This window comes from Elephas maximus, chromosome X (genome assembly GCF_024166365.1).
Source record: "Elephas maximus indicus isolate mEleMax1 chromosome X, mEleMax1 primary haplotype, whole genome shotgun sequence".
NCBI lineage: Eukaryota > Metazoa > Chordata > Mammalia > Proboscidea > Elephantidae > Elephas > Elephas maximus.
In genome coordinates, this window is record NC_064846.1 from 13,372,656 (window position 1) to 13,516,834 (window position 144,179).

Consider the following 144,179-nt stretch of genomic DNA (forward strand, 5'->3'; position numbering starts at 1 on the left):
TCTCGCCATCCTTACTTCCAAGGAGCACTCTGGGTGTACTTCTTCCAAGACACTATTGTTGGCTTTTCTGGCAGCCCATGGTATAGTCAATATTCTTCGCCAAAACCATAATTCAAAGGCATTAATTCTTCAGTCTTCCTTATTCACTGTTCAGTTTTCGCGTGCATTTATGAGATGACAAAAAATATTACAGCTCGGGTGGGGCGCACCTTATTCCTCAAAGTGAATATCTTTGCTTTTGGACACTTTAAAGAGATCCTTTGCAGCAGATTTGCCCGCTACAATATGTCGTTTGACTTCTTGACTGCTGCTTTCATGGGCATTGATTGTGGGTCCAAGTAAAATGAAATCCTTGACAACTTCATTATTTTCTCCATTTATCTTTATGTTGCTTATAGGCCCAGTTGTGAGGCGTTTTGTTTTCTTTACTTTGAGGTAAAGAAATCCATACGAAGGCTGTGGCCTTTGATCTTCATCAGTAAGTGCTTCAAGTCCTCTTTGCTTTCAGCAAGCAAGGTTGTATCATCTACATATTGCAGATTGTTAATGATTCTTCCACCAATCCTGATGCCGCCTTCTCCTTCGTGTAGTCCAGCTTCTTGGATTATTTGCTCAGTATACAGATTGAATAAACATGGTGAAAGGATACAACCCTGACACACACCTTTTCTGACTTTAAGCCATGCAGTATCCCCTTGTTCTGTCTGGACAACTGCCTCTTGATCTACGCACAGGTTCCTCATGAGCACAATAAAGTATTCTGGAATTCCCATTTTTCACAATGTTATTCATTATTTTTTTATGACCCACACAGTTGAATGCCTTTGCGTAGTCAATAAAACACAGGTAAATATCTTTCTGGTGGTATTCTCTGGTTTCAGCCAACATCCATCTGACATCAGAAATAATATCCCTTGTTCCATGTCCTCTTCTGAATCTGGCTTGAATTACAGGCAGTTCCCTGTCAACGTACAGCTGCAAACATTTTTGAATGACCTTCAGCAAAGTTTCCCTTGCGTGTGATATTAATGGTATTTTCCAGTAATTTCTGCTTTCTGTTGAATCATCTTTCTTTGAAATTATGTCCAAGCATTTAAAGAAAAGCTTACCCATACAGAGGGGAGAAATGGAGGCTATAAAATGAGTAGAATAGAAATTCTCGACATCAAAAAACAATACCTGGGGGCCAAGATGGCTGACTAGGTAGAAGCTACCTCGGATCCCTCTTGCAACAAAGACTCGGAAAAACAACTGAATCGATCACATACATGACAATCCACAAACCCTGACCATCAAACACAGATCTAAAGAGTTAACCTGAGTGACAGAGACTGAGAACCAACAACCACGGGGAAGCACCGACTGTTTTCGGAGCCTGGAGCCAGTGTCCCAGTCAGGAAACCTTGGTGCCGGGCTATGGACTGGGCGCAGGGGGGCTGAGCACGGCATCCTGAGATGGCGCAAACACAGGACTCAGCCCTAGCCCCCTGAACTGAGCTCAGGGGAAGCCCAGCCAGTGCATGCAGGCAGTGCAGCCACACGGCTGACAGGAGGGGAAGACACTGGGAGGCAGTGACTGGTTTTGGAGCCGGAAGTACGGTGTCCCCGCTGGGGAACCTTGGCACTGGGCTTTGGACTGGGAGCAGAGGAACTAAAAGTGGCTTCTGAGACAGTGCAAGCATGGGAGGTGGGCCTGACCCTCGAGGTCAATCTCTACCCAGCAAGTGCACACAGTCGACGCGCCCCTCAGCAATCTCAGATAAAACAGTCATCCCAAGCAAGATAAGTAACTTTGTCTATATTCTGGGGTGCTACTCTCTCCTATTTACCTGAACCCTCCTCTCCCCTTCCCAGGTGGCTTCATTAACATTGGAATTTCCTAAGCCAGAGAGTGAAGTGCGCTGCAGTTTTTCTTTTCCTTTTTTTTTTTGGTCTTTTCCTAACCCATTCTCCTGGCCTGAGAGAAGCAGCTACAAAAACCCAAGGACCAAAATTCCTTCCCTAATTGGACTAAAAACACAGAACCAGCTCCACCCAAGCATATGTGATCCACAGTCTTGGGCTTTCATCCCTACAGGGAACAAGGTGGCTATTATAATGCAAAGGCATTTCTGATAGGGATCTGACTGTAATTGTTTTAGTGGATTACTGGAAAGACAAGTTTCCCAGGTATGATATCTCTGCGTATTCAACAGAGCCCTCACTGACCCACAACAGGGAACTGAGGGCTGAAGCTCCCCCCAGACCACCTAGCCTCCTGCCTTAGGGGTCTAAGGAGGGTGACACCTACCAAACTGTAGAGGTACTTGCACTGGGGGCCTAAGGTACAGCTGCAGAGCCCACCTACCAAAGTGCTTTAGGAATAGAGACACACCTATCTCACTGGCACTTGGAGGAACCCTGTCAGCATTCTGTCCCCCCACCCAGAGTGTGAACCCCTGCCGCTACTAGAATCTGGTGCACACAACTATCACCACTACTTCTCTAGGTGGATAGGTGACAGTCTGCACCACACACTTGATGACCCCAAATCAGATTCTACTCAAGAATAGTGAACGGACTCTTAGGTTTATATATCTGGTAACAGCTCAAACCAGCTGGTAATAGGACATAAGTGACTCAAGGGCTACAACAATCAAGACAGTGCAATCTAGTAGCCCATCTACGTATATTGAAAGAAAACAAAACAAGATAAGACTCAGTGAACAAATATAGAATAAATCACTACAATATCTTAGTGATGGCTCAGAGACAGCAGTCAATATCAAACCACATAAAGAAGCAGACCATGACTGCTTCTACAACTCCCCAAACTAAAGAATCAAAATCTTTCCCAAATGAAGATACAATCCTGGAATTGCCAGATGTAGAATATTAAAAAGTAATTTACAGAATGCTTCAAGACATCAGGGATGACCTCAGAAATGAAATAAGGCAATCTATAGAAAAAGCCAAGGAACACACTGATAAAGCAGTTGAAGAACTCAAAAAGATTATTCAAGAACATAGGGGAAAAATCAATAAGTTGCAAGAATCCATAGAGAGACAGCATTCAGAAATCCAAAAGATTAACAATAAAATTACAGAATTAGACAACGCAATAGGAAGTCAGAGCAGCAGACTCGAGCAATTGGAATGCAGAGTGGAAGATCTGGAGGACCAGGGAATTGACACCAATATAGCTGAAAAAAAAAACAGATAAAAGAATTTTAAAAAATGCAGAAACCCTAAGAATCATGTGGGACTCTATCAAGAAGAATAACTTGCGTGTGATTGGAGTCCCAGAACAGGGAGGGATAACAGAAAACACAGAGAGAATAGTTGAAGATCTCTTGGCAGAAAACTTCCCTGACATCACGAAAGACGAAAGGAAAACTATCCAAGATGCTCATCGAACCCCATTTAAGATTGATCCAAAAAGAAAATCACCAAGACATATTATCATCAAACTTGCCAAAACCAAAGATAAAGAGAAAATTTTAAAAGCAGCCAGGGATAAAAGAAAGGTCTCCTACAAAGGAGAATCAATAAGGATAAGTTCATACTGCTCAGCAGAAACCATGCAGTCAAGAAAGCAATTGGGATGACATATATAGAGCACTGAAGGAGAAAAACAGACAGCCAAGGATCATATATCCAGCAAAACTCTCTCTCAAATATGAAGGTGAAATTAAAACATTTACAGATAAACATAAGCTTAGAGAATTTGCAAAAACCAAACCAAAGCTACAAGAAATACTAAAGGAAATTGGTCAGAAAACAAATAATATCAGATACCAGCACATTACAAGGTCACAAAACAGAACATCCTGATATCAACTCAAATAGTGAAATCACAAAAACAAATTAAGATTAATTTTAAAAAGAAAAAAATGCTCAAAACAGGGAATCATTGAAGTCAATATGTAAAAGATCACAATAATCAAAAAGAGGGACTAAATACAGGTGGCATAGAACTGCCATAAGGAGAGGGATACAAGGCGATATAGGACAATACAAGTTAGGGTTTTACTTAGAAAAATAGGGGTAAATATTGAGGTAATCACGAAGAGGTATAACAACTCCATAATTCAAAATAAAAACCAAGAAAAACATAATGACTCAGCAAACATAAAGTCAAATACTATGAAAATGAGGATCTCACAATTTACAAAGAAAAACGTCTCAGCACAAAAAAGTAAGTGGAAATATGAAATTGTCAACAACACACATAAAAAGGCATCAAAAGGACAGCTCTAAACATATAAAAAAAAACATACTTATCTATAATTCCGCTGAATGTAAATGGACTAAATGCACCAATAAAGAGACAGAGAGTCTCAGACTGGATAAAGAAACACGATCCGTCTATATGCTGCCTACAAGAGACACACCTTAGACTTAGAGATACAAGCAAACTAAAACTCAAAGGACGGAAAAAAATATATCAAGCAAACAATAAGCAAAAAAGAGCAGGAGTAGCAATATTAATTTCTGACAAAATAGACTTTAAAGTTAAATCCACCACAAAGGATAAAGAAGGACACTACATAATGATAAAAGGGACAATTCACCAGGAAGATATAACCATATTAAATATTTATGCACCCAATGACAGGGCTGCAAGATACATAAAACAAACTTTAACAGAAAAGAAAAGTGAGATAGACACCTCCACAATTATAATAGGAGACTTCAACACACCACTTTCGGAGAAGGACAGGACATCCAGTAAGAAGCTCAACAGAGACACGGAAGACCTAATTGCTACAATCAACCAACCTGACCGCATTGACTTAAACAGAACACTCCACCCAACTGCTGCAAAGTATACTTTTTTTTCTAGCGCACATGGAACATTCTCCAGAATAGACCACATATTAGGTCATAAAACAAACCTTTGCAGAATCCAAAACATCAAAATATTACAAAGCATCTTCTCAGATCACAAGGCCATAAAAGTGGAAATCAATAACAGAAAAATTAGGGAAAAGAAATCAAATACTTGGAAACTGAACAATACCCTGCTGAAAAAAAGACTGGGTTATAGAAGACATTAAGGAGGGAATAAAGAAATTCATAAAATGCAGCGAGAATGAAAACACTTCCTATCAAAACCTCTGGGACACAGCAAAAGCAGGGCTCAGAGGCCAATTTATATCGATAAATGCACACATACAAAAAGAAGAAAGAGCCAAAATCAGAGAACTGTCCCCACAACTTGAACAAAGAGAAAGTGAGCAACAAAAGAATCCATCAGGCACCAGAAGAAAACAAATAATAAAAACTAGAGCTGGACGAAATGAATTAGAGAACAGAAAAACAATTGAAAGAATTAACAAAGCCAAAAGCTAGTTTTTTTAAAAACTAACAAAATTGATAAACTATTGGCCAGACTGACTAAAGAAATACAGGAAAAGAAATAAATAACCCGAATAAGAAACAAGATGGGTCACATCACAACAGACCCAACTGAAATTAAAAGAATCATATCAAATTATTACGAAAAATTGTACTCTAATAAATTTGCAAACCTTGAAGAAATGGATGAATTCCTAGAAAAACACTACCTACCTAAACTAACACAATCAGAAGTAGAACAACTAAATAGACCCAGAACAAAAAAAGAGATTGAAACGATAATCAAAGAACTCCCAACAAAAAAAGAAACCCCTGGCCCGGATGGCGTTACTGCAGAGTTCTACCAAACTTTCAGAGAAGAGTTAACACCACTACTACTAAAGGTACTTCAAAGCATAGAAAATGACGGAATACTACCTAACTCATTCTATGAAGCCACCATATCCCTGATACCCAAACCAGGTAAAGATATCACAAAAAAAGAAAATTACAGACCTATATCCCTCATGAACATAGATGCAAAAATTCTCAACAAAATTCTAGCCAATAGAATTCAACAACATATCAAAAAAATAATCCACCAGGACCAAGTGGGATTCATACCAGGTATGCAAGGCTGGTTTAATATTAGAAAAACCATTAATGTAATCCACCATATAAATAAAACAAAAGACAAAAACCACATGATCTTATCAATTGATGCAGAAAAGGCATTTGACAAAGTCCAACACCTATTTATGATAAAACTCTCAGCAAAATAGGAATTGAAGGAAAATTCCTCAACATAATAAAGGGCATCTATACAAAGCCAACAGCCAGCATCACTCTACATGGAGAGAGCCTGAAAGCATTTCCCTTGAGAACGGGAACCAGACAAGGATGCCCTTTATCACTGTTCTTATTCAACATTGTGCTAGAGGTCCTAGCCAGAGCAATTAGGCTAGACAAAGAAATAAAGGGTATCCAGATTGGCAAGGAAGAAGTCAAATTATCTCTATTTGCAGATGACATGATCTTATACACAGAAAACCCTAAGGAATCCTCCAGAAAACTACTGAAACTAATAGAAGAGTTTGGCAGAGTCTCAGGTTATAAGATAAACATACAAAAATCACTTGGATTCCTCTACATCAACAAAAAGAACATCGAACAGGAAATCACCAAATCAATACCATTCACAGTAGCCCCCAAGAAGATAAAATACTTAGGAATAAATCTTACCAAAGATGTAAAAGACCTATACAAAGATAACTACAAAGTACTTGTGTAAGAAACTAAAAGGGACCTACATAAGTGGAAATTCATACTTTGCTCATGGATAGGAAGACTTAACATAGTAAAAATGTCTATTCTACCAAAAGCCATCTATACATACAATGCACTTCCGATCCAAATTCCAATGATATTTTTTAATGTCATGGAGAAACAAATCACCAACTTCATATGGAAGGGAAAGAACCCCCGGATACGTAAAGCATTACTGAAAAAGAAGAAGAAAGTGGGAGGTCTCACTCTACCTGATTTTAGAACATATTATACAGCCACAGTAGTCAAAACAGCCTGGTACTGGTACAACAACAGGCACATAGACCAATGGAACCGAATTGAGAACCCAGATATAAACCCATCCACATATGAGCAGCTGATATTTGACAAAGGCCCAGTGTCAGTTAATTGGGGAAAAGACAGTCTTTTTAACAAATGGTGCTGGCATAACTGGATATCCATTTGCAAAAAAATGAAAGAGGACCCATACCTCACACCATGCAGAAAAACATACTCCAAGTGGATCAAAGATCTAAACATAAAGACTAAAACGATAAAGATCATGCAAGAAAAAATAGGGACGTTAGGAGCCCTAATACAAGGCATAAACAGAATACAAAATATTACAAAAAATGACGAAGAGAAACCCGATAACTGGGAGCTCCTAAAAATCAGACACCTATGCCCATCTATAGACTTCACCAAAAGAGTAAAAAGACCATCTACAGATTGGGAAAGAATTTTCAGTTATGACATCTCCGGCCAGCGCCTGATCTCTAAAATCTATATGATTCTGTTAAAACTCAACCACAAAAAGACAAACAACCCAATCAAGACGTGGGCAAAGGATATGAACACACACTTCACTAAAGAAGATATTCAGGCAGCTAACAGATACATGAGAAAATGCTCTCGATCATTAGCCATTAGAGAAATACAAATTAAAACTACGATGAGATTCCATCTCACTCCAATAAGGCTGGCATTAATCCAAAAAACACAAAATAATAAATGCGGGAGAGGCTGCAGAAAGATTGGAACTCTTATACACTGCTGGTGGGAATGTAAAATGGTACAACCACTTTGGAAATCTATCTGGCATTTTCTTAAAAAGTTAGAAATAGAACTACCATACAACCCAGAAATCCCACTCCTCGGAATATACCCTAGAGAAATAAGAGCCTTCACAGAAACAGATATATGGACACCCATGTTTATTGCAGCTCTGTTTACAATAGCAAAATGCTGGAAGCAACCAAGGTGTCCATCAACGGATGAATGGTTAAATAAATTGTGGTATATTCACACAATGGAATACTACGCATCGATAAGGAACAGTGACAAATCTGTGAAACGTTTCATAACATGGAGGAACCTGGAAGGCATTATGCTGAGTGAAATTAGTCAGAGGCAAAAGGACAAATATTGTATAAGACCACTATTATAAGATCTTGAGAAATAGTATAAATTGAGAAGAACACATACTTTTGTGGTTACGAGTGGGGGAGGGAGGGAGGGTGGGAGAGGGTTATTTACTGATTAGTTAGTAGATAAGAACTACTTTAGGTGAAGGGAAGGACAATACTGAATACACGGAAGGTCAGCTCAACTGGACTGGACCAAAAGCAAAGAAGTTTCTGGGATAAACTGAATGCTTCAAAGGTCAGTGGAGCAAGGGCGGGGGTTTGGGGACCATGGCTTAAGGGGACTTCTAAGTCAATTGGCAAAAGAATACTATTATGAAAACATTCTGCATCCCACTTTGAAATGTGGCGTCTGGGGTCTTAAATGCTAACAAGCAGCCATCTAAGATGCATCGATTGGTCTCAACCCACCTGGATCAAAGGAGAATGAAGAACACCAAGGTCACACGACAACTATGAGCCCAAGAGACAGAAAGGGCCACATGAACCAGAGACTTACATCATCCTGAGACCAGAAGAACTAGTTGGTGCCCGGCCACAATCGATGACTGCCCTGACAGGGAGCACAATAGAGAACCCCTGAGGGAGCAGGAGATCAGTGGGATGCAGACCCCAAATTCTCATAAAAAGACCATACTGAATGGTCTGACTGAGACTAGAGGAGTCCCGGCGGTCATGGTCCCCAAACCTTCTGTTGGCCCAGGACAGGAACCATTCCCAAAGACAACTCATCAGACATGGAAGAGACTGGACAATGGGTTGGAGAGAGATGCTGATGAAGAATGAGCTACTTGTATTAGGTGGACTCTTGAGACTGTGTTGGCATCTCCTGTCTGGAGGGGGGTCAGGAGGGTAGAGAGGGTTAGAAACTGGCAAAATTGTCATGAATGGAGAGACTGGAAGTGCTGACTCATTAAGGGGAGAGTAAGTGGGAGTATGGAGTAAGGTGTATATAAGCTTATATGTGACAGACTGACTTGATTTGTAAACATTCACTTAAAGCTCAATAAAAATTATTAAAAAAATATCTGTGATGTCTGCAATGAAAATTTACTTGTAGGATTAACAACAAATCAGATATCGTCAAATAAAAAAATTACTAAGATAGAAGACATAGCAATAGAAAATATAAAAGAAGGAAAGAGAGAAAAAATAGTGAAATATGAACAGAGTTATTATTATGTTATTACCCAGATGACTTGGAGTTCTACAGAAAACAATAGGGTGAAGCAGAAAAAATATATGTATTTGAAGAAATAATGGCTGAAAATGATTCAGATTTGATGAAAATTAAATCACAGATTGAAGAAGGTCAACAAACCCAAAATAGAATAAACATACACACAAACACAACCACACCAAAAGATAGCATAATCAAATACCTGAAAGAGGTGATAAAGAGAGAAAGTGTTAAAACTAGCTAGAGGTGAAATAAAGGCACAATGGATACAGAGCAACAACAATAAGAATGATAGTGAGCTTCACGTAAAATTCATTGCGAACTAGAAGACAGTGGAATGACATCTTTAGAGTACTTAAAGAAAGAAAATATGAATCAAATAGTGAAATTATCTTTGAAAAATGATGAAATAGAATTTTTTGACAAAAAAACAGGGCAATTTATCACCAGCAGATGTGGTGCTACAAAAAATGCTGAAGGAAGTTCTTCGAAAGGAAGAAAAATTATATCAGATGGAAACTTAGATCTTCACAAAGGAATGCAGACTGGTAGAGTCAGTAAATGTATATTTTTCTCACTGTTTAATTTCTTTAAAAGATAACTGACTACTGAAATAAAAAAAATAACAATGCATTCAAGGGCTGTAATTAATGTAGATGGAAAGCCAATGATTACAACAGTATAAGGTATACGAAAAAAAAACAAACCGATTGCCATCGAGTTGATTCCGACTCATAGAGACCCTATAGGACAGAGTAGAAGTGCCCTATAGAGTTTCCAAGGCGCACCAGGTGGATTTGAACTGTTGACCTTTTGGTTAACAGCTGTAGCACTTAGCCACTACGCCACCAGGGTTTCTGTATAAGGTGTAGGTGAGAGGAAATGTAAGTATATTGTTTTATGGTTCTTATATTTATATATTATAATGTAATAAGTTAAAGACGCATATTGTAAATGCAAGAGCAACTTCTAATAATTAAAACAAAAGTTCCAGATAATAAGGCAATAAGGTAAATAAAATGGAATAAAAATTTCTCATAATTTATGAAAGAGAGGAAGAGGAAGAAAGGGAGAAAAAACACATGGGATAAACTCAAAGAAAATAGGAAAATGATAGATATATTCCCAAAAGTATGGATAAATACAATAAATGTAAACTGTCCAATCATTCCAAATAAAAGGCAGAGAATATCAAAGTGGATATATATAAAAAAAAAAGTCCAAACTACATGCTCGCTATAAGAAAACTACTTTAAATATAAAAACATACACATGTCAATGGGGAAAAATAAAGATATACTACACACACACTACGCGTAAGAGAGCTGAAGAGGCTATATCAATATCAGCCAAATAGAGTTGAGAACGATGATTAATACTAGGAAAAGAGAAATTTCATAATGATAAAGTCATCAATTAATCAACCAGACATCCAACTCTGAGTGTGTACACACCCAATAACTGAGTTTCAAAATATGTGAAGCAAAACCTGACAGAAGTGAAAAGAGAAATCATCAAAAACACAATTATATATGGAGAATTAAAAACTTCTCTCTGAGTATTGGATAGAAGAAGTAGACAGAAGATCAGTGAGGCTGAAAAACACTACCAATCAACTTAACCTAAATGACATTCGTAACACTAGAATAGACATTTTTTTGAAGGACACATGGAACACTCACTAATCTATATCACATACTGGGACATAAGAAAAGTCTACAGGTAGATTAGGGAGTGTTTGGAATTTAATAAAAATGAAAACTCAACCTATCAACATATTTGGGATGCAGCTAAAGCAGAGCTAAGAGGAAAATTTAAAGACTGAAAGCTAATATAAAAAAGAAGAAATTCCTATTTAAGAAACTAGAAAAAGAAGAGCAAATTAAGCCAAACACAAACAGAAAAAAATAAAATAAATATATTTTTTTGTTGTTGTGTGCTGCCAAGTTGATTCCAACTCATAGTGACCATATTTAAATATATATATAAATATAGTTATTATGTATAAAGTATATGCATATAAAATATATTTGTGAAAATTATATATAAATATATTTATAAATTATATATAATAAATAATAATACTTACATATCTTATATGGAAACCCTGGTGGCATAGTGGTTAAGTGCTACGGCTGCTAACCGAAAGATTGGCAGTTCGAATCTACCAGGCGCTCCTTGGGAACTCTATGGGGCACTTCTACTCTGTCCTATAGGGTCGCTATGAGTCGGAATCGACTCAAGGGCATTGGGTTTGGTTTTTGGTTATACCTTATATAGTAAATAATACATGTTATGGGAAAAGTTAAGACGGATATATGTCACACTGCTAAATAGCAGCTACCTCTAGTGAGATCATGAACTTGTAGGGATGAGCCAGAGTACAAATAAATAAAAAAGGAAATAAAAAGTTAGGAAAATGAATGCAATGAAAGTTTCTTTAAAAAATCAATAGAATTAATAATTTTTTAGCCAAACTTATGAGGAAAAAAAAGAGAAAAAGACATAAATGACCAATGCCAGGAATGAAAGTGGGGGCATTGTTATAGAACTCATATATATTAAAGAATAATGATGGGTATTATGAACAGTAGTGTCATACTACATTTGACAACTTAGATGAAATGAACAAATTCCATGAAAAACACAAAGCTCATTCAAGAAAGATAACGTGACTACTGCTATATTACTGATAATATCCAGTTCTTAAAATTTTCCACAAAAATAACAAAAACCCATGTCCAGATGGCTTCATTGATGAATTTAACATTTAAGAAATAAATAAAAGCAATTCTGTAAAAACAGTCCCAGAAAATAAAAAGGAAAGAAAACAAGTTATTTTACGAGGCTATAATTAACCTAATATGAAAACCATACAACAATAATATAAGAAAAGAAACTAGAGAGGTGGGGACAAGATGGCAGAGTAGTCAGACGTTTCCTGTGGTCGCCTTTACAACAAAGATGAAAGAAACAAGTGAGTTGATTATATATGACAACCTAGGAGCACTGAACATCAAAGACAAAGTTGAGGAATTAGACTGAGCGGCAGGGGGAGGGAGAGACCGTTCAGAAGCAGCAAGGAGTTGCCAGACCTGACCCAGCAGGAACCCTCACCCTGCAGGCTGGATCAGCTGGCACGAGCGTGGTGAGGCAAGCAGTGACATTCCAGACGTGTTTTCCACATCGGGAGAAACCTAGCAGCGAAGAGTTTACTTACGCCTCCAAAATCAGTGAAAAGAGGTACCCTCAGCATAAGTACTTGTGTCTAAACTACCACACGAACGAAAAAACACCTCTTTGGAAAAAACTCTCTCCCATTTAACTGATCCCTCCTCACTCTGCAACAGGTACTGAGCCAGCTTCGGTAATAGCCACCTTCCCTGGGCTGGAAGTAGGACCTGTCGGGTGCCCTGAGCCATCCTCCCAGCCTTGGAGAAAGAACAAATTAACAAATGGGGAAAAAATAATCTGCCAGCTCCCCTAAGCTGGGAACTCAGGGCAGAAACAGCTCCTTTGCCTAGGCACAGGCATAAGTGATCCACAGACTTTGAATGCTTTTCACCCCTGCATAGACCTGTGTGGGCCCATTTCAACACCACAGGGCCTCACTGGTACGTACAACACGGTATATACCTGAAGTCTAACTTCAACTGTTTGCGAAGTTTGACACTGCTCTACCTCTTAAGCAGGGTTCTCACCTACCCATATAAGTGGCCTGAGGACTGGAGTCTTCACCTCTGCCTCCTAGCCACCCTTGACATGGGTGCAAGGAAAAGTGGTGGCTCCCAGTCCTTCACCCAACAACATTGGGACCCCATAGTCCAGATGTGAAACCCACCCACCTAGGCACCCTAGGGAAGAGGGACATATTATCCTCACAGACACTCATGGGTGGTTGTCAGTCCCCTGCCTTGCTCAGCACGTGACCCCATACTGCAGCCAGAACCTGTGCCTACACCAATCACCCTGCTTCCCTAAGACTGTAGGTAAGAGCCTGCAAATACACTTGGTGATGAACTACCTGGATACCTGAGCTGAATCCATACAATAAAAGTAAACAGAATCCTGGGCTCATATACCTAGTAACAGCTCTAACCATCTGGTGACAGGACATTAGAGCTTCAAAGGCACCAATAATCAAACTAACTCCCTCAAGCAGCCTATTTGGGCATATCAAAGCAAAACAAAACAAGAAGCTAGGACACAGTAAGCAAACATAAAAAAATAAATACAATAACATATTGATGGCTCACAGAAAACAGTCAATATCAAAACACATAAAGAGGCAGACCATGATGGCTTCAGCAAGCTCCCCCCCAAAAAAAAAAAATGAAGAAATGTTCTGGATGAAGAGAAATTCCTGGAACTACCAGAAGTAGACTACAAAAGATTAATATACAGAACTCTTCAAGTGACCAAGAAGGAGATCAGACAAAATGCAGAACAAGCCAGGGAACACACAGACACGGCATTAGAGGAACTTAAGATTAGAGAAGAACATAGTGACAAATTTAATAGGCTGCAAGAATCCATATAGAGACAGCAAAAAGAAATCAAGAAGATCAAAAATAAAATTTCAGAATTAATCAACTTAATAGAAAGTCAGAGGAGCAAAACTGAGGAAGTGGAAGTCTGAATTAGTGAGAATGAAATGAAGATAAAACACTTGGCATCAGTATATTTGAAGAAAAATCAGATAAAAAAATTAAAAAAATGAAGAAACCCTAAGAATCATGTGGGATTCTATCAAGAGAAATAACCTATGAGTGCTTGGAGTACCAGAACAGGAAGGGAAAAGAGAAAATACAGAGAGAATTGTTGATGATTTGTTGGCAGAAAACTTCCCTGATATAGGAAAGATATGAAGATATCTATCCAAGATGCTTGTTGAACCCCACACAAGGTAGATCCCAAAAGAAAGTCACCAAGACATATTATAATAGCACTTGCCAAAGCCACATAGAGAATTTTAAGAGCAGCTGGGGATAAACGAAAAGTCATCTACAAACAACAGTCAGTAACACTCAGCTCGGAATACTTAGCAGAAGCCATGCAGGCAAGAAGGCAATGGGATGACATATATAAAGCCTTGAAGGAAAAAAAAAAATTGCCAGCCAAGAATTATATATCCAGCAAAACTGTCTCTCAAATATGAAGGTGAAATTAGGACATTTCCAGATAAACAGAAGTTTAGGAAATTTGCAAAAACTAAACCAATATTACAAGAAATACTAAAAGGAGCCCTCCAGTTAGAAAATCAATAATATCAGATAACAAACCAAGAGTAGAACACAGGATACAGCAACCAGATATCAACCGAGATAGGGAAATCACAAAAATAAATCAAAGCTAAAATGCTTGAAAAAGGGAAACAGAGATGTCATCATGTAAAAGATGACAACATTAAATCAAAAAAGGACTAAAAAATATAGCCATAGATCTTTCACATGGAGAGGAAGTCAAGGCAATTTAAGGAAATAAAAGTTGGGTTTAGATTTAGAAAAAGAGGGGTAAATACTAAGGTAACCACAATGGAAACTAACAATTCTACACATTAAAATAAAAAAACAAGAAAAACATAAAGACTCAGCAAATAAGAAAGCAACAACAATGAGAAAGAGGAAAAGAAAATACATAAAGAAAATTGACTTAGCATAGAAAATTAAGTGGAACAAAGAAACCGTCAACAACACACACACAAAAAAAAGACATCAAAATGACAGCACTAAACTCATACTTATCCATAAGTACGCTGAAAGTAAATGGACCAAATGCACCAATAAAGAGACAGAGAGTGACAGAATGGATAAAAAAACATGATCCGTCTATACACTGCCTACAAGAGACACATCTTAGACTTAAAGACACAAACAAACTAAAACTCAAAGGATGGAAAAAAAATATCAAGCAAACAACAATCAAAAGAGAGCAGGAGTGGCAATATTAATTTTTGACCAAATAGACTTTAAGGTAAAATTCACCACAAAGGATAAGTAAGGGCACTATATAATGGTTAAAGAGTCAGTATACGGGAGGATATAATCATAATAAATATTTACACACCCAACAACAGGGCTCCAAAATACATAAAACAAACTCCAATAGTATTGAAAAGAGAGATGGACAGCTCCACAATAACAGTGGGAGACTTCAACACACCACTTTCAGTGAAAGACAGAACATCTAGAAAGAAGCTCAGTAAAGCCACAGAAGATCAAAATGCCACAATCAACCAAATTGACCTCACAGACATATACAGAACACTCCAACCGACAACAGCCAAGTATACTTTCTTTTCTAGTGCACGTGGAACATTCAGTAGAATAGACCGCATATTAGGTCATAAAGCAAGCCCGAAAAGAATCCAAAACATCGAAATATTACAAAGCATCTTTTCTGACCATAAAGCCATAAAAGTAGAAATCAATAACAGAAAAAGCAAGGGAAAAAATGAAACAAATGGAAACTGAGCAACACCTTGCTCCAAAATTACTGGATTATAGAAGAAATTAAGGATGGAATAAAGAAATTCATAGGATCAAATGAGAATGTAAACACTTCATACCAGAACCTTTGGGACACATCAAAAGCAGTGCTCAGAGGTCAATTTATAGCAATAAATGTACACATGCAAACAGAAGAAAGAGCCAAAATCAAAAAAATTATACCTAAAACTTGAACAAATAGAAAAAGAGCTGCAATAGAGGCCCTCAGGCACCAGAAGAAAGCAAGTAATAAAAATTAGAGCAGAATTAAATGAAATAGAGAACAGAAAAACAATTGAAAGAGGAAACAAGACCAAAACCTGGTTCTTTAAAAAGATCAAGATCGATAAACCCTTGGCCCAACTGACAAAAGAAAAACAGGAAAGGAAGCAAATAAATCAAATAAGAAATGAAATGGGTGATATCACAACAGACCCAAGTGAAATTAAAGGAAATGGACAAATTTCTAGGAACACACTACTTACCTAAACTAACACAAACAGACATAGAACAACTAGATTAAACCTACAACAAAAGAAGACATTGAAAAGTTAATTTAAAAACTCACAACAACAAAAAAAGCCCTGGCCTGATGGATTCACTGGAGAATTCTACTAAACTTTCAGAAAAGAGTTAACACCACTACTAAAGGTATTTCAGAGCATAGAAAAGGATAGAATACTCCCAAACTCATTCTATGAAGCCAGTATAACCCTGATAACAAAACCAGGTAAAGACACCACAAAAAAAGAAAATGACAGACCAATATCCCTCACGAATATAGACACAAAAATCCTCAACGAAATTCTAGCCAATAGAATTCAAAAACGTATCAAAAAAAAAAAATTCACGATGACCAAGTGGGATTCATACTAGATATGCAGGGATGGTTTCACACTAGAAAAACAATCAATGTAATCAATCACATAAATAAAACAAAAGAACCACACGATCTTATCAATTGATGCAGAAAAGACATTTGACAAAGTCCAAAACCCATTTATGGTAAAAACTCTCAGCAAAATAGGAATGGAAGGGAAATTCCTCAACATAATAAAGGGCATTTATACAAAGACTACAGCCAACATTATCCTAAGTGGAGAGAGTCTGAAAGCATTCCCCTTGAGATCGGGAACCAGACAAGGATGCCCTTTATCACCACTCTTATTCAACATTGTGCTGGAGGTCCTAGCCAGAGCAATTAGGCTAGATAAAGAAATAAAGGACATCCAGATTGGCAAGGAAGAAATAAAAGTATCTCTATTTGCAGATGATATGATTTTATAAGCAGAAAACCCCAACGAATCCACAAGAAAACTACTGGAACTAATAGAAGAGTCCAGCAAATTATCAGGATATAAGATAAACATACAAAACTCAGTTGGATTCCTCTACACCAAAAAAGAGAATGTCAAATTGGAAATCACTAAATCAATACCATTTACAATAGCCCCCAAGAAGAAAAAACACTTAGGAATAAATCTAACCAGAGATGTAAAAGACCAATACAAAGAAAACAACAAGACATTACTGCAAGAAACCAAAAGACACCTACATAAGTGGAAAAACACACCTTGCTCATGGGTAGGAAGACTCAATATTGTGAAAAAGCCTACTCTACCCAAAGTGATCTATAGATACAATGCAATCCTGATCCAAATTCCAATGGCATTTTTTAATGAGATGAAGAAACAAATCACCTTATTCATATGGAAAGGGAAGAGGCCCCGAATAAGTAAAGCATTACTGAAAAAGAACAAAGTGAGAGGCCTCTCACTACCTGATTTTAGAACATATTATACCACCACGGTAGTCAAAACAGCCTGGTACAAGCACAAAAATAGATATATAGACCAATGGATCAGAATTGAGAATCCCCCAGACATAAATTCATCCACCTATCAGCATCTGTCAAAGGCCCAAAGTCCATTAAATGAGGAAAAGACAGCCTCTTATACAAATGTTGCTGGCATAAATGGATATCCATCTGCAAAAAATGAAACAAGACCTGTACCACAAACCATACAAAAAAACTAACTCAAAACAGATCAAAGACCTAAATATAAAATCTAAAATGATACAGATCATGGAAGAAAAAATGGGGACAAGTAGAGAAGCCGTAATACATGGCAAGAAGAGTATACAAAATATTCCTAACAATGCACAAATACCAGAAGAGAAACTAGATAACTGGGAGCTCCTAAAAATCAAACACCTATGCTCATCCAAAGACTTCACCAAAAGAGTAAAAAGAGAACCTACAGACGGGGAAAAAAATTTTGGCTACGACAAACCCTATCAGCATCTAACCTCTAAAATCTATAAGATACTGCAAAACCTCAACAACAAAAAGTCAAATAACCCAATTAAAAAATGGGCAAAGGATATGAATAGGCACTTCACCAAAGAAGACATTTAAGCAGCTAACAGATACATGAGGAAATGTTCACAATCATTAGCCATTAGATGAATGCAAATCAAAACCATAATGAGATTCCATCTCACTCCAACGAGGCTGGTGTTAACCCAAAAAACACAAAATAGTAAATGTTGGGATGGTTGTGGAGAGACTGGAACACTTATACACTGCTGGTGGGAATGTAAAATGGTACAACCACTTTGGAAATCGATTTGGCACTTCCTTAAAAAGCTAGAAATAGAACTACCATATGATCCAGCAATCCCACTCCTTGGAATATATTCTAGAGAAATAAGAGCCCTAGCAGGAGTAGATATATGCACACCGATGTTCACTGCAGCACTGTTTACAATAGCAAAAGGATGGAAACAACCAAGGTGCCCATTGGCAGATTAATGGATAAACAAATTATGGTATAGTCACACAATGCAATATACACAACAATTAATAACAACAATGAATCCGTGAAACTTCTCATAACGTGGAGGAATCTGGAAGGCATTATGCTAAGTGAAATTAGTGAGTCGCAAAAGGGCAAATACTGTATGAGACCACTAGTATAAGAACTCAAGAAAAGGTTTATACACAGAAGAAAATATTCTTTGATGGTTACGAAGACAAGAATTATTTTAGGTGAAGTGAAGGACAACACACAGTACAAGGTAAGTCAGCACAACTGGATTAATACAAAAGCTAAGAAGTTTCCTGAATACAACCAAACACTTAGAGGGACAGAGTAGCAGGGGCACGGGTCTGGGGATTGTGGTTTCTGGGTACATCTAGGTCAACTGGCATAACAAAGTACGTTAAGAAAACATTTTGCATCCCACTTTGGTAAGTGGCGTCTGGGATCTTAAAATCTAGCAAGTGACCACCTAAGATGCATCAATTGGTCTCAACCCACCTGGAGCCAAGGAGAATGAAGAACACCAAAGACACAAGGAAAATATGAGCCCAAGAGACAGAAAGGGCCACATAAACCAGAGACTCCATCAGCCTGAGACCAGAAGAACTAGATGGTGCCTGGCCACCACCAATGACCGCCCTGACAGGGAACACAACAGAGAATCCCTGATGGAGCAGGAGAAAAGTAGGGTGCAAACCTCAAACTCTAGTAAAAAGACCAGACTTAATGGTCTGACTGAGACTGGAGGGACCCCAGAAGTCATGGCACCCAGACTCTGTTAGCTTAGAACTAAAACCATTCCCAAAACCAATTCTTCAGACAAAGATTAAGACATAAAATGATACTGGTGAGGAGTGTGCTTCTTAGCTGAAGTAGACACATGAGACTAGGTGGGCAGCTCCTGTCTGGAAGCAAGATGAGAAGGCAGAGGGGGACAGGAGCTGGTTGAAATGACATGGGAAATATAGGCTGGAGAGAAGGAGTGTGCTGTCACATTGTAGGGAAACTAACTAGGGTCACATAACAATGTGTGTCTAAGATTCTGTATGAGAAACTGACTTGAATTGTACACTTTTCCTTTAAGCACAATAAAAAAACACACACAAAAGAAGCTAGAGTTAAATATCCCTCATGAACATTGATTCAAACAGTCTTAACAAAATTAGTAAATCAAATTAATCAATATATAAAAAGATAATATATCATCATCAAATTGGGTATATACCAAGAATCCAAAGTTGGTTAAATATTAGAAAATTAAACAACATAATTGACCACATTAACAGACTAAAAAAAAAAATCATTCAAAAGACGTGCAAGAAATCATTTGACAAACTGCAAAACTTTTCCATTTGAAAAACGCTCCGTAACATAGGGATCGAAGGGAATTTCCCAACTCGATAAACAGCACATAGAAAAAACAGACGTAGAATAAGTGAGTTTAGCAAACGTCCATGATCCAAGATCAATATATAAAAAAACAGTTTTATTTCTATATGCTAACAACAATCGGGAATAGAAAAAAAAAAAGGCCATGCATAACACCTTAAACATGAAATACATAAGGATAAATACGACTGTGGAAAATTATTTAATATTGCTGGGAGATAAATTAATGAAGACTTAAATAGCGAAAAACACTTTTGTTCTTTGATCACTAGGCTCATTATTTCTAAGATACCAGTTCTCCCCAAATAGATTTATACATTTAATATTACACCAATTCAAATTCCAGCAACTTTTTTAATTGAAGTTGTTGACCTGACTCTAAAGTATAATGGAAAAGTATCTAGTCAAAACCATTTTAAAAAAGAATAAAGTTGGTGGGCTTATACTACCTTATTTAAAAATTTGTCATTAAACTATAGGAATCAAAGCAGAGTGATATTGACATAAGGATAAATACGCAAATCAAAAGAAATGAATAGAGTACAGAAATACATGTACATACATATTGCCCATTGATTGTTAACATATGCAAGATTATTCATAGATAAAGGATTGTCTTCTCAGCAAACGGTGCTAGAAAAATTAGATATCCATGTAAAAAAAAAAACCTCAGCCCTTATATCATATAAAACAAAGTAACTTGAAATGGGGTACAGTCCAAAAAATAAATGAAAAAAACTATAAACATTCTAAAATAACACATAGGATAAATATTTTCAACCTTGGCTAGATAAGACACAAAAAGCATGTACCATAAAGGTTAATTTTCATTAAACAGGCTTCATTAAAAAATGTGTCTGCAAAAAATACCCATTAAGAGCATAAAAAGGCAAGCCACAGCAAGGGAAAAATATTTACAACATATTTATTAATTATTATTATTATTGTATTTAGATGGAGGTTTACAGAACTAACCAGCTTCTCATTAAAAAATTTAGTACATATATTGTTTTGTGACATTGGTTACCAACCCCACGACATGTAAACACTCTCCCCTTCACCATCTTGAGTTCCCCATTACCAACTTTCCTGTCTCCTCCTGCCCCTGGGCTGGTGTGCCCCTTTAGTCTCGTTTTGTTGTATGTGCCTGTCAAATATCTGGCTGAAGGGTGAACCTCCGGAGTGACTTAAATACTAAGCTAAAAGGGTATCCAGGGGCCATACTCTTGAGTTTCTCCAGTCTCTGTCAGACCAATAAGACTGGTCTTTCTTTGTGAGTTAGAATTTTGTACTACATTTTTCTCCAGCTCTGTCCAGGACCTTCTATTGCGATCCCTGTCAAAGTAGTCAGTGGTGGTAGCCAGGCACCATCTAGTTGTGCTGGACTCAGTCGGGTGGAGGCTGTGGTAGTTGTGGTCCATTAGTCCTTTGGACTAATCATTCCCTTGTGCTTTTAGTTTTCTTCATTCTCCCTTGCTCCAGATGGGGTGAGACCAGTGGAGTGTCTTAGATGGCCACTCACAAGCTTTTAAGACCCCAGATGCTACTGACCAAAGTAGGATGCAGAACATTTTCTTTATAAATTATGTTATGCCAGTTGAGCTAGATGTTCCCTGAGACCATGGTCCCCAGCCCTCAGCCCAGTAATTAGGTACCTCAAGGAGTTTGGATGTGTCTACAGAGCTTCCATGACCTTGCCTTGTACAAGTTGTGCCGGCTTCCCCAGTATTGTGTACTGTCATCCTTCACCAAAGTTACCACCTAACTATTGTCCTATTTAGTGTTCTTCAATTCCCACCCTTCCCCTCCCTCTTACCATCAAAGATTGTTTTGTTTTGTGTATAAAACTTTTGATGAGTTTTTATAGTAGTGGACTCATACAATATTTGTCCTTTTGTGATTGACTTATTTCACTGAGCATAATGCCCTCCAGATGCATCCATGTTATGAGATGCTTCACAGATTCATCGTTCTTTAGCATTGCATAATACTCCATTGTGTGTATGTACCACAGTTTGTTTATCCATTCATCTGTTGATGGGTATCTAGGTTGTTTCCATCTTTTTGCTGTTGTGAACAATGCTGCAATGAACGTGGGTGTGCATATGTCTATTCGTGTGATGGCTTTTATTTCTCTAGGAGTGGGATTATTGGATTACATGGTATTTCTATTTCAAGCTTTCTAAAGAAGAGCCATAGAATTTTCCAAAATGGTTGTACCATTTTGCATTCCCACCAGCAGTGCATAAGAGTTCCGATCTCCCCACAGCCTCTCCAACATTTATTTTATGTTTTTTTGATTCCTGCCAGTAATGTTGGGGTGAGATGGTATCTCATTGTGGTTTTGATTTGCATTTCTCTAATGGCTAGTAATCGCGAGCATTTCCTCATGTTAGCCACCTGAATGTCTTCTTTGGTGAAGTGTCTGTTCATATCCTTTGCTCATCTTTTAATTGGCTTATTTGTCTTTTTATTGCAGAGGTGTTGGGTTTTCCTGTGGATTTTAGAGATTAGACCTTGGTCAGATTTGTAATAGCCAAAAATGTTTTCCCAGCCTGTAGGTTCTCTTTTAACTCTTTTGGTGAAGTCTTCTGGTAAGCATAAGTGTTTAATTTTCAGAAGATCCCAGTTATCTACCTTATCTTATGGGGTTTGTGTGTTGTTAGTGATGGTTTGTATCCTGTTAACGCCTTGTGTTAGGGCCTCTAGAGTTGATTCTATTTTTTGTTCTATGACCTTTATAGTTTTTGGTTTTATATTCAGGTCTTTGTTCCATTTTGAATTAGTTTTTGTGTATGGTGTGAGGTATGGGTCCTGTTCCATTTTTTTGCAGATAGACATCCAGTTTTGCCAGCATCGTTTTTTAAAAAGACTGCCTGTTCCCCTGTTTGATATATTTTGGGGCCTTGTCAAAGATGAGGTGACCATAGGTGCATGGATTTATATCTGGGTCCTCAATTCTGTTCCATTGGTCAATGTATTTTTTGTTGTACTGGTAATAGGCTGATTACCATAGCTCTACAGTAGGTTCTGAGGTCTGTTAGTGTGTATCCACCTACTTTATTCTTCTTCAATAATGCTTTACTTATCCACAACCTCTTTCCTTTCTATATAAAGTTAATGATTAGTTTTTCTATCTCTTTAAAGAATGCTGTTGGTATTTGGATCAAGATTCTTTTGTATCTGTAGATTGCTTTGGGTAGAACTGACATTTTCACAATGCTGAGTCTACCTATCCATGCGCATAGTACATGTTTCCATTTACGTAGATCTTTTTTGGTTCTTCCAGCAGTGTTTTGTCAATTTGTTTGTATAGGTCTTTTACATCCCTAGTTAGATTTATCCCTAAGTATTTTATTTTTCTAGGGGCTATTATAAATGGTATTGTTTTCCTGATTTCCTTTTCATTGTTCTCTTTATTGGTGTACAAGAGTCCAACTGATTTTTGTGTGTTTATCTTATAATCTGCTACCCTGCTATTAGTTCCAGTAGTTTTCTCATGGAGTCTTTTGGGCTTTCTATGTATGGAAACTCTATGGGGCAGTTCTACTCTGTCCTATAGGGTTGCTATGAGTTGGAATTGACTCAATGGCACTGGGTCTATGTATGGTATCATATCATCCCCAAATAGGAACAGTTTTACTTCTTCATTACCAATTTGGATGCCCTTTATTTCTTTTTCTTACCTTATTGCTCTAGCTAGGACTTCCCGCACAATGTTAAAAAGGGGTGGTGATAAAAAGCATCCTTGTCTTGTTTCTGTTCTCAAGGGAATGTTTTCAGCCTCTCTCCATTAAGAATGATGTAGGCTGTTGGTTTTGTATAGGTGCCCCTTATTATGTCGAGAAATTTCCCTTCTGTAACTTTTATTGAGAGTTTTTGTCAGGAATGTGTCTTGGACTTTGTGGACTGCCTTTTCTGTGTTGATTAAAATGATCATGTGATTCTTTTATTTATGTGGTGGATTACATTGATTGATTTTCTAATTTTGAACGATCTTTGCATACCTGGTATGAATCCCACTTGGTCATGGTGTTTTTTTTTTTTTATGATGCTGAATGTTATTGGCTAGAGTCGTGTTGAGAATTTTTGCATCTATATTCATGAGAGATATCGGCCTGTAGTTTTTTTTGTGGTGTCTTTGCCTGGTTTTAGCATCAGGGTTATGCTGGATTCATAGAATGAATTTGGAAGTATCCCATCATTTTCTATGTTCTGAAATAGTTTGAGTAGTACTGGTGTAAGCTCTTCTCTGAATGTTTGGTAGAACTCTCCAGTGAAACCATCTGGGCCAGGGTTGTTGTTGTTGAGAGTTTTTTTTTTTTTAAATTACCTTTTCAATCTCTTCTCTTGTTATGGGTCTGTTCAGATTTTCAACATCAGTTTGTGTTCATTTGAGTAGGTAATGTGTTTCTAGAAATTTGTTCATTTCTTCTAGGTTTTCAAATTTATTGGAGTATAGTTTTTCATAGTACTCTGTTATGATCCTTTTTATTTCAGTTGGGTGTGTTGTAATGTTCCCCTATTTCATTTCTTATTTCGGTTATTTGTGTCCTCCCCTATTTTACTTTCGTCAATTTAGCCAGTGATTTCTCTATTTGATTGATCCTTTCAGAGGAACAACTTTTGGTTTTATTGATTCTTTCTATTCTCTATTTCATTTATTTCTGCTCTGATCTTATTTCCTTTCTTCTGGTGGCTGTGAGCTTCTTTTGCTCTTCTCTTTCTATTTGTTCAAGTTGTGTAGCTAATGTTTTGATTTTGTCCCTTTCTTCTTTTTTGATGTGTGCACCTATTGCTATAAATTGACCTCTGAGCACTGCCTTTGCTGTGCTCCAAAGGTTTTGGTATGATGTGTTTTCATTCTCATTTGATTCTAGAAATTTTTTTGATTCCATCCTTGATTTCTTCTTTTACGCAGTGGTTTTTAAGCAGGGTGTTACTTAGTTTTCATGAATTTGATTTTTTTTTCCTTGCTCTTCATGTTGTTAATTTCTATTTTAATGGCATTGTGATCAGAGAAGATACTTTGTATTATCTCAGAGTTTTGGATTTTGTTAAAGGTTGCTTTGTGGCATAAGATGTGGTCTATTCTGGAGAATGTTCCATGTGCACTGGAAAAGAATGCATACTTTGCACTTGTTGGGTGGAGTGTTCTAGATATGCCTATGAGGTCAAGTTGGCTGACTGTGCTCTTTAGCTCTCTGTATCTTGTTGAATTTCTTTCTAGATGTTCTGTACTTTACCGAGAGTGGTGTGCTGAAGTCTCCTACTATTATTGTGGAACTGTCAATTTCTGTTTTCAGTGCTGTTAGAGTTTGTTTTATATATTTTAGAGCCCTGTCATTGTGTATGTAGATATTTATTATGGTTATGTCTTCATAATAGATTGTCCCTTTAATCGTTATATTATGCCCTTCTTTGTCTTTTATCATGGATTTTGTTTTAATGTCTATTTTATCTGAGATTAGTATTGCCAATTCTGATCTTTTTTGGTAGCTGTTTCCTTGATATATTTTTTCCATCCTTTGATTTTTAATAAATTTATGTCGTTTCCAAGGTATGTCTCTTGTAGACAGCATATTGATGTATTCTTTTTTTTTTTTTTAACCATTCTGTCACTCTCTGCCTCTTTATGAGCTCATTTAGGCCATTTATGTTCAGTGTAATTATTGATATTGATAGGTGTGAATTTATTGCTGTCATTTTAGAGTGCATTTTTTTGTGGTGCTGACGTTTTCTTTGTTCCTCTTACTCTTCTGTGCTGAATTCCTTTTGTTTGTGGAATTTTTTTGTTTCTTTTCTTTTTGTAGATTTTGTGTTTACTGAGACCTTATGCTTTTCTTCATTTTGATAAGTAGGTTTTTTTTAACTTTCTTTGTGGTTGCCTTGAAATTTACCCTTCTCTTCCTAAGTTTGAAACAGTCTTTTATTACTTGGTATTGCCTTGCATTCCTCTCCATTTGAAAGTTCTATACCTACACCATTTATTCCTTCTTTTATTGTTGTCTTTTATAGATTAACCTGTCTGGTTAGCTGTTGTAAAATCTTTTAGTTTTGACTAATATTTGAGAGTTCATTACCTAGGTTGGTATCTGGCTGATGTGGTCTTGCGTCCTAGATTCAGGCTGTCATCTGATGTTGTTTGTTCTCTAACTGAAGGACTCCTTTTAATAATTCTTGTAAGTTTGATTTGGTTTTTACAAATTCCCTTAATTTCTGTTTATCTGGAAATGTCCTAATTTTACCATCATATTTGAGCGAGAGTTTTTCAGGGTATATTTTTGGTGGCTGGAAATTTGCTTTTTTCTTTCAGGGTTTTATATATGTCATTCCATTGACTTCTTGCCTGCATGGTTTCTACCAAGTAACCTGAGCTTAGTCTTACTCTTCCCCTCTGTATGTCACTTTTCATTTTTCTCGAGCTGCTCTCAGGATTCTCCATCTTTGGTTTTAGCAAATGTGATTATGACATGCTTTGGTGATTTTCTTTTAGGGTCTCTCCTATATGGGGTTTGTTGGGCTTCTTGGATGGTCAGCTTTTTTTTTTTTTAGGGAAGTTTTCTGTCAGTAATTCTTCAATAATCCTCTCTGTGTTTTCTGTTTTCTCCCCCTGTTCTGGAACTCTGATCACTTGCAAATTTTTGCTTTTGATTGTATCCCACAACATTCTTAGGGTTTTTTGTTTTTTCATTTTTTCCTCTGATTTTTACTCAAAATGTTATCCAAGTATTTGTCTTCAATTTCACTGATCCTGTCTTCTACTGTTTCAAACCTGCTCCTTAAACCTTCTATGACATTGTTCATTTCTGAAATCTTGTTGTTTATCTTTTGAATTTCTAATTGCTGTTTTTGTATGATTTCTAGTTGTGAATTTATTTTGACATTTTGTTCCTGTATTATTTTCCTGAGTTCTTCCATTGTTCTGCTGTCCTTTCCATGATTTTTTCTGGCTTTTCCATGATTTTTTTTTGTATTTTTTCCTCATTTTTGTCTGCTTTTTCCTTCAACTCTTGAATGGCTCTGAATATTAGAGATGTGAACTCCCTATCAGGTAGTTCTGGTGACTTTTCTTCTACTGGAAGGTCATCTGGTGTTTTATTTTGAATGCCTACTGGAACCATCCTATCCTTTTTTTTTTCATACCTTTTGTTATTGTCTTCAGGACATTCAGTAATTATTTGCTTCATTTATTGATTGTAGCTTTGTTTGTTTAGTCCTGCTTTTTTGTTTTATTTGGTTATGTCTCAGCAGGCGAGCTGGGCATTCTTTGTTGTTTGCTGATCTGTGGACATGATAATTCTCATCACCTTGTCCAGTTGGCAGGGCCAGTCATTCAGCTATGGTGCAGCAAGGCAGGTCCAGCAGAAGGGAAGCAGCTGAGATGGGTCGTTTGTGGCACATACTGGGGCCGACAGGGTGGGGCCAGGGGTCAGTGCAGGGCAGATTCTGGTAGACCATGCCCGTGCTGTTTGGGGGCTCAATACTCAGCACACAGTGCAGATAGAGGGAGGGTGGAGGTTGTGATGTCTTCAGTTAAGTGGGTGTGGGAAAAAAAAGATACAGAGGGGAAACAGGAGCGAAAAAAAAAAGGTGCTGAGGGAGCCTGTTGTTGGTGTGGCACAGACCCAGGAAACCATGTTCTACTGGCTTTCTAGCCAGGTGGTAACGCACAGCCTGTCAAGAAGGGACAGGTATGACACACGCAGTTATGTGGGTGGTAGAAAGGAAAGAAAGGAAGGGAGAGAGAGATAAGAAACTGGATTAAAAAAAAAGAAGAGAAAAAGGCACATGCAGCTAGGTGGTCAGGAGAAAGGATTGAAAGGAATGTAGAGAGAGAAAAGAAACTGAAAAATAAAAGAAAAAAATTTCCAGGTGGTTGGAAGGAAGGAAGGCATAAAGAGACAAGAAACTGAGAAAAATAAAAGAAAAAAATGTCCCAAGGGAACCTAGTGGAAGTGGGTCCCCAGCTAAGAGGTGCCACACAACCCGTCCAGAAAGAGTGGAGATGGTACACAGTGCCAGGTGTTCAGGAGAAGGGTAAGGAAGGAAGGTAGAGAGAGAAAAGAAACTGAGAGAAAAAGAAGAAAGATAGAGAAGAGAAAAGAAAATACTCCAAGGGAGCCCACTGAAAGTGGACTCCCAGCTGAGTGGCACTGCATAGCCAGTCAAGGAGTGAAGACGGCACACGGTGCCAGGTGTTCAGGAAAAGTGTAAGGAAGGAAGGTAGAGAGAGACAAGAAACTGAGAAAAGAAGGCAGACAGAAAAAAAAATGCTCCACGGGAGCCCACTGATGTGGTGGTGAGGACAGGGAAAGTAGCTCCCAAATCACAAGGCACTGCACAGCCCATCTAGAAGGAGCAGAGATGGCACATGATGCCAGGTGTTCAGGAGAAAAGAAGGGAAGGATGGAAGAGAGAGAGACAAGACATCAAGAAGAGAAAAAAAAAATCCCCAAGGGAGACCACTGGCTTGGTGGTGTGGACCAGGGAAGTGGCTCCCAAGCCTAATGGCATTGCACAGCTCTTCTAGAAGGGGCAGAGATGGCACACAGCACCAGGTATTCAGGAGACAGGGAAAGAAGAAAAGTAGAGACAGATGAGAAACCAAGAAATGAAGAAAAACAAAAAGGAAAAAAATGCCCCCAGGGATCCCACTGGCATGGCAGCACAGACCGGGAAAGTGGTTCCCCAGCAGAGCCGTGCTTCACAGCCTGTCAAAGAGAAGAAATGGCACACAGAACCAGGTGTTCCAGAGAAGGAAGGGAAGGAGGTGAGAGAGAGAGGTGAAACCAAAAGAAGCCAAAAAAGCAACAACAGCAACAAAAAAATGGCAGTGATGAAGCCTGTTGGTGTGAGTGGGGTGAATCCAAGTGGCAAGGAGCTGGTGCCTACCTGGCTAAGTGAATGAAGCCTTCCGGGAAGCAGCAGAGGCTGAGCAGAGGGAAGAAGGGTGGGAATGGGAAAGTGAGTATTGATGGATACCGGGTGCTCTGTCTCCTGCTGGGAGCTCCGTGAATCTACCGTCCCATATTCTCTGCCTGTTGTTCTTGGTTGCTGAAGGCAAATCCTTCTTGTGTTAGCTGATAAGGGACCTCCACTCCATATCTCTCTTTGATCTCTGTTCTTTGTCAGTTTCTTATTCCATTCGGTGCCTGGTTGAGTTAACTCTTCATTTGACGCTTAGGGTTCCAGGATTTACGTTTGTCTCTGTTTTACTTAGTTTTTCAGGTCTTTGCTGTGGAAGGACATATTGGCTCTGCCTCTATTCACAATATAAACCAAAGAAACCAAACCCACTGCCATCCAGTCGATTCTGACTCATAGTGACCCTAGAAGACAGAGTAGAACTGCCCCTTAGAGTTTCCAAGGATCACCTGCCGGATTCAAACTGCTGACCTTTTGGTTAGCACCGTACCACTTAAACACTACGCCCCCAGGGTTTCCACATTTCAGTGTAGGAGGCAGACCCTCAGTGAGATGGATTGACACAGCAGCTGCAACAATGGGCCCCAACATAGGATTGTGAGGATGGTGCAGGACCAGGCAGTGTTCTGTTATACACGGGGTCACTACGAGTTGGAACCAACTTGATGGTACCTAACAACAATAACATCGGTTATTCCTATACTTTCCTTGATGAAATATTTGTTTAAATCTTTTGCCTATTTTTTTATTGAGTATTTTTTGCCTTCCTACATTTCAATTCTTCAATGCCTTCAGTGCAGCTTAGACTTCTTCCTTTAGTACCATCTGCTCCTAATCATATATTACCTCCTGAAATGGTTGAATGCCGACCAATTCTTTTTGGTACAGTGACTCTGCGTATTCCTTTTATCTTCTTTTGATGCTTCCTGTGCCATTTAATTTATTTTCTGTAGAATCCTTCAGTATTGCAATTCCAGGCTTGAATTTTTCTTTTCAGTTATTTCAGCTTGAGAAATTCCTAGCATGGTCTTCACCTTTGGTTTTCTATCTCCAGGTCTTGGTAGGTGTCATCATAATTCTTTATATTGTCTTCCCAAGCCACCCTTTGAAATATTCTGTTCAGCTCTTTTGCTTCATCATTTCTTCCTTTCACTTTAGCTACTCGACTTTCAGGAGCAAGTTTCAGTCTCTTCTGAATCCATTTTGGTCTTTTCTTTTTTTCTTGCCTTTTTAATAACCTCTTGCTTTATTCATGTATGATGTCCTTGATGTCATTCCACAACTCATCTCGTCCTTGGTCATTAGTATTCAATGCCTCAAATATATTCTTGTGATGGTCCCTAAATTCTGGTGGGATGTACTCAAGATCATACTTTGGCTGCTGTGGACTTGTTCTAATTTTCTTCAGTTTCAACTTCAACTTGCATATCAGTAATTGATGGTCTGATCCATAGTCAGCCCCTGGCCTTGTTCTAACTGATGATATTGAGCTTTTCCATCATCTCTTTCCACAGATATAGTCGATTTGATTCCTGTGTATTCCATCTGTTGAGGCTCATGTGTATAAAAAAAAAATAGTCGCCGATTATGTTGGTAAAAAAAGGTATTTGCATTGAAGAAGTCATTGGTCTTGCAAAATTCAACCATGTGATCTCCAGCATTGTTTCTATTACCAAGGCCATATTGTCAAACTACCAATCCTTCTTCTTTGTTTCTGCTATTCGTCAGAATCAACATCATTAGTCATCAGGAAATGAAAATGAAAGTAATGTTAATATACCACCACACACAACAATACTAACAACTTTAAAATACGAAGTCCTGGAAAGGACATGAAACAACAGGAATATTCTCATGCATTGATAGTGAGCATCAGGGTGGTAAAACCCCCTCAGAATACATTTTGGGCATTTCTTATAGAGGCAGTCATGCATCGAACATATGATCCAACCTACCCCATTCTCGGTACCCTGGTGATGTAGTGGTTAAGAGGTATGGCTGCATTCCTGAAGCCAACTCTTCAGACATGGATTGGACTGGACAATGGGTTGGAGAGGGATGCTGGTGAGGAGTGAGCTTCTTGGATCAGGTGGACACTTGAGACTATGTTGGCAGCTCCTGCCTGGAGGGAAGATGAGAGGGTGGAGGGGGTTAGAAGCTGAAGAAATGGACACGAAAAGAGAGAGTGGAGGGAGAGAGCAGGCTGTCTCATTAGAGGGAGAGTAATTGGGAGTGTGTAGCAAGGTGTATGTGGGTTTTTGTGTGAGAGACTGACTTGATTTGTAAACTTTCCCTTAAAGCACAATAAAAAGTATTTTAAAAAAAGGTACGGTTGCTAACCAAAAGGTAGGCAGTTTGAATCTACCAAGCGCCCCTTGGAAACTCTATGGGGCAGTTGCACTCTGTCCTATAGGGTCGCAATGAGTAGGAATTGACTCAATGGCAACGGGTTTGGTTTTTTTTGGATTCCATTCTCATGTTTGTATAGGGTCATTATGAGTTGGAATTGACTTAATGGCAAAGGGTTTGGTTTGTTTCTTGGTTATCCAAGAAAAAAGAAAACATATATTCACACAAAACATGCACATGAACAGCAGCTTTATTTATACTCATAAAAAAATGGAAAATGTCAAATGACCATCAACTGGTGAATGGATAAGCAAAATATGGATACAATGGAGTACCGCTGAACAATAAAAAGGAACAAAAGACAGGGACTCTCAAAATCATTATGCTAAGTGAAGGAAATCAGACATAAAAGGCTACATACTTTATGATTCCATTTTTATAATGTTCTTGAAAGGGCATAGCTATGGGGAAAAATAAGTAGTTTGCAAGGGCTGGGGTTGAGAGGGATGAATTTACTACCAAGGGTCATGAGGGATCTTTTTGCAGTCACTGAAACACTCTATACCTTAATTTTGGTACTCTACATATTTTTTACATATTTGTCAAAACTCATCAAACTGTACACTTAAATGTGTGAATGTTACTACAAGTAAATTAACCCTTAATAAACTAGACTTTTAACTGGACCAATAAACAACATCATGATAAATGGAGAAAAATTTGAAGTTTTCAAGGGTTTCAGTTTACTTGGATCCACAATCAACAGCCATGGAAACAGCAGTCAAGAAATCAAAAGATGTATTGCAGTTGGCAAATCTGATGCAGAGGACCTCTTTAAAGTGTTGAAAAGCAAAGATGTCACCTTGAAGACTAAGGTGCCCTGACCCAAGCCATGGTATTTTCAATCGCATCATATGCATGTGAAAGCTGGGCAATGAATAAGGAAGACCCAAGAAGAATTGATGCCTTTGAATTGTGGTGTTGGCCAAGAATATTGAATATACCATGGACTGCCAAAAGAAAGAACAAATCCGTCTTGGGAGAGGTACAACCAAAATGCTCCTTTGAAGCAAGGATGGCAAGACTGCGTCTTACATACTTTGGGCATGTTTTCAGGAGGGATCAGTCCCTGGAGAAGGACATCATGCTTGGTAAAGCACAGCGTCAGGGGAAAAGAGGAAGACCCTCAATGAGATGGATTGACACAGTGGCTGCAACAATGTAAGGATGGCCCAGGACTGCGCAATGTTTCATTCTGTTGTACATAGGGTCGCTGTGAGTTGGAACCGACTCGATGGCATCTAAGAACAACAACAGACTAGACTTTTAAAAACAGACAAAGCTTGAACATGTACTATACAAAAAAGGCATATTCAAATGGCAATGTGTGTATTAAAACGGAAATGTACATTAAAGCCACAGAAATAAATCCCTAAATCAGACCTCTCATCTACTGCTGGTGGGAATATAAATTGGTGCAACCACTTTGGATGACCATCTGGCATTATCTAATGAAGCTGAACAAACGTATACTATGACCTGACAATTTCATTCCTAGATATATACAGAAAGAAATGTGCATACATATGCAACAAAAGACACATATTGAATATTCATAGTGACACTATTTATAATAGCCAAAATATGAAAAACAAGCTAAATTTCCATCAACAGAGGGACAGATAAATAAATTATTGTTCATTCTTATAATGTAATACAACACAGCAATGGTCCTGAGCCTAGTACTGCTACATCGAAGTGTGACACAAATATGTTTTTCAACAAGGTTCTCATCAAAGGAACAATTAAAGGAGGACCATCATGAAGAAATACAATGAAATCATAACAAAAGAGTGAGATACAAGAAAGGAAGGACAGAGAAAAATAAACAACTGGAAAACACATCAGTAAATAGAAACAAACACTGACTACTGCACATGAGTCAGAATCAACTTGACGGTAACTAACCATCACTGTACTGGCTATCGTCCATTTTCCTCTCCTGATTCACACACAACCCTTTTATATCCTCTTCTGTGCCACAGGAGCTTGACCTGTATAAGCTCCCTCAAAGGGCTCCCTTACCTCTATCTTCTGGTGGGTTTGAACAGCTAGGTGTACAGACAGGAAGAAGAGTGAAGTCAGGGCATTTATTCCCTTCCTGAGGGTACACAGAATGCACTATGTACCTTCACTGAATACCTCAGCATCTGACAGGTGACCTACTCCCTCCTGCTTTCTGTCTCTGAATATCCCTTCTCCTATTCATGCATAGAGGTGGTAATGGAGCCCTACATTTACTAACCCTGTGTGATGGAGCTCTCCTTTGTGGTTGTCCTCCAAATGTCCCTCATATTTTAAGAATTGCCTTTCTTAAACTTACTCAACATAGAAGCTTCTCTTTCCTCTTGGGACCCTGACTGATACAACTATGAAAACTATTAATAATAATGAAAACTTGGGTGTCAAGTAAATAGATGCTAACTTATATATTTTAATAATTGTTATATTAAACAGAAAATATAATTAGTAAGAATTGAAAAGATCTGAACAATATCAATAAGCTGTGCTCAGTGGACATATGTAGAAATTGGCAGCCAACAATTAAGGAATAAGTATTTTTTTTTAATGTACATGGGACATTTGAAAAGCAGAGAGATGATGAACCATAAGGCAAATTACAAGGAATTTAAGAGAATATTTTGCAAAGAAAAAACATTCCCTGAACAAAATGCAATGAAGATTACACACAATAACAAAAAATAACCTTAAAAAAATGTACTTGGAAATTAAAAAAAACACACTTCCAGATAACTCATAAGCCAAAGAAGAAGTAATGTATATTAGAAAAACATAAAATGGGAACATTGTTAAAATGCTACATGACTGCTAAAATACTATGTTATGAAATGTAGGTAAAGTGTTGCTTAGAAGGAAATTTATACCCTTAAAAGCTTACCTTAAAAAAAAAAAGATTAAATACTAACACACTTAGAATAAAAATAAGATGCACCAAAGAGAACAACAGTGTAAACATACATAAGTGAGAAGAAAGTAAAACATTAAAATGAGTATAAGGGTAGAAATTAACATAACAGAAAGCAAAAATTCACTAGAAAATTATAACCAAAGTCAAAAGCTGTCTCAGTGAAAAGGCTAATAAAATAAACAAATCTGTCAAGACTGATCAAAAGAAAAAGCTCAAATAACTTAAGAATTCCAAAGAACACATAAGTAGAGACAAAGCAGAGATTAAAGGAAAATAAGAAACTACCGTTACTATTTTTATGCCAATATTTTTTTATTCTGCTTTAAGTGAAAGTTTACAATTCAAGTCAGTTTCTTTCTCATACAAAAACTTATACACACATTGTTCTGTGACCCTAGTTGCTTTCCCTATAATGTGACAGCACACTTCTCCTCTCCACCCTGTATTTCCCATGTCCATTCAACCAGCTCCTGTCCCCTTCTACCTTCTCATCTCGCCACTGAAGAGGAGCTGCCCATTTAGTCTCATGTCTCTGCTTGATCCAAGAAACACACTCTTCACCAGTATCATTTTATGTCTTATAATCCAGTCTAATCTTTGTCTGAAGAGTTGACTTAGGGAATGGTTTTAGTTCTGGGCTAACGGAGAGTCCCGGGGCCATGTCTTCTGGGGTCCCTTCAGTCTCAGTCAGACCATAAAGTCTGGTCTTTTTACCAGAATTTGAATTCTGCACTACACTTTTCTCCTGCTCCATTAGGGACTCTGTTGTCTTCCCTGTCAGGGCAGTCATTGGTGGTACCTGGGCACCATCTACTTCTTCTAGTCTCAGGCTGATGGAGTCTCTGGTTTATGTGCCCCTTTCTGTCTCTTGGGCTCATATTTTGCGTATGTCTTTGGTGTTCTTCATTCTCCTTTGCTCCAGGTGGATTGGGACAAATTGATGTATGTTAGATGGCTGCTTGCTATCTTTTAAGACCCCAGATGCCACTCACCAAAGTGGGATGCAGAGCATTTTCTTAATAAACTTTGTTATGCCAGTTGACCTAGATGTCCTATGAAGCCATGGTCCTCAGACCCTTGCCCCTCCTACTCTGCCCCTCGAAGTGTTTGGTTGTATTCAGGAAACTTCTCAGCTTTTAGTTTAGTCAAGTTGTGCTAACTTCCCCTGTATTGTGTGTTGTCCTTCCCTTCACTTAAAATACTTCTTGTCTACTATCTAGTTACTGAATACCCCTTCCCCTCCCTCCCCACTCTCGTAACCATCAAAGAATGCTTTTCTTCTGTGTTTAAACCTTTTCTTGAGTTCTTATATTAGTGGTCTCATACAATATTTGTCCTTTCGTGACTGACTAACTTCACTGAGCATAATGCCTTCCAGATTCATTCACGTTATGAGATGTTTCGCAAATTCATCATTGTTCTTTATCAATGCTTAGTATTCCACTGTGTGAACATACCATAATTTGTTTACCATTCATCCATTGATGGGCACCTAGGTTGTTTCCATCTTCATGCTGTCGCGAACAGCGCTGCAGTGAACATGCACATGCATATATCTATTCGTGTGAGGGCTCCTATTTCTCTAGGATATATTCTAAGGATTGGGATTGCTGGATCATATGGTACTTCTATTTCTAGATTTTTAAAGAAGCACCAAATCGATTTCCAAAGTGGTTGTACCATTTTACATTCCTACCAGGAGTGTATAAGTGTTCCAGTCTCTCCACAACCTCTCCAACATTTATTATTTTGTGTTTTTTGGATTAATGCTAGCCTTGTTGGGGTGAGATGGTATCTATTGCAGTTTTGATTTGCATTTCTCTAATGGCTAATGATCATGAGCGTTTCCTCATATATTTGTTACCCCTTGAATGTCTTCTTTGGTGAAGTGCCTGTTCATATCCTTTGCCTGTTTTTTATTTTTATTTATTTACTTATTTATTTTTGCTCTTATCAAATTTATTTATAATAGCCAACAACAACTGGAAACAACCTAAATGTCCATCAATAAGAGTATGGGAAAACACATTATTGCATAATCATACAAAAGAACATGACTTATCAATAAGAAGGAATAAAATACAATATGGATGCATCTCAAAATTATTACACCAAGTAAAAGAAGCCTTACACTGTAAATTTACTTATGTGGATTTTTAGAATGAGCAGAACTCATTGAAACAGTGCTTGTCTCTGAGGGGTTGAGATGGAGATTACATGGGAAAGGCTTTGCCCATTTTTTAATTGGGTTCTTTGTCTTTTTGTTATTGAGGTTTTGCAATATTTTGTAGATTTTAGAGATTAGATGCTGGTGGGATTTGTCATAGCCAAAAATTTTCTCCCAGTCTGTAGGTCGTCTTTTTACTCTTGGTGAAGCCTTTGAATGAGCGTAAGTGTTTGATTTTTAGGAGCTCCCAGTTTATCTAGTTTCACTTCTGGTGTTTTTGCATTGTTAGTAATGTTTTGTATTTTGTCAATGCCATGTATTAGGGCTCCTAGAATTGTCCCTATTTTTTCTTCCATGATCTTTACCGTTTTAGATTTTATGTCTTTGATCTATTTTGAGTTAGCTTTTCTGCATGGTGTAAGTTATGGGTCTTGTTTCATTTTTTTGCAGATGGATATACAGTTATGCCAGCACCATTTGTTAAAAAAGACTGTCTTTTCCCCATTTAATGGGCTTTGGGCCTTTGTCAAATATCAGCTGCTCACATGTGGATGGGTTTATGTCTGGATTCTCAATTCTGTTCTGTTGGTCTATGTATCTGTTGTTGTACCAGTACCAGGTTGTTTTGAGTACTGTGGTGGTATAATTAGGTTCTAAAATGAGGCAATGCGAGGCCTCCCGCTTTGTTCTTCTTCAGTAATGCTTTTTTTTTTTTTTCATCCAGGGCTTCTTCCATTTCCATATGGAATTCGTGATTCCTTCCTCCATCTCATTAAAAAATGCCATTAGAGGGGAGGGGCCAAGATGGCGGAATAGACAGACACTTCCAGGGAGCCTCTTACAACAAAGACCCAAAAAAAACCCTGAAATGAGTGTATTTATGACAAGTTAGGAGCTCTGACATCAAAGGCAAGATTAGAAAATGAACTTAGGGGCAGGGGGAGGAAGAGAAAGTTTAGAAGCAGAGAGGAGTTACCGGATCTGAATCACCGGGAGCCATTAGGAACCATTCCTGGGAACAGCTGTGGGGGGCCTGTACTAGCATTCGGCCGCAGTTCCCTCAGGGAGAAGCAGCCAGCCACACTTCTGGAACCAGAGAAGAACGGCGCTCTCAGCAAAAGCTAAGTACTTGCATATATTTTACTGCACCCCCTCTGCTCCTAAGACAGCTTCAGCGGCTGATTTCCTTGGGCCTGAAATAGGCCCTGTTGAGTGCCTAGAGCCATCCTCCTGGCCTTGAAGAAGGAATAAATTTACAGTTGGGGGGAAAAAATAATTTGCCAGCTCCACTAACCAGGGGAGCTTAGGACAGAAGTGGTTCCTGTCCAGGCATAAATGGCCCGTGGATTTAGAGTACCTTTCCCCTCTGCATGGACCTGTGTGGGCCTATTTCAGGAGAATAGGCCCTTGTTGGCAGGCTACAACTGTTTCACCTGTGTGGTGGAGAGGTGGGTATTTGATGTTTGACATTGCTTTCCCTATTAAACAGGGTCCTCACCTACCCATATCAGGGGCCTAAGAACTGGTGGCTCCACTCAGGTCACCCAGCCACCTGCAACAGGGCTGCAAGGATACCTCCCAGTCCTTACAACCAAAAAAATTGGGTGCCCATCATCCATCTGCAGAACCCACCCACCAGCGCTCTAGGGAACAGGGACATGCTTTCCTCAGAGACACTTGGGGAATGATTCTCAGCCCCCTGCCTTGTTCAGAGTATGAACCCCTGCTGTAACCAGATACCGGTACCTAAACAAATCACCCCTACCCCTGTAAGACAGTAGGACAAAGCCTGTACCACATGCTTGATGATCAGCTACCTGGACACCTGAGCTGAATTCATACAAGAAAAGTGAATGGACTCCTAGACTGATATACCTGATAACAGCTCTAGCCACCTGGGGACAGGACGTCAGAGCTCCAAAGCTAGACAGCTCAGTCAAGCAACCCATTTGAGGATATCAAAACAAAACAAAGCAAGAAGCTACGACACAGTAAGCAAACATATACAAAAACAAACTAATACAATAACCTATAGATGGCTTGGAGACAACAGTCAATATCAAGTCACATAAAGAAACAGAGCATGATTGCCTCAACAAGCTCTCAAAACAAAGAATCAAGGGATATTCTAGATGAAAGCACCTTTATGGAATTACCAGAGGCAAAATACAAAAGATTAATATACAGAACCCTTCAAGACATCAGGAAGGAAATCAGGCAATACACAGAACAAGCCAAGGAACACAAAGATAAAGCAGTTGAAGAAATAAAAATGATTATTCAGGAACATAATGAAAAATTCAATAAACTGGAAAAACCCATAGGCAGACAGCAACCAGAAATTCAGAAGATTAACAATAAAATTACAGAATTAGACAACTCAATAGAAAGTCAGAGGAGCAGAATTCAGCAAGTGGAAGGGAGAATTTCTGAACTTGAAGACAAATCACTTGGCACCAATATATTTGAAGAAAAATCAGATAAAAGAATTTTATAAAAGAGAAGAAACCCTAAGAATCATGTGGGACTCTATCAAGAGAAATGGCCTACGAGTGATTGGAGTACCAGAACAGGGAGGGATACCTAAAAATACAGAGAGAATTGTTGAAGATTTGTTGGCAGAAAACTTCCCTCATACCGTGAAAGATGAGAAGGTATCTATCCAAGATGCTCATCGATCTCCACATAAGGTAGATGTTAAAAGAAAGTCACCAAGACATATTATAATCAAACTTGCCAAAACCAAAGATAAATAGAGAATTATAAGAGCAGTGAGGAATAAACAAAAAGTCACCTACAAAGGAGAGTCAGTAAGAATAAACTCAGACTACTCGGCAGAAACCATTCAGGTAAGAAGGCAATGGGATGACGTATATAAAAAATTGAAGGGAAAAAATTGCCAGCCAAGAATCATTTTTTTTCTTAAGAATCATAGGTCCAGCAAAACTGTCTCTCAAATATGAAGGTGAAATTAGGACATTTCCAGATAAACAGAAGTTTAGGGAATATGTAAAAACCAAAGCAAAACTACAAAAAATACTAAAGGGAGTTCTTTGGTTAGAAAATCAATAATACCAGGTATCAACCCAAGAAAAGAACAATGGGCAGAGCAATTAGAAGTCATCCTGGGCAGGGAAATCACAGAAATAAATCAAGATTAAAAAAAGACTGAAACAAGGAAATAGTGATATTATTATGTAAAAGAACAATATTAGAACAATAAAGAGGGACTAAGAAATGTAGTCATAGGTCTTCCATACAGAGAGGAAGACAAGGCGATACAAAGAAATAAAAGTTAGGTTTAAATTTAGAAAAAGAGGGGTAAATAATAACGTAACCACAAAGGAGACAGAGTATCCTACACATCAAAATAAAATACAAGAAGAAAATAGAGACTCAGCAGAAACAAAATCAACAACAACAAATATAAGGAAAGGATAATATATAATCTACTCAGCACATAAAATTAAGTGGGAAAAAGAAACTGTCAACAGCACACCAAAAAAGACATCAAAGTGATAGCACTAAATTCATACCTATCCATAATTACCCTGAATGTAAATGGACTAAATGGACCAATAAAGAGGCAGACAGTGGCAGAATGGATTAAAAAACACGATCCACCTATATGCTTCCTACAAGAGACATACCTTAGACTTAGAGACACAAACAAACTAAAACTCAAAGGATAGAAAAAATATATTAAGCAAATAATCAAAAAAGAGAAGGAGTGGCAATATTAACTTCTGACAAAACAGACTTTAAAGTTAAATCCGTCACAAAGGATAAGCAAGGACACTATATAATGATTAAAGGGATAATATACCATGAAGATATAACCATATTAAATATTTATGCTCCCAATGACAGGGCTGCAAGATACATAAAACAAACTCTATCAGCTTTGAAAAGGGAGATAGCTCCACAATAATAGTACAAGACTTCAACACACCACTTTTGGTGAAGGACAGGACATCCAGAAAGAAGCTCAATAAAGACACGGAATATCTAAATGTCACAATCAACCAACTTGGCCTCATAGACATGTACAGAACACTCCACCCAACAGCAGCCAAATATACTTTCTTCTCTAGTACACATGGAACATTCTCTAGAATAGACCACATATTAGGTCATAAAGCCTTAGCAGAATACAAAACATCGAAATATGACAAAGCATCTTCTCTAAGCATAGGGCCGTAATAGTAGAAATCAATAACAGAAAAAGCAGGGAAAAGAAGTCAAATACTTGGAAACTGAACAATACTCTGCTCAAAATACTGGATTATAGAAGATATTAAGGATGGAATAAAGAAATTCATAGAATCCAATGAGAATGAAAACACTTCCTATCAGTATCTTTGGGACACAACGAAAAAAGTGCACAGAGGTCAATTTATATCAATAAATGTACACATACAAAAAGAAGAAAGGGCCAAAATCAAAGAATTATCCCTACAACTTGAACAAAGAGAGAGCAACAAAAGAAACCCTCAGGCACCAGAAGAAAACAAATAATAAAAATTAGATCAGAATTAAATGAAACAGAAAAACAATTCAAAGAGTTAACAAGACCAAAAGCTGGATTTTTGAAAAAATTAACAACATTGATAAACCATTGGCCAAATTGACAAAAGAAAAACAGGAGAGGAAGCAAATAACCCAAATAAGAAATGAGATGAGTGATATTAAAACAGACCCAACTGAAACTAAAAGAATCATATCGGATTAGTATGAAAAACTGTATTCTAACAAATTTGAAAACCTAGAAGAAATGGATGAATTCCGAGAAACAAACTACCTACCTAAACTAACACAGAGGTAGAATAACTAAATAGACCAATAACAAAAGAAGAGATTTAAACGGTAACCAAAAACTCCTACCAACAACAACAAAAAAGCCTTGGTCCGGACGGCTTCACTGCAGAGTTCTACCAAACTTTCAGGGAAGAGTTAACACCACCACTACTAAAGGTATTTCAGAGCATAGAAAAGAATGGAATACTCCTAAACTCATTCTACGAAGGGAGCATATCCCTGATACCAAAACCAGGTAAAGACACCACAAAAAAAGAAAATTACAAACCTATATCCCTCATGAACTTATATGCAAAAATCCTCAAGAAAATTCTAGCCAATAGAATTCAACAATATAACCAAAAAATAGTTCACCATGACCAAGTGGAATTCATACCAGGTATGCAGGGATGGTTCAATATTAGAAAAACAATTAAATGTAATCCATCATATAAATACAACAAAAGACAAGAATCACATGATTTTATCAATTGATGCAGAAAAGGCATTTGACAAAGTTCAACACCCATTCATGATAAAAACTCTCAGCAAAATAGGAATGGAAGGAAAATTCCTCCACACAATAAAGGGCATTTATAAAAGCCAATAACCAATATGATCCTAAATGGGGAGAGACTGAAAGCATTCCCCTTGAGATTGGGAACCAGACAAGGATGCCCTTTATCACCACTCTTATTCAACTGGAGGTCCTACCAGGGCAATTAGGCTAGATAAAGACATAAAGCGCATCCAGATTGGGCAGGAAGAAGTAAACATACCCCTATTTGCAGATGACATGATCTTATACACAGAAAACCCTAAGGAATCCTCAAAAAAACTAAGGAAACTAATAGAAGAGTTCAGCAGAGTATCAGGATACAAAACATACAAAAATCAGTTGGATTCCTCTACACCAACAAAAAGAACATCGAAGAGGAAATCACCAAATCAATACTATTTACAGTAGCCCCCAAGAAAACAAAATACTGAGGAATAAATCTTACCAGAGATGTAAAAGACTTATACAAAGAAACCTACAAAACACTTCTGCAAGAGACCAAAAGAGACCTACATAAGTGGAAAAACATACCTTGCTCATGGATAGGAAGACTTAACATTATAAAAATGTCTATTCTACCAAAAGCGATCTATTGATTTGATGCAATTCTGATCCAAATTCCATCGACATTTTTGAATGAGATGGAGAAACAAAACACCAACTTCATATGGAAGGGGAAAAGTCCCTGGATAAGTAAAGCATTGCTGAAAAAGAAGAACAAAGTGGGAAGCCTCACGCTACCTGATTTTAGAATATATTATACTGCCGCAGTAGTCAAAAGAGGCTGGTACTAGTACAATAACAGACACACAGGCCAATGGAACAGAATCGAGAATCCAGACATAAATCCATCCACATATGAGCAGTTGATGTTTGACAAAGGCCCCAAAGCAGTTATATGAGGAAAAGACAGTCTTTGCAAGAAATGGTGCTGGCATAACTGGATATCCATCTGCAAAAAAATGAAACAAGACCCATACCTCACTCCATGCACAAAAACAAGCTCAAAATGGATCAAAGAGTTAAATATAAAATCTAAAACAATAAACATCATGGAAGAAAAAATGAGGACAACGTTAGGAGCCCTAATACGTGGCATAAAAACATTACTAACAATACAGAAGAAAACCAAGATAACTGGGAGCTCCTAAAAATCAAACACCTATGCTCATCCAAAGACTTCACCAAGAGTAAAAAGACTACCTACAGATTGGGAAAAAGTTTTTAGCTATGATATTTCTGATCAGCACCTGATCTCTAAAATCTACATGATACTGCAAAAATTCAACTACAAAAAGACGAATAACCCAATTAAAAAACGGGCAAAAGATGGGAACAGACACTTCATTAAAGAAGACATTCAGGTAGCTAACAGATACATGAGGAAATGCTCACGATCATTAGTCATTAGAGAAATGCAAATCAAAACTATAATGAGATTCCATCTCACTCCAACAAGGCTGGCATTAATCCAAAAAACACAAAATAATAAATGTTGGAGAGGTTGTGGAGATGCTGGAACACTTATACACTGCTGGTGGGAATGTAAAATGGTACAACCACTTTGGAAATCAATTTGACGCTTCCTTAAAAAGCTAGAAATAGAACTACCATATGATCCAGCAAACCCACTCCTTGGAATATATCCTAGAGAAATAAGAGCCTTTACACGAACAGATATATGCACACCCATGTTCATTGCAGCATTGTTTACAATAGCAAAAAGATGGAAGCAACTAAGGTGTCCATCAGCAGATGAATGGATACAATAATTATGGTATATTCACACAATGGAATACTCCGCATCGATAAAGAACAGTGATGAATCTGAAACATTTCATAACATGGAGGAATCTGGAAGACATTATGCTGAGTGAAATTAGTTGCAAAAGGACAAATATTGTATAAGACCACTATTATAAGAACTTGAGAAATAGTTTATATAGAAAAGAAAATATTCTTTGATGGTTACGAGAGGGGGAGGGAGGGAGGGTGGGAGAGGGGTACTGACTAATTAGTAGATAAGAACTACTTTAAGTGAAGTGAATGACAAAACACAATACAGGCGAGGTCAGCAGAACTGGACTAAACCGAAAGCAAAGAAGTTTCCTGAATAAACTGAATGCTTCGAAGGCCAGCGTAGCAGGGGCGGGGGTTTGGGGACCATGGTTTCAGGGGACATCTAAGTGAATTGGCATAATAAAATCTCTTAAGAAAACATTCTGCATCCCACTTTGGCGAGTGGCGTCTGGGGTCTTAAACGCTAGTAAGTGGCCATCTAAGATGTATCGACTGGTCTCAACCCACCTGGAGCAAAGGACAATGAAGAACACCAAGGACACAAGGTAATTATGAGCCCCAGAGACAATAAGGGCCACATGAACCAGAGACTACATCAGTCTGAGACCAGAAGAACTAGATGGTGCCTGGCTACAACCGATGACTGCCTTGACAGGGAACACAACAGAGAACCCTTGAGGGAGCAGGAGAGCAGTGGGATGCAGACCCCAAATTCTTGTAAAAAGACCAGACTTAAGGGTCTGACTGAGACTAGAAGGACCCTGGTGGTCATGGCCCTCAGTCCTTTTGTTGGCCCAGGACAGGAACCATTCCCAAAGCCAACTCTTCAGACAGGGATTGGGCTGGACACTGGGATGGAGAGGGATGCTGGTGAGGAGTGGCCTTCTTGGATCAGGCTGACACTTGAGTTTATGTGGGCATCTCCTGCCTGGAGGGGAGATGAGAGAGTAGAGGGGTTTAGAAGCTGGCAGAATGGACACAAAAAAGAGAGTGGAGGGAGGGATTGTGCTGTCTCATTTTGGGGAGAGCAATTGAGAGTTTGTAGCAAGGTGTATATAAGTTTTTGTGTGAGAGACTGACTTGATTTGTAAACTTGCACTTAAAGCAGTATAAAAATTAAAAAAAAATGCTATTGGAATTTGGATCCGGATTGCATTGTATCTATAGACCGTTTTGGGTAGAAACAGATAATTTCACAATGTTGAGTCTTCCTATTCATGAGCAAGGTATGTTTTTCCACTTATGCAGGTCTCTTTGGAAACGCTGGTGTGGTGTAGTGGTTAAGTGTTGCAGCCGCTAACCAAAGGGTTGGCAGTTTGAATCTGCCAGGTGCTCCTTGTAAACTCTATGGAGCAGTTCTACTCTGTCCGATAGGGTTGCTATGAGTTGGATTTGACTCGATGGCACTGGGTTTTTTTTTTTTTTTTTTTTTTTGGTAGGTCTCTTTTGGTTTCTGGCAGAAGTGTCTTGTAGTTTTCTTTGTATAGGTCTTTTACGTCTCTGGTTAGATTTATTCCTAAGTATTTTATCTTCTTGGGGGCTATTGTAAATGGTATTGATTAGGTGACTTCCTTTTCGATGTTCACTTTGTTGGTTGTGTTAGTCATCTAGTGCTGCCATAACAGAAATACCACAGATGGATGGCTTTAACGAAGAGAAATTTACTTCCTCACAGTAAAGTAGGCTAAAAGTCCAAATTCAAGGCGTCAGCTCCAGGGGAAGGTTTTCTCTCTGTGTGGGCTCTGGAAGAAAGTCCTTGTCCTCAATCTTCCCATGGTGGATGAGCTGCTCAGGCACAGGGACCCCAGGTCCAAAGGACACACTCTGCTCCTGGTGCTGCTTTCTTGGTGGTATGAGATCCCCAACTCTCTGCTTGCTTCCCTTTCCTTTTATTTCCTGAGAGATACAAGGTGATCCAGGCCACACCCCAGGGAAGCTCCTTTTACTTTGCATCCAGATGTGACCTGGGTAAGGGTGGTGTTACAATCCCACCCTAATCCTCTTATAACATAAAACTACAATCACAAAATGGAGGACAACAGCAAAATACTGGGAATCATGGCCTAACCAAGTTGACACATATTTTTGGGGGGACACAATTCAATCCTTAATTGGTGTAGAGAAATCCAACTGATTTTTGTATGTTTGTCTTGTATCCTGATATTTTGCTGAAATCTTCTATTAGTTTCAGTAGTTTTCATGTGGATTCTTCAGGGTTTTCTGTATATAAGGTCATATGTGCAAATAGGGATACTTTTACTTCTTCCTTACCATTTTGGATGCCCTTTATTTCTTTATCTAGCCTAACTGCTCTGGCTAGGACCTCCAGCTCAATGTTGAATAAGAGTGGTGATAAAGGGCATCCTAGTCTGGTTCCCGATCTCAGGGGGAATGTTTTCAGACTCCATTTAGGATGATGTTGGTTGTTGGCTTTGTATAAATAGCCTTTATTGTATTGAGGAATTTTTCTTCTATTACTATTTTGCCGAGAGTTTTTGTCATGAGTGGGTGTTGGACTTTGTCTTTTCTGCATCAATTGATAAGATCATGTGTTTCTTCTCTTTTGTTTCATTTATGTGATTGATGACACTGATCGTTTTTCTAATGTTGAACCATCCCTGCATACCTGGTATGAATCTCACTTGGTCATGGCGAATCATTTTTTGGATGTGTTCTTGAATTCTATTGGCTAGAATTTTGTTGAGGAGTTTTATATCAAAGTTCATGAGGTATATTGGTCTGTAATTTTCTCTTTTTGTGGTGTCTTTACCTGGTTTTGGTATCAGGGTTATTTTGGCTTCATAGAATGAGTTTGGGAGTATTCTGTCCTTTTCTATGCTCTGAAATACTTTTAGTAGTAGTGGTGTTAACTCTTCTCTGAAAGCTTCGTAGAATTCTCCAGTGAAGCCATTAGGGTCAGGGTTTTGTTGTTGTTCAGAGTTTTTTATTTACCTTTTCAATGTCTTCTTTTGTTATAGGTTTATTTAGTTGTTCTACCTCTGTGTTAGTTTAGGTAGGTAGTGTGTTTCTAGAAATTTGTCCATTTCCTCTGGGGTTTCAAATTTGTTAGAGTAAAATTTTTCACAGTATTTGTTATGATTCCTTTAATTTCACTTGGGTCTGTTGTGATATCAAACATCTCAATTCTTATTTGGTTTATTTGTTCCCTCTCCTATTTTTCTGTTGTCACTTTGGCCAATGGTTTATCGATTTTGTTGCTCTTTTCAAAGAACCAGTTTTTGATCTTGTTAACTCTTTCCTTTTTTTTTTTTTCATTTTATTCCACTTAATTCTGCTCTAATTTTTATTATTTTCTTTCTTCTGGTGTCCAAGGGCTTCTTTTGCTGCTCTCTTTCTATTTGTTCGAGTTGCAGGGATAATTCTTTGATTTTGGCCCTTTCTTCTTTTTGGATGTGTGCATTTATTGCTATAAATCCACCTCTGAGCACTGCTTTTGCTGTGTCCCAAAGGTTCTGGTAGGATGTGCTTTCATTCTCATTTGATTCTACGAATTTCTTTATTTCATCCTTAGTTTCTTCTATAACCCAGTGGTTTTTGAGCAAGGTGTTGTTCAGTTTCCATGTGTTTGATTTTTTTTTTTCATTGCTTTTTCTGTTACTGATTTCTACTTTTATGGCTTTATGGTCAGAAAAGATGCTTTGTAATATTTCGATGCTTTGGATTCTGTTAAGGCTTTCTTCGTGGCCTAATATGTAGTCTATTCTGGAGATTTTTCCAGGTGCATTGGAGAAGAAAGTAATTTGGCTGCTCTTGGGTGGAGTGTTCTGTATATGTCTATGAGGTCAAGTTGGTTGATTGTGGCATTTAGATCTTCCGTGTTTTTATTGAGCTTCTTTCTGAATGTTCTGTCCTTCACTGAAAGTGGTGTGTTGACGTCTCCTCCTATTATTGTGGAGCTGTCTATCTCTCTTTTCAATGCTGTTAGAGTTTGTTTTATGTATTTAGGACCCCTGTCGTTGGGTGTGTAAATATTTAATATGGTTTTGCCTTCCTGGTATATTGACTGTGTAATCATTACATAGTGTCCTTCCTTTTCCTTTGTGGTTGATTTCACTTTTAAAGTCTTTTTTTCCTCCGGAAATTAATATTGCCACTACTGCTCTCTGTTGATTGTTGTTTGCTTGATATATTTTTTCCATCCTTCGAGTTTTAGTTTGTTTGGTTCTTTAAGTGTAAGGTGTGTCTCTCGTAGGCAGCATATAGATAGATCATTTTTTTTATCCATTCTGCCTCTCTCTGCCTCTTTATTGATACATTTAGTCCATTTACATTCAGTGTACTTATTGATATGTATGAGTTTAGTGCTGTCATTTTGATGTGTCTTTTTGTGTGTTGTTGACAGTTTCTGTTCCACTTAATTTTCTGTGCTGATTTGTTTTTCTTTATGTATTTTCAACTTTTTCATTGTTGTTGATTTTATATTTGGTGAGTCTTTATGTTTTTCTTGTGTTTTATTTTGATGTGTAGGATTGTTAGCTTCTTTTGTGGTTACCTTAATATTTACCCCTATCTAAGTTGAAACCTAACTTTTACCTCTTTATATCGCTTTGACTTCCTCTCCATATGAAAGATCTATAACTACGTTTTTTAGTCCCTCTTTATTGATTTAGTGTTGTTATCTTTTACATAATGGCATCGCTGTTTCCCTGTTTTGAGCTTTTTTTTTTTTTAATCTTGATTTATTTTTGTGATTTCCCTATCTGGGTTGATATCTGGTTGGTTTGTCCCATGTTCTAGTCCTGGATTATTATCTGACATTACTGATTTTCTAACTGGAGGACTGACTGCCTTTAGTATTTCTTGTAATTTTGTTTTTTTTTTTTTTTTTTGCAAATTCCCTAAACTTCTGTTTATCTGGAAATGTCCTAATTTCAGTATCGTATTTGAGAGACAGTTTTGCTGGATATATAATTCTTGGTTGGCAATTTTTTTCATTTGAGGCTTTATATATGTCATCCCATTGCCTTCTTGCCTGCATGGTTTCTGCTGAGTAGTCAGAGTTTAGTCTTACTGATTCTCCTCTATAGGTGACTTTTTGTTTATCCCTAGCTGTTCTTAAAATTCTCTCTTTAACTTTGGTTTTGGCAAGTTTGATTATGTCTTGGTGACATTCTTTTGGGATATACCTTATGTGGTGTACAATGAGCATCTTGGATAGATATCTCCTCATCTTTCATGATATCAGAGAAGTTTTCTGCCAACAAATCGTCACCAATTCTGTCTGTATTTTCTGTTATCTCCCCCCCCCACCCTGTCCTGGTACTCCAATCACTCGTAGGTTATTACTCTTGATAGAGTGTCACATAACTCTTAGGGTTTCTTCATTTTTTTAATTATTTTATCTGATTTTTCCTCAAATATATTGGTGTCAAGTGCTTTATCTTCAGTCTACTAATTCTGACTTCCCTTGCCTCAGTTATGTTCTTATGACTTTCTATTGAGTTGTCTAATTCTGAAATTTTATAGTTAATCTTCTGGATTTCCTTTTGCTGTCTTCTGTATGGATTCTTGCAATGGTCTTCTATAATTTTCTGAAGTTCCTCTATTTCTCTGTCTGTGTGCTCCTTGGCTTGTTCTGTGTTTTGCCTGATCCCCTTCCTGATTTCTTGAAGAGTTCTGTATATTAATCTTTTGTATTCTACCTCTGGTAATTCCAGAAAATTCTCTTCATCCAGAAAATTTCTTGAATGTTTGCATTGGGAGTTTGCTGAAGCCATCATGGTCTGCCTCTTTATGTGGTTTGATAATGACTGTTGTCTCCGAGCCATGAATAAATTATTGCATTTATTTATTTTATATTTGCCTACTGTGTCCTAGCTTCTCGTTTTGTTTTGATATCCCCAAATAGGCTTCTTGGGTGAGCAAGTTGGATAATTAGCGCCTTTGTAGCTCTAACGTCCTGTCACCAGGTGGTTAGAACTGTTACTAGGTATGTGAGCCCAGGAATCCATTTACTTTTCTTGTATGGATTCAGCTCAGCTGTCCAGGTAGTTGGTCACCAAGTGTGTGGTACAGGCATTCATCTACAGTCCTAGACAGGCAGGGGTGATTGGTGTAGGCACAGGTGTCTGGCTTCAGTAGGGGGTCATGCACTGAGCAAGGCAGGGGCCTGAAAACTGCCCCTGAGTGTCTTGGAGGAAAGTGTGTCCCTGTTCCCTAGAGTGTGTAGGTGGGTGGATTTTGCAGCCGGAGTATGGGCACTCAGTGCTGTTGGTGGTAAGAACTGGGAGGCACGACTTATACTTGGAGATGTTGTGGGTGGCATGAGTGGTGCCACCAGTCCTCAGGCCCCTGATGTGGGTAGGCGAGGACCCTGCTTAATAGGTAGAGTGGTGTCAAATGTCACAAACTTGCCACAGCTGTTGAAATGGACCTACACTGGTCTCTGCAAGGGTGAAAGACATTCAAAGTCTGTGGACCCCTTATGCCTGTGCCTAAGCAAAGGAGCTGTGCCTGCCCAGAGTTCGCAGCTTAGGGGAGAGAGATAGCAGATTATTTTTTCCCTGTTTGTCAACTTTTTCCCTTTCTAATGTCGGGAGAATGGCTCAGAGCCCGTGGCCTGTCCTACTTCTGGCCCAGGGGATGTGACAATCTCTAATGCTGGCATAAACCCAGTGCAGACCAGGAAGGGGGCAGGCAAATGGGAGAAATGTTTTTTCCAAAGGGGTGTTTTTTAATATTGTGGTAGATTAGACACATGTATTAATCTTTTGCTAATTAAGTGCTGCTTTTCACTGACACTGGAGGTGTGAGTGGAATCTCCACCGCTTGGTCTCTCCCGATGTACAAAATGCATCCTGAATGCCACTGCTTGTCTCACCGCACCTGAGCCCGCGGATCCAGCCTGCAGGTTGCCAGATCCTGCTGGGTCAGGTCTGGCAGCTCCTCGGTGCTTCTAAACCACCTGTCCCTCCCCTGCCCCTCAATCTGATTCCTCAACTTTGCCTTTGATGTTCAGGGCTCCTAGATTGTCATATATAATTGATTCACTTGTTTTTTCAGGTCTTTGTTGTAAGAGGGACCACAGGAAGCATCTGACTATTCCGCCATCTTGGCCCCACCCAGATGTAAAAATTCATAATACATTTTATCAAATTGAATCTGACAATATAAAAAAGATACTACATAATGACCAAGTGTCATTTTTTTCAGGAATGAAAGGTTGATTAAAAAATTTTAAAAATCGATCAAAATAATTCAACAAATACATAAACTAAAAAAGAAAACATATATATAATCATCTCAATAAATGAAGAAAAAGTATTTGACATATTTGAAATTTATTCCTGATAAAAGTTCACAGTAACCTAGGAATAGACCCGAACTTCCTAAACCTTCCATCAACATCACACTTAACGGTGAGAGTCTGAATGATTCCCTCCTAACAGCAGGAGCAAGTCAAAGATTTCTGCTCCTAGCACTTACTTCCAACATTTTATTGGAGGTTCTTGCCAGTGCAATAAGGCAAGAAAAAGAACCAAAAGACTTCCAGATTAGAAAAGAAGAACTAACGCTGTCCTTTTTTCACTACAACGTGGGGATATGAAGAAAATTTGATGCAATCTGCAAAAGATACTAGAGCTACTACTAGAACTAATACATAAATTGAACAAGGTCACAGGATACAAGATCAATATAAAAAAATTCATTTTATTTCTGTATAGTAGCAGCAACAACAAAAACAAAACCAAAAACAAAACCCATTGCTATTAAGTCAATTCTAACTTATAGCAACACTATAGGACATATTAGAACCGTCCCATAGGGTTTCCAAGGCTGTAAATCTCTATGGAAGTACATTAGCAACAAATAATGTTGTTCTTGTTGTTAGGTGCCATCGAGTCGAGTTCTGCTCATAGTGGCCCCATGTACAACAGAATGAAACACTGCCTGGTCCTGCACCATCCTCACAAATTTTGTTATGTTTGAGTCCATTGTTACAGCCATTGTATCAATCCATCTTATTGAAGGTCATCTTCTTTTTCACGGACCCTCTACTTTACCATGCATGATGTCCTTCTCCAGGGACTGGTCCCTCCTGACAACATGTCCAAAGTATGTGAGACATAGTCTTGCCATCCTTGCTTCTAAGGAGCATTCTGGTTGTACTTCTTCCAAGACAGATTTGTTCATTCTTTTGGCAGTCCGTGGTATGTTCAATATTCTTCTCCAAGGTCACAATTCAAAGGTGTCAATTCTTCTTTGGTCTTCCTTATTCATTGTCCCACTTTAGCAGGCATAGGAGGCGATTGAGAACACAACAGCTTGTGTTATGGATTGAATTGTGTCCTCCAAAAATATCTGTCAACTTGGGTAGGTCATGATTCCCAGTACCATGTTATCATCTGATGTGCTTTCCCTATGTGCTGTAAATCCTATCACTATGATGTAGTAAGATGGATTAAACCCAAAAAAACCATTGCTGTGGAGTCAATTCCGACTCATAGCAAACCAATAGAACAGGGTAGAACTGCCCCGTGGAGTTTCCAAGGATCACCTGGTGGATTCGAACTGCTGACCCTTTGGTTAGCAGCCATAGCACTTAACCACTACATTACCAAGGTTTCCAAGATGGATTAGCAGCAGTTTTATTGATGAGATCTACAAGATTAGGTAGTGTCTTAAGCCAATCTCTTTTGAGATATAAAGGAGAGAAGCAAGCAGAGAGTTGGGGAACCTCATACCACCAAAGAAAGCAGTGCTGGGACCTCAGGGCATCCTTTGGATCTGAGATTCCTGTGCTGAGATGCTCCCAGACCAAAGGAAGACTGATACATCACAAGGACCTTCCTCCAGAGTTCACAGATAGACAAAGCCCTCCCCTGGAGACAGAGAAGGCGCCCTGAATTCGGGCTTCTGGCCTACTGGACTGTGAGAAAATAATCTTCTGTTTGTTAAAGCCATCCACTTGTGTTATTTCTGTTATAGCAGCACTAGATGACTAACATAGCTTGGGTTAGGAACGCACCTTAGTCTTCAAGGTGACATCTTTGCTTTTTAACACTTTAAAGAGGTCTTTTGCAGCAGATTTGCCCAAAGAAATGCGTCTTTTGATTTCTTGACTGCTGCTTCCATGGGTGTTGATTGTGAATCCAAGTAAAATGAAATCCTTGACAATTTCAATCTTTTCTCCATTTATCATGATGTTGCTTATTGGCCCAGTTGTAAGGATTTTTCTTTATGTTGAGGTATAATCTGTGCTGAAGGCTATGGTCTTTGATTATCATCAGTAAGTGCTTCAAGTCCTCTTCACTTTCAGCAAGCAAGGTTGTGTCATCTGCATAATGCAGGTTATTAATGAGTCTTCCTCCAATCTTGATGCCCCGTCTTCTTCATATAGTCCAGCTCCTTGGATTATTTGCTCAACATACAGATTGAATAGGTATGGTGAAAGGATGCAACCCAGGACGCACACCTATTCTGATTTTAAATCATGCAGTTTCCCCTTGTTCTGCTTGAACAACTGCCTCTTGATCTATGTACAGGTTCCTGATGAACACAACTAACTGTTCTGGAATTCCCATTCTTCGCAATATTATTCATAATTTGTTATGATCCACACAGTCAAATGCCTTTGCATAGTCAATAAAACACAAGTAAACCTCTTTCTGGTATTCTCTGTTTTCAGGCAGGATCCATTTGACATCAGCAATGATATACCTGGTTCTGCACCCTTTTCTAGATCCGGCTTGAATTTCTGGTAGTTCCCTGTCAATGTGCTGCTGCAGCTGCTTTTGAATGATCTTCAGCAAAATTTTACTTGCGTGTAATATTAATGATATTGTTCGATAATTTCTGCATTCAGTTGGATCACTTTTCTTTGGAATATGCATAAATATAGATCTCTTCCAGTCAGTTGGCCAGGTAGCTGTCTTCCAAATTTCTTGGCATAGACAAGTGAGTACTTCTAGCGCTGCATCTGTTTGTTGAAACATCTCAGTTGGTATTCTGTCAATTCCTGGAGCCTTGTTTTTCACCAATGCCTTCAGTGCAGCTTGGATTTCTTCCTGCAGTAGCATTACTTCCTGCTCATATGGTACCTCCTGAAATGGCTGAACATCAACCAATTCCTTTCGATATAGTGACTCTGTGTATTCCTTCCATCTTCTTTTGACGCTTCCTGAGTTGCTTAATATTTTCCCTGTAGAATCCTTCAATATTGCAACTCGAGGCTTGAATTTTTTCTTCAGTTCTTTCAGCCTGAGAAAAGCAGAACATGTTCTTCCCTTTTGGCTTTCCATCTCCAGGTCTTCACACATTTCATTATAATACTTTACTTTCTATTCTCGAGGTTCCCTTTGAAATCTTCTGTTCAGTTCTTTTTACTTTATCATTTCTTCTTTTCACTTTAGCTACTCGACATTCAAGAGCAAGTTTCAGAGTCTCTTCTGTCATTTTTTTGATCTTTTCTTTCTTTCCTGTCTTTTCATTGACCTTTTGCTTTCTTCATTTATGATGTCATTATGTGATTTACCTGGTCTTCAGTCATTAGTGTTCAAGTCATCACATCTATTCTTGGGATGGTCTCTAAATTCAGGTGGGATATACTCAAGGTTGTACTTTGGCTCTTGTTCACTTGTTCTAATTTCATTTGTTTCATCTTCAACTTTCATAGGAGTAATTGATGGTCCGTTCTGTAGTCAGCCCCTGGCCTTGTTCTGACTGACGATATTGAGCTTTTCCATCATCTCTTCTCACAGATGTAGTCAATTTTATTCCTCTGTATTCCATCTGGTAAGGTCCATGTGTATAGTCACCTTTTATGTTGGCAAGAAAAAGTATTTGGAATGTGATCTCTGGCATCATTTCTATCACCAAGGCCATATTTTCCAACTACCAATCGTTCTTCTTTGTTTCCAACTTTCACATTCCAATCTCCAATAATTATCAATGCATCCTGATTGCATGTTTGATCAATTTCAGACTGCAGAAGTTGGTAAGAATCTTTAATTTCTTCATCTTTGGCCTTAGTGGTTGGTAAGTAAATATGAATAATAGTCATATTAACTGGTCTTCCTTGTAGATGTATGGATATTATCCTATCACTGACAGCATTGTACTTCAGGATAGATCTTGAAATATTCTTTTTGATGATGAATGGAACACCACTCCTCTTCAACTTGTCCTTCCCTGCATAATAGATCATATATATGATTGTCCAATTCAAAATGGTCAATACCAGTCCATTTCAGCTCACTAATGCTGAGGATATCAATGTTTGTGCGTACCATTTCACTTGTGATGATTTCCAATTTTCCTAGATTCATACTTCATACATTCCATGTTTCAATTATTTTTTTTTAATTTTTATTGTGCTTTAAGTGAAAGTTTACAAATCAAGTCAGTCTCTCACACGAAAACTTATATACACATTGCTACATACTCTCAATTGCTCTCCCCAAAATGAGACAGTCCACTCCCTCCCTCCACTCTCTTTTCTTCTCCATTTCGCCAGCTTCTAACCTCCTCTACCGTCCCATCTCCCCTCCAGGCAGGAGATGCCAACATAGTCTCAAGTGTCCACCTAATCCAAGAATCTCACTCCTCACCAGCATCCCTCTCCATCCCAGTGTCCAGCCCAATCCCTGTCTGAAGAGTTGGCTTTGGGAATGGTTCCTGTCCTGGGCCAACAGAAGGTCTGGGGGGCCATGGCCACCAAGGTCCTTCTAGTCTCACTCAGAACATTAAGTCTGGTCTTTTTACAAGAATTTGGGGTCTGCATCCCACCGCTCTCCTGGTCCCTCAGGGGTTCTCTGTTGTGTTCCCTGTCAGGGCACCATCTAGTTCTTCTGGTCTCAGGCTGTTGTAGTCTCTGGTTTATGTGGCTCTGTCTCTTTGGCTCGTAATTACCTTGTGTCTTTGGCGTTCTTCATTCTCCTTTGTTCCAGGTGGGTTGAGACCAGTTGATTCATCTTAGATGGCCACTTGTTAGCATTTAAGACCCCAGATGCCACTCTCCAAAGTGGGATGCAGAATGTTTTCTTAATAGATTTTATTATGCCTCACACCCACCCTCCCTCCCCCCCCCCATAATCATCAATGAATATTTTCTTCTCTGTTTAATTTCTTTAGTTCTTATAATAGTGGTCTTATACAATATTTGTCCTTTTGCAACTGGCTAATTTCACTCAGCATAATGCCTTCCAGATTCCTCTATGTTATGAAATGTTTCACAGATTCCTCACTGTTATTTATCGATGCCTAGTATTCCACTGTGTGAATATATCATAATTTATTTATCCATTCATCCATTGATGGGCACCTTGGTTGCTTCCATCTTTTTGCTATTGTACCATGTTTTCATTATTAATGGATGCTTGCAGCTGTTTCTTCTCATTTTGAGTCATGCCACATCAGCAAATGAAGGTCCCAAAAGCTTGGCTTCATCCATGTCATTAAGGTTGACTCTACTTTGAGGAGGTACTCCTTGTCCAGTCATCTTTTGAGAGCTTTCCAACCTGAGGGTCTCATCTTCTGGCACTGTATCAAACAATGTTCTGCAGCTATTCACAAGGTTTTCACTGGCTAAATCTTTTCAGAAGTAGACTGCTAGGTCCTTCTTCCTAGTCTGTCTTAGTCTAGAAGCTCAGCTGAAATCTGTTAGCCATGGGTCACCCTGCTGGTATTTGAATACCGGTGGTATAGCTTCTAGGATCACAGCAACACGCAAGCCCCACAGTAGGACAAACTGACAGACAAGTGGGGGAGCAGCAAATAATAGGAAATTTAAATTAAAAATAAATTAATACTATTTACAATAGCATCTAAAACTATGAAATGCATAGGGTTAAATCTGACAAAAATGTTTAAGATGGCTACACTACAAGATATTGCTCAGACAAATTCAAGAAGCTGTAAATGAAGACATATACTATTTCTTGAGTTAGAAGACCCAATATTGTTAAGATGTCATTGTTCCCCAAGTTAATCTAGAGATTCAATTCAATCTGAATAAAAATTCCAGCAGTTCTTTTTTGGAGAAATTAGCAAACTTTTTGTAAAATTAATATGGAAATGTGAAGTACCAAAACAATTTTGAAAATTAAACATATACTGTATGATATACTTCTTTCTTATACTTGTTGTATACATTTTGTCCCTCCACTCCCAAAATTTAAGCTATAAGAATATAAAAACCTTTGCCTATTTTGTTCATTGCTATGTCCCAGACAAGAGTAGTACTGCCACATAGCAGTTGCTTAATATTTGGTGAATGAATGAATGAAGCAAATATAGAGCACAAGGAACATATATACAGATGCTTGATATATGAAAGGGACAGCATTAAACAACACAGAGAAAAGAATGGAAAGCAATAAATGGTACCAGAAAAATTAGTCATTAAAATACGAAATTGGATCCTTATTTTGCACCATTCACAATAATTCCAGATGAGTCAGGGAAGTAAAGGGGAAGAAAAAACTTTGTACTCTTATAAGAGAATATGTTAGAATATCCTTAAGACTTCAAGGTAGAGAAAAGATATCTTAGATAAGATAAAAAATAATACAAATTGTAAGGGGGAAGATTGATCATTTTAACAAAATTCAAGTAAAAATTGTCAGTGAATGAAAGAGAAAGAGTAAAGCCAGAATGGTATGCACTCAGGGATACTCTGTTCCAGCAGTTTTCATCCCAAATATAGATACCAGGTACTAGGAGTCCGGGACTGGGATTCTAATACCCACATGGAAACAAAGAAATTGGCAAATTAGAGTAGCAAAAATTTTAAGAGAGTAATAATCCCCAATTCTGTTCAGGATTGATTAAAAACAGCAGCTTTCATAGAGTATCAGTGTGACTATAAATTAGTATAATCACCTTGGAAAATAATTTGCAATATCTAGCATAGCCCTTGACTCAGCAATTCCATTTCTAGATATATATCCCAGAGTGATTTTTGCACAGGTGCACAAGGAGACATAGACTTGGCTTTTTGTTGCAGCATTATTCCAAATGGGGAAAACCAAAAGCAATTTGTCCACCATCAGAAAAGTGGATGAAGACCAAATCTTAGGATATTTATAAATTGGACTACCTGCCATCACTTAAAGTAAATTAATTAGATCTACATCTATACACTTGGAAAAATCTCAAAAACAGTGCTAAAAACAAACAAACAACCACCAAACCAGGTACAGAATATGTACAGTGTGAAATAATTTTTGTAAATTTTGAACACAGAAAAATACTGTATATTATTTATGAGTAAACAAAAAGGTGGTAAAATTCTAAAATCATGTGTGGGGGAGATAATATATCAACTTCTGAAAAGTATTTACTTCAAACAAGAGAGGGAAGATAATTTGACAGGAAAGGCACACAGAGGAGCATCAAATGTACTGGTGATATTTTGTTATATTAAGAAGATCAGGAGAAGATATGGCTTTATGTTATACTCTCTTAAATCTGGGCTGTTTATTGTATTATCATCTATTTCTCAGACAGGCAATATAGCATAGAGCTTAAAACAGTGGGCTAAAGAACTGAACTGCCAGGGGTTCAAATCTCAGCTACGCCACTTAAAATTTGTGTGGTCTTGGGAAATTCACTCACTCTCTGATCCTCACTTTTGTCGTCTGTAACAGTACATATCTCATAAGATTATTCTGAGACTCAGACAAGTTAATATATGTAAAGAACTCAGAACAGTGCTCAGCGCAAAGTAAGCACTATATATTAGCTGCTGTTATTAATTCAAAAATGGTTGCCACAGTACATCAAAAAGGAACTGCCAGAAATTCAAGCTGGATTCAGAAGAGGATGTGGAATGACAGATATCATTGCTGATGTCAGATGGATCCTGGCTGAAAGCAGAGAATAACAGAAAGATGTTTACTTGTGTTTTATTAACTATGCAAAGGCATTCCACCATAATAAATTATGGATAACATTGCAAAGAATGGGAATTCCAGAATAATTAATTGTGCTCATGCAGAACCTGTACATATATCAAGAGGCAGTCATTCGAGGAGAACAAGGGGATATTGCCTGGCTTAAAATCAGGAAAAGTGTGTATCTGAGTTGTATCCTTTCATCGTAATTATTCAATCTGTATGTTGAGCAAATAATCTGAGAAGCTGAACTATATGAAGAAGAAACTGGGCATCAGCATTGGAGGAAGACTCATTAACAAACTGTGATATGCAGATGACATGACCTTGCTTCCTGAAAGCTAAGAGGACTTGAAGCATTTACAGATGAAGATCAAAGAATACAGCTTTCAAACATTAGCTATATAACTTGAAAAAATGGAAAGAGAACACCAAAAAAAAAAAAAAAAAAAATTCCACAGCTACCAGAAGAGAGAAAATAATAAAGATCAGAGCAGAAATAAATGAAATGGAGAATAGAAAAACAATAGAATCAACAAAACTAAAAGTTGGTTCTTGAAAGGATCAACAAAATCGACAAACCACTGGCCAAAGCAACAAAAGAAAAACAAGAGAGGACACAAATAACCCAAATAAGAAATGAAATGTGGGACATTACAACAGACCCAGCTGAAATAAAAAGGATCATAACAGAGTACTATGAAAAACTATACTCCAACAAACTTGAAAACCTAGAGGAAATGGACAAATTTCTAGAAAACACTATCTACCTAAACTAACACAAACTGAGGTAGAAAATCTGAATAGACCCATAACAAGAGAAGAGATTGAAAAAATAACAACAACAACAACAAAAATCTCCCAAAAAAAAAGCCCTGGGCCAGATGGCTTCACTGGAGAAATCTACCAAACATTCAGAGAAGAGCTTGTACCAGTACTACTCAAACTATTTCAGAATGTAGAAAAGGATGGGATATTTTTTAATTCATTCTATGAAGCAAGCATAACTCTGATACCAAAACCAGCCAAAGACACTGCAAAAAAAAAAAAGAAAGAAAACTACAGAATATCTCTCATGAATATAGATGCAAAAATTCTCATCACAATTCTAGCCAATAGAATTCAGTATCATATCAAAAAATAATAATAATACACCACAACCAAGTGGGATTCATACCAGGTATGTGAGGATTGTTCATCATTAGAAAATTAATCAACATAATCCACCACATAAATAAAAGAATCACATGATCATCTCCATAGACACAGAAAAGGCATTTGACAAAGTCCAACATCCATTCCTGATAAAAACTCTCAATAAAATAGGTATAGAAGGGAAATTCCTCGATATAATAAAGGGCATCTATACAAAACCAATGGTCAACATCATTCTTAATGGAGAAAGGTTAAAAACATTCCCCGAGAACAGGAATAAGACAAGGATATCTTTTATCACCACTCCTATTTAACATTGTGCTGGAAGTCCTAGCTAGACCAATAAGAAAAAAAAACAAGAAATAAAGGGCATCCAAATTGGTAAGGAAGAAGTAAAACTATCCCTATTTGAGGATGATATGATACTATACATAGAAAACCCAAAGGCCTCCACAAGAAAACTACTGGAACTAATAGAAAGATTCAGTGGTGTAGTAGGATACAAGATAAACATAAAAAAAAATCTGTTGGATTCCTACACACCAATACAGAGAACCATGAGAAGAAAATCAGGAGAGTAATACTATTTATAATTGTCCCTAAAAAAAAAAATACTTAGGAATAAATCTAACTAGGGACATAAAAGAACTATACAAAGAAAACTACAAAACACTACTGCAAGAAAGCAAATGAGACCTACGTAAATGGAAAAACATACCATGTTCATGGATAGGTAGACTCAAAATTATGAAAATGTCAATTCAACACAAAGCAATCTACAAATACAATGCAATCCCGATCCAAATACCAACAGCATTTTTTAATAGGATGGAAAAACTAATCATTAACTTTATAAGGAAAGGAAAGAGGCCCTGGATAAGTAAAGCACTATTGAAGAAGAAGAATAAAGTAGAAGGACTTGCACTACTTGACCTCAGAACCTGCTATACAGCTATGGTACTGGTACAATGACAGACACATTGACCAACGGAACAGTATCAAGAACCCAGATGTAAATACATTCATCTATGATCACCTGATCTTCAACAAAGGCCCAAAATTCATCAAATGGGGAAAAAGATAGTCTTTTTAACAAATGGTACTGGCCAAACTGGATGTCCATCCATAAAAAAATGAAACAGGACCCATAACTCACACCATACACAAAACTAATTCAAAATGGATCAAAGACCTAAATATAAAACAAACAAACAAAAAAACTGTAAAAATCATAGAAGAAAAGATATGGTCAATGTTAGAGGCTCTAATACATGGCATAAATAGGGTACAGATCATAACTAACAATACACAAACACCAGAAGATAAGCTAGATAACTGGGATCTTCTAAAAATTAAACATTTATGCTCATCAAAAGACTTCACCAAAAGAGTAAAAAGAACCTACAGACTGAGAAAAAAAAAATGGCTATGACAAATCCCACAAAGGTCTAATCTCTAAAATCTGTAGGAAAATCCAACACCTCTACAACAAAAAGACAAATAATGCAATTAAAAAATAGGCAAAGAATGTGAACAGACACTTCACCAAAGAAGACAATCAGGCAGCTAACAGACATGGGAGGAAATGCTCTGGATCACTAGCCATTAGAGAAATGCAAGTCAAAACTACAAAGAGATACCATCTTGCCCCACATTACTGGCACAAAAAAAATAATAAATGTTGGAGAGGCTGTGGGGAGATCGGAACTCTTATGTACTTGCTGTTAGTAATGTAAAATGGTACAATCATTTTGGAAAATGATATGGTACTTCCTTAAAAAGCTAGAAATAGAAATACCACACCATCTAGCAATCCCACTCCTAGCAATATATCCTAGAGAAATAAGAGGTGTCACACAAATAGACATATGCACACCCATGTTGACTGCACCATTATTCACAATAGCAAAAAGATGGAAGCAACCTAAGTGCCCATCAACAGATGAATGGATAAACAAACTATGGTACAAACACACAATGGAATACTATGCAATGAAACAGAACAATGATAAATCTGAGAAACATATCACAACATGGATGAATCTGGAGGGCATTATGCTGAATGAAATAACTCAATCACAAAAGGACAAACACTGTATAAGACCACTGCTATAAAAACTCATGAAAAGGTTTACACACAGAAACAAATAAACTTTGATGGTTACTAGGGAGCGGAGGGGTGGGAATGGAAAAACACTGCCTAGACAATAGACAAGTAGTAAATTTGGTGAAGGGTAAGACAGTGCACAATACTGGGGAAGTCAGTACAACTTGGCCAAGGCAAGGTCATGGAAGCTTCATAGATACATCCAAACTCCCTGAGGGTCCAAATTACTGGGCTGAGGGCTGGGTACTGTGGTTCGGGGGACATCCAGCTGAATTGGCATAACATGGTTTATAAAGAAAATGTTCTACATCCTACTTTGGTGAGTAGCATCTGGGGTCTTAAAAGCTTGTGAGCAGCCATCTAAGATACTCCACTGGTCCCACCTGGTCTGGAGCAAGGGAGAATGAAGAAAACCAAAGAGAAAAAGGAAAGATTAGTCCAAAGGACCACAACTACCACTGCCTCCACCAGACTGAGTACAGCACAACGAGATGGTACTCAGATAGAACCACTTACTGCTCTGACAGGGATCACAATAGAGGGTCCTGGACAGAGCTGGAGAAAATGTAGAACAAAATTCTAACTCACACACACACACACACACACAACCAGGCTTACTGGTCTGACAGAGACTGGAGAAACCCTGAGAGTGTGGCCCCCCGAACATCTTTTTAACTCAGTACAGAAGTTATTCCTGAGGTTCACTCTTCAGCCAAAGGTTAGACAAGCCCATAAAACAAAATGAGACTAAAGGGGTACACCAGCCCAGGGGCAAGGACGAGAAGGCAGGAGGGGACAGGAAAACTAGTAACAGGGAACTCAAGGTCGAGAAAGGGATAGAATTGACATGTTGTGAGGTTGGCAACCAATGTCACAAAACAATATGCGTATTAATTGTTTAATGAGAAACTAATTTGCTCTGTAAACCTTATCTCAAATACAATTTTAAAAATTTTAAAAAAGAATGCAGCCTTCAGAAAACAAAAACCCTCACAACAGGACCAATAAGCAAGCAATATCATGGTAAACAGAGAAAATACTGAAGTTGTCAAGGATTTCATTTTACTTGGATCCACAATCAACACCCATGGAAGCAGCAGTCAAGAAATCAAACAACACATTGGATTGGGCACATCTGCAGCAGAAGACCTCCTTAAAGTGTTAAAAAGCAAGGATGTCACCTTAGGACTAAGGTGCGCTTGACCCAAGCCATGGTATTTTCCGTCGCTTTTATGCATGTGAAAGCTGGGCAATGAATAAGGAGGACTGAAGAAGAATCGATGCCTTTGAATTATGGTGTTAGTGAAGAATATTGAATATACCATGGACTGCCAGAAGAATGCATGAATCAGACTTGGAAGAAGTATAGCCAGAACACTTCTTAGAAGCAAGGATGGTGAGGCTTCAACTCACATACATTGGACATGCTCTCAGGAGGGACCAGTTCCTGGAAAGGACTTCATGCTTGGTAAAGTGGAGGGTCAGCAAAAAAGAGGAAGACACTCAATGAAATGGGTTGACGCAGTGGCTTTTTTTTTTTTTTTTAGTGGCTGCAATGATGGGCTCATGCACAACAAGGATGGTGAGCATGGTGCAGGAGCAGGCAGTGTCTCTGTTGTACACAGGGTTGCTATGAGTCATAACTGACTCTACAGCACCTAACAACTATAAAACTTTGTTACTATGTCCTAATGCTTGAAATATTTCCTAATGCACAAAAAGGGAAGGCATGATAAAGCCGTTTAGTTAAACTGATGTACCGATAGTTTTTTTGTTTTTTATTGTTGGTTGCCATCCAGTCAGTTCCAACTCATGGTAACCTTATGTGTAACAGAACAAAATGATGCTCAGTCCTGCACCACCTTCATGATCATTGATATGTTTGATCCATTGTGGCAGTAATTGTGTAGAGCCTTCCAACCAGGGGCTCATCTTCCAGTATTATACTGGATAATGTTTTCTTGTGATCCATAAGGTTTTCATGGCTAAATTTCAGAAGTAGATCACCAGGTCTTTCTTCCTAGTTTGCCTTAGTCCGGAAACTCCCCTGAAACCTGTCCACTTCAGCAACTGTGCTGGTATTTGAAATACCAGCGGCATAGTTCCCAGTATCATAGCAACTCACAAACCACCACAGTATAAGAAACTGACGGGTGGTAGATAGTCTACTAGTTACGATTTCAAAGAATTGAATGAAGCCTAAACTTTGCTTAAGTGTCATGATAGAGGCTTTCTTAGTGGGCAAGGGAGCATGAATGCATGAAAAAGGCACACAAGTGGTTCATGGTTCAGGGACGGCTTGCTAAAGGAGTTGATTACATTGTTGAGACTTGAAAATCCTAAGTGGGACCACTACCTTGCTGAAGTTTTGACCACTGCATTGATGGAGAAATTCTTCCATAGTTTTCAGTTACTCTAAGCTCATTGACACAACACTGTAACGCAGTTACTTACTACTTTCTAAACAATCTTATTTGTCCCCCTTGAAGTCCAAAGCTACATCAGCCATAACCCTATCTCCAAATGTTTCACAAAGGAAATGAAAGTGAGGCTGTTTCTTGGGGGAAAAGGAAGAGATGAAATAGACACTAACATGAGATTTGACAGGTTGTCAGGATAGAGGTAAAATATCTAATAGATATTCAGTAACGCCCCCACCCCTTCATTGAAAGGGTCTCAGCTGGAAACATACTAAAAACCTTTAAGAAACGATCAAAATAAGCATGAGAACAGAATGGCATTCATTTAAATGGGGAATTATAAACACGTAATCTTGAGCTGTTTACAAAAGATGAGGATCTTGATCAAAATGCTCGAAGCAATGTGCATTACACTGACTTCACTTGCTTGGAGAACAGGGAACAGTTTCGCAGAAAGAAAAATATAGCTCAGCTGCTAACCGCAATGTTTATGCCTCTGGATTCCATAATTCTTATTACTCAAATTTCATTTATGTTTGAAAAATAAATTAAACAAAAAAAAAATCTATTTTTCAAGAGTGGTGACTACCAGCTTCAAACTGGAGAATAAAATCCTTGGAACGTATGTGCGCCCAAGTATGCATAAATATGTTTGTGTATCGGAGCTGCTTCATCATACAGGCAGCATTCCAGTGTTTTCTCAAATGTGGTTTATGAATATATCATTTGGAAGGCAAAATGCAATCTCCCATAGAAAGCATGTTTCAGATGAAGGGTAAATCCCCAGGTTAGTCAACAAAAGCCAACTTCTCTAATGGAAGAAAGAAACCATCATTTGTAAGCTTGAAAGTGGTGTGTTGTAGTAGAAAGAACACTTCACTTGGAATCAAAAAACTAGAATTTGAATTGTGAATCAATACAATGCTTCTGACCCCCAATTCCTTCATTTTACCCTTGAAATCCAGGAAGTTGCATAATCCGGGTACTCCTGTTGACTTTGATTCCTCTCTCCCTAGGATCTCATTCTCCTCCCATTTCTGTAAATGTGGTCTACACCTAATATGAATTTAGCACATCATCAGTGAGGATTGTGACAATGTTCAATGGGTTAGGGAGGGGAAGAAAGAGGAAGTTAGAAGCTATGCATGAGTAATACCAAAGCAGTAATATATATAGTGATTACAGGCATGGGCCATGGAGTCCAGATGGACCAGGCAGGATTTAAATCACAGCTCCACCACTAAGTAGTTCAATGGTTTTGGGTAAATCATTGAATCTTCCGAAGCTTCAAAGATCTCATGCAAAATGAGCATTATAATAGTGTCTCTCTCCAAGGGTTGGGTTAAAGGAGCAAATGTATGTAAACTGCTTAGCGCAGTGCCTTAAAAACAGTAAGTGATCAATGCATTGTTATCAAATAACTCATTATATATGCTATTAATATCAACAAGAATATTTTAATATGAATTTTACTGTATCAAATAGGAAATGATTATAGCAAAGCTTCTCATTTTGGCACAGGTTGTTTGTAGAAACTATTGTATTTCTTCATCTTGTCTCTAGGGAAACCAGCGTTTTAATGTTCACTGATGAGCAGGTATAGTATGAAATGACACATCCCCCCAAATTCAATAAGCATTTTATCCTAGCAAGCCTCTGGACTCTGGAAGGCTCCAGTGCTCACAGCATTCATAGCCCTGGAGTGAAAGGGTCAGAATTATATAAGTTCCACTATAAAATGTCTGGATCAGCAAGAAATCTTAGATCGTTGCTATTGCCCGATTAGTCAGTTTAGCTGGTGCAACCCTATCCATGGAGAGAGGTTGATATTTTCATGATTAAAAGCAATATCAAGGGCTTCAGGTTAAAAATGATGCCTTATCTCATATGCCCACTCCATCACCTTCTATGACATCACCTAAATGTGTTTTCTTTAAAGCAGTTATCATTATTTGAAATCATCTGTTCCTTTCTTTGTGTGCTATCCATATATGTGTCCAACCTGGAATTTAAACCCCAGCAGATCAGGTCTCGTTTCTGCTTTATTCAATATGATCTTGCTAGTAGCTAAAACACTGCCCGGCACATAGTAGGTGCTCAATACATATTTGATGAATGAAAAGTCAACAGAGTGCTCAAATATTTGCTGCTATATATCTACTGCCCCTTGAAACTAAAAAAAAAAAAGATACATAAATGCAGAGCTTTCTCTTTGGCCAGCATTATTGACTGATTTTTGTTAATGTATTGATCTGATGCAATTCAAGCACACTGCTTCAGTCCTAGTGAAATAATCTTCTTACTCTCAAAATGAACACTCATTTCTATCATAAATTATTCATCAAGGCAAAGAATGGACAGCATTAATGGCAACTCTTAAGAATAAATGGGTATTTTTTGGCACAGGCTATGGCAGGGACCCTTTTACTTGTGTTGTCAATAGCTTTGGGAGAGGGAAAACTAGTCATAATGGATTCACTCACCATTTGATAGACTTGCAAGAGGAAGATAAAAAACCAGGCCTAAAAAATAAAAAAATCCAGATAAAAAGCTGAGTTCTAGTAAATTTTTGCTTCTCCATAAAAAGGGACTTTAGGCAGAAAGAGACAATGTGGGCATTTAATGCCAGCAATGAGTCTTCCCAACTCTATTACTGGAGGTCCTAGAGCATTTAACTATAGGCTTTTGTCATGGAGTGAATTATGTCCCCCCAAAAATACGTGTATCAACTTGGTTAGGCCATGATCCCCACTATTGTACATTTGTCCTCCATTTTGTGATTGTAATTTTATGTTAAGAGGATTAGGGTGGGATTGTAACACCACCCTCACTCAGGTCACCTCCCCGATCCAAGGTAAAGGGAGTTTCCCTGGGGTGTGGCCTGTACTACCTTTTATCTCTCAAGAGATAAAAGGAAACAGAAGCAAGCAGAGAGTTGGAGACCTCACACCACCAAGAAAGAAGCACTGGGAACAGAGCACGGCTTCTAGACCCGGGGTTCCTGTGCAGAGAAGCTCCTAGTCCAGGGGAAGATTGATGGAAAAGACCTTCCTCCAGAGCCAACAGCGAGAGAAAGCCTTCCCCTAGAGCTGACAACCTGAATTTGAACTTTTAGTATACTTTACTGTGAGAAAATAAACTTCTCTTTGTTAAAACCATCCACCTGTGGTATTTCTGTTATGGAGCACTAGAGGGTGAAGATAGCTCTCTTAACTCCTTCTGTTACTGCGACCACTTTCCATGGCTGTCCTCTCCACTACACAGTGAGTTCTTTAAGGGGAACTGTGTGTGGAGACTGTCACTAAATCTTATATCTCCATATCCTATCATGGTGTAGGTATTCAGTCAATCTCTATGGTCAAGAAATGAATTATTGCTTAGACTTTTGTGGAGTAGCAACTCCTAACACTATCAGGCTTTCCCTTCAGGTCCATTGGGCTAAGCTGGTATCTCAGGCTTGGTTTGCTAGAGAAGCAAAGCCACTCTTATGATAAGAGGCTGGGATTGGTTTTCAGCAATATTCACTCTGTTACTACAAGAAATAAGGCTTTCTATACATAAAGAAATAAAGGGCATCCAGATCAGTGAAGAAGAAGTAAAAGTATCTCTATTTGCAGATGACATGATCTTATACACAGAAAACCCTAAAGAATCCTCCAGAAAACTACTGAAACTAATAGAAGAGTTCAGCAAAATATCAGGATACAAGATAAACATACAAAAATCAGTTGGATTCCTCTACAGCAACAAAAATAACATTGAAGAAGAAAATAACCAAATCAATACCATTTACAGTAGCCCCCAAGAAGACAAAACACTTAGGAATAAATCTTACCAGAGACATAAAAGACCTATAAAAAGAAAACTACAAGACACTACTACCAAAAACCAACAGAGACCTACATAAGTGGAAAAACATACCTTGCTCATGGATAGGAAGACTTAACATTGTAAAAATGTCTATTCAACCAAAAGTGATGTACAGATACGATTGCAATTCCGATCCAAATTCCAACAGCATTTTTTAATGAGATGGAGGAACAAATCACCAACTTCATATGGAAAGGAAAAAGTCCCCGGATAAGTAAGGCATTGCTGAAAGAGAAGAACAAAGTGGGAAGCCTCGCACTACCTGATTTGAGAACATATTATACTGCCGCAGTAGTCAAAAGAGCCTGGTACTGGTACAACAACAGACACATAGACCAGTGGAACAGAATTGAGAATCCAGACACAAATCCATCAACATATGAGCAGCTGATATTTGACAAAGGCCTAAAATCAGTTAAATGGGGAAAAGACAGTCTCTTTAACAAATGTTGCTGGCATAATTGGATATCCATCTGCAAAAAAATGAAATAAGACCCATACCTCACACCATGCACAAAAACTAACTCAAAATTCATCAAAGACCTAAATATAAAATAAAAAATGATAAAGATCATGGAAGAAAAAATAGGGGCAACATTAGGACCCCTAATACATGGCATAAACAGTACACAAAACATTACTAACAATGCAGAAGAAAAACGAGATACCTGGGAGCTCCTAAAAAATCAAACACCTATGCTCATCCAAAGATTTCACCAAAAGAGTAAAAAGACTACCTACAGACTGGGGAAAAGTTTCTAGCTATGACATTTCCGATCAGCACCTGATCTCTAAAATCTACATGATACTGCAAAAACTCAACTACAAAAAGATAAATAATCCAATTTAAAAAATGGGCAAAAGATATGAACAGACACTTCACCAAAGAAGACATTCAGGTAGCTAACAGATACATGAGGAAATGCTTACAAGCATTAGCCATTAGAGAAATGCAAAACAAAACTACAATGAGATTCCATCTTACTCCAACAAGGCTAGCATTAATCCAAAAAACACAAAATGTTGGAGAGGTTGTGGAGAGATTGGAACACATATACTCTGCTGGTGGGAATGTCAAATGGTACAATCACTTTGGAAATCGATTTGGCACTTCCTTAAAAAGCTTGAAATAGAATTACCATAGGATCCAGCAATCTAACTCCTCGGAATATATCCTACAGAAATAAGAGCCTTTACATGAACAGATATATGCACACCCATGTTCATTGCAGCACTGTTTACAATACCAAAAGGATGGAACCAACCAAGGTGCCCATCAACAGATGAACGAATAAAAAAATTATGGTATGTTCACACAATGGAATACTACGCATCTATAAAGAACAATGATGAATCTGTGAAACATTTCATAACATGGAGGAATCTGGAAGGCATTATGCTGAGTGAAATACAGTTGCAAAAGGACAAATATTTTATGATACCAGTATTATAAGAACTCAAGAAATAGTTTAAACAGAAAAGAAAATCTTCTTTGATGGTCACGAGAGTGGGGAGGGAGGGAGGGAGAGAGACAGGTATTCACTAATTAAATAGTACACAAGAACTATTTTAGGTGAAAAGAAAGACAACACACAATACAGGAGAGGTCAGCACAACTGGATTTAACCAAAAGCAACGAGGTTTCCTGAATAAACTGAAGGCTTCAAAGGCCAGAGTAGCAGGGGCAGGGGTTGGGGGCCATGATTTCAAGGGACATCTAGGTCAATTGGCATAATAAAATCTATTAACAAAACATTCTGCATCCCACTTTTGGAAGTGGCGTGCGGAGTCTTAAATGCTAGCAAGCAGCTAAGATGCCTCAATTGGTCTCAACTCACCTGGAGCAAAGAAGAATGAAGAACACCAAAGACACAAGGTATTTTGAGCCCACAATATGGAAAGGGCCACATAAACCAGAGACAACATCAGCCTGAGACCAGAAGAACTAGATGGTGCCTGGCTACAACCGATGACTGCCCTGACAGGGAACACAACAGAGAACCCCTAAGGGAGCAGGAGAGCAGTGGGATGCAGACCCCAAATTCTCATAAAAAGACCAGACTTAATGGTCTGACTGAGACTAGAAGGACCCTAAACGTCATGGTCCCCAGACCTTCTGTTAGCGCAAGACAGGAACCATTCCCAAAGCCAACTCTTCAGACAAAGATTCAACTAGACTATGGGATAGAAAATGACACTGGCAAGGAGTGAGCTTCTTGGATCAAGTAGACACATGAGACTATGTGGGCAGCTCCTGTCTGGAGGAGAGATGAGAGGGCAGGGGTGGTCAGAAGCTGGCTGAATGGACATGAAAATAGAGAGCGGAGAGAAAGAGTGTCCTGCCTCATTAGGGGGAGAGCAACTAGGTGTATACAGCAAGGTGTATATAAATTTTTGTATGAGAGACTGACTTGATTTGTAAACTTTCACTTAAAAACCCAGTCCCAGTACTTTCACTTAAAGCACAATAAAAATTAAAAAAAAAATAAGGCTTTCTTTCAAGGCACAAGTAGAAATTTGAGGTCCTTTTTTTCCAGAGCTGTGACTCTGAAGCTCTAAGCTCATCTTTCTTTCACCACTTTGTCTAGCGAAAGTAGGACCAACCAACCTGATGCTTCTCATTCTGACGGAATTGTAGAGTGGTGTCAAATATGCCATCACCCAGAGCCTTGCCTATCACTAATATCTGATCTAACAGAGTTGATATTTTGTGTATTTCTATTGCCACCTCACGCCATGGATTAGCAGTGCCCTCTTTACTACTGGAAGCAGAGTCATCAACATCTTTCAGACTAACTAGACTTGAGAACCAATTTAGAAAACTCATCCTTATAATTTTGTTTCTCTAGAACCACTCTCTGTACCAAATGTCCTAGGGTGGGTTCTCTAGAGAAGCGAAACCAGTGAAGTGTGTGTGTATATGTCTATGTGCACGTATATATATATATACACACACACATATACATACATAGAGAGAGAGGAGAGATTTCTACCAAAGGAAATGGCTTATGCGGTTGTAAAAGCAGAAAAGTCCCAAGTCTGTGGGTCAGGCTGGAGCCTTCTCCTGACTCATGTAGCTGCAGGGGAAGATGAACACAAGATTGGCAGGTAAGCTGGCAGGCCACTGGCTCACATGCTGTGGAGGCTGATGAATCGGAAGACCGGCAGATAAGCCACCAGCTCAAGTTCCAAAAATCAGAGGTCAGATAAACAGGAGCCAGATGTAGGATCCAGAGTGAGAAAAAGCCCTTGAGCCTTGCCAGAGAGTCCACATATATTGGATGCAGGCCACAACCCCAAGGAAACTCCCTTTCAACTGATTGGCTGCTCACAGGAGGTCTCATCATGGAAGTGATTACACTATATCAGGTCTCATTAAGGACATGATTACATAGCAGCCAAACTACGTCATAACTGCCAAACCACTAAGAATCATGGCCCAGCGGAGTTGACACACAACCTTAACCATCAGAGCTGGTAAAAAATGGAAGACCCCATAAAACACCTTCTTGTCCTAACAGCTAAGATAATACGACAATGTTTGCTGTGATTTTTCAGATACGTTGTTGGTAGGTGCCATCGAGTTGGCTTCTAAGGGGCATTCTGGTTGTACTTCTTCCAAAACAGATTTCTTCATTCTTCTGGCAGTCCATGGTATATTCAATATTCTTTGCCAACACCACAATTCAAAGGCATCAATTTTTCTTTGGTCTTTCTTATTCATTGTCCAGCTTTCACATACATATGAGGGGACTGAAAACACCATGGCTTGGATCAGGCGCACCTTAGCCTTCAAGGTGACATCTTTGCTTTTCAACACTTTAAAGAGGTCCTTTGCAGCAGATTTACCCAATGCAATGCATCCTTTGATTTCTTGATTGCTGCTTCCATGGCTGCTGATTGTGGATCCAAGTAAAATGAAATCCTTGGTAACTTCAATCTTTTCCCCGGTTATCATGATATTGCTTATTTGTCCAGTTGTAAGGATTTTTGTTTTCTTTATGTCGAGGTGCAATCCATACTGAAGTCTGTAGTCTCTGATCTTCATCAGTAAGTGCTTCAAGTTGTCTTCACTTTCAGCAAGCAAGGTTGTGTCATCTGCATAACACAGGTTGTTAATGAGTCTTCCTCCGATCCTGATACCCCGTTCTTCATATAGTCCAGCTTCTCGGATTATTTGCTCAGCATACAGACTGAATAGGTATAGTGAAAGAATACAACCCTGACACACACCTTTCCTGACTTTAAACCAATCAGTATCCCCTTGTTCCGTCTGAACAACTGCCTCTTGATCTATGTAAAGATTCCCCATGAGCACAATTAAGTGTTCTGGAATTCCCATTCTTCCCAATGTTATCCATAATTTGTTATGAACCACACAGTCGAATGCCTTTGCATAGTCAATAAAACACGGGTAAGCATCCTTCTGGATCCATCTGAAATCAACAACGATATCCTTCATTCCTCATCCTCTTCTGGTTCCAGCTTGAATTTCTGGCAGTTCCCTGTCGATGTACTGCTGCAGCCTCTTTTGAATGATGTTTAGAAAAATTTTACTTATGTATGATATCAATAATATTGTCTGATAATTTCCGCATTCTATTGGATCACCTTTCTTTAGAATGGGTACAAATATGGATCTTTTCCAGTCTGTTGGCCAGGTAGCTGTCTTCCAAATTTCTTGGCATAGATGAATAAGCACCTCCAGCACTGCATCCGTTTGTTGAAACATTTCAATTGGTATTCTGTCAATTTCTGGAGCCTTGTTTTTCTCCAATGCCTTTAGTCCAGCTTGGACTTCTTCCTTCCATATGCTGCCTCCTGAAACGGTTGGACGTCAACCAATTCTTTTTGGTATACTGACTCTTGTGTATTCCTTCCATCTCCTTTTGATGCTTCCTGTGTCGTTTAATATTTGCCCCATAGAATCCTTCAATATTGCACCTCAAAGCTTGAATTTTTTCTTCAGTTCTTTCATCTTGAGAAATGCTGAGCATGTTCTTCCTTTTTGGTTTCCTATCTCCAAGTCTTTGCACATTTCTTCATAATACATTATCTTCTCAAGCTGCCCTTTAAAATTTTCTGTTCAGCTCTTTTATTTCATCATTTCTTTCTTTCACTTTAGCTAATCTACATTCAAGTACAACTTTCTAAATCTCCTCTGTTAACTCTACTGATCTTTCTTTCCTGTCTTTTAAGTGATCTCTTGCTTTCTTCATGTGCGATGTCCTCGATGTCATTCCACAACTCATCTGGTCTTTGGTCATTAGTGCTCAATGTTTCAAATCTCTTCTTGAGATGATTTCTAAATTCAGGTGGATGTATTCAAGGTCGTACTTTGGCTCCTGTTGACTTGTTCTAATTTTCTTCAACTTCAACTTAACTTGCATATGAGCAATTGATGGTCTGTTCCACAGTCGGCCCCTGGCCTTGTTCTGACTGATGATACGGAGCTTTTCCATTGTCTCTTTCTGTAGATGTAGTCTATTTCAATCCTGTGTATTCCATCTGGCAAGATCCATGTGTATAGTTGTTGTTTATGGTGTTTAAAAAAGGTATTTGCAATGAAGAAGTCATTGGTCTTACAGAATACTATCATGGGATCATGATTTTACAGGTTCAATAGCAGGACTGGCCTGGAAGCCAGGGCTAATATGATTATAATGAGGGACTATGTTTCTGTAGAATGTTTTTGGGATAAATTCACTTGTACAATATTTGAGCTTTAAGGTGGGGGTTAGTTTTATTCTAAAGTTCCTGGCTTTTAAAAACATCATCTCAGTTGGTGAGAATAAGAAAAAAGGGCATATACTTCCATAGACTTCTGGTTTAAATGTAAATTGGTAAAACAGTTGTGGAGGGCTACTGTCAAAGTATATTGAAACGTCTAAAAACAGGTAGACTTCTTTACTCAGCCATATCACATTTTGGCAACTGTTTCAAAAAAATGAAAAAAAATATGGAATATACATGATGGAATACTAGACAACTGTTCAAATTCTTGGTTTGGGGGAATGTTTAAGAATATGAAAAGATCTTCATGCTCTGGTGCTAAGTTTTAAAAAGCAAAAGAATGGTACACATACAATAATTCTAATTTTCAAATATATTAAGGATATTGCTAGTTGAGAATTTATAAGGTAGCCAAGGAGAGAGGAAATAAAAGCATGTAAAACTGATGAACTTAAAAAGTAAAACAGTGCCCAGCCAGGAGTGGACAGCGAAAAGTCATCTGGAGATTGTGCTATTTTTCCCTCTTCTGAAGTAAAGACTCCAGCCAGCAGCCAGGTGGGGGATGTAGCCAAGGCATGCCCCTAGAAGTCCATATAATATTATGCTGCACCAAGAGCACAGCCACACCGCAGCCTGCCATGCTCCTTGGCCACAGAGCCATTCTGTCATTACAGATGTAGAAACCAACATCTATTTAGCTATTTTAAAGTGTTCATTTAGTTTATGCTGCAATGATTTATAAACTGTGCTATCGCACAGTAGCTGTCCATTTATCTCCAAAATACATGTGCATTAGTGGGCATTAATGAATTGCAGTATGTTAAGTAATGTGGAATATAGTTACACATGGGCTTTCTCTGGTAGTCTTATATCCATCTAGTCACAAAAGACACCCTGATGTCATTGCCAAAACCAAGCTGATAGGACATAATATTAAGCTAACATAGGTAACGGGTGTACTAGTTTTAAAAATGTATCAAATAGATTCTGTATGATGGAATGTCATAGTTATTGCACCAAAGGCCAAAGCTTTCTCACTAAAACAAACTACTTTGGGGGGAGGGCATAATTTCCTGATGATTACACAACAATCAATGTAGAAATGTGTAACAGTGTCTATAAAAGACATTTTACAAGGAGTATGTGCATTGCAAAGTCTATTGGCTCAGCACAGATGCACTGTAATCACTGGAATATTTTATCATTTACAGTGAATATTTTCTAGGTTATTTAGGAAATTAGATCTGAATTTTAAACACAGATAATGAATTTATAGTTGATTCAGCTTGACTAAGTTCCCGATTAAAAAGAAAGGGATGTTCTTACTACGCAATGCATCTTCTACCCCGAAACTTACCTGGAAGGAGTAGACAAGGAAGGATTTTCAGATCATTCCGCAGAAGAGACAAAGCACTGCAGGACTGTAGAGGAGATAAAGCACTGCAGGACTGAGAGGAAAAAAGTCCCTATAAGAACTATGTATAAACCTCGCTAAGGAAAAAAAAAAAAAAACCATGAGGAATGACAGCGCTTCTGGCAGAACGACCTCCCGGGCCATACAGCACAGGCACTCCGCTGGCAGAAATCTGTAAGTCATATACTGTGAGAAAATCACGGATGCAGTGGAAGAATCCAGTGAGTTGAGAGATAATTTGGAGGTCGTCCTGAAAACGGACTGTGCAGTGATGGTTGTGTATTTCTGGATAAAGGGCAATAATTTATCCTCTCCAAGACTGAATAAAATGATATTAAGTTCACACAATGGAAAAAGTGCTCATTGGGGGTGGAGGGACAACAAGGAAAACACAAAAGCAGGTAGAGGGAAGAGTTTCTATTATTTACAGAGATATTCTCCTGGCCTAGGCATATAACCTTACTATTCCAAGTAAAAAGTATGATATTAACAGTAACTTTCTGGTAAGGGGAAAAACAGTATGCTTTATCAAAGCAAATCAATTTGAACCAAATGTTCAAACCAATTATACATGAAAAAAGATTTTGAGTATCCAAATACACTGGAAGCTCCTATATGAAAGCCAAAAGCAATTTGTGACTTTCTTGATACAATAACATACTTATTCACAGACAACCTGCAATTTAAATAATCTGATCCCTATCAAGACAACCACATTTTAAAGCAAGCCAATAACGATGATATCATCTTGTGTTTTGTTTTATGATATGCATTATAAAAAATAAAGCAGATTCATATTAATTTATGTAATTCTCACAGATACCTCTTGTGTCCCACCTCAGTTCTTCTTGATCCAACCCTTCACTGCAGCTGAGGAAGTCAGCTTTGTACAGGTGCAGTCCGACTGAACCACACTTCATCTGTACCACACCTGCCCTGGGTACTTCTTGCTGTCTGCAGTGGGGCTTCTCTGATGCTATAGTATAAGACGTCTGCACTCACACACGCACAACTGGAAGTATAAGAGTATTAATTCCCCATGGGCAAAGTTGCCAGATTTATCAAATAAAAATATACAATGCCCAGTTACATTCGAATTTCAGATGAACCACAAATAATTGTTCAGTATAGGTACGTCCCATGCAATATTTGGGTTATACTTCTACTAAAAGCTCTTTATACGAAATTCTAATTTAACTGGATATTGTATATTTTATCTGCAAACCTTACCTGTGGAGCAACACTTGCCCAGCGCTTGATTGCAACTGGTGGTAGATAAATGCTCTCCTTTCTGTCTTTTGGGTGCAGAATTCTGAGGTGTATTCTACACAGCATCTCAGAAGGTCTTTGTGGGAGGGAGCCCCAGTTGCCCATAGCTATAACCAGCTCAGTAACACATGGTTGTACTAATTTGCAGGCCTGGTTAAGAGCTCAGGCTGCTAATCAAAAGGTCGGCAGTTCAAATCCACCAGCTGCTCCTTGGAAACCCTATGGGACAGTTTTACTCTTTTTATAGGGTCGCTATGCTTCCGAATCGACTCAACCGCAACGGGTTTAGTTTTTGTTTTTGTTTGCATTAATTTTCCCTCCTTTCCTGTTTCACGCTCCCAGATTCCCACTCCTGTTCCCTGGGATCACATTTCAAAATAAGCTACCTGCATGAAAGCCCTTTTCTCAGGCTCTACTCTCTGGGAGAACTCAAGCTAATAAGGATACTGGCAAATCTCATGAAGTCATAGTAATGTAAGAGCTGAAACGAAACACTTTACAAATGTGAAGACTACAGAGCTCAATAGCATTGCCCAATGTAACACATCTCCTAGAGGCATATCTGAAACTTGAACTCGGGTCTCTGGACCCTTTCAACTAGAAGACCATGAATACGATTATTTCACACCACTTTTTTTTTTTTCTTAAAGAAAACTAGTATCTCTGAAAAGGTGGTATAGTAGAACCCTTAGGAAGGAAAAACACAGATTCTTCTGTTTTCTAGCAAAAAAAAAAAAAATTCCAACTCTCTCCACACAAAACAACTAACATCATCATCATTAGGAGTACATTATTCCAGACATCTTTCTCGACATCTTTAACCTGAGAGAAATATCAATATAGGGGCAAATAAAATGTTAGAAATAAATAAATACATGTATATAATATACACATACTTGCACACACTTATGTGTATATATGTGTAACAGAATATATATAATTTAATCATATTTTATTTTATTTTGTAAGTATAATTATATGTATAATTTGACTTGAATTTAAGAAAAAGAAACTGAAGGAATAAAGGAAATATTTCAATTCAGACATATTCTTTACCACGAGAAATAGTATTTCTTAAAATATCCCTCTAAGTGTAATAAAAGAGATCATAACCACATGAAGAGATAGGAGTCATTATTAGATGTAACCAAAGGTTTGGATTTTGTACAGTATTAATGAACTTCCACTGTGAAAGATGAGTACGTCAGCTCAGTCACATTTTCTTCCATTACCCTGGGGTCCATCTCTTAATTTTTGTGAGTTATGTCATTAACTTCACATTGTCAAGGTTTCAAATATTTACATCCCGTTTTATGAGTATAATTTCCATAGTTTCTTTTGCCATTAGTTCTATTGATTCCATTTGTTCTGTTAATTTTCTACTAATTCAAATCTCATCAAAAGCCCACGCTCAGCTTCTCCAGTCTGAAGGTTTTGATTTTGAATCACCTTTTAATTTTTTTATGAATTACTTCATGAAACAGAGCTTTATTTGCTTGCTTGTTTTAAAGGTCTTTTTGATGCTGCATTCCCTTAGGACCTTCCATTTTTGAGAATGTCTGCCTGTAGCCTTATATTTGAATGGTATCTTTTTTGGTATAATATTCTTGAGTCTCACTTTTTTTTTTCCCTTGGGAATTTAGAGGTATGCTTTCATGATCTTCTGGACTTTAAAGTCAGGTTGGAAAACACAAAAGGCAACTAGATATTTCCTCCTCATGGGTGATTTACTTTCCTGGCCTGGATGCCTAAGAATTTTCTCTCTCACTCTCTCTCTTTCAATACCAGAGATTCAATACTTGAAGTAGACTAAATCTTCAAGCATTCTGTATGAAAATGTTCTGTAAAACTTTGTGTATTTCAGCCTCCAAATCCAAAGTTATATTGATAATGTGTTTACTTGTTTATTGTCTGTTTTCCTGAAGACAGGGTGTACCTCATGAGTCACTACTGTGATCCTTTAGCATCTAGAGCATGGTCTGGTGTATTATAAAGAATAGACATGGCTTGCATGGCACCATGAATGAGTGTTGTTGAATAGATTATTTTATTTCAGAGTATTTCTCTTGATAGGTATTGTCTTTGCCCTCTGTGTCTATTGGCTCCTTAACACTCTCATTATGTTACCTTCATCATCCACAGTCCTCTATGACAGTAATGTTATTTTCAACCATGTCTATCTTGTTCCTTTAATGTTTGAGCTGTTCTCTTGCTGTATTCCAGTTCTTATTAAATTGTTCTAAATTAAGAGATGCTTGTGGGAAATTTCCTTCCATCCTTAGGTGGTTTTCATCTAGGTTGAAATCTTTGTTTTTCACTAGCTAGCTCCTTTTTTTGTTTTGTTTTGTTTTGTTGAGGCAGATGTTCCTAGAACGTCATCTGTTGGCATAGTTGCCCTGTCATTTCTTTTCACCTTTTTCATTCATACATAGTGGGCTCTGTCTACAGTTGTAGTTTGTTTCTGATATAGTGTTAGAGTTAAGATTTTAAAGAATGGATATATGTTGAATGACATGTCTTCCAACATCTGAGCCAACATCGCTGTCCTTTAAGCTCTAGTTTGAGGGCTTGATGTATGTACCATGACGACATGGGGACAGGGGGAGTGAAGAACACAGCTGAGGCAGAATTGACGCTCCTGGGTAAAATTTCTGGACTTTTCACTCCTGAATTTTGTTTAATGCTCAGTACAGGACTCGCTCTACATAGTTGTGGATTATATCCTATTCTTACAGTGAGATATTTTGGGGTTCCAGTCATACCCACTGTTATGAATTGAATTGTTTCCCTCCAAAATATGTGTTGGATTCTTGGCCCTTGTACCTGTAAATATGAATCTGTCTGGAAATAAGGGGTTTTCTTTTGTTATGTTAATGATGTCATACTAATGCAGGGTGGATCCTAAACCTAATCACTTCTGAGTTATAAAAATAACAGAACAGAACAGACACAGAGACACACGCAGGGGGCAACAGATGCCATGTGAGGATCATCTATAAGCCAAGGAACTCCGGGATACCAAGTAATGCCTAGAGCTACTGACAAGCAACACAGCCATAACCCTGGTTTAGACTTGTAGCTTTCAAAACTGTGAGAAAATAAATTTCTGTTCTTTAAAGCCACCCACTTGTAGTATTGGTGTGACAGCAGCACTAGGTAAACCAAGACAGTCCCAATTCAGTGTGCAGTTCTAGGGTCTTTGTTTCTATCAGCTCTGGTTTTTGCTTTCCCCATTTTCCCAGTTTCTCCTTGGCAGCCATTTCTACTATCTTAGTCAAATAGGTGCAAAGGTAAGGATATCTTCCCAGTAATCTTTTCTCCAAATTTTGAAATTTTAGAGACTTCCCAGAATGTGCCTAAATTGTCAGGAAGGTTGGGGTGGGGGGTGAGAAAAGAGTTAGAAGCCATAACTCCCACACTGAGCTACAAATCTTCAGTTTCTTTATTTGCCAATCAATTTTTACAATGTGTGACTTTAGGTTATAGCTACTCCTTGCTTAGTTGATGTTGTTTGCCCCTGAACAACGATAGTTATAATTTTTGATTAGTTTTGTTTCTTAATAGAGAAGGAAGGCTCTAAAATGCAGTGTTATTCTAACATTTTCACATGAAAGCCCTCTAGAATACCTTTTCCAGAATAATTTCAAGATTCCCGGAATAATTGTATCTTCTGAAAGCAGAACACAATGTTTATTTTATAACTGAATCACTTAATTAAAATGTACTGATGGACATCGCTGGCCTCTGCAATGCTTGAGAGAAATGTCTCCTAAAATCCTCGCAACTTTGTTAAACAGAGTTTAGTCCAGGAAAGCTTTGCCTTGAATAAAAATCCATTAGCAGCATTATCTACAATCACTGACTTAAATTAACCAATTTAGTAGTGAAGAAAATGGTGAATTGCCACTGAACAATCATGACTGGTTAATTTATTCTGGCGGGGGGGAGGTTGTGGGGATTTAATGTTTTATTTTAAACTTTAGCTTTCTCAGAGGCCATGTTTCCCAAACTGATAAAATTGAACTAAGGTAAAATGAAAAACAATACTCAATTTAGAATAGTAAAAAAAAAAGATCCAAATTTATTTAGAATAGTTAGATAAACAAAAGTGTGTTTCATTGCTTTTTATATTTATTTATTTTGTATCCCTTTTATTAATTTCAGAAATGGAAAATCACAGGTGACCATTACATTTCTCAATCAAATAAAAAATCGAGACTTATGTCTGCCTTTCACAGCTTTCTAGTAAATGATACTGAACCGTTTTTACATGACGGAAGTGTGCAAACTACATCTTAAATCTGGTCATATTGAAACCATTTAGCTGTCTCAGAACTTTCCACATAGATGAGGGAGCATATTTTTGTGTTTACTCTAACACTGGATGTTTGGTAGTCCTGCCCACTCTGTTAGGCTGTATCTACATTCAGGAACAATTAAATTGATTAGTGAATCATTACTGGCAAGTAGTCAATATAGAATCACAGCATTTCAGAGCTATAAGGGCCTTTGGAAAGGAACTCATACCATTCGCACGTCTAGAGATGAGGAAATAGAGGCCAAGGGGTGGGAGAGGTTCAGCAGTTACACAGTACAAGATTCAGGATCAAAATCAGTACCTTTTGATTCCCCTGGCTCAACAACCTCTTGGATTTGAATAGGTTTGTTTGTTTGCTTGAACTAAATTACAAAATACTTGAATTAACTATCAATGATTTTGACATTGTTATTAGGAGTTATTTTTTAGCCAACATCTAGTATCAGTGAGGTTTGTCTACTACACCATCATCATTCCTTCACCCCCATAGTCCTCTTTTTTACTCTATACTAGTCCCTTCCTGTTTTTTTAGGTGCCTCTGAGTTGATTTGAACTCATAGTGATCCCATGTCACAGAGTAGAACTGCCCCATACGGTTTTTTTGGCTGTAATCTTTACAAGAGCAGACTGCCAGGTCTTTCTCCTTGGAGCTGCTGTGTGGGTTTAAACCACCAGCCGAGTGCTTAACCCTTGTGCCACCAAGGCTCTTTAGTCCCTCCCTACTGATTCTTATTCTTTTGGAGACAACAAAGGCTTGCTTTCAACAGGTTTCTTAATAGCCCCAATAAAGTTTTACTGGTGACAGCTCCCAGGGCATTTGATTTTTAACAGATTTCAGGCATTTGATTCACACTCACAGATAAGTTTGTGGCACTTTAGCCCTCAGTCTCACACCAACTTCTACAATGTAGCGCACATACCAGTTGCTGCCCAGTTGATTGTGACTCATGTGACCCCATGTGTGTCAGAGTAGAACTGCACCCCATAGGGTTTTCATGGCTGTGACCTTTCGGAAGCAGGTCACCAGGCTTTCTTCCAAGGCACCTCTAGGTGGGTTTGAACCTCCAACATTTCAGTTAATAGCCACATGCTCAATCATTTGTGCCACCCAGGGACCACATACCAGACATTATCTACTCATCCCAATCAAAGGCAACAACCTAGGACCTACTCATTTGTCAATCCCTCCATCAGTCCAACCATTCAGCAAACATTGATTGGGTCCTTGATCTGTACGATACACAGAGCCAGCTTCTAGGGAGAGAAAGGGGAAAAAGGTCCAATTCCTGTCCTCAGAGCATTCACTGTCTAGGTCTCCAACCAAAGAAGTAAATCGATGGAAAGAGTACTTCATCTCTAAAAGGTTCCCATCTCCTGGTTTAGAAAACAAATTTACCAATGTGCCCTTTATTTAGTTCTCTGGGGTCAAAAGTGTTACTTGACAATATAATTGCTCTGTGGATTGAAGAACAATATTTTACACCATGACCTCATTAAAACTACTGTGGTTTCTATAAATAAAAGCTCTCGGATTGATCCGTACGAGAACTGACATCAGCATCATTCATTTGGGGGAAAAAAAAGGCAACTATTTCCATAGTTGTGTCAGCTACACAGATTTATTGATTTGTTCATTTTCCCTTGGGGGGAGAAACAGGATACCAAAGTACACCACCCCATCTATTTTTCGGGATGAATACCTATAGTCAGGGAAATAATTTAAGGGAACTGAAATGTCATCTAGATGTTCTTCTCCTGTCATCAAGATATTACCCAGTACATTATTTCTCACTGCCAGAAGGGTAAACATAAAAAAAAAAAAAAACATAAAGGACTGCATTTTCAAATAGCTTAGCTAATTTTAAGACACATCAATTTTCATGTGTGAAATGAGTGCAGTAATTGGATATATGACGAAATATGGATGAAAATGCAGACACACATTTCTGGTGTGGATTTACCGAGGATGTTCAAAAATTAAGCAAAATCATGTACATTTCCACTTAACCCTTAGAAAAATGTGCAACTTTATCCCCCACAAAGAAATCTCAGAACTAAGACTGAGCTGAGATTGTATATATTAATATGCAAACCTGTATAGGACACTCACTTTGTTTTAGAATTTCTTCCTAAACTGGCAAAGAATATTAAAACATAACCATATACATGAATATGTAAGTACAAAAATTCCCTGGGTGGCACAGTTAAGCACTTAACTACTAACTGAAATGTTGGTGATCCAGATCCACCCAGGGGTGCCTCAGAAGAAAGGCCTGGTGATCTGCTTCTGAAAGGTCACAATCATGAAAACCCTGCAGAGTGCAGTTCTACTCTGACTTGCATGGGGTTGCCATGAGTTGGAATCGACTTCACAGCAACTGTTTTTCTTGTTGTTGTTTGTTTTTTAAATACAAATAGATGACTGTCCAGGATAGTGAAAAGTTCAGAAATGTTGTGATATGTGCAGTAGCAGGGTAACATGGGATATCCAGAGCAGAAGAGAGAAGACTTGACAGGGACAGACAGCTGGCTTCTAATATCTGAAGGATGATAAGGTAAATAAGGCAGTATAATTATTCTGCATAGATATCATAGGCAGAACAAGTCAAAAAGGCATTGTTACAGAGAGCAGAACACAGTTCAGTAAAAGGAAGGGTCAAAGAACTTTCTACCAATTAAAGTTGTCTGTTTTTGTAAATAGAATAGGCTGCCTTGTGAGACAGTACCTCTCCTGTACCAGATGTGTTCAAGCAAAAGGCAGAACGGCCAATAGGTATGCTGTATAATGTGATGATATTGTTTGATGATTTATGCTTTTAAACATTATTCATATATTCTGTAGTTGCTTCTTACACTGGCCATAATTTTGTGTTGTTGTTGAATTATATTTCTTTACAAGAGGCATTGTATACAAATTATGAATTTTAGGTTGCAAAAGGACAAATGCATTTGAATGCAGTTTAAGCAAAACATGAAAACGTGGGGGAAGCATTTTAAAATAAATATCACATTAGTCATTTCTCCTCACTATTCCAGATCAGGGCCCTGTAGTACACACATTTCAGACAGTTTGCCATTAAGTACAGGTGTGAATACAGTTTATATCAATTTTCCCTCCCCACAAAGAGAAGGAAAAATGCAGAGCAGGTTTATCCTGCTGCATAAGAGTTCAGAGGTGCCTCACGGAATCTAACAATGGGACGCAACAAGGCTCAGGAGGAAGTGAGGCTTGGTCTACATGGTAGAGATGTTCACTGCAGGAGTTACAGGCTGTTTCTATTTCCTCCATTTAAGAGATCAGGACAAATTAGAATTTATCTCAACTTCAAAATGAGAGGATAATCTGATTGGTCCATCTTGGGTCAGATGGCTCTTCCCTGCCTAAACAGCAATGATGGAGGTTGGGCTCTCATGGTATAAACCTGGTGGTAAAAGGCCCATCCCATCTAAGAGGAGATGATGCTTGTCGGCTAGTGAGACACCTTGAATCTTGTCTATCTCGCCATGTACTCAAGCTAACCCCCTATACTAGCAACAGTCAAAAGGATGATATGAATACAAACAAAGCATGCACATTTTTCTTTTCATGATAAGAAATAGCATTTATTTCATATCTGTTGTCAAACATTGGAAGCTATGAGAAAACTATCAATTCTTCTTATGTCAAGTTAATTACTTATCTTGGAAATATTTGGCAATTTAAGGGTTGGAAGAACTTTGAATTGTATAAAGCAAGGTGACAAGCATGATTTTGCAGGAATCAACAGGAACAGAGCTGTTCCAGGTGCGAGTTAGTGGGCTGTCTCACATCTTCCTACTATACAGTATTTCTGCTCTAAAATGGAAGGAAAGATGACTATAACATCCTATTATGCTAATATCATTTTATAAGCATTTTTAAAATACCTTTAAAATAGCAAGTTAATAGCTATGAAATAACAGACGTGAGGTATAGCAAGTAACAAGATCGTTTTCAGCGTACACTGGGACTTTGGCATGTAAGTGGGAAGCTACACTTCCCAGTTTAAAATTCCTTCCAAAAGTCAGACATTATTTAATAGCTATCATTTTTGCCTTGTTATCACTAAAGCAACAGCATCCCTCAAGTTTCTCACACGTCTTATTCACCGTATTTGACTCTAAGTGGTTTTGATCTTTTCCAAAGTAAAACTAAACCACAAAGCATAACCTGAAAAGATCACTTGCAAAATGTCAGGAATATCTGGAAAAAATGTGGTATCTGAGGCCAAATCCCTAAGAAACACAGCCTGAGATGGGGATTCTTGATTAAGTAATTTATTGGCAAAGGGAGTGCTCTCAGGAAAAAGGAACTGACAGAAGCAGGATAAGGAAGGGGGAGGGAAGCTAAGCAAGAATGTGGTCTCAGCTGGGGACTGGCTTCCATCCAACACCATGGGGAGTTCTGGAGAACAAACTCCACCACAGAATTGGGCCCACCTTGAGGAAAGGGGACCAGCCTTTTGTAACTTGTACCAGTCGCTCATGGGCTGAGTTCTGCCTCAGGTCCTTGGGGTGGGTATTGCGCAACCTCCAGGGCTTGGTGGCTCCCATTTAGCTGTGGGTAATTCTTTGGAGAAGGGGACACCTGTGAGCTGTCAGCAGTCATTGCCCAAAGCAAATAAGGGATAAGTGCATTGATCAGAAAAAGTGATTTGGGTAGGACACCAACAGTTTCCACCACAAATGGTATCACTGGGATAGGTGACAAAAGCCACCAAAGGGGGGGATTTTGAAGAAAGCAAAAATCACTTAGAATAGAACTAGAAGTCCTTGAACATTTGTAGAAAATACAAATCAGACCACAGGGGAAATAGAAAGCAAAGACACCTCTGGAAAAGTATGAGACTGTATCCACTAGACAGAAATCTTAGATATTTCTGAATTCATTCAAGGTCAATTTTTAGATGTATTTTAAATGATTCTATACATCTTTCACCGAGGTGATAACAGAGCTTCCACCAACTCCATCTCATTCACTTGACCCATTCAACTTACAAACATCTTGAGGATAATGTGGTCGATGTAAACAAACTTTGTTACTATTCAGACTACATCTTGAAGAGCTCTCTGGAGAATTTAAGTCAACCTCTTACCTATCAGAGCTATTTGCATATATATTTGCAATCTACTTTCAGACATTAAATGTGAACAAACACTGTTTAGTGAAAGCTCCAATTTGATTACTTTCACTAGCCCCTCAAATCGATTAACCTGCCTATAGAGAGAAGTCCACCAAGCATGTTGTTAGTAGATAAAAGGGGAGGATAAAAAGAGAAGGAATCACTATCCATTAAAACAAAAGGAAAAGAAGCTAAGGTTTACTGAGCACCAACTCTGTATGTTCCAGGCACTGGATTAAACCCTTTGAATATCTCATCACATTCAAACCTCTCAGAACTCCTTAGTCATAGATATTACCATAATCTTAATTCAGCAGATGAGGAAACTGAGTCTCAGAGAGGATGGGTACCTTGTACAGACTTACAAAGCAGCAGAGCCCAAATTTGAACCCAGGTGTGTCTCATTCCAAAGCCTAAGCCCTTTTCACTAAACCACCAGTTCTTAAAGCAGGCTCCAGAGCAGCAGCACCAACATCACCTGGGAACTTGTTAAAAAAACGAAAAATCTCAATCTCCACCCTAAATCTGCTGAACATACAATTATTAAATAGTCATTAAATATTTATTAAGGAGCCCTGGTGGCACAGTAGTTAGGCGCTCGGCTGCTAACCAAAAGGTCAGCAGTTAGAATTCACCAGCTGCTCCACTGGAGGAAAATGTGGCAGTCCGCTTCTACAAAGCTTACAGCTTTGGAAATCCCATGAGGCAGCTCTACTCTGTCCTGTAGGGTCACTATGAGTCAGAGCTGACTCAACGGCAATGGGTTTATTAAGTACTTATTGAGTGCCTACTCTATACCTAACACTGTTCTAGGTGCTGGCTATACTGTCTTGATCAAGTCAGGCAAGGTCCCTGACCTAATAAATCATACATTTTTAGCTGAAAAACAAAAAATTTATATACATATATATCTCAAACCAAACCCAAACGCATTGCTGTCAGTTCTGACTCATATATGTGTGTGTGTGTGTGTGTGTGTGTGTGTGTGTATGTTGTGGTTAGGTAATGTCCAGTTGGTTCCGGCTCATAGCAACCCTATGTACAACAGAAAAAAAACACCGCCCTGTCCTGCACCATCCTCACAATCGTTACGCCCATTGTTGTAGCCATTGTGTCAATCCATCTCACTAAGGGTCTTCTTTTTCACTGACCCTCTACTTCACCAAGCATCATGTCCTTCTCCAGCGACTGATCCCTCCTGACAACACATCCAAAGTATGTGAGACATAGTCTCATCATCCTTGCTTCTAAGGAATATTCTGGCTGTTCTATTTCCAACACGGATCTATTCATTCTTTTGGCAGTCCATGGTATATTCAGTATTCTTTGTGAATACCGTAATTCAAAGGTGTCAATATTCTTCAGTCTTCCTTATTCATTGTCCAGCTTTCACATGCATATGAGGCAACTGAAAACACCAACGCTCGAGTCAGGCGCACCTTAGTCTTCAAGGTGACATATTTGCTTTTTAACACTTTAAAGAGGACTTTTGCTGCAGATTTGCCCAATGTAATGTGGCATTTGATTTCTTGACTGCTGCTCGCATGGGTGTTGATTATGGATCCAAGTACAATGAAATCCTTAACAACCTCAGCCTTTTCTCTGTTTATCATGATGTTGCTCATTGGTCCAGTTGTGAGGATTTTTGTTTTTTTTATGTTGAGGTGTAATCCATACTGAAGGCTGTGGTCTCTGAACTTCATCAGTAAGTGCTTCAAGTCCTCTTCATTTTCAGCAAGCAAGGTTGTGTCATCTGCATAACGCAGGTTGTTAACGAGTCTTCCTCTAATCCTGATGCCCCGTTCTTCTTCATATAGTCCAGCTTCTCGGATTACTTGCTGAGCATAGAGACTAAATAAATATGGTGAAAGGATACAACCCTCACACACACCTTTCCTGACTTTAAACAGTGCAGTATCCTCTTGTTTTGTTTGAACAACTGTCTCTAGATCTATGTACAGGTTCTTCATGGGCACAATTAAGTGTTTTGGAATTCCCATCCTTTGCAATGCTATCCATAATTTGTTATGTTCTATGCAGTTGAATGCCTTTGCATAATCAGATAAAACACAGGTAAACATCCTTCTGGTATTCTCTGCTTTCAGCCAGGATCCATCTGACATCAGCAATGACATCCCTGGTACCACATTCTCTTCTGAATTGTTCTCTTCTGAATCTGGCTTGAATTTCTGACAGTTCCCTGTCAATGTGCTGCTGCAGCCATTTTGAATGATCTTCAGCAAAATTTTGCTTGTGCATGATATTAACGACATTGTTCGATAATTTCTGCATTCGCTTGGATCACCTTTCTTGGGAATAGGCATAAATATGGATCTCTTCCAGTCAGTTGGCCAGGTAGCTGTCTTCCAAATTTCTTGGCATAGACGAGTGAGCACTTCCAGCACTGCTTCTGTTTGTTGAAACATCTCCATTTGGTATTCCATCAATTCCTGTCATCTTGTTTCCTGCCAATGCCTTCAGTGCAGCTTGGAACTCTTCCTTCAGTATCATCACTTCCTGGTCATATGCTGTCTCCAGAAATGGTTTAACGTCAAGCCATTCTTTTTGGTATAATGACTCTGTGTATTCCTTCCAACTTCTTTTGATCCTTCCTGCATCGTTTAATATTTCCCCTATAGAACCCTTCAAAATAGCAACTGGAGGCTTGAATTTTTTCTTCAGTTCTTTCAGCTTGAGAATTGGTGAATGTGTTCTTCCCTTTTTGTTTTCTAACTCCAGGTCTTTGTACATGTCATTATAACACTTTACTTTGTCCGCTCGAGCAGCCCTTTGAAATCTTTCGTTCAGCTCTTTTTACTTTATTACTTCTTACATTTACTTTACCTACTTGACATTCAACAGCAAGTTTCAGAGTCTCTTCTGACATCCATTTTGGTCTTTTCTTTCTTTCCTGAATTTTTAATAACCTTACTTTCTTCATGTTTGATGTCCTTGATGTCATTCCACAACTGGTCTGGTCTTTGGCGATTAATTTTCAATATGTCAAATCTATTCTTGAGATGGTCTCTAAATTCAGGTGGGATTTACTCAAGGTGGTACTTTGGCTCTCATGTACTTGTTCTAATTTTCTTCAGCTTCAGCTTGAACTTGCGTATGAGCAATTGATGGTCTGTTCCACAGTCAGCCCCTGGCGTTGTTCTGACTGATGATATTGAGCTTTTCCATTGTCTCTTACCACAGATGTAGTCGATTTGATTCCTGTGTATCCCATCTGGTGAGGTCCATGTGTATAGCCGCTGTTTATACTGGTGAAAAAAGGTATTTGCAATGAAGAAATCCCTGGTCTTGCAAAATTTTATAATGCAACCTCCAGCATCATTTCTATCACCAAGGCCATATCTTCCAACTATCGATCCTCTTCTTCCTTTCCAGCTTTTGCATTCCAATCACCAGTGATTATCGATGCATCAGTGAGACTGCAGAAGTTGGTAAAAATCTTCAATTTCTTCATCTTTGGCCTTAGTGGTTGGTGCATAAATTTGGATAACTGGTTTTCCTCATAAGTGTATGGATATTATCCTATTACTGACAGCGTTGTACTTCAGGATAGATCTTGAAATGTTCTTTTTGACGATGAATGCAATGCCATTCTTCAAGTTGTCATTCTGGCATAGTAGACCATAGGACTGTCTGATTCAAAATGGCCAATACTAGTCAATTTCAGCTCCCAAAATCCTAGGATATTGATGTTTATGCATTCCATTTCATTTATGACAATTTCCAATTTTCCCAGATTCATACTTTGTACACTCCACGTTCCAACTATTAATGGATGTTTGTAGCTGTTTCTTCTCATTTGCAGTCATGCCGCATCAGCAAATGAAGGTCCTGAAAGTTTGACTCCATCCATGTCAATAAGGTTAACTATACTTTGAAGAGACAGCTCTTCCCAGTCATATTCTGATTGCCTTCCAAACTGAGGGGCTCATCTTCTCACACTACATCAGACAATGTTCTGGTGCTATTCATAAGGTTTTCACTGGCTAATTCTTTTCAGAAGTAGACTGCCAAGCCCTTCTTCCTAATCTGCCTTAGTGTGAAAGCTCAGCTGAAACCCGTCCACCACGGGTGACCCCGCTGGTATCTGAATACCAGTGGCATAGCTTTCAGCATCACGGCAACATGCAAGCCCCCACAGTACAATGAACTGACAGACGTATGGGGATTATACATATATAATATGCAACTATATATATATATATATATATGTAATTAATCTTATCTGGAAAGCACTGTACTGTTCTCAAGATTCCTAAAGCATATTCACATCAATTTGCTCCTTAAGTATTCACAATACCCCTGAAAATCAGATACAATAATTATACCAGAATTATTGATGAGGAAATGTGCTTAGACCATAATATTACTTTCTACTGAGTACTTGGAATCACTGGGTGGCACAAATATTTAAGAGCTCAGCTACTAAATGAAAGGTTGGTGGTTCAAATCCACTCAGAGGGACCTCAGAAGAAAAGGCTGCTGATCTGAAAGGTCACAGCCACTGAAAACCTTATGGAGCACAGTTTTACTCTGGTACACATGTGGTCGTCATGAGTTGGGACTGACTTGGCAACTGGTTACTGGTTTAGCGAGCTATCAGTTTTAATCAGGCACTGTGGTGAGAACTTATATGTATAAATTAATTTGCTCCTCACAACAACCGCATGAGGTAGCTACAGTTATCATCTCCATTTTAAAGTGAGGAAACTGAGACACAGAAAGGTTAAGTAACTTGGCCGACATCACATAGCTGATAAGTGAATAAGCCAGGCTTAGAACCCAGGCATTTTTGATTCAAGAGCCTATGCTATTAGCCATTATGCTAAACTGCCTCCAGAGGGGTTAAGTTGCTTGTTCAAGGCTAAAAAGTGTATGTGTGTGTGTATCTATACTTCACCTTGAACTAGAAATACTTTAGGCCAGTTTGAAAGTGAAAATAAAACACAACAGGAGAGCATGTATTAAAAGCATGGGTGAAAGAAGAAGGAAAATCAAGACTAAGGATATAAGATGGGTCAAGAATCACACTAACAAGTGCGTGTCATCATGGATTTTATTTTTGCCTTATGTGGGTCATCACTTTTACTTTAAATTCTCCATCAACTAATGTAAAAAGGGAAATCTGGTTGTTGTTAAATTTCAGAATACCCACTTCATAACTACAACTGTACTTGGCACAGAGATAAGAACTTCTATCAAGGAGCTTCCCAAAGACCATAGCTTGTAATGTAATGAACAGCCTCACAATAGAAGAAACAAGGAGTTTTAAAGGGCTGCTTCTTTGGGGCCCCTCCTATATGGTGACATCCCTCAAATGGAAGCTCAGTGAAAACAGTTCTGTGGAGGGTATGGACAAAATGAGTTAGGTAATCAGCTCTTTGCTCATCTAATCGCGTTATGGGGCATTGTGTAGTATATCTGGAGCAACAGCTAGGCTATATGTTCTCAATACAATCCTCCTCAATGGTGTTCTCCTCAGCTGACTTTCTGGTGAATATTGGACAGTGATGAATTTAAGGCTGTATTCCCTGGCATGTGTTGTGAATGCAGCTCTTTTATATCGCCAGCTAATTACCATAGTTTCCTTAACCAACAGTTGAGCACAGACTTGACAACCTGTTATGCTTATCACTTTTCTTAATAAATATTCATACCTAAATAGGTTTCCCCCGACTTAACTAAGGATCTTAGGGAAAAAAAAAGTGAGAGACCTATAATAGTACTTGTTTATACAACTCTCTTGAAAGGTGTATCCTACATGAAAACACTCTTGCTCAGCAACTCTAGGTGAGGCACCATCAGACTTTACACAAAATGTAGAGTTCAAATTCAGCAAAATATTTAGCTCCTCCATTAGGTATGTGGAATTAATAAACATTTAAAGAGCTTAAAAACGAAAGTGTATGTCCAAACATGCCATTTGTGCCTTGACTTAGAAAATGTAAATCCCTAGGATCACAAAGCTATTAAGGTGTAGAGCTGAGACGTGAATCTTTTTCTTCTGACTCAAAAGCTACTTTCTACTACATTGCTACTGATTTACTTTTCTTTTAGAACAAAACCTGAAGAGAATGAATGTGAATGCACAGTATGTAAAATACACCATGTCAAGGGCTTAGTCTTCCTTGGGAATTTGGTTAAAAAAATTATAGGGACCCTTTAATGAGCTCTTGCCACATGTAACAAAAGCTATTTCAAGTAGCTTACATATATTATTTGCTTCATTTTAATCATTACATCTCTGAAATATAGGTATTATTGTTTTTCCCATTTCGCAGATGAGAAAACTGAGCACTAGGCAGGTGAAGAGCCTTGCCCAGCTCATGCAATCAGTAAGATTCAGAAAGAGGATTCAAATTGAAAGCCTATGCTTTCAATCACTACACTACAGAGCCTGCCTGAAGGGTAATGGTTCCTTATAAAGCAATTAGTTCAACAATCCAAAGATTAAACATAATGACTGAAAGTCTAAGGTATGGGGAAACATACACATTCAATAATAATTAACTCTAAAACCGTAACACATACAGGTTTTTAACTGAAAAACCATCACTGCATCTTCATATTCTGAACTAATTATTAATGCAATGTGTCCATTTTAGTTGGTCACTAGAAGCACAATTCAAACTGCTCTCAGGCAAATGTGGACACAGAACACTCTGAAGGAATTTGCATTTCCTGAGGAAGATGTTTTATCCTCTTGAGAGGCAGCCAATTTAACTTGAAAACAGATTATAGAGCTTTCCCTGCACCCGTCCCCAAGGTTACTCACCCTTCCTAGTTAATATGAATTCCATAGCTTGCGGAATACATATTCACATGTAAGCATTTTAGACTAAAACCAGAATGCTTTCTTTATGAATTATCCATTTCATTTACATTTCTATTTGTACAAAATATATCTATCAATCTTCAAATAAGTACAGTAAAATATAATGGGTATGAGGTCTGAAGTTCTACTGCCTGGGTTTGAATTCCATTTCCACCACGTATTAGCTGTGAGTTCTTGGCAAAGCTATATAACATCTCTAAGTATTATCTTCGTTATTTATAAAATGAGGACATAAATAATATGTCCTTAATGCAGATTAAGAAGTTCTTGTTCAGATTAAATGTTGGCTGATTATTTATTATGTGCTAGGGACTATTTTTTTTAGGGACTATTCTAGGCATTTGGGATACAAACATAGACCAAGGAGTCAAAAATCCTTGCTCTCATGAAGCTTACACTCTAGTGAGCAATAAATGTTAATTACCGACATTGTTGCTATCATTATCATTATTATCATGATCATCATCATGAATATCATCAAAGGGCATCCAGAACCTGACTAGTATTTTTAGAGTCTCTGAAGATAAGGATGCTTTTCTGGGTGGGTCCACAGGCTGAGTGGCACAATTCAGGTCATGGTCAATCAGATCTCAATTGCAAATCAGAGTCTCACTGCATCAAAGGCCATTATACTAATTTGTCAAGCTGCAAAGATTATATAGTCAGTTGAATCATGTGTAGTAATAATGCTGAGGAAGAAGACAGTTAAAAGGCAGCAGCTCCACAGAACCCTAACACACAGCTACAATCCCTGGGGCAGAAAGTCCCTTAGACAACCACTTTTCCCTGCAGGAGGGAAACCAGAAAATAAAACATGAAAAGATGTGTTTCATATTTCCAAACGGATCCTGTAGAAACATAACTTCCAGAGAAGGCAGGGGTCCCTCCACAGGGCAGATAAACAACCTCTTCTCTTTCCATTAAAAGGAGAGAGGGTCATTCCTGTTCATCAGAGTGCTGCTGGCAACTTATAGCATGTGCAGATGTAAAGACAAGTGATAAACACAGAGATCAGAGAGAAAGTAATGTCATCGACAGCATCAATATCAGTCATTTTTGTGTTTGGGGAAATTCCTTCTGTTCTAACATCTGGACAATGATTCTGACGCATCACAAGAAGAGGAGTCCGTATGGGAACCAGTAAGATAACTCAGATCAGAAGCGAAGAGAACAATGCCATTGGCAAAGTGGACTCAGGTACAGTAAGACAAAAGTGACCTTACCCCAGGCCAGAGAGCTATGAACAGTCCCTGCTGAGGAAGAGGGAATGTCAAAGCCAGCTCTCTGCGTGGCATGCATGTAGGAAATCTTTCTCTGTATGTGTGACCCAAGTTTTCCAAAATGTGAAAGCTGGAAGCAGAACAAAGATTTAAAATTAGGCAGTTACTTTATCAACTGTTCAAAAGATAAAAAATAAAAGAATTAGTCAGTCATAGGGGGCATGGAGATAGGGATGTGACAGTGTTGCATGAAGAGGGAGAGCATAAGGCAAAGGCTTGAGAAGGCGTACTGGAGGAGCTGATTGTTCAGTCCAGCCAGAAAGCTAGGCAGAAGCCAGCTAGCTAATGGTGGGCTTTGTAATCTATGAGACACGGTGGAATTCATAGATTATGGATTCTCACCTCTGTTCATTAATCATTAAGCATTAATCAATAATTCTTATGAGACATAATCTATACAATTATTGACTATATAATCTATATATTATATGATATATTAGGTAATATACAATGTATTTTATTACATATTTGTTTTATTATATTTATATTATACTGACATAATATATAATTATAAAATATGTAATTACTAATTACCATTGATTATATGTGAAGTATTTATTGAGAGCCTACTCTGTGCAAAACACTGTTCCAGGTGCTGTGTGTACTGTCTTGAACAAATCAGGCAAGGTCCCTGCCCTCATGAAGCTTACATTCCAGGGGGCACAGGCAGACATTAAGCAGAAAAAAATTTTCTAAAATATTCCATGTACTAAAAAGTTCTATGGAGAAAATAAACCCTGAAAAAGAATAGAGATTAACTGCAGGGTGAAGGAGTAAAAGAGGAGTGTTAGTGTAAAGGTGTTTAGTTGAAGTCCCCCTACAGAGGTGGCAATCCAGTTAAGACATGAATGGAAGGGAGCTGTCCAGAAGAGTTTTCCAGGCATGTAGTCTGAGAGTTCAAAGGCCATGGAGTGCAAATAAGTAGTTGCGTCAGCGTAAATGGAATGTTACAAGTGAGAAGAGGGTGGTAAGATATGAAGTTGGAAAGATATGTAACAGCCAGATCATGAGGAGCCTTGGAAGTGAAGGAAACGAATATGGATTTGACTTTAAACTACACAGGAAGCCAACGTCCTCTTTGATCCTTCTCAAATTCCTTGTAGAATGCTTTAGGAGATATCAAGGGATGTGTCTAGTGAGTACTTGTTGACTAGTCTTCTTGACTACCATATAACATCTGCCATTTTTTCTGTCCCTGTCCTCCTCCCATTGCTACAATTTCACCAGTAACTGAGATGCCACAGTATTACCACTATGCCACCAACCCAACATCACCTTGAGGCTACAGATTTGATGATGGCACTTAGGAATGATTTCCTGTTTGAACTCCAAAGGGAAACTGCTTGGATCCGAACCATGCTGCTGAATCTGCTCTGTGTTCCAGTGTCTCCAGTACGTTGTGATTCAAAGTCACCCCAAAGGTAGAAGGTGCCCATCTCTCCCGAATAGGTGCTGCACTCTAGAACTTGATGTTATACTCTAGTACGTACACAGGCTACAAAACAGCACAGGTTTGTGATCTTCACATCCTACACAGGCTTGAGTGGCATGGCGTTATTATTATTATTATTCTCACATATTATGATGAGTCTCACACTCTGGACTCAACAGTCTTTGGAAGCTAGGCTTGAGTACAATCTAAGTGATAGACATACTGGGATCTTAGAATTCTTTCCTTATCTCCTCTTTTCCTCTCCCAAACTGACCTTGGACATAATTTGAAAATCCCAGTTCTCCTTCTAGTGGAACAGATTTTGTTGTTGTTTTGTTTTTTCGAAGAGGCTACTCAGTTTCTCAAGTACCTAGGCCCCTTCTGGGCCTGGCCCGATTGGTCCTCTATACAGGCTAAAACTGCCAAGATGAAACTTTGAGGACAGTGGGGATCTGGATCAGAGAAATCTCACTAGAATGGTACAGATAGACGCATAGCGGAGCGTGGTGAGACACAATGAGAGGTAAGGAAGAGTGAACACACAAACTCTAGGCAACTCTTTTGCTATGAAGAGGACCATAGAAATGGGATTGGATAACTATTATTAATATCCTATATTACACAGGCAGAACTGAGACTTAGGGGTATTTGCCCATGTTATACAGTTAGTAAGCTACAGATCTAGGACTCGAACCCAAGCCTTTCTGAATTGCAAACATCCTTTCTTTTCACTACACCAGGAGACAATACATGCCTGAAGAATTCAGTCTGGGGTGCTGGTTTTAAACATATCAAAGCTGCTTTAATTCTACAAGATTACTTTCCTTTAAATACTATTCCAGGAAGGTAACCCAGATTTTCAAGTGGTCTCATTGTTAATTAAGGCATGGCATCTCTATTAAAGAGGACTGAGAAAATAGGCATAAACACAGAGGAAATAACTGGTGAATTGGCTAGATTGGAAAGATCTGTATTGCATTTATCAACAAACTCTCAACAAAATGTTTAATTAACTTAAAAATACTAACAGAGTGGTACCTACATTTTTATCTCTTGTTTTATTTAATTCATATATCACACTAGGATTTTTAGATCTATTTTTATAGCCTCAGTGGAAAACTACACATGATAAATGACCCTTAACATATCCTTTTTCTGAGTGTCAACCATGACAGCAAACACAATTTGCCACTTTTCAAACCCTCGGATGATTTTTTGTATTTTCTTGATTTTGTGGTAAGTGCAGACCACAACGAAAAATCAATACTGATAGGTAAGCACAGCATGGTCACTGCCCTTGAAGAGTTTATGTTCCTGGAAAAACTGACACACAAAAATGGACTGAAAGCTTGGATTAGACACATATACATACTGAATATGCCAGTTTTCCATTATAAGAATTGGTTCATAATGAAGAAATTCTGGAAAACAACATGACTGAGTCTTGGATATTTCCAATTGCCTTATTTGCCTGCAAAATATCACTTGGCCTCCAATTAAAAGGTAACATCACACCCAACAACTTGGATTAATCTCTAAAGAATTATGCTGAGTGAAAATAAAAAAGCCTATTGTTACATACATATTGTATATTGCTGTTGTTGTTAGGTGCCATTGACTCAATTCCAACTCACAGCGACCCTGTGTACAACAGAATGATACACTGCCCAGTCCTGCACCATCATTACAAACTTTGCTATGTTTCAGCCCATTGTTGCAGCCACTGTGTCAACCTATCTCATTGAGGGTCTTCCTCTTTTTCGCTGACCCACTACTTTACCACACATGATGCCCTTCTCCAGGGACTGTTCCCTCCTGATAACATCTCCAAATTACATGAGATGAAGTCTCACCACCCTGCCTTCCAAGGAGCACTCTGGCTGTATTTCTTCCAGGATAGATTTGTTCATTCTTCTGGTAGTCCATGGTATATTTGGTATTCTTTGCCAATACCATAATTCAAAGGCAGCAATTCTTCTTTGGTCTTCCTTACTCATTGTCCAGCTTTTGCATGCCTATGAGGCAATTGAAAACACTATGGCTTGAGCCAACCCTTCAGACAGGGATTGGACTGCACTATGGGATACACAATGATACGGATGAAGAGTGAGCTTTTTTGGATCAAGTAGACACACGAGACTATGTTGGCATCTCCTGTTTGAAGGGGATAGGAGAGGGTAGAGGGGGTCAGAAGCTGGCCGAGTAGACATGAAAAGAGAGAGTGGAGGGAAGAAGTGCTGTCTCATTATGGGGAGAGCGTTTAGGAGTATATAGCAAGGTGTTTATAAATTTTTGTATGAGAGTCTGACTTGATTTGTAAACTCATTAAAGCACAATAAAAATTAAAAAAAGAAAATACCATGGCTTGAGTTAGGCGTACCCTAGTCCTCAAACTGACATCTTTGCTTTTGAACACTTTAAAGAGGTCTTTTGGAGAAGATTTGCCCAATGCAGTATGTTTGATTTCTTGACTGCTGCTTCCATGGCATTGATTCTGGATCCAAGTAAAATAAAATCCTTGACAACTTTGGTATTTTCTCCATTTATCATGTTACTTATTGGCCACTTGTGACGAGTTTTGTTTTCTTTATGTTGTGGTATAATCCCTACTGAAGGCTGTAGTCTTGGGTCTTCATCAGTAAATGCTTCAGTTCTTTCAGCTTGAGAAATGTCGAGTGTGTTCTTCTGTTTTGATTTTCTATCTCCAGCTCTTTGCACATTTCATTATAATACATTACTTGTATTCTCTAGCTGTCCTTCAAAATCTTCTGTTCAGCTCTTTTACTTAAACATTTCTTCCATTTGCTTTAGCTACTTTACATTCAAGAGCAAGTTTCAGAATCTCTTATGACATCCATTTTCATCTTTTCTTTCTTTCCTGTCTTTTTAAAGACCTCTTGCTTTTTTTGTGTATGATGTCTTTGATGTCATTCCATAACCCATCTGGTCTTTGGTCATTACTGTTCAGTGCATCAATTCTATTCTTGAAATGGTCTCTAAATTCAGGTGGGATATACTCAAGGCCATACTTTGGCTTTCATGGACTTGTTTTAATTTTCTTCAACTTCAACTTGAACTTGCATGTGAGCAATTGACGATCTGTTCTGCAGTTGGCCTCTGGCCTTGTTCCAGCTGATGATACGGAGATTCTCCATTGTCTTTTTCCACAGATGTAGTTAGTCTGATTCCTGTGTATTCCATCTGGTGAGGCCCACATGTATAGTCGCCATTTACTTTGTTGAAAAAAGGTATTTCCAATAAATAGGTCATTGGTTCTGCAAAATTCTATCATGCGATCTCCAGCGTCATTTCTATCACCAAGGTCATATTTTCCAACTATGGATCCTTCTTTATTTCCAAGTTTCACATTCCAGTCACCAATAATTATCAATGTATCTTGATTGCATGTTTAATCAATTTCAGACTGCAAAAGTCTTCTATTTCTTCATCCTTGACATTAGTGTAAGGTGCATAAATTTGATCTTCCTTTAGGCATATGGTTATTATCCTATCACTGACAGCGTTTTACTTCAAGATAGACCTGGAAATGTTCTTTTTGACGATGAATGTGACACCATTCCTTTTCAATTTGTTATTCATGGCATAATAGACCATATTATTGTCCAATTAAGAGTGACCAATACTAGTCCATTTCAGCTCACTAATGCCTAGTATATTGATCTTCAAGTGTTCCATTTCATTTTTGACAACTTACAATTTTCCTAGAATCATACTTCGTACATTTCACATTCTGATTATCAATAGATGCGTGCAGCTGTTTCTTCCCATTTTGAGTCATGCTACGTCAGCAAATGAAGGTCCTGAAAGTTTTACTCTATCCACATCATTAAGGTTGACTCTACTTGAGGAGGAAGCTCTTCCCCAGTTGTCTTTTGAGTGCCTTCCAAACTGAGGGGCTCACCTTCTGGCACTATATCGGATGATATTCCGATGCTATTCATAAGAGTTTTACTGGCCAATTTTTTTCAGAAGTAGACTGCCAGGTCTTTCCTCCTAGTCTGTCTTAGTCTGGAAGCTCCACTGAAGCCTGTCCACCATGGGGGACCTTGCTGGTATTTGAAATATCAGTGGCAACATGCAAGCCACCACAGTACAACAGACTGACAATGAGTGGTGGACATATTGTATGATTTCACTTACATAGCATTCTTGGGATAGCAGAATTATAGAAATGGAGAAGAGATTAGTTATTCCCAGGGGTTAGGGATGGATTAGGGGAAGTGAGTGTGCCAGTAAAAAAGCAACAACAGGGATCCTCATGGTGTTGGAATTGTTCTATATCTTGACTGTATCAGTGTCAATATCCTGATTGAGATATTCCATTATAGTTTTGCAAGATGTCACTATTGGGGGGGGGATTGTGTAAAGGGTATTTGGGATCTCTATGTATTATTTATTACAACTGCATGTGAATCTATACTTATCTCAAAATAAAACTCTCACCTACACCCAAAATAAAACTACCCTTATCTCAAAATATTTAAAATAAATAAACAATGACATCCTACATGTGTCCCTGGGTGGTGCAAACAGGTAATGGACTCAGAAGCTCATTGAAACATTGAAGGTTCAAGTCCACACAGAGCACCTTAAATGAAAGGCCTGGTGATCAAATTCCAGAAAAAATCAACCATTGAAAACCCCATGGAGCACAGTTCTTCTCTGACACACATGGGATCACCATGAGTCAGAATCAACTGCACGGCAACTGTTTGTGTGTGTGTTTATGTTTGTTTGCTTGTTTTTTCCTATAGGTACAGGATACATATAGGCATAAACAACTATGCCTAAATCTGTGATGATAATTATTACTCTCCCCAAATCCATGCATGAGCAGTAGAAAAACATTTAAAGTTATGATGATGAATTTTTATTTCCTTATTTTCCTGGAAGTAAATATAACTAATTATAAATTTCTTCTTCTTAGTATGATAGAACAAATGAGAACTGCCAGACTGAAAATGATGCTCCAAAGAGCAGATGGTCTGAGTTAAATGTATTAATTTTCTGTTGTCATATCAATGAAGGTATAGCTGAATTTCCATTTAAAATAGAGACATCATTAAGAAGGTTTCCTCTGACACACAGCATGTAGGTAATATAAAATTAATGTGTATTTGGATAGAAACATGAAAAATAAGAACTGCCTATTTAGAATTTTCTTAGTTACAGGCAGACACGTAAGTCATTATACATTAAATGTCATGCATTTGATCACTTCTCAAGCAACATCAAAAGTTGCCTACTACATTAAACCCCCTTCCACCAAAAAAAAAAAATTACACTCTTTTTTTTTTATTAACTTTTATTGAGCTTCAACTGAACATTTACAAATCAAGTCAAACTGTCACATATAAGTTTGTATACACCTTACTCCATACTCCCACTTGCTCTTCCCCTAATGAGTCAGCCCTTCCAGTTTCTCCTTTCGTGACAATTTTGCCAGCTTCCAACTCTCTCTATCCTCCCATCCCCCCTCCAGACAGGAGATGCCAGCACAGTCTCAAGTGTCCACCTGATATAATTAGCTCACTCTTCACCAGCATCTCTCTCCTACCCACTCTTCAGTTCCTTCCATGTCTGATGAGTTGTCTTCGGGAATGGTTCCTGTCCTGGGCCTACAGAAGGTTTGGGGACCATGACCGCCGGGATTCCTCTAGTGTCAGTCAGACCATTAAGTATGGTCTTTTTATGAGAATTTGGGGTCTGCATCCCACTGATCTCCTGCTCCCTCAGGGGTTCTCTATTGTGCTCCCTGTCAGGGCAGTCATCGGTTGTGGTCGGGCACCAACTAGTTCTTCTGGTCTCAGGATGATGTAGGTCTCTGGTTCATGTGGCCCTTTCTGTCTCTTGGGTTCTTAGTTATCGTGTGACTTTGGTGTTCTTCATTCTCCTTTGCTCCAGGTGGGTTGAGACCAATTGATGCATCTTAGATGGCCGCTTGATAGCATTTAAGACCCCAGACGCCACATTTCAAAGTGGGATGCAGAATGTTTTCATAATAGAATTATTTTGCCAATTGACTTAGAAGTCCCCTTAAACTATGGTCCCCAAACCTCCGCCCTTGCTCCGCTGACCTTTGAAGCATTCAGTTTATCCCAGAAACTTCTTTGCTTTGGGTCCAGTCCAGTTGAGCTGACCTTCCATGTATTGAGTATTGTCCTTCCCTTCACCTAAAGCAGTTCTTATCTACTAACTAATCAGTAAAAAACCCTCTCCCACCCTCCCTCCCTGCCCCCCTCGTAACCACAAAAGTATGTGCTCTTCTCAGTTTATACTATTTCTCAAGATCTTATACTAGTGGTCTTATACAATATTTGTCCTTTTGCCTCTGACTAATTTTGCTCAGCATAATGCCTTCCAGGTTCCTCCATGTTATGAAATGTTTCAGATTTGTCACTGTTCTTTCTCGATGTGTAGTATTCCATTGTGTGAATATACCACAATTTATTTATCCATTCATCCATTGATGGACAGCTTGGTTGCTTCCAGCTTTTTGCTATTGTAAATAGAGCTGCAATAAACATGGGTGTGCATATATCTGTTTCTGTGAAGGCTCTTATTTCTCTAGGGTATATTCCAAGGAGTGGGATTTCTGGGTTGTATGGTAGTTCTATTTCTAACTTTTTAAGATAACGCCAGATAGATTTCCAAAGTGGTTGTACCATTTTACATTCCCACCAGCAGTGTATAAGAGTTCCAATCTCTCCACAGCCTCTCCAACATTTATTATTTTGTGTTTTTTGGATTAATGCCAGCCTTGTTGGAGTGAGATGGAATCTCATCGTAGTTTTAATTTGCATTTCTCTAATGGCTAATGATCGAGAGCATTTTCTCATGTATCTGTTAGCTGCCTGAATATCTTCTTTAGTGAAGTGTGTGTTCATATCCTTTGCCCACTTCTTGATTCGGTTGTTTGTCTTTTTGTGGTTGAGTTTTGACAGAATCATGTAGATTTTAGAGATCAGGCGCTGGTCGGAGATGTCATAGCTGAAAATTCTTTCCCAGTCTGTAGGTGGTCTTTTTACTCTTTTGGTGAAGTCTTTAGATGAGCATAGGTGTTTGATTTTTAGGAGCTCCCAGTTATCTGGTTTCTCTTCGTCATTTTTGGTAATGTTTTGTATTCCGTTTATGCCTTGTATTACGGCTCCTAATGTTGTCCCTATTTTTTCTTGCATGATCTTTATCGTTTTAGTCTTTATGTTTAGATCTTTGATCCACTTGGAGTTAGTTTTTGTGCATGGTGTGAGGTATGGGTCCTCTTTCATTTTTTTGCAAATGGATATCCAGTTATGCCAGCACCATTTGTTAAAAAGACTATCTTTTCCCCAATTAACTGACACTGGGCCTTTGTCAAATATCAGCTGTTTATATGTGGATGGATTTATATCTGTGTTCTCAATTCTGTTCCATTGGTCTATGTGCCTGTTGTTGTATCAGTACCAGGCTGTTTTGACTACTGTGGCTGTATAATAGGTTCTGAAATCAGGTAGCGTGAGGCCTCCCACTTTCTTCTTCTTTTTCAGTAATGCTTTACTTATCCGAGGCTTCTTTCCCTTCCATATGAAGTTGGTGATTTGTTTCTCCATCACATTAAAAAATGACATTGGAATTTGGATCGGAAGTGCATTGTATGTATAGATGGCTTTTGGTAGAATAGACATTTTTACTATGTTAAGTCTTCCTATCCATGAGCAAGGTATGTTTTTCCACTTAAGTAGGTCCTTTTTAGTTTGTTGCAGTAGTGCTTTGTAGTTTTCTTTGTATAGGTCTTTTACATCTTTGGTAAGATTTATTTCTAAGTATTTTATCTTCTTGGGGGCTACTGTGAATGGTATTGATTTGGTGATTTCCTCTTCGTTGTTCTTTTTGTTGATGTAGAGGAATCCAAGTGATTTTTGTATGTTTATCTTATAACCTGAGACTCTGCCAAACTCTTCTATTAGTTTCAGTAGTTTTCTGGAGGATTCCTTAGGGTTTTCTGTGTATAAAATCATGTCATCTGCAAATAGAGATAATTTTACTTCCTCCTTGCCAATCCAGATGCCCTTTATTTCTTTCTCTAGCTGAATTGTTCTGGCTAGGACCTCTAGCACAATGTTGAATAAGAGCGGTGATAAAGGGCATGCTTGTCTGGTTCTCGTTCTTAAGGGAAATGCTTTCAGGCTCTCTCCATTTAGAGTGATGTTGGCTGTTGGCTTTGTATAGATGCCCTTTATTATGTTGAGGAATTTTCCTTCCATTCCTATTTTGCTGAGAGTTTTTATCATAAATGGGTGTTGGACTTTGTCAAATGCCTTTTCTGCATCAATTGATAAGATCATGTGGTTTTTGTCTTTTGTTTTATTTATATGGTGGATTACATTAATGGTTTTTCTAATATTAAACCAGCCTTGCATAAAAAAAAAAAAATTATTTTTTTTATTTTTATTTATTTATTTTTTTGACCTGGTATAAATCCCTCTTGGTCATGGTGGATTAATTTTTTGATATCTTGTTGAATTCTATTGGCTAGAATTTTGTTGAGGATTTTTGCATCTATGTTCATGAGGGATATAGGTCTGTAATTTTCTTTTTTTGTGATGTCTTTACCTGGCTTTGGTATCAGGGAAATGGTGGCTTCATAGAAAGAGTTAGGTAGTATTCCGTCATTTTCTAAGCTTTGAAATACCTTTAGTAGTAGTGGTGTTAACTCTTCTCTGAAAGTTTGGTAGAACTCTGCAGTAAAGCCATCTGGGCCAGGGCTTTTTTTTGTAGGGAGTTTTTTGATTACCATTTCAATCTCTTTTTGTTATGGGTCTATTTAGTTGTTCTACTTCTGAATGTGTTAGTTTAGGTAGGTAGTGTTTTTCCAGGAATTCATCCATTTCTTCTAGGTTTGCAAATTTTTTAGAGTACAATTTTTCGTAATAATCTGATATAATTCTTTTAGTTTCAGGTGGGTCTGTTGTGATGTGGCCCATCTCATTTCTTATTCGGGTTATTTGTTTCCTTTCCTGTATTTCTTTAGTCAGTCTGGCCAATGGTTTATCAATTTTGTTAATTTTTTCAAAGAACCAGCTTTTGGCTTTGTTAATTCTTTCAATTGTTTTTCTGTTCTCTAATTCATTTAGTTCAGCTCTAATTTTTATAGTTTGTTTTCTTCTGGTGCCTGATGGATTCTTTTGTTGTTCACTTTCTATTTGTTCAAGTTGTAGGGACAGTTCTCTGATTTTGGCTCTTTCTTCTTTATGTATGTGTGCATTTATCGATATAAATTGGCCTCTGAGCACTGCTTTTGCTGTGTCCCAGAGGTTTTGGTAGGAAGTATTTTCATTCCTGTTGCATTCTATGAATTTCCTTATTCCCTCCTTAATGTCTTCTATAACCCAGTCTTTTTTTCAGGAGGATATTGTTCAGTTTCCAAGTATTTGATTTCTTTTCCCTAATTTTTCTGTTATTGATTTCCACTTTTATGGCCTTGTGGTCTGAGAAGATGCTTTGTAATATTTCGATGTTTTGGATTCTGCAAAGGTTTGTTTTATGTCCTAATATGTGGTCTATTCTAATGTTCCATGTGCGCTAGAAAAAAAAAGTATACTTTGCAGCAGTTGGGTGGAGAGTTCTGTATAAGTCAATGAGGTCAAGTTGGTTGATTGTTGTAATTAGGTCTTCCGTGTCTCTATCGAGCTTCTTACTGGATGTCCTGTCCTTCTCCGAAAGTGGTGTGTTGAAGTCTCCTACTATAATTGTGGAGGTGTCTATCTCACTTTTCAGTTCTGTTAAAATTTGATATGTATCTTGCAGCCCTGTCATTGGGTGCATAAATATTTAATATGGTTATATCTTCCTGGTCAATTGTCCCTTTTATCATTATGTAGTGTCCTTCTTTATCCTTTGTGGTGGATTTAACTTTAAAGTCTATTTTGTCAGAAATTAATATTGCTACTCCTCTTCTTTTTTGCTTATTGTTTGCTTGATATATTTTTTCCCATCCTTTGAGTTTTAGTTTGTTTGTGTTTCTAAGTTTAAGGTGTGTCTCTTGTAGGCAGCATATAGATGGATCGTGTTTCTTTATCCAGTCTGAGACTCTCTGTCTCTTTATTGGTGCATTTAGTCCATTTACATTCAGCGTAATTATAGATAGGTATGTGTTTTATGTGTTTAGTGTTGTCATTTTGATGTCTTTTTGTGTGTGTTGTTGCCAATTTCATTTTTCCACTTACTTTTTTGTGCTGAGATGTTTTCCTTTGTAAATTGTGTGTTCCTCATTTTCATAGTATTTGACTTTATGTTTGCTGAGTTGTTACGTTTTTCTTGGTTTTTATTTTGAGTTATGGAGTTGTTATACCTCTTTGTGGTTACCTTAATATTTACCCCTATTTTTCTAAGTAAAAACCTAACTTGTATCGTCCTATATCGCCTTGTATCCCTCTCCTTATGGCAGTTCTATGCCACCTGTATTTAGTCCCTCTTTTTGATTATTGTGATCTTTTACATATTGACTTCAATGATTCCCTGTTTTGAGCATTTTTTTTTAATTAATCTTAATTTGTTTTTGTCATTTCCCTATTTGAGTTGATATCAGGATGTTCTGTTCTGTGACCTTGTGTTGTGCTGGTATCTGATATTATTGGTTTTCTGACCAAACAATACCCTTTAGTATTTCTCGTAGCTTTGGTTTGGTTTTTGCAATTTCTCTAGGCTTGTGTTTATCTGCAAATACCTCAATTTCGCCTCAATATTTGAGAGAAAGTTTTGCTGGATATATGATCCTCGGCTGGCAGTTTTTCTCCTTTAGTGCTCTGTACATGTCATCCCATTGCCTTCTTGCCTGCATGGTTTCTGCTGAGTAGTCTGAACTTATTCTTATTGATTCTCCCTTGTAGGACACCTTTCTTTTATCCCTGGCTGCTTTTAAAATTTTCTCTTTGTCTTTGTTTTGGCAAGTTTGATGAGAATATGTCTTGGTGTTTTTCTTTTTGGATCAATCTTAAATGGGGTTCGATGAGCATCTTGGATAGATATCCTTTCATCTTTCATGATATCAGGGAAGTTTTCTGTCAGCAGATCTTCAACTATTCTCTCTGTGTTTTCTGTTATCCCTCCCTGTTCTGGGAGTCCAATCACACGCAAGTTATCCTTCTCGATAGAGTCCCAAGTGATCCTAAGGGTTTCTTCAGTTTTTAAAATTCTTTTATCTGATTTTTTTCCAGCTATGTTGGTGTTAATTCCCTGGTCCTCCAGATGTCCCAGTCTGCATTCTAATTGCTCGAGTCTGCTCCTCTGACTTCCTATTGCATTGTCTAATTCTGTAATTTTATTGTTAATCTTTTGGATTTCTGAATGCTGTCTCTCTATGGATTCTTGCAACTTATTAATTTTTCCACTATGTTCTTGAATAATCTTTTTGAGTTCTTCAACTGTTTTATCAGTGTGTTCCTTGGCTTTTTCTGCAGATTGCCTTATTTCATTCCTGAGGTCATCCCTGATGTCTTGAAGCACTCTGTAAACTAGTTTTTTATATTCTGTATCTGATAATTCCAGGATTGTATCTTCATTTGGGAAAGATTTTGATTTTTTTTTGTTTGGGGAGTTGTAGAAGCAGTCATGGTCTGCTTCTTTATGTGGTTTGATATCGACTGCTGTTTCCGAGCCATCACTAAGATATTGTAGTGATTTATTCTACATTTGCTCACTGAGTCTTATCTTGTTTTGTTTTCTTTCAATATACGTGGATGGGCTACTAGATTGTGCTGTCTTGATTGTTGTAGCCCTTAACTTACTTATGACCTATTACCAGCTGGTTTGGGTTGTTACCAGAAATATATGCCTGAGTCCATTCACTATTCTTGAGTGGAATCTGATTTTGGGTCATCAAGTGTGTGATGCACCCTGTCACCTATCCACCTTGAGAAGTAGTGGTGATAGTTGTGTGCACCAGATTCTAGTAGCAGCTGGGGTTCACACTCCAGGGGGGGGGGCAGGATGCTGACAGGCTTCCCCCAAGTGTCAGTGAGGTAGGTGTGTCTCTATTCCTAAAGCACCTTGGTGGGTGGGCTCTGCAGCTGTACCTTAGGCCCCCAATGCAAGTACCTCTACAGATTGGTAGGTGTCACCCTCCTTAGACCCCTAAGGCAGGAGGCTAGGTGGTCTGGGGGGAGCTTCAGCCCTCAGTTCCCTGTTGTGGGTCAGTTAGGGCTCTGTTGAATACGCAGAGTTATCAGACCTGGGAAACTTGTCTTTCCAGTAAATCCGCTAAAAAAAAAATGCAGTGAGATCCCTATCAGAAATGCCTTTGCATTATAATAGCCACCTTGTTCCCTGTAGGGATGAAAGCCCAAGACTGTGGATCACATATGCTTGGCTGGAGCTGGTTCTGTGTTTTTAGTCCAATTAGGGAAGGATTTTTGGTCCCTGGGTTTTTTTGTGGTTGCTTCTCTCAGGCCAGAAGAATGGGTTAGGAAAAGACCAAAAAGAAAAAAAGAAAAGAAAAAGCTCGGAGCAGTTCTCCCTCTGGCTCAGGAAATTCCAATGTTAATGAAGCCGCCTGGGAAGGTGAGGGGAGGGTTCAGAAAAACGGGAGAGAGTAGCACCCCGGAATATAGACAAAGTCACTTATCTTGCTTGGGATGACTGTTTTATTTGAGATTCCCGAGGGGCACGTTGCCTGTGTGCGCTGGCTGGGTAGAGATTGTCCCCAAGGGTCAGGCCCACGTCCTGTGCTTGGGCTGCCTCAGAAGCTGCGGTCAGTTCCTCTGCTGCCAGTCCAAAGCCCAGCGTCAAGGTTCCCCAGCTGGGATGCTGCACTCCTGGCTCCAGAAACAGTCGCTGCCTCCCGGTGACTTCTCCCGCCAGCCACGTCACCACGCCACCCGTGTGGGCCAGCTGGGCCCCCCCCAGGTCTGTTCAGGGGGCTGGGGCTGCGCCCCGTGTTTGCACCGTCCCAGGATGTGGTGCTCAGCTCCCCTGCGCCCAGTCCAAATCCTGGCGCCAAGGTTTCCCGCCTGGGATGCTGCACTCCCGGCTCCAAAACCAGTCGCTGCCTCCGGGTGACTTCCCCTCCCACCAGCTGCGTCACCGCGCCGCCCACGCTGACCAGCTGGGCCCCCTCCCGAGGTCAGTTCAGGGGGGTAGGGCTGCGCCCCGTGTTTGCACTGTCACAGGATGTGGTGCTCAGCTGCCCTGCGCCCAGTCCAAAGCCCGGCGCCAAGGTTACCTGACTGGGACGCTGGCTCCAGGCTCCGAAAACAGTCGCTGCTTCCCCGTAGTTGTTCCTTCACGGTCTCTGTCACTCAGGTCAACTCTTTAAATCTGTGTTTGTTGGTCAGGGTTCGTAGGCTGTCATGTATGTGATCGATTCACTTGTTTTTCCAAATCTTTGTTGCAAGAGGGATCCGAGGTAGCGTCTACCTAGTCAGCCATCTTGGCCCCCTCAGCAAAAATTACACTCTTAACACCAAATCAGACTGTCTTCAAACAAGGAGGAACTGGTCAAAACTTCCTTGCAGCCTATAGAAGCCAGTCCTTCAAAAGCTCACACTTTAGGGAAGATTGGTTACTAAGGGAAGAACTGCTTTCATCCCCCCACCCCCCAAAGAACCCACTCCTCTAGTCCTGGCAACTAAATTGACAGCAATGCCCCTGCATACAGTGTAGCTAACCAGCTTCATTCCAATTACCCAGTCTCCTTTGCAATTAGCCTAAATGTGTAATAGTAAGTTAACGATTTGTAGGTGCCAATCTGAAATAACACGGACCCTGAAGAGCCAACCATAAACCTGTGCTTCCTCAACAACTTCCATTCTATTCAGCTACCATGAAGCTGCAGTCTCTCAGTAGGATAACTGCAGAAGGATATCTTATGAGGTTAAATCAAATCATCAATAACTAGGTTATGTGGAAAATAAATAGCCTGATTGGGTTTCTCTCTGCACCCATTTGTTCATTCATTCATTGTTGAAATAAATAGCAGGCATCTCCTGGCTATAACCAATGACTGCCCTGACAGGGAACACAATAGAGAACCCCTGAGGCAGCGGGACAGCAGTAGGATGGAGACCCCAAATTCTCATAAAAAGACCAGACTGAATGGCCTGACTGAGACTAGAAGGACCCCAGAGGTCATAGTCCCCAGACCTTCTGTTAGCCCAAGACCAGAACCATTCCCAAAGCCAACTCTTCAGACAGGGATTGGACTGGACTATAAGATAGAAAATGATACTGGTGAAGAATGAGCTTCTTGGATCAAGTAGACACATGAAACTATGTTGGCATCTCCTGTCTGGAGGGGAGATGAGAGGGCAGAGGGGGTCAAAAGCTGGCTGAATGGACACAAAAAGAGAGAGTGGAGGGAAGGAGTGTGTTGTCTCATTAGGGCGAGAGCAATTAGGAGTATATAGCAAGATGTATATAAATTTTTGTATGAGAGACTGACTTGATTTGTAAACTTTCACTTAAAGCACAATAAGAAATTAAAAAAAATAGTGGGCGTCTGCCATGTAAAGCAGGAAAAATGTAGTTGGTAAGAGAGCAGACTGTAGATCTAGGGAGAATTGAAATAAAATCCAGGCTTTCCAGACACGAAAGGTCATATATGATTCCATTTGTATGATATATCCAGAATAGATAAATCTACACAGACAGAAAGCAGAAGCAGAGTAGAAGTTGCAAAGGCTGGGGAAAGAGGGGAATGGAAAATGATTGCTTAAACGGTACAGAGTTTGTTTTTGTGTTGATGAAAATGTTTTGAAACTAGATAGAGGTGATGGCTATACAACACTGTGAATGTATTCACTGTCATTGAAGTGTGCATCTTAAAATAGTTACTTTTATATTATGTGAATTTTAACCCAATAAAAAAATAATGACTAAAAATTCAGGCTTTTCGACTAGGTAGGTGCATTCTCACCAACAGAATGGAAGTTGTGATCTTAGGTAAGTTTTAGGATCTCCCTGTATCCTCAGTTTTCTCAGAGTAGGGATAACAGTATTTGCCTTATGGAAGAACCTCTAAACTTATTAACACAGCATTTGACACTCTATAAATGTTAGATGGGGATGAAGAAAGGATGATGATGTGCCAGGGACTGTGGGAAACAGAGAAATCAGACATGTGCTAGGATCTCACTGAATTTGCTCACAGTCAAGATAGGGAAGCTGAGAAGTAAACAATGAGTTTTAATGGAACCCAGTGAGTGCTAGAATAAAGGAGTGAGTAAAATATTGTGGAAACACAGAGGAGGAAAAGAATAATTCTGCATGGGAGAATCAAGGAGAGCTTTACTGAGAAGGTAAATTATAACAGGGATGATGAGGAATATTTAAGCATTACAAGATGAAAAGGAAGGCATTTCTGGCAAAAAGAAGAGCAGGTTCCAAAAGAATAAGTCATGAAAGGCTTGTTATGAGCTTTAGGTAAATAATACACCTTGGAAGAGGATATCAGCATTGGGAGTTCTTAGGATCAAATCAACTATCTTCAGGCCAAAACCCGCTGCCGTCAAGTCGATTCTGACTCACAGCGACTGCATAGGACAGAACAGAACTGCCCCACAGAGTTTCCAAGGAGTGCCTGGTGGATCCAAACTGCCAACCCTTTGGTTAGCAGGCGTAGCGCTTAACCACCACACCACCAGGGTTTGGGGACCCTAAATCATGCAGGACTAGTAAAGCTACTAGAAAGCTTATCTTTTGACAGCCTGTGTAAATAAAGACTACTAAAAAATAGGTAAATACATAATAAAGTTGGACTGTTGGAGAGTTTTGGTTTCTCAACAGTTACAGGGAATACATGAAGCCCTGTCTACTAGAGTCTTAGAAGCCTTTTCAATCAAGGGCCAGTAGAAAAAATAGACAAACTGCAATTCATTGTTGCCTCCTACTGTGTGGTTTGGTGGGCTCAACTATCTCCTTCAAGTGGCAAATAAATATGCCCCTTACTTGCTGGAGCTGAAGACTGCTGAACAATGATGATTGAATGATGTTATTTTCAAATAGCAAAGAAGGGTGCTCCATTAGGTTGTCAAATCTAATTTTGTCTGTGCTTTATCTTTACTCTGCTGTTTTAAAGTGGTAGAGTTATATAACTGCCAAGGAAAGGTGATTTTCAGAAGAATATTTTCCTTTTGAGCCTGGTGCATAGTAAACAGGTATATGTGGATTGGAACGGCAGCCTAGTTTAGTGGAAAGTTCATGGCATTTGGAGAAAGGGCACATGGAATATCTCTCACTGGGCTCTTATAAAAACCAACTGAAATAAAGTAGGTGAATGTGTTTTCTACATTTAAAGTTTAGTATGGGTCTGCATTTTCAATAGTGACTGATGACTATATGTTTATGAATTAATGAGAATTTAGTAATCAAACATCTAAAACATATCATGTCCAGGAACACATATTAGGAGATTACCGTAGTCCCTATTATTCCCAACCGCATAGTTGAAAAATCAAATGTTTCCTATCCACTGAAACTCTTGGTTAAATTCATGTTGTAGAAGCCATGAGATTGTAAAATGGATACAGAGGATAAGGATACTGCCAGATGTTGATTCAGTCATCCTTTCTAGAAGACACAGATGTTCTCTGCCTCCCCCCAGGATTTTTGCCAACTGTGTTAGTCCCATGAATTTCTGAGGTATCAACATGCTCAGAACTCTCGGTAAGTACTATGAGCATTACAAGTTAACGGTGACATGGTTTTTACTTCCCAAATATGCATAATATTGTTGACAAACAGACCATTTTGTACATTTGTCCAACAACTATTTTTAAGTACCTGCTCTGTGCATATTACTGTGCTTGGGGTACAGTATACACATATGAACAAGAGATTCTCTTTGTATAATATAGTGCTAAACTGAACATAATATTTTGAAAAAATGGTTGATACAACCAAGAAGTCTACTGGATTAGCAAGAAGAGGACAGAAAAGTCCTACATGAAGCTATTAAGGAAGACTTCATGGAGGAAGAGGGATTCGAGCTGGGCCTTGCTGGGTGGTAATATTTAGACAAATATTAGTCATCAGGTTCCCCATATTTGGAATTAGTTCCATTTGTGCCAAATGAATTGGGAGAAATTCCAGCATATAGAATTTCTTTTCCCACTTACAAAGATTGTTAATTATTTCCTCAGGCTTAAAACATCATTGTAACTAATAATAGCTCAAATGAAAAATAAATTTAAAAGATCCCAGATGTTCTATTACAGCAAAGAATTATATTCAAAATAATATTTAGCACTTCAGAAGTTACTTATACATTCCCAAAGTTGTTAGAAATGCGTAGGGAATTAACAGACACTGCTCCATATAATTAACCCTTGAGCACATCTCCAGTTGTATTGTGGCTGCCTCAACCTCAGCACTTCTCATTCCTCGCCCCTCCAGGAGGTGACTTCTGCCTCTTGTAGGAAGCTGCAGGGCCTTGAGGACAAGCAGTGAGTCATATGCACCTTAGCATCCTCTGCAACAGCATGTGTATATTAGGTGCTCGCACAGCCTTTCAAGCAAAAGAAAAAATGGTCTCAGAGTAAGGCTGGCTCCCTGTACAGTCATGTTCTTTGCACATTTTATCAAGCGTAGATTACAGAATCCTCCCTTGGATTAATATGGGTTTTAAGAGAAAGAGAACAAAAGAATCCATAATGACTCTAGGTCAGATTTTCTCAAAATGTAGTCTCTAGACCAGAGGCATCAGCATCACCTGGGAATCTGCTAGAAATATACAATCTCAGGCTCCACTGAGACCTTCTGAATCAGGAACTCTGGGGTAAGGCCCCACATACGGGGTTTCAATGATCTTCCAGGTGATTCTGAATTCAAGGTAACATGGAAGAACCACCAATATACATACATGATGCCACCAAGACAAGTTTTGTTTTCCAAAATATGGCATGGGATGCTAATCTACAATCTCAAATCCATTCAATGCATCATGTCAAGGAAAAAGTGTTATGCGATGAAAGGAGCACTGGCAAGGGAGTCTGAGTTTAAATACTGGCTTTGCTATCCAGTGTAACATTGGGCAAAGTGTGTAACATCTCTGAGCTTCAGTTTCCTCATTTGCAAAATGAAGTTATTTTACAAGTTGATTTTAAAATCTTTTACCAGCCCTGTTATTCTATATGTTTCCACACAGCCAAGTATTCAGTATATACTTATTGAGTGTCTATCGCTATTTATCGCTATTTCAATAAATCTGGGGGGTACTAAAAAGAAAGGATAGCCCCTAATTTTAAGGAACTCACAATCCAACTTAGAAAACTTGTCACATATACATACTGTTGCTGTTGTTGTTGTTAGATGCCATCGAGTCAGTTCCGATTCATAGCGACCCTATGCACAACAGAATGAAACACTGCCCAGTCCTGCGCCACCCTTACAATCGTTGTGCTTGAGCTCATTGTTGCAGCCACTGTGTCAATCCACCTCATTGAGGGTCTTCCTCTTTTCCGCTGACCCTGTACTCTGCCAAGCACGTTGTCCTTCTCCAGGGACTGATCCTCCTGACAACATGTTCAAAGTATGTAAGACGCAGTCTCGCCATCCTTGCTTCTAAGGAGCATCCTGGTTGTACTTCTTCTAAGACAGATTTGGTCGTTCTTTTGGCAGTCCATGGTATATTCAATATTCTTCACCAACACCACAATTCAGAGGTGTCAATTCTTCTTCGGTCTTCCTTATTCATGGTCCAGCTTTCACATGCATATGATGCGATTGAAAATACCATGGCTTGGGTCAGGTGCACCTTAGTCTTCAAAGTGACATCTTTGCTCTTCAACACTTTAAAGAGTTCCTTTGCAGCAGATTTACCCAATGCAAAAAATCACATATACATAAAGGGAACAAATTAGAGAGTAAGACAAAAACATGAGCCTAATTATGGCAAGGACAACTAAGAATTATGGAGGCCTGCTCTGGTCACACAGTGGTTAAAGTGCTCAGCTGCTAACTGAAAGGTCAGTGGTTCAAGTCTACCAGCCACTCCGAGGGAGAAAGATGTGGCAGTCTGCTTCAGTAACGATTCACAGCCTTGGAAACTCTATGGGGAAGTTCCACTCTGTCCTGTAGGGTCACTATGAGTTGGAATCAACTCGACGGCAGTGGCTTTTGGTTGGTTTTGGCTCTTTCCCTTGGGGTGGTTTAAGGGACATCCAGGGAATCAGTCTGTCCAGAATCAGTCTGTCTTCTTTCCATTGGGCTATGTCGCTTTCTCCAGAAAAATTTCTCTGGCCATATTTGGGTAATAGGATTAATTAGGAATTTAATACTTTTTGAGTGCCTTCTGTATTCCAGGTACCATATGCAATGCTTTATATACAAAATTTTATTTATAAACTCATGACAACCCAAGAGTCAGGTACTACTTATCTTTCTCATTTCACAACTGAGAAAGCAGAGGCTCACAAAATTTGAGTAATTTACCTAAGTTTACACAGCCAAGAGACGGAGTGGGCTCCAATCCCAGGTTTGTGGGTTTTCAAATTCCATTTTTTTTCCTACAACATAAAAGTGTTTCCTAGAGTGATGAGGTTAAATAGGTATGTTGACGCCAGTTGCTATATAAATAGATGCTGCATATAGACACACTAGCTATTACTACTTCTGGGGGAGCAATACAGTAGGAATAAAAATAGTATCAGCGAAGTCCTCAGTGCTCTAACACAATTCAAACTGAGAGGAGATAATTATTCACACCTTTTTCATATGAAAACCGAGTGTGCTAACTGTAGTCAGGTACAGGAATTCTTTTATGTGACTCTAAGACCATGGGAGAAAGAAATACTTTAATTTTGTATTTATGATCTTATGTCTACAAAAAAAAAAAAGAATCAATTTTATATAAATTAAACCAATGGGATTAAAGATTAATCCCCTGAGATTATCCAGGACTTCTGTGAGACAAATAACTATCAACTATGTCAAAGATCCTGGAAACGGGAATGCACGTTAGACCAATTTCAGATGCCTTGGGGATTATAAAGAAATCCACAGGTGGTACAAATGGTTTGTGTTCCTCTACTAAATGAAAGGTTCCAACTCCCCTGGAGGTACCTTGGAAGAAAGGCCAAGAGATATGCTTCTGAAAGGTCACAGTCATTGACCTTCCGAGGGCAGTTTTACTCTGATATAGATGGGGTCGCCACGAGTTGGAATCAACTCAACAGCAAATGGTTTGGTTTAGTTTTGGTTTAGGGAATTATAAAGTGGTTCTGATAGGAATTAAGACCGTTACATTCTAAAAGGAAGGTGGACTTTTTTCTCCCCAAATGTTCAAGGTACCCAGTTATTTGGCTACTGACAGCCCTAACCAGCAACTGATTCTTCAAATAAGTTTATTACTTGTGAAGTTGGAGCCAGGAACCCTGAAACACTTCTTAGCTTTTACTCAAATAAGCTTTTTGGATCAAAACCCATGGGAATTTTTTTTTTTAATGAAAAGAGGGAGGATCTTATTAAATCACTATTTAATCAACTCTTACGTAAAAATTTTTTTTTTTTTTTTAATGTAGGCTTCTCCTAAGGCATTGGGTCATTTTGGAACTTTTATAATTATTTTGAAGCATTTATCTTTAACCTGCCCTGATAAATTTAGATTGTTGTTGTTGTGTGTAGTCGAGTCAATTCGAACTCATAATGACCCTATAGGGTACAGCAGAATTGTCCCGTGGGGTTTCCTAGGCTGTGATCTTTATGGGAACAGATTGCCAGGTCTGTTCTCCTACAGAACCACTGGTGGATTCAAACCAACGATATTTTGGTCATCAGCTGAGCACTTAACCATTGTGCCACCAGGGCTCCTTTCTAAATTTAGGTACCTCTTCAAATTCCCTGTTCTGCTTCATGAATAGGCAACTCTCATTGCATCAACGGATATCTTCTATTTAATTTGGCTGGTGACATCTATTGTTGGGGAATCAAATTCCTTTCAGCATGAGTACTGCCCTGCGGTTTAGAAGACATTCAGTTCTGTTCTAGTTGTAAGCCTAAAGCCAGGTTATCTCCCCAGCTGAATAATGAAACCATCTAGGAAAAATATTAAAGAGACTGACGTTCAGGACTCAACCCCCAGAGATTCTGACTCAACTTGTCTGCGTTGCTCCCTAGGCAATGGTACTTTTTTAAAAAAGATGTCCAGATCATTCAAACGTATGGTCATATTTGGGAATCATTATCCTAGGTTGTGTTGTCACATAAGAAGAAAATTCAACTTATAAATTCCACAGGGATTCCTTTAACTGGAAGGATGTTGGGCAAGTGTGTGTGATCTTAACCTTTCTTTGTGAAAGGATTCTGGAATTAGCTTAAATGTCCAACAAAAAATGGGCCATTAAATAATTTCTGTTTACATACAAATGAATAATTTCAAGATTTTATACGAAATAAAAGTGATTTTTTTTCTATCACAACAAAATTAATACATATTCATTTTCAAATCATTTGGACAATATAGAAAAGCACAAAAAAAGAAAATGAAAGTCACACACAATGCCACCTAGCAAAAGCTTCTGTTAATAATTTGGTGATTACCTATCTGACCTCTTAATTTCTTCTACTCCTCTTTATTACTCTTATACATACCTACTCATATGTATGTATGTGTGTGTGTGTGTGCTTTATATATACAATTTTATTTTTTGTAGCCTTTTAAAATAACCTAAAATAGTATTTTATAGCATCATATAATATCATATATATATACCATGTATTTACTATATATACATAGAAAAAACCAAACCGATTGCTGTTGAGTCAATTCCAACTCATAGCGTTCCTATATAACAGAATAGAAACTGCCCCACAGGGTTTACAAAGAGTGGCTGGTGATTTGAATTGCTGACCTTTTGGTTAACACTTAGCCACTGCGTCACAAGGGATTCATATATATATATATATATATATACACACACACACACACATATATATATACAGACATACGTGATAGGTAGGAGCTCTGGTGGTGCAACAGTTGAGTGCTCGGCTACTAATTGAAAGGCTGGTGGTTCAAACCCACCCAGCAGTTCCATGAGAGAAAGACCTGGCAATCTGCTCCTTTAAATATTACAGCCTAGAAAATTTTATGGGGCAGTTCTACTCTGTCACACAGGGTCTCTATGAGTGGAAAATCAACTGGACAGCACACAACAACATTTATTATATACGTTCTTATACAAACATATATACATTGATATCTGTATTTTATATATACTTCTCTATACCATGTTAAATAACCTAAAATATTATTTTATAGAATCATTTTTAATTTTTCTTCATTATTAAGTAAAAGCTCAAAAAATTCTAGTGCCTACGTTTAGCAAAGTTCCTTAATTACTTCCTAAGGGCTAGTTCTTAACCTCACATCTATTTCTCACCCTTCCCCTGCTCCGTGCTGTACGGCACCTGCATGGCTTGGGGTGGAGGGTAGGGGGAGGCTAATCCTTGCAAACTGCATTTTCAGGGCTCACTTGCCAACTGGCTTCCAGGTAGGTTTGGCCAATAGGAGATACTAGAGGATTTTGCAGGGTAGTAAGTGGGGGAGAAGTCAGGGCATTTCTTGCTTTCTCTATCCACTTCAGGAGGTCTCTCTGGCAGTGGTTCATCTTCTCTATGGTTCCAGCTTCCACTGCACAAATTCTCTCTTTGGGACTCCAGCTCCCATCAGTGTCCTGGGCTCTGCCTGCACCACCTCTTCCCTGTGTCCCTCCAGCCCTAGTGCTGGGAGTAGCTTCTTGCTGTTGCTAATCCTTGGGGTTTCTCATTGTTCCCTTTGTCTTTTCACCTATTCCAATACCTTTATAATTAATTCACTGGCACCATTTTCCTGAGTGTGCCCTGAATGATGCAGGTGCATAATCAGAAGACTGTTTGCTGGGCCAAAGGAGTAGCATGTTTTAAAAAGAAGTTCATGTTGCATAATATGGAATTGTCCTACAGCCAGCCCATAAAAATTTACTCTGGCTATCCCTGTATGAGGGGGCATGTTGTTTTGGATTCTCTCCATTTCTGACGTTTATCATTCTTTGTAATCATTGTCTGTTTCAGAGATGATATTTATTTTTTATTTCTTTGATTACCTTTTTGCAGAAGTTTATGTGTTATTGGTAATATGTAGTTATTCTTCGTGAATTGCTTATTCCTCTGTTTTTCCAGTGTTAATCTTTTTCCTGATTTGTAAGATTGAGTATACCACATAGGCAGGGCCTCTGTCTCTTTTGTTCACAACTGCATACTCAGCACCTGGCTCTGTGCCTAGCAAATGATAAGCATTCATTATTATTAATTGAATAAATGAATGTTTTTAAGTGAATGAGTGTCTATGAGTTTTCAATTCTGTTTCATTCTCCATCAGAAAGAGCCTGCTGTGGTTATGGAAGCTCTATAACATACTTTATTATCTAGTCAGGGGAATTACCCTCTCAATACCCGTTGCAGTCAAGTCTATTCTGAGACCATATAGGACGGAGTAGAGTCTGCCCCATAGGGTTTCCAAGGCTGTAATCTTTATGGGAGCAGACTGTCACATCTTTCTCCCACAGAGCAGCTAGTGGTTTCGAGCCACGGACTTTTCAAAGTGGCAGCCAAGTGCTTAACCACTGCACCACTAGGGCTCCTCAATACTGTTTTTTACTCCCCTAATATTTTCTTGGATATTGTCATTTCTTAGTAGTAAAATTTAGAAACATTTTTCAAGTTCTTCCCCTCACAAAAAAAAAAAAAAATCCCCACCAGTACACTGATTGAGGTAGTGTTAAATTTCTAAATGACATCAGTGGAGAATTAACATCTTTAAAATATTTGGTCTTTACCACTCTCTTGGTTAGTCCCTGTTTGTGTCAGTCATTCTCCCCTGTCATATTCTACCCATTTCTGCACTGTGTTCTGCCTATGGAGCCTCTGTTGTCCAGGCCCTCTGACTTCTGGTTGGGTTCAGCAAAGGGGAAGAACTCACACACACACACACACACACACACAAAAAAAAAAAAAAAAAACACAGTAGCAAGCATCCCTTCTACTTCAGGGCCATATTTCAGTCAGTGGTTAAATTCTTCTTCTCCATGACCACATCCCTTCAGTTTCGGTTCTTCCCAAGCTCTGATAAAACAGTTCTCACTGCTTGCCTTTCAGGTTTAGAGGTGATAAGGGATTCCCACTATTACTAGTCCCTGGGTACCTCAACACTCATTTTTGCTTTTTTTTAACCCTGTGCACAGATCTGGGTAGTCCTTTGATTGAATTATCTTCAAAAATCCCAGCTGGGTCTGTCTTATGTTTCTTTCTGGTACCCTGACTGATGCAATTCCTATCCATTTATTCGAGCCTCTTTTATGTCTCATGGTAAAGGTCTGTGATTTTCTAATAACATATTGCATACTTTATCTTAAATTTTAAATATTTTGTATTTTTATTGCTGTTAATAATGATATATTTTCTATTGTATTCTCTAACTGGTTATATTTGATATATAGGCTTCAATAGATGTAATGACACTGAGAAATGTACACAATATAACGCACAACCAGGATAAAAGAGATTTCCAGGCTACGTAAACATGTAATATAAATACAGTCCCAAGAATAAAAATCAGCATTTTAAAAGCAGCTTTTAACAGTTGGGTTTTGAGTGATTTTGTAATAGAAATATCCACTATTTAAAAACTGACCACTTAAGATGTATATAACTCAAACTGTTGGAAAATAGGCAGGAGAGAAAATGACCGATAGGTAGAAAATGGTTAAATTGAAACTTCTAATTTCCTGGCCCCACCCAACCACCAAAGCCTTGGATAATAAATAGCAACTGAAAGAGATGAACAGAACTGGTAATAGTATCCAGGATGGCAGCTGACTTTTTGGAGGCTGAGATTCCAACTGACAGCAGGCTATTACCCACATTGCCAGTGGTCAGTATTATGACTCAAAGTAGTCACAGTGGCTATTGTGGGGATGATATGATGTATTTCATGAACCAGCGTCACGGGAAGGTCAAGAATAGTGCTGTGCAGCTTTAAACAACTGCTTTCTATGTCTTAAGAAATGTGTAGAAAATTTACAGACAATTTAGGATTCTAAATGTTTATAATCTTGAATTTTCAACCACAACTTAGGACACTGATTCTGCCATAATCCTTTCATGACCCAATTATTTTCTGCTTTGAAGTTTTTGTCGATGCCATGTGTTTTTATTAATGGAAGGCATGCTGAATCAAGGAGCATTTCTGAAATTTTGTTATGAAATATGGATTTCAATAATATGATGTGGGGCACATATATTTCTCTGGACTCTGGGGTAGGATTATGCGGACACACTTGTCACTCTGGACTCTGAGAGGCATGGTTATGTGGGACATATATGTCCCTCTGGACTCTCCGTCACCTTCTGGATCCCTTGACAGGTTCTCAGTATTTGTACAAACACGGAATCATTGTGAGAAACGCAACTTCCAAATAATGCAAAGGAAACCAGAAATACACTTACAAGGCGTATCTCACTATACAAAAGCCAAAAGAAACAAAGGCTTTGCACAGTCACACCTCCAGGATGTACCATCTAATAAAATACCATGTGAAAATAGTAATTTGCATCACACACCCATTTCTTCAATTTCAAACAGTTATACAGGTCCCTGCCTGCAGGCAGCAAGTACCATCAGTGGGCAAGCAGCCTCCCAGTAAACCTGAGAGGTGGAAAATGTAGGTAGGTGGTATACGTCCCTCTGGTCATGAAAGAGATATATAACTGAATTCATAGAAGTAGGGGAGAGTGGAAATAATGCAGAACTTAGTATAGCCCTTTTAAAATGGGTATGATAATACTCACCATTCATCCCTCCCAGAGGTATTATGAGAGTACAATAAGGCAGCACGTGTAACACTGACTCCTAAAGTGCTATGCAAATGTATTTTCTAAAGTGCTGTGCAAATGTGAGCTATTATGACCACAAATGAACTTTCGAAAAGGCAACCCATCTGTTTGTCATCAATTACTTATATTATGAATGCATTCCTGGAGATGAAGTTGAATGTCTACACTTGAATCACGAATTCTTTTGACAGTATAAGAAAACAACATGCACGTCCATATTATTAATAGAAATACATATTGTGGTACAATGAAAAACCTCGACTTTGCAACATGTTCTTAATTACTGTTCAAACTATATCTACATGTAGAAAATACATTATATTTTCTGCATTTGTAACTTGCTTTTAAGATATCTGAATAGTAAGCTGAACAAACATAATGTCTGGGTGGCTGCATGGTGGCTGCATTAGCAAAATAATGAGAGCACTCAAATAATAATGAGCATAGATGCGAAGGAGACCCTGGACCTAGGAAAACACAGATATGAACTAAATCTTAAATTGACTAACTCAGCCACCATTCAACATAATGAGAACTGTAAAGGGGAACTGATGAAAGGGTGTTTTCCTCATTTTTTTGCTTTTATGTTTTTATACAACAAAAAAAAATGTCCTCCATAGGTGACCCTGCTGGTATCTGAACACCGGTGGCATAGCTTCCAGCATCACAGCAACACGCAAGCCCCAACAGTATGACAAACTGATACATGTGAGGGAATTCCAGAACACTTAATTGTGCTCATGAGGAACCTTTACATAGATCAAGAGGCAGTCGTTTGAACAGAACAAGGGGATACTGCTTGGTTTAAAGTCAGGAAAGGTGTGCGTCAGGGTTGTAGTCTTTCACCATACCTATTTAATCTGTATGCTGAACAAATAATCCAAGAAGCTGGACTATATGAAGAAGAACGGGACATCAGGATTGGAGGAAGACTCATTAACAACCTGCATTATGCAGATGATACAACCTTGCTTGCTGAAAGTGAAGAGGACTTGAAGCACTTACTGATGAAGATCAAAGACCACAGCCTTCAGTATGGATTACACCTCAACATAAAGAAAACAAAAATCCTCACAACTGGACCAATGAGCAACATCATGATAAATGGAGAAAAGATTGAAGTTGGCAAGGATTTCATTTTACTTGGGTCCACAATCAACAGCCATGGAAGCAGCAGTCAAGAAATCAAAAGGCACATTGCACTGGGTAAATCTGCTGCAAAGGACCTCTTTAAAATGTTGAAAAGCAAAGATGTCACCTTGAAGACTACGGTGCGCCTGACCCAAGCCATGGTATTTTCAATTGCATCATATGCATGTGAAAGCTGGACAATGAATAAGGAAGGCTGAAGAAGAATTGATGCCTTTGAATTGTGGTGTTGGCAAAGAACATTGAATATACCATGGACTGCCAAAAGAACGAACAAATCTGTCTTAGAAGAAGTACAACCAGAATGCTCCTTAGAAGCAAGAATGGTGAGACTGTGTTTTACACACTTTGGACATGTTGTCAGGAGGGATCAGTCCCTGGAGAAGGACATCATGCTTGGCAGAGTGCAGGGTCAGCAGAAAAGAGGAAGACCCTCAATGAGGTGGATTGACACAGTGGCTGCAACAATGAGCTCGAGCAAAACAATGATTGTAAGGATGGCGCAGGACCGGGTAGTGCTTCGTTCTGTTGTGCATAGGGTCGCTATGAGTCGGAACCGACTCGACGGCACCTAACAACACAACAACAACATGTTTTTATGTTTTCCAGACTTACCTAAATCATTAAAAAAAAAAATCTAGGAGCCAGGCCCACATTAACTACTTTTTTTCATTTTGTATTTAGGGTTTCTACTTTAGATTATGTACAGCTTGACAAACCACACTAATTGTGCTCCTGTCAAATGGGCAATCAATAGTTGTCACCAAGCCTAAGCCAGAACCACCAGCATCTTGTCGAAGCTCAGATCCCAGTGTCCAGTTTAAAAGCCTTCATTTCAAGCTCAAGGCTGTTTGCTGTAGTTAAGCTTTTCAAAATGCAAAGCATCCGTCACATGACATGTCGGCTAAGGTGGGGACTAAAAACTTGCCAGAGAAGAGAGGAGAGAGAAGCATCTCTCTGTTTTCAGAACAGTCACGAGCGGATCAGGAAAACCTTTTAAGTCTCACTGTGTCATTTTATGACTTACAATTTGAGGCTTCCCACAGTCTAACATAGACAAGCATATGTCTATGTATGGTGCACATATAACTCTGGCCAAAAGTGTCTTGATTTGTCCAAGCATTGCAATCATTCTTTGGTGCAGCTGACAAACTCTTCTCAAATAGAAATTTAGCATCTTTTAATTGAGTTGGCAATGGAGACACTCAGATTTCTTTTGTCATCTAAATCACTCTGTTTAGATAGAACCTTTATTGCTACTTCAGAACATCTGGTTCAATTAAAGGATCGCTGTGTCCCCCTCATTTGAATGGCAGACGAAGGTTAATTTTAACAGGCCCCATAGGCAAAAATCTGTTCTATGCTGGATCTGAGACAGCTTCATGCTCTAAAGATGGGTTTGATAACTGATAGAAAAGTGTAGAGATTATAATCCAATCTTATAACCTACATACACACATAGCCACAAGCGGAGTTACATATAACACCAAGACAAGTCAACAAAATCAAGCCAAACTATGATGTGTTATGAGATTTGAGTAAAGAGAGGCCATATGGAGTTGGAATGGTCACAAGGACACCCCCAAGGAAAACCAGAGGCAACTATCAGGCCAGGCAATGAAAAGTTGTAAAGTGAATGAGAAGATGGTATTACGCAGAAAAGAGAAGAGCGGAAGCAACAATTTATATTTTTGTCTCCCATGGAGGACTATGAGATGTGAATGGCATATATCATGATTTGCTGGAGCACCAAGTACTAACTTGAAGCTAGACCCTCAATGGCAGATACTTCCCTTTAAATCCTAGAAAACAGGGAGTCATTTGACAACTGAGAATCTTGGTGAAACGACCCAAGGCACCACCTCATTAGCCACTGAATGGGATATTGGGGTCATAGGGTAGGTGTTTCAAATTCTATCTGAATATTAAAATTTTTATATGTTATTTCCTGTCAAATAAACATCTATTCTGATAATCTAGTGTAAAGTATGTCAGCAAGAAAGCTGGCAATAATGCTTGTGCCACACTTTAGGCATTTCAACAGTGCTTAGTGAAGAAGGGGGAAATGATAGAAAAGACAATATTCCATGGAAACCATTTGCAGGAGGGGCATATGAAAGAGTACACTAACCTTGGTGTGAGGCATATGTATGCTGACAGTTCATCATTAAGCCATGGCTAAAGTATCACTAAGACAATAAATGTACCCAGTGCAAATAGTACACCACCAATTCTGTTCAAAAGCTAGTAACTCCATATAATAATGCCTCATATTTATGTGGCAACTTCAAGTTTGCAAAGTACCTCCAGATACACAATCTCATTCAGTCCTCTCAAAAATCCCTGATCTGGGCTCAGAAGAAATTATTATTCCCTTCTTACGGATAAGGAAACTGAGTCTCAGAGATTTTAAGTAAATTACCCACGGTCCCCAAGATAGTTAATGAGCATATGAGGCATAGGAACCAGTTGTCCTGGTGATTAGCCCCTTTAATTGCACACAATATACCATTGCAAGCCAACACAACACCACCAGGCCCTCATTAAATGCCACCATGGTTACCAACATCCTTTTTTTATGTCTTATTTGTCTTACCTCTTCTCTGCCTGTTTTCATACTTATGGCACATCGGTTCTGCTATTTTCTCCTAAATCGGTTTGTTTCAGTACTGCAGTTTAGAACCATGTATACATCTCTCAAAAGGGTGACCTGAATTGTTTTGAACTAGTTAGTCTGGCTCTGACTGTGGCCTTAATATATGCTTGTCTGTCACACATACAACTGCCATAGATAAGAGTCAACTGGGCCCATTGTGACAAAACACCTCCCATTAACTGAGTGAAAGGGGATAATTAGACAGGCAACTTCGTGTTTATCATAAACTATTCAGCATCCCACTCTTTTTTCTTTTGGGCTTTACAGATTTGATAACATTTCTTCATAAAAAAATGGGGGGGATGTTATTTTTGGTTGTACACTCACAAATTGAAGCAAACAATAACATAATCACTTTGAAATACTACTTCTTATATGTAGCACAGTCTTTATTGCCAAACACCCAACACAAGCTCTTTAATTTTTGTGTGTTCAGCCATTCCCAAAATTCCACTGATATTGAAAATACTAATCTCAGTTATGTGTTTCCACTGATTACACTGGGACTCTTTTCGTACATCTGAAAAATAAACCTCCTGTCTTGAACTGCAAGGTTTTTCTTTTGTTTCACTCTTTGTATCTCAGGAGATAGGATTCTGAACAGGGTTGTTTAAAAACAAAATAAACTTTTGGAGTAATTGATTGACTTCTACATAGATACTTCCCACCCCCCTTGGGGAATATTGGAATTATAAAAATTATTCTACCATCCACTCAACTATAATGAGGCGCAATTTTTCAGCTCCATATGTGAAGTTAAAAGTAAGTTGTCAAAAGTCTTTTCAGGACATTCTATGAACAAATGACTGAGGGGGGTAAGAGGGTGACAAGACCAAAGGTGGATTATTTCAGTCTTTGACACAAAACTGATCTCACTGTCATACAACTTATAACCTAAGAGTTCATATGACCACAGAAGAAAAACTATGTTTTCAAAATAAACAGCAGCTTTCACTGGCATAAAGCTGTTTTAAGCAGGGTCAGCAACCTCTTTAATCCTGAAGTATTTAAACAATGCCTAAAATAGCCCATAGTAGTCAGAGTGAGGCCTGAAAAATGGAAAACCAAAAGAAGAGAAAGACAAAGGAAACTACTAAGGATGAGGGAGGGAGACTGAACTAAGACAAAGTACTCACAGGGAAAGTGTAGAAGAAAGAGGACGTATATAGGAAGCATATCTGTTCTAAACAATGAGATTACTTAAAGGTCACCACCACCACCCTCATTGGACCAGAAGCTCTAGCACAGACTTAATCCTCCATAACAACCCTCTATTTATTTTCGAGTCCATTCAGCCAGCTTCTGAACCCCTCTACCCTCTCATCTCCCCTTCAGACAGGAGATGCCAACACAGTCTCCTGTGTCTACTTGATCCACAAAGCTCATTCTTCACCAGTATCATTGTCTATCCCATAGTCCAGTCCAAACCCTGTCTGAATAGTTGGCTTTGGGAAAGGTTCCTGTCTTGGGCTAACAAAAGGTCTGGGGCCATGACCTCCAGGGTCCTTCTAGTCTCAGTCAGACCATTAGGTCTGTTCTATTTACGAGAATTTGGGGTCTGCATCTTACTGCAGGTAGGCAATAGTTTTAACGCTATCTGATCCATTAAGAAACTGAGGCTCAGATCTCAGTGACTTGCCCAAGGTCATAAAACAGAGAAACTAGGAACAAATCCCTAGGCTTGCCTGTTTCCAGTCCCCTCACTACACTAGTACATCCATCTAGTTGAAGTCTTTTCTTAAAATGCCACATGATGTGAGAATATGGCCACGAAGGAAGGCATCCTGCACTTTGACTAGATGTACTTTCAGTTGAATCTTCTCAGAGGACATGCTTTTCAAACACTGATTATGATATGGCACTGACATATAAATGGTTCAATTTATACCTACTCTTCTCCCTCTCTTGGGGGCTAACCTGCTCACAGTTATTAAGGAGCTCAGCTGACTACAGTGACCTGCAGCTGACAGGAAATCTCCAATTACTTCACCTGGAATGGCTGACTCCCATGCTGTTGGTGAGAACATATCCATGGCTCTCAACTTCATCAGTCCCAAAGCTCCCTTTTCATAATAAATATTTTTAAACTATTGCTATACTCTACTGAAATGAAATGCATGGGTAATGAAATCAACAGACATAATTTAATAAAAATAACAACCTCATATAAGGTGCTTGCTACCTGCCAGACACTGATCTTGGCACCTAATATAAATATTATGCCATCAGTTCATCAGTTCATTAACTTTTATTATATTAAATGTATGTGTATTAACTCACAACAACCCTATGAGGTAGGAACAATTAGTATCCGCATTTCGCAGGTAAATAAACAGAGGCAGAGAGTGTATCGTCTATACGAGACCACACAGCTAGTAAGTTATGGAGCCAGAAGTCAAAAACCCCAGCAAGGAGCTCCAGAGCACACGGTCTTTGCCAGTATGCTCTGCCTTCCCTCCCATAACCACAGGTCAACCCTCTGTGCCAAACCTTCTGCTTGAACACTAGACCCCATCAGGTCTCTGCTGGATTATTCCCACTGGTGTACAAGTTTGCTACTATGTTTCCCAACGGAATATACCCTTCTCTTGATCCAACTTGAACTGTTTCGTAGGATTTTCTCAGCTGTATCCTTAAAGGAAGCAGATTTCCAGGCCTTTCTTCTGCACTATCTCTGGGTTAGTTCAAATCACCAACTTTCAGGTTAGCAGTGGAGCACAAACCATTTGTGCTACCTAGGGACCTCCTTCCACAGTTACCACCTCATTTTTCTGTTATCCTCTGTGACCTCCCTGAAGGATAATCTATAGTCACTGTCTCCAAGCCCTCTTCTCTCATTCTCCCTTAAAAACACTCCCTAAAATTTTTTCTTTTACCTGACTTGACTTCTGTGACCAGTTCTTTTAGCCTTTCCTGGGCAAACACTCTGAACTCCCTAGCTCCACCTTCACTCTTCCTTAACTTCTTTATACCATTATTTTCTCCCTTTCTACTGACTCATTCCCACTGGCATTCAAACATGCCCTAAAATCTCCCATCTCAAAAAACAAACAATATAAAACAAAACTTCCCTCAATGCCACATCATCTCTTTTAAATTATTGCTCTATTTCTCTACTCCCCTTTACAACGAAATTCCTCAGAAAGAGTTGTCTCAATTCACTGCCTCCACTTCATTTTGTCTCATTCTCCTGTGAAATACTCCCTTTGCCCCCACCACTCCACCAGATCTATTCTTCCAAAGGTCACCAATGGCCTCCATGTTGTTGAATCCAATGGTCAATTCTCATTTTACTTGATTTATTGCCAGAATTTGATAGGGTTGATCACTCCCTTCTGGAAACATATTCTTTACTTGGCCTGCAGAACAACATACTCTTTTGGATTTAATTCCTTCTAAGTCTGTCCAAGCTTTCTCACTCTTATTTTGTGATTAGTCCTAAAATCCCCAGCATGTCATCTACTCTAGACTCATTTATCAAACTGCCTCTTTGATATCCCACTTGGATGTATAAAAGACATCGCACACTCAGTATGTCCAGAATTTAACATGTGATCCCCCCTCCCTCAAAGAAAGACCTAATCTACCCACAGTATTCCCCGTCTCAGGAAATGGCAAATCTGCCCTTCCAGTTGCTCAGGCCAAAAACCTTGGTGCCATCCTTGATTCATCCATCTCTCTTAAACCTCATATCTAATACATCAACAAATTCTGTTTTCTCTATATTCATTTTTTATCCAAATTATGACCACTATTTACTATCTCCACCACTATACCATGGTCACAGCTGCTATGGTTCTCACCTAGAATACAGCAACCACCAAGCTGATTCTGTTTTCACTCTCGCTATTCTATTTTTTTTTTTTTTATTCTATACTGTATTCTCAACAGAAGTCACTTGATCCTTCAGATCATGTAATTCCTCTGCTTAATACCTTCTAATGTCTCCCTGGAAACCCTGTTGGCATAGTGGATAAGAGCTAAGGCTGGTAACCAGAAGGTTGACAGTTCGAATCCACCAGGTGCTCCTTGGAAACCCGATGGGGCAGGCAGTTCTACTGTGTCCTATAGGGTCACTATGAGTCGGAATCAACTCGATGGCAATGGGTTTGGTTTTTGGTTTAACATCTCCCCATTGCTCTCCAAATAAAAGCCAAAATTCTTACAATGGTCTATAAGGCCCTAAAATTTGGCCCTGCATTACCCTTTTGATCTCATCTCCAACTACTTTCTCTCTGTTCACTCTGTTGCAGCCACCATGGCCTCTTGCTCAGGTCCTTATACCGGCTGTTACCTCTGCTTGGCATGTTCATCCCCCAAATATCTGCATGACTCATTCTCTCACCTCCTTCAAGCCTTTGCATGAATGTCACCTTCTCAGTGAAGCCTGCCAAGATCACAATTTTAAATAAAATTGCAATATTCACCCACTCCCCAAGTTTGGCATTCCTTGTCACTCTTACCCTGCTCATTTCTTTTCTTTTTTTTCCCCATAGCTCTTATTACTTTTCAGCATGCTATATAGTTTACTCATTCATTACATTTATTTCCTATGGGTCTGACTTCTCCCACTAGAATGAGGGCAAGGATTTCTGGCTTTCTTGTTTAATTTATATCTAATCTAGAACAATGCCTGAGTACACAGTAGCTACTCAACAAATACTTGTTCAGTGAATGAATATGTTCAAAACCATTAATATAATTCCCTAGCTGTACAATAAAGGACAAAGAAAAGTATTTTAAACCCAATAAAATATATTTTCATATTCATATGCTCTGACCCCACCCACATGTCTGTCACTTTGTCATACTGTGGGGGCTTGCGTGTTGCTGCGATGCTGGAAGCTATGCCACCGGTATTCAGATACCAGCAGGATCACCCATGGAGGAAAGGTTTCAGCTGAGCTTCCAGACTAAGACAGACTAGGAAGAAGGACCCGGAAGTCTACTTCTGAAAAGCATTAGCCAGTGAAAAGCTTATGAATAGCAGCAGAACACTGTCTAATATAGTGCTGGAAGATGAGCCCCCCAGGTTGGAAGGCACTCAAAAGATGACTGGGGAAGAGCTGCCTCCTCAAAGTAGAGTCAACCTTAATGATGTGGATGGAGTCAAGCTTTCGGGACCTTCACTCGCTGATGTGCCGTGACTCAAAATGAGAAGAAACAGCTGCAAACATCCACTAATAATCGGAATCTGGAATGTACGGAGTATGAATCTAGGAAAATTGGAAATCGTCAAAAATGAAATGCAATGCATAAACATTGATATCCTAGGCATTAATGAGCTGAAATGGACTGGTATTGGCCATTTTGAATTGGACAATCATAGTCTACTATGCTGGGAATGACAACGTGAAGAGGAATAGCATTGCAACCATCGTCAAAAAGAACGTTTCAAGATCTATCCTAAAGTACAACGCTGTCAGCGATAGGATAATATCCATATGCCTATAAGGAAGACCAATTAATACGACTATTATTCAAATATACGCACCAACCACTAGGGCCAAAGATGAAGAAAAAGAAGATTTTTATCAGCTGCTGTAGTCTGAAACTGATCAAACATGCAATCCAGATGCACGGATAATTACTGGTGATTGCAACACGAAAGTTGGAAACAAAGAAGAAGGATCAGTAGTTGGAAAATTCGGCCTTGGTGATAGAAACAATGCTGGAGATCGAATGATAGAATTTTCAAAGACCAACAACTTTTTCGTTGCAAATAACTTCCTTCGCCAACATAAATGGTGACTATACATACGGACCTCACCAGACTGAACACACAGAAATCAAATTGACTACATCTGTGGGAAGAGACGAAGGAAAAGCTCAATATCGTCAATCAGAATAAGGCCAGGGGCCAACTGTAGAACAGACCACCAATTGCTCATATGCAAGTTCAAGCTGAAACTGAAGAAAATCAGAGCAAGTCCAAGAGAGCCAAAATATGGCCTTGAGTATATCCCACCTGAATTTAGAGACCATCTCAAGAACAGATTTGACACATTGAACACTAGTGACTGAAGGCCAGACGAGTTGTGGAATGACATCAAGGACATCATACATGAAGAAAACAAGAGGTCATTGAAAAGACAGGAAAGAAAGAAAAGACCAAGATGGATGTCAGAGGAGACTCTGAAACTTGCTCTTGAGTGTCGAGCAGCTAAAGCAAAAGGAAGAATTGATGAAGTAAAAGAACTGAACAGAAGATTTCAAAGGGTGGCTCGAGAAGACAAAGTAAAGTATTAGCATGACATGTGCAAAAAGCTGGAGATGGAAAACCAAAAGGGAAAAACACAGCTCAGCGTTTCTCAAGCTGAAAGAACTGAAGAAAAAATTCAAGCCTCGACTTGCAATGGTGAAGGATTCCATTGGGAGGATATTAAACAATTCAGGAAGTATCAAAGGAAGATGGAAGGAATACAGAGAGTCATACCAAAAAGAATTAGTCGATGTTCAACCATTTCAAGAGGTGGCATATGATCAGCAGCTGATGGTACTGAAGGAAGAAGTCCAAGCTGCTCTGAAGGCATTGGCGAAAAACAAGGCTCCAGGAATTGATGGAATACCAGTTGAGATGTTTCAACAAACAGATGCAGTGCTGAAGGTGCTCACTCATATATGCCAAGACATATGGAAGACAGCTTCCTGGCCAACTGACTGGAAGAGATCCATATTTATCCCTATTCCCAAGAAAGGTGATCCAACCGAATGTGGAAATTATAGAACAATATCAGTTAATATCCCACACAAGCAAAATTTTGCTGAAGGTCATTCAAAAATGGCTGCAGCAGTATAGTGACAGGGAACTGCCAGAAATTCAGGCCGGTTTCAGAAGAGGACAGGGAACCAGGGATATCATTGCCGATGTCAGATGGATCCTGGCTGAAAGCAGAGAATACCAGAAGGATGTTTACCTGTGTTTTATTGACTACGCAAAGGCATTCGACTGTGTGGATCGTAACAAACTATGGATAACACTGCAAAGAATGGGAATTCCAGAACACTTAATTGTGCTCATGAGGAACCTTTACATAGATCAAGAGGCAGTTGTTCAGACAGAACAAGGGGATACTGATTGGTTTAAAGTCAGGAAAGGTGTGCGTCAGGGTTGTATTCTTTCACCACACCTATTCGATCTGTATGCTGAGCAAATAATCCGAGAAGCTGGACTATAGGAAGAAGAATGGGGCATCAGGATTGGAGGAAGACTCATATACAACCTGCGTGATGCAGATGACACAACCTTGCTTGCTGAAAGTGAAGAGGACTTGAAGCACTTACGAATGAAGATCAAAGACCACAGCCTTCAGTATGGATTACACCTCAACATAAAGAAAACAAAAATCCACACAACTGGACCAATGAGCAACATCATGATAAACGGAGAAAAGATTGAAGTTGTCAAGGATTTCATTTTACTTGGATCCACAATCAACAGCCATGGAAGCAGCAGTCAAGAAATCAAAAGACACATTGCATTGGGCAAATCTGCTGCAAAGGACCTCTTTAAAATATTGAAAAGCAAAGATATCACCTTGAAGACTAAGGTGAACCTGACCAAAGCCATGGTATTTTCAATCGCATTATATGCATGGGAAAGCTGGACAATGAATAAGGAAGACCGAAGAAGAGTTGACACCTTTGAATTGTGGCGTTGGCGAAGAATATTGAATATGCCATGGACTGCCAAAAGAACAAACAAATCTGTCTTGGAAGAAATATAACCAGAATGCTCCTTAGAAGCAAGGATGGTGAGACTTCATCTTATATACTTTGGACATGTTGTCAGGAGGGATCAGTCCTGGAGAAGGACATCATGCTTGGCAGAGTACAGGGTCAGCGGAAAAGGGGATGCCCCTCAATGAGGTGGATTGACACAGTGGCTGCAACAATGAGCTCAAGCATAACAATTGTAAGGATGGCGCAGGACTGGGCCCTGTTTCGTTCTGTTGTGCATAGGGTTGCTATGAGTCGGAACTGACTCGATGGCACCTAAAAACAACAACAACAACATGCTCTGTCATGACTATAATAGAAGACATAGTAGTTAGAAGTCTGCACCTGTATCTAGAATCACAGAGAAAGTGATACCTTACAGGGCAGACTGATAGAGCTGCAGTGTATTGAGGAACTAATATCATGAGCAGGACTGTTGTCAGGAACATGGTTTTCAGAAACGGAGAACAAAATTCTTAGTAAAATACTATCATCATTTGATTTACACAGTAGTTGCATTTCTGGAATTTCCAGCATACATTAAAGCCATGCAAACATGCTTAATATATAAAACAGAGTAAGCATCCAAGTTCAGGTAAGTATGAGGAGATTGTTCACTTACATAGAAATCTAGTGGGATATTTGAAGCCAACTCTTTTTTTTGTGGCCCCTTTCCACTGAAGGTTCCACTGAAGGTTAGTAACACCTTCACCATTACTCAGAAAAGAAAACAAAAAAGTTCCTATATTCTTCAAAGTATCCAAAGTATCTCCAGGGGACACTGTCACCCCACTGAGAACCACTTATCTAAACTGTCCCCAGGCAGAGCTTGCTCACACATCCTGCACACAGCCCTTGACACATCGGCAGAGGATGGACAGAAATGAGCACTTTAACAATCTGACCTCCCCTCAAAGTATCCAGTGGTACTCATAATTGAAAAACAGGTCCCTGCTTAAAAACAACTATGTAAAAAGTTAAAGAGCAATTTGAGGAATTCTATCAATGTAGACAAGAATCATAGACATTTTGTTGCCAGCCTTGCTTCTTCTACATTCACACACTGTTTTTACTGATCTGAATTAATCAGAAAATGGTCTCAAGTTACCATCTCATTTTAGAAATAATCTGGTTATTCAGAGTCAGCGCCATCATTATAATTGCCTAGAAATGAATAATTTTTCCTAAGTTATGATTATTTTGCAAGCCTTGAGATAGTTCACTCACTATTTTATGTAAGAAAAGCAAGGAAGGAAAAAAAAATGTGTACATATCATAAAACCAAGTTATCACCATTGAGTTGATTCCAGCTAACAGTCACCCTATAGGACAGAGTAGAACTGCCCCCATAGGGTTTCCAAGTATCTAAATCTTTAGAGAAGCAGACTGCTACATCTTTCTTGCACAGAGAGGCTGGTGGGTTCGAACCACTGACCTTCTGGTCATCAGCCTAGCACGTAACTACTATGCTCTGGTCATCAGCCAAGCACATAATTACTATGCCACCAGGGCTCCTGATATTTATCATCATGGGTAGAAATTCCCTCAATGTTTTGCACACAGTTTAAGAGTCATAGGTTCTGACATTAGCATTGCAAATACATATACATGGTTTTCAATTTAGTTAGAAGGAGATCTACTTTGTCTGATGCCTTTTGGCAAGCAATCAATATATCATTGGAAACACAGGCACACACTGTTTCAGAATTAGTAAAGGCTCATCTCCACCCTCCCCTCCTGTTCCTGAGGAAAATTCCAAATTTGATCTGTATTATCATTACCTAATGATGATCAGCTTCCTTCCTATTCTTGAGTTTGAAACTGTAGATTTCAGTGACACACAACATTGAGACATGAGCAATAACTCTGCAGTTATGAACAGCTTGCTTTTATGGAAATATGTCAAACTGAATATATTAAAATGATAACTGTCACATCGGCTTGTCAGAGCTTACTTTTTTTTTCATTTTCAGTGCTGACAAATATGTATTTAAATATTACATGTGATATTTAATGTAGTTTTATAAATACTGTAAGTTCTACAGACAAGTTAACCCAAACATTCCCATGACCTTAGAGTCAAAAAAAGAGAAGAAAAAACATTTTCTATGTTTTCCTTTCTCTTTTGGTGTCAGGCCTTGGGTACTGAATAAGGGATCCGTTGCCAGAGCTCATCTTCAACGTCTCAGTTTCCTCATCTGTAAAACAGAATGTCGCTAGATGATCTCCAAACATGTCCCATCTATTAGAATTGGAAATATCTGCTGAGTGAGTCATTCTAGAGTCCAGGCATTGCAGAAAGTCAATTTGTATCCCAGAATACTATTATTTTCAAAGAGACAAAAACTTCATCCAAATATTAATGAATACCCCTTAACACTGAAAAGAAATGTACGAAATTGCTATGCGTTCAATTCGTAGAATATATGTGGATTCTGTGGGTCTATCTTCTTTATTCACCCACCACCTTGCCAATTTCCCTTTGCCTGACTCTCCAGCAGATGTTTCCAGTACTTGAGTACTACGCTCTGCCCTTTTCAAATTACAGTTAATTGACCTTGCTTCTATTTTAATAGTTACTATTATTATTTTTTGCAGTTTCCAATATCACTTTCCTTACCCAGTGGTAGCACAGGAGGCTTGTGGAATCATGATGTTTGCAGATTTTCAATCCTGTTGTTTACTAAAAAAAAAAAAAAAAAAAAAACAAACCCGTTGCCATCAAGTCAATTCTAACTCACAGCAGCCCCATAGGACAGAGTAGAACAGCCCCATAGAGTTTTCAAGGAGTGCCTGGTGGATTCGAACTGCCAATCTTCTTTGGTTAGCAGACATAGCTCTTAACCACTATGCTACCAGGGTTTCCTGTTTACTACTTAGCCAGGGTCTAAATCACATTTTAGGAATGGCTTCCTTGGAGATCAGTTGATAGCAATATTTAAACATATTCTATAAATGGAGAGATAACAATCACAAGTTACAAAGACCACTTGGAAGATGAAAGACAGTGAATTTGGGACGGCAGTGGGTTTTTGGTGGTGGGTAGATGCCTTTAGTCTTTCCCCTTTAATTCATCTATTAGGGATTCAATTTTGTCTCCCCCAAATATGTGTTGGAATCCTAACCCCTATACCTAAGGATATAATCCTGTGGACATAGGGTATTCTCTGTTCTGTTAATGACGCCACATTGGTATATGGTATGTCCTAAACCTTAGCAATCACTTCTAAGAGGAGTGGGGGTGGGAAAATAGACGCCATGCGAAGAACTGCCAAGAAAAGCAGGAACACAGGGGCTATAAAAGCTGAAAGAAGGCAAGGATCCTCCCCCAAAGCTGACAGAGAGGGAGCCTTCTGGAGCCGACACCCTGAATTCAGACTTCTAGCCTTCTAAACTGTGAGAAAAATAAATTTCTGTTCATTAAAGCCACCCATTTGGGTGTTTGCGTGTTTCTGTTACAGAAGCAGTAGTAACCTAAGATACCATCCTCCTAGGAGCCAGGGCACAAGATTCTATCTAAACCCTTGCTTCTCAAAAGTGTGGTCCTAGGACCAGCAACACAGGTATGACCTGGAAGCTTGTAAAAATGCAGAATAGCAGGCCCACCCAGTCCTACTTAATCAGAATCTGCATTCTAGCAATATCTCTGGTGATTTGCATGCACTTTAACATCTAAGAAACACTGATCTAAAATAGGAGTCTGTTCTGTCACACACACACAAAACAGGTGTTGCAACTCATGCCAACCCTGTATGTTGCAGAGTAGAAATACATTCCACAGGGTTTTCAAGGCTGAGGCCTTTTGGAAACAGATAGTTAGGTGTTCGAACTGCCAACCTTTTGGGCCGCTTAAGTGAGAGAAAGATGTGACAGTCTGCATCCTTAAAGGCTACAACGTTGGAAACCCTATGTGGCAGTTCTACTCTGTCCTATAGGGTCGTTATGAGTTGGAATCGACTCCATGGCAATGGCTTAGAGCAGTAACTGCTTGTGTCTCCCAGGGACTCCTATATTGTATCACAGTCCTGCTTAAAACAACACAAAAAAAAAAAAACATAAACCTGTTGTCGTCATGTCATTTCTGAATCATGGCGACCCTATGTGTTACAGAGTAGAACTGAGCTCCATTGAGTTTTCTTCGCTGTAATCTTTATGGAAGCAGATCTCCAGGCCTTTCTTTCACAGAGCCACTGGGTGGGTTCCAAGAGCCAACTTTTTGGTTAGCAGCCGAGTGCAAACCATTTGTGTCACCCAGGGATAGCACACTGCTACTGATAAAGTCCAAACCCTTCAAACGACTACATTCAGTCCTTCTCTTTCCACTACAAGGCCACCTGTGATCTCAGGGCAGAAACTTCATTCTTCAAACATCAATTCTTCATCCTCCACCCCTTCCTATATCATACACTAAACATGTGTGCCTGGGCACACAAGTAAAGCTCAACGAGAATTTATTGGATTGAACTGAAACCCAATGGGGCATCTGTAAATTAAATGTTTTCCCAAGTCTATTTGGATTACATTCCTGACATGATAAAATTCCTACTGCTGATTCAATTGGCACCCCGTGGGGTGGGCACATGTTTCTTTTCATTTCTTTCCTTCTTCTTTTGAAAATCAATAAATGGTTTGTTATGTCTTTCCTAGAGATTAAATTCATGAAATTTTGTTGCAAACCTGATTACAAACTTAATATTTCAATATTTATCCCCCAAAAGTAACATAAGAACAAACTAAGGTATCATGGGGGCAATTTATTCTGGGGATAAATTTTAAGTTTTCCTCATAAATAAGGAGAATGTGGGATGTTCTTCCTTAATCAAATAAGACCTCAGTACTAGTTCATCTTTTTGAATCGAGCAATTGATTTTATAGGTTGGAATACTGTTTTGTGTAAACCTTTAGTGTGTTGTTGGCAAGTTATGATTCAATTCTTATTCACCCAGTGATACACCTCGCTAAATGGTGGTACAGAGGGAGTCTGGTTGGCATATTAGAGGAAAAACATAGAGACCAGTGAGGCTGGAGAAGAGTAAGCTGGCAGAGATTGCAGAGATCAGTTCAGAGAGGCTAGAGGCCTGGATGACACAAACAGTTTGTGCTCTACTGCGAACCTAAAGGTTGGTGATTTGAACCCATCCAGCAGCACTGTGGAAGAAAGGCCTGGTGATCACCTTCCATAAAGAATACAACCAAGAATGCCTTACGGAGCAGTTCTACTCTGTATCACATGGGTGTTATGGATTGAATTGTATCTCCCAAAAACATATGTTGTAAATCTTAACTCCTATATTCGTGGTTATAACCCTATTGGGAATGAGTTTTCTTTGTTCTGTGAATGAGACAGGATTAGTGTGTCTTAAATCAAAGCTATAGAAGAGATTAAACGAGCAAGCAACAGAAGCAGAGATGTGGGAAGATAGATGCCAAACTACATGGAGACCTCCAAAGAACCAGGAAAGAGAAGCTGAAGAGACAATGACCTTCCCCCAGAGCTGACGGAGAGAGAGCCTTCCCCTAGAGCCAGCACCCTGAATTTGGACTTCTAGCCTCCAAAACTGTGAGAAAATAAATTTCTACTTGTTAAAGCCATCCACTTGTGGTATTTCTATTATAACAGCACCAGATTTCTAACACATGAGGTAACCATGAGTCAGAATCAACTCAATGGTAATGGGCTTTTTGGTTTTTGGTTTTTTTTTTTTTGGCAGGCAATAGTAAGGAGCTGGGATTTTACTCAAAGTAAGGTGAGAAGCCATTGGACATTTTTGAACAGAGAAATGAAGTTATCTGACTTATGTTATTAAAGGACCACTATTACTCTAGATGCTTTGTTGAAAATAGACTGTAGAAGGACAAGGGCAGAAGGTCACATAGGCTTACTGTGAGATTCACATCCAAATTAGTTCAAATTAAGAAGACCAAGTAGGGAGCTGTTACTGCAATCCAGTTAAGAGGTGATTGTGACTCAGATCAGGGTGGTAGTGGTAGATATGGTGAGAAATAGTCAGGTTCTGGATATATTTTGAAGTTAGAGCCATATAAATGTAAGCTACACGCTAGAATGTGAGCTCCATGAAAGCTGGGGCATTTGTCTTTTTCAGTTCTGCCTTATCACCAGTACATAAAACAGTGCCTGGTACATAGGACTTAAAACACTTACTGATGAAGATCAAAGACCGCAGCCTTCAGTATGGATTACACCTCAACATAAAGAAAATAAAAATCCTCACAACTGGACCAATAAGCAACATCATGATAAACAGATAAAAGATTGAAGTTGTCAAGGATTTTATTTTACTTGGATCCACAATCAACAGCCATAGAAGCAGCAGTCAAGAAATCAAAATATGCATTGCATTGGGCAAATCTGCTGTAAAAAAAAACAAAAAACAAAACCTCTTTAAAGTGTTAAAAAGCAAAGATGTCACCTCGAAGACTAAGGTGCACTTGACCCAAGCCATGGTGTTTTCAGTCACCTCATATGCATGCAAAAGCTGGACAATGAATAAGTAAGACCGAAGGAGAATTGGTGCCTTTGAATTATGGTGTTGGTGAAGAATATTGACTATACCATGGACTACCAAAAGAACCAACAAATCTGTCTTGGAAGAAGTATAACCAGAATGTTCCTTAGAAGCAAGGATGGTGAGACTTTGTCTCACATACTTTGGACATGTTATCAAGAGGGACTAGTTCCTGGAGACGGACATCATGCTCGGTAAAGTAGAGGGTCAGCGAAAAGAAGACCCTCAACAAGATGGATTGACACAATGACTGCAACAATGGGCTCAATCCTGATTGGGCTCAATTAGGAATGATTGTGAGGATGGCACAGGACCAGGCAGTGTTTCATTCTGTCGTACATAGAGTCGCTATGACTCGGAATCAACTTGATGGCACCTGACAACATATGAATGAATGTTGAATGAAGCTTATAAGAGGATATGCTTGTGGGCTGAATATGAATTTTAAGTGAAAGTGAGGAGTCAAATATAACTCCAAAGTTTCTGACTACAGCAAGTTGAAAAATAGAGCTGTTATTTATGAAGATGAGGTAAAGTACAGGTGTTGCAAGTCTTGGGTGAGGGAGTTGGAATTAGGATTTCTGCCTTATACATGGTAAATTTGTCTTTGTGGTTAAGAGCTATGGCTTCTAACCAAAAGGTAAGCAGTTCAAATCCCCTAGGTGCTCCTTGGAAACCCTATGGAGCAGTTCTACTCTGTCCTACAGGGTCGCTATGAGTCGGAATCGACTCGACAGCACTGGGTTTGGTTTTTGGTTTGGTTTCACAGATATTTAAATGGAGATATCAAGTAGAGAGTTAGGAATGTGAGTGAATTTCAGGGGAGAGGCCTGTACTGGAGATACATGTTGGGGAGCTTTTAGCAGCATATAGATGGCATTTAGTTAATGCAATTAAATTAGGTCATGTAGGAACTGAGTGTAGATAAAGAAGAAAAGTCATCTGAGGACTTAGCCCTGGGCACTGCATTATGAACAGGCTGGGAAGAAAAGGATCTAGCAAAGGAGACAGAGAAGGCATGACCAGGAGCTGGGAAGAGGACCATGAGAGTGGGTCCTGAGAGCCAAGTGAAGAAAGCACATCAAAGAGGAGAGAATGAAATGAAGACTGAGAGTTGAACACTGAATTTGGCAACAGGGAGCTTGTTGGTGGCTTGATAAGAGCAAATTTTACACAGTAGTGTGTGAAATCCTGATTGGAATAGTGTCAAGAAAGAATTGAAAAAGTGGAAATCAGTGAGTGCAGGTAACTGAAGGAGTTTTGTCGTAAAAGGCATCAGAGAATTGGGGATAAATATACTAATAATTATTTTATAGGCTTTCTGTGAGGGTTGCAACCAAATTAGTTCAAATTGTTCCTCTGCTTGTCAAATTCTCTTATAATATTCCATGTAGATCTCTGCCTTCTCAACCAGACCATGTGCTCCTTATGGGTGGGAACTGTGCTCGATTCACGTACATATTCCTATTGCCTAGTACAAGGTCTGACGTAGAGTGAATCTGCAATGACTGTTTATTGAATACATAATTGAATGACATAATAACTATTAATATGAATGTAAGTATTCCGAAGAATGAAGACTAGGTAGGCACTTGAATATCTTACTACCGTTATAAAGTAAGCATGTTTTCTATGCTAGTTGGAGACAGCTGTTGGCATCTTAGACAGCCTGCCAATACAACCAAGATATGCTTGCACAGTTCCTATTTCTAATCATTTTGGATGCACATGCAATCAATAGTGCCACGCCAAGTCAATGAATCCTGTCCCAACAAAAATTCCTCTGCCCTTTCCGTGTACAACACAAGGCAAGTTCCACTTACCTTTAAGGAAATATACTATCACATCAAGAAACGATGTCAAGCTTCTGCCCAAAACATTATACACTTGCTACTGCCATTACCACCTGCCTGTGTCTTTAAGGAGGCAAACTCTAGAAAATATGGAGCAGTCAGAATATTGCCTGTGATTAGGATAAAATTGCTACTGCAACGACTGCTATTTCCTATCTCTCTTACATACAACTAATGGAATCTACTCGGTAACACTGAAAGAAATGGAGCCCAATAAACAAGAGAAACACACATTTCATGAGAGAGAACTTGGTGGGTAATAATTATCAGGAATAATTTGAGATGTTGTTATTGCCTTTATATTAAATGACTGATACCAACTAGAACATCCTTAACCTCTCTCTTAGTTCATAGCTGTACGGTGAATAGCTACTTCATCTACTATAAATGCCTATAAATTAATTTAGTTCTCATACTGCCAGGCAAATTTCATATTCTCTGTCTGAAAGTGCAAGGAAAGCAGATAGTTCCTTTCAATCCAAGAGAGAAAAACTGACCATTGTTCTCTGTATGTGTCATTTTCAGAAAGACTCTAAACTCTAACCACCTGTCCCTTGTTTCTTGATGGAATCCCATTTATCTGCCCTAAGGGACAAAAACAGCAGCAGAAAAATCCATACTTTCTCTTCAGCTTTGGAAATGCTTTCTGTGATCATGGCAGTAGATAACACTTTACAATTTTGTTTTATTTAAGCTCCTTTTCAAGTGCCTTTGTACGTCCTGAGTGTGCCAGCTGGGGAAGGAGAGTGGAGGCCCACTGCAGAAAGAATTCAAAATGATTCAGTGTGCTTCAAGAAAGATGCGGAGGGGAAGTGTCAAGGAGCATACATGAAACAAAAGTGGCCTGAGCTGATAATTGGGGAAGCTGGGTGATGGGTACATGGCGGCTCATTATACTATTCTCTCTCCCTTTTTATATGTTTGAAAGTCTTCATCATAAAAGTTATTTCAAAATATGAATGAGCCACAGTGAAGTACATCAGCACATAAGTACATCATTGCATGACATTTATTGAACATTTAAAATGTTTCATACATTTTTCTCAGTTCTGGGCATCGAGGAAAAGATAATAAGGCACGAAAATCCACCGCCGTCAAGTCGATTCTGACTCATAGTGACCCCACAGGGCTTCTAAGGCTGTAAATCTTGACAGAAGTGGACTGCCACATCTTTCTCCCATGGAGCCGCTGGTGGTTTTGAATCGCCGACCTTACAGTTAGCAGTCAAGTGCTTTAACCACTGCACCACCAAGGCTCCTTTTAAGGCACAATACTTGCCCTAAAAGAGCAAATAACCCAGTGGATTTAATTAAAACAACAATTAGTTACAGAATACTTATTGATCACTTATTACGTGCCAGGACGGTGTTATTTCCTTTAAAACTCATTATGAGGCTCACCCTAAGGGAGCTCCAGTGAAGTTCACTGACTGACGTAAGGTCACACCTGCTAAGCCTAGATTCAATGGTACCAGTCGCCATGGAGTCGATTCCAACTCCTCCTGCCCCTGTGGACGTCAGAGCAGAACTGGGATCAACAGGGCTTTCGGTGACTGATTGGTTGGAAGTGGATCACCGGAACTTTCTTTCAAGATACTTCTTTGTGGACTTGAACCTCCAACCTTTTTGGTGAGCAGCCAAGTGCATAAACTGCTTACACTACACAGCGACTCCAGATTCAGTCCTAAGTCTGATTAAACTTCAAATTACATGCTCTTAAGCACTGGTTTCATACTAAACCCATAGTTACCACATTACTAGATGAAACTTCTGTCAAGAAAATAAGCCTTTCGGTAACAAGGGGGTCATACCGGTTTTTCAGGTAGAAAGCCCCCAAAATAACATTGTCAACCAAAGAAGGAAGCATTTTAATATAGCCTTGCAGACATTAAGTTGAAACATGTCATATAGATAAGGACATGTCTATAGGGTGTAATGGAAGCACGTTATCTCTAATTCAGCAAATAATTTATATTCGTCATCTGTTCCCAATGAGTAAATCAGGCCTATCCACCTGAGACAGAAAAGGTGCAATTCTTTAAAACAATACCATTATTGATCATATTTTTCCAATGCTTTTATTTTTATTAAGGCCGAAAAGACTTCTTGACCCATTTCAATCTATATAAATTTTCTGAAAGAATTTCACTTAAGGACAGTAGCTCTCCTTGTTTCAAAAAGTCTAGTTTTGAACTTGAAGTGAATGGTAAGAAACATTGCAGAGAATGTTCTGTTCAAACTGATTCCAAGCATAATTTTAGCAAAGCAATAAAATCATATGAGCTTTTTCTGGGCTCAAGTACAATTAGAGGTGCTATTTTAAAAAGGCTTTAATTCTTTGGAAAACACTGGATCCAATTTTTTAAAAAATCAACAAACAAAGCTATACAATTGTCACATGTTCAAATTATAGTAATATAAATAGCAACACTACTTTGGTTAAATGTTTCCTAATCATTCCACTTTGTGCAATTAAAAAAATAACACAGGTGCACACGTGCACATATACACGCACACACACACGCACACACACTACAATGATCTAATACGCTGCAAAGAAGGTGTTTTCTGTATCAGTTTAGAAATGGAATGTCTACTTCTTTTAAACATGTGGAGGATTCTGAGGGTGGGAAGACGAGAATAAAGATAACAGAAGGAGAAAGGAGAAAAGACATAATCAGGACTCTGATTAGGGCAAATCAGAAAATCCAGTACACATGCAGCTATGTATAGTGAGAATAAAAAAATAATTTAAACATATAGTCTCACACTTTTTTCTTGAAAAAAACACAATCCTGGTTTGAATACAAAGTCAGTGCTTGTCCCAAGATAAACTATAAAACTACGTAAGAACGGAAAGGCAGAGATACCATTTTGTGCGTTGAAAAAAAAGATTGAAGGGGGAAATAATTGATGACATATTGAAAATTTTGGGTTGGTAAACAGTCACTACATTTTCAATATTACAGATCTTAAACAAGCAATTTGATAAACAGTTGACAAGTTTACACAGTCCAGTGGTGTGCTGGTAAACCAGCCCTCTGAAAAACAAAGCCATGATATGT